Source organism: Budorcas taxicolor, chromosome 24 (assembly GCF_023091745.1).
Source record: "Budorcas taxicolor isolate Tak-1 chromosome 24, Takin1.1, whole genome shotgun sequence".
In the NCBI taxonomy this organism is placed as follows: Eukaryota; Metazoa; Chordata; class Mammalia; order Artiodactyla; family Bovidae; genus Budorcas; species Budorcas taxicolor.
Window position 1 is genome coordinate 26,198,287 of NC_068933.1, and position 144,179 is coordinate 26,342,465.

Sequence of the window (144,179 nt, forward strand, 5' to 3'; positions counted from 1 at the left end):
AAAGTTAAAAACAAGAAAAAGGAAGCATTCTAGTTTGGAGACTGTGCCTTTCCTACCTACCCTTCATCCCATCACCCCAAAAAAGTGCTTTCCAAGTTAAAAAGGCACGCCTGGAGTTGGCAGTGAGCACTCTGCCACAGTTACCCCAGATTTTAGGATGTTTGTCTTTGCCAGTCACATAGTCATACTTGTTTCTGGCTTTCTGCAAAGTGCCATTTCATATTTTGTCAACTTCGAAGCTTTGCTCTATCATCCATAATCATGCTCTATCATCATACATAAAGCTTGCCCATCATAACTAATATATTTTAATCCCTAAGCCACACAACTGTTTCATGAATCCATATATAAAAGAATAATTTCACCTTTAGCAATACTGGAGATTTTCATTTTCAGGACATTCTCTATTTTCTTATTAAAGTTAGGCCCATTAAGTGTGTGGTGTCACCCACAGAATCGAGGGACATCTTAATAAATCTTTGTTGCTCAGGGAAGGGACTAACATTCGTCTTAAAGGTTATCAGAACAGGATGAAGTTGTCACTGTGTGAGTGTGTATCCTATATATGTAGCCTGTGGCTCTGCAGGCTTTGCAATAGCCATATGAGAAAATTCCTGTCATAGTGGAAGCCTGCTTGGACTTAGGAGCAGACTAATAGATGAGTGAACTAATGGCTGACACGGATTTCTGAAAGGGGGCGGTATCTGAAACAATGCCATTCTTAAGCCTTATACTAGGATTTAAGTAAGTGCTTGTTATGTATTTCATATTACTACTATCGAAAGTTATAAGTAGTCTAGAATTCACAACAGAATAGTCACCACATGTTACTGTTCTACTTGTAAACTGAAAAGACAATAACTGTAGAATTTAAGATAATTTGAAAAGAGTTTTGTAAATCCTCATGTAATTACCATAATACCATAGCAACTGTTTTCATTGTTGCATGCTATCTTATTTCATTTTAAGGGGAGCCAAATTTTAATTAGTGCTGCCCCTTTTCATTTAGATTTCATTTAACAATCTGTGTTTGGGACAGAGATTTACTTTACAGTTTGGACTGTGTTCCAGGCCTTTGACCTGTTCATAGGTCAGTCCACTAGACTGTCAGTAATCTTAGGAGAAATTACACACCCACCTTTCACAGTAATTGTAATAATAGAACAGTAACTAGGTTTCGAACAGTGATTGTTCATTTCTCTTAAATATTTATCTAATCACAATGGTAAACATTAAGTCACTATATTTTAACCTTAGTTTCTTTGAAAGCATTTGGCCTAATTCTCCCCGTAGATCATTAAAGTTTGAACAAAACCTCACTGTAAAAGTTAGGTTTTATTGTTCTACAAATAAGCAAAATTGGCTTTTGTGATTGTTAGTTTGTGTTTTGTTTTATTATAAAACTTTTCCTTTAGTAGAAGTAGTAACAGAGCTCAACATCGCACCAATCTGGATGTGAATAAAACACTCTACCTGCTTGCATGGAAATATTTGCTAACGTGGCTTTCCTGAAGCGGGTGGGTGCTGCTATAAAACAACCATTTCCACCATTTCTGTAACTGTGCTGCCAAAAAACTCCCAGGACAGTTAGGATAATGTTCATAAAAGTTACAAAGAAGAAAAAGATAGCATTCTAGTCTGGGAAGTGTGCCTTTCTTACCCATAAGAAAGGGTTAAAGCACTTTCCATAGGACCATCAGAAAGGGTTTCCTGAGGGTGAATAATGAATATCAGAATTAATGACTAATTTGTCATCTTTTCTTTTCTTAAAATTGAAGTATAGTTGATTTACAATGTTGTGTTAGTTTCTGGTGGACAGCACAGTCATTCAGTTATACATATATACATATTCTTTTTTATTATGGTTTATTACAGGATATTGAATATAGTTCCCTGTGCTATACAAGTAGGACCTTGTTGTTCATCTATTTTGTATATAGTAGCTTGTATCTACTAATCCCAAACCCCTAATTTAGCCCTCCACTTTGGTAACCATTAAGTTTGTTTTTTATGTCTGTGAGTCTGTTTCAATTTTGTAAATAAGTTCATTTGCATCTGTTTTTAGATTCCCCACATAAATGATACCATATGGTATTTGTCTTTCTCTTTCTGACTTACTTTGCTTATTAGTATGGTCATCTCTAGGTCTTTCCCACTCTTTTATCTTTTAGAATGTTCTTTAAATTACTAGCATGTTGCAAGCTCTTTTTAGCTATTTAACACTTTCATCAGAGGAAAAATTGTGGGGGAACTCAATATGTAGAACAAAGCTTCTCCCAGGAAAAGGGGGTCTCCAAGACCCCCAGCAGCCAGGACTAACTCCAGGCTCATCTCTTGTTCTCATGAGGTAGACATGGTACCCAGCCTATGGTGATGGGGTGGCCTGGGTAACGTTTTGTTTCCTTCCAGTCCAGTGTTTGTCTTGCCTGCAGACTCTGAGGTGGCTCTGGATCATCTTGGCTTGGTAAGGCCTCTTTCAAAGCCCAGCTGCAGTCTTGATATTGTCTGGGCAGACAGAAACCTCGGGTCTCTGGCGCCCACTCTGGAAGACTCTGTCACTGGTTTCCTCAAGCAGTGGGAAGATATTTTTCAGGTTCAGAAGAATTATTTCTGTGTTTAAGGTGAATTTTCTCTGGACCTTAATGTTGGCATACAATTCTGAGAGCTAAATTTCTACAAAACCCCACATGAGTGCTTAGAACTAGGTACAGGTGTTTCACAGGAGTAGTGATTTTGGAATTACAAACAGCCGTAGTTGGAATTCTCATCTGAACACTTTTTTCCTCAGGTCGTGACTGTAGCTCTCCGCTGTCCAAGTGGGCGTGTCCTGAGGAGAAGGTTTTTTAAGTCTTGCAGTTCACAGGTGAGGAAAAATCATATTTGGAGAAATACTTGTGTTGAATTTGGCAATAGTTTATTCCCATGCAGGGAGGATGTGTTGTCTGTTGTCTGCACTGCCATCAGCTGAAGATAAATGAGATTTATGTATACTTTACGTGACAGAAATTTGGAGAATTAGGCATGCTGAGCCTTCTTGAATTGTGATTTCTGCATTCAGATTTTTTTCAGTTCTTCCTTGTTTTAATTTGTTTTTAAATTATATTTTCACAGCTCAGTGGTAAGATGCTTTCAAATCTTTAGGAAGCAGCTATTATTAGCTCTATTCTTATTAGCCCTAATGGATTATTAATATTATTAATAATGGAGTATTAATAATATTAATATAAGAAGCCCCACTGCTTATGTTTTCAGATCATTCTCTAAAGCTTGTTTCTTTTTGTTCTAATAGACTTTTTTTTCTTTTAAAAACAATATTGTGTTCACTAGCAATGATTTGGAAAATATAGAAAACTAGAGTGAAAAACAATTTTGATTTGCCATCTGACACCAAAGCCAATTACTAATATGTTGGTGTATTTCTGATTTTAAGTACATTTGAATTTATCATTATGCATGCATTAAAAATCTAAGTAATTATCTAAATAAATTTCTCCTTATTGCTGCATTTAACCTTCTATGTCTAGACTGCTATAAACTATAATAGGAAATACTAGTAGGTTAGACTACATAAAAATTTTAAATTCTATAAAGCTCATCAAGTTAAAAATTTGGCAGCAACAATTTAATAATTATTTATAAAGTAATGATTATGCTAGCTAGAGAAAAAAAACTTGCCTGGGAAATCCCATGGACAGAGGAGCTTGGTGGGGGTCCGTGGGGTTGCAAGAGTCGGACATGACTTAGCAACCAAACAACAACACTTTAATAAATATTTATAAAGTAGTAGAGCTAAAAAAATTTGCTAGCTAAAAAAATTTGAAAAATTAAACACCAAGTGATAAACATGAAAAGAATGTTTGGTCTCACTTAGAATCAGAGAAGTGCATATTAAAATGGATACCATTTGCTACCTATCAAATTGTCAAAGATAAAAAAGAAGAATACCCAGTTTGGGGCAGTGTGTGCAGAAAACAGAGATTCTTATTAAATTACATTCACATTGTTCATGTAAATGTAATTTAGACTGTTGTTCTTGTGGGATAACTTATCAGTATATATTTTAAAATATATCTTTTGGCCCAGTAATTTGATTTATGAGAATTTATTCTTTGGAAATAATGACAAATGATCAAAGGTAATAATATAAGTGCTTATGTAGGCATTGGTTAAACTAAGGCTCATTCATATATTGGAAAATTATGGCATTGTATGACATAATGCACATTTATTACATGGAATATCAACAGGGACATGGATGGTGGTAGAAGTCAAGGGTTACTTATAATTGATATAAGTATCACTTTGATATAAAGTATAATTATTGATATAAGTTGATATATGTATAATTGATACCAGCATCCCCTGAGAACATTCTGTCATTCAGCTTTCTTCCTAAAGCAACACACCACCCTTTAGCAGGAGTTTTAGTGGAAATTTGGACAATTATAGTGGGAATCTTTATGACAGGAAATGCAGTACATTCATAGGGATGGCCTCTTATCAAAAGGCAGAGTTTCTGGCCCATGGACATGTCTGTTTTGACTGTTCCTGGGTAATTTTGATGTGGACTATTGGCTTTCATTGTAATCTAAATGACTTTTTTCCCAAATGCTAACCTTTTGTTCTTAACCTTTTTAGTGAATAATCTCCCCGTTCCCTATGATTGGAGCTTTCCTAATTGTTTAATGCTTCTGCTGCCTGTAGGTGTCAGTAGTCCCTAGGCCTTCTTTGAAACAAAAAGTTATCAAGGGTCATTCACATCTCAAAATTCATGGCATGCTGTTTTGCTTTAAACACTGAAAAGTTCCTTTGAAAGATATGAAAGTTCTGTTTCATGACTCCTAGGGGCATGATTTAACAATGAGAGATCATAAGCTATCCTGAGGGACACAACCGTGAGCAGTTATTTATAACGAAGCTTTTTCTCTTCTAGGTCTTGTTTGACTGGATGATGAAGATTGGGTATAGCACATCCCTATACAGCCTTTCTACTTCCTTTCCCAGAAGGCCTCTGGAAGTGGAGGGAGGCTGGTCACTGCAGGACATTGGAATAACTGTGGATACTGTACTCAACGTGGAAGAGAAAGAGCAGAGCAGCTAGTTAAGAAATGCCAACTAGCTGTTTTACATGAAATCAGTTACACCATGACCTTAGAGGACAATAGAGGATTCACATTAAAATCATGCCATATGTTGATTGAGCTCAAGGCCATAAACATTTCAATGTTGATCTCCATGGAAATGTATGGACATAAAGTATTACAAAAGGATTGCTCTCTACATATAATAATTAGGGAGTGTGCCATATTACAATGTACCAAATGAGGATGAGATAGAAATGTATACAGTAAGGTGCTCATTAATTTGTATTTTCCCCAGCTGACGTCATTTATCAGTTTCTTTCATTGGCCTTGCCATAGTGAACATTTCACCATTCAAACTCTCTAAGGTCTTCTAAGTAGGAATGTTTAGTTTGCTGTATTTCCAGAAATTAAACTTTGAAAATGTTTCAAAGCTCTTTTTAGACTTCAGAGTTCTTTTTGATAGTAAACATTGTACTCATGTTTACTTAACTAATGTTTGAGATTTATTTTGCCTTGCATTGAACTGTAACATTTACAACATTCTAGGTGGATCAGTGTTTTAAAGATAAAACAATGAAAACAAAGTGAAGGTGAGTTTTAAAAAATATATCTGGGCACTTCATTTCCCTGCTTATACTTCTATAATGGTGTATTCACACTAATAACAAGTTCAAACTCCAAGGATGGTTTAAAGGCTGTCTATTCCAGCCACTCCCTTTCCCATGCTATCACTCTTTTTTTTTTAATAGATTTTTTTGTTTGTTTGGCCATGCCCCAAGCCATGTGGGAACTTAGTTCCCCAATCAGAGGTCAAACCCATGCTCCCTGTGAAAGGCTGTTGTTGTATTACGCAAAGACGCCAGGATTCTTGGCCCCTGGAGGAGAATTTAATCTGGGGCCAGAGACGAGGCTTGATCACTCAGAGCTTTTGTGTAATAAAGTTTTATTACAGGAGATAATGGGGATAGAGAAAGGAGAAAGGAGATAGAGAAAGCTTTTGACATAGGCAAATGGTCACTGAAATGGAGAAAGAAGTCATACTGTGGGTGGCCTCATGGAGAGGCCTGTGTGGCAAGCAAGTGAAGCCAACAGCAAGGGGAAGGAGCTTGTGCAGTTATGTGGGAAATGGAAAATGCAGCTAACAAGGTATCTAGCTAAATCTGTTTCTAACCAGAGTACTGAAAACATCAGCCTGTTTCTTCTTGCTGCTTATAGTAAACTGTGAGAAGAGAAGTTCAAGAAAGGACTTAAAAAGGAACCAGGGTTCACTGGTTTGGAAGATCCCAAATAAGGCCAGACAAAATGGCTTCAGAGCAAAGTTAAATCAAGGACATTCTCAGGAAGTGTGAAAGTGTTAGTTGCTCAGTTGTGTCTGACTCTTTGCGACCCCATGGACTGTAGCCCACCGAGCTCTTCTGTCCATGTGATTTCCCAGGCAAGAATACTGGATGGGTTCAGTTCAGTTCAGTTGCTCAGTCGTGTTGACTCTTTGCAACCCCATGAACTGCAGCACGCCAGGCCTCCTTGTCCATCACCAACACCCAAGTCCACCCAAACCCATGTCCATCGAGTTGGTGATGCCACCCAACCATCTCATCCTCTGTTGTCCCCTACTCCTCCTGCCCTCAATGTTTCCCAGCATCAGGGTCTTTTCAAATGAGTCAGCTCTTCGCATCAGGTGGCCAAAGTATTGGAATTTCAGCTTCAACATCAGTCCCTCCAATGAACACCCAGGACTGATCTCCTTTAGGATGGACTGGTTGGATCTCCTTGCAGTCCAAGGGACTCTCAAGAGTCTTCTCCAACACCACAGTTCAAAAGCATCAATTCTTCAGCTCTCAGCTTTCTTTGTAGTCCAACTCTCACATCCATACATGACCACTGGAAAAACCATAGCCTTGATTAGACAGACCTTTGTTGGCAAAGTAATGTCTCTGCTTTTTAATATGCTATCTAGGTTGGTCATAACTTTCCTTCCAAAGAGCAAGTGTCTTTTAATTTCATGGCTGCAATCACCACCTGCAGTGATTTTGGAGCCCCAAAAAATAAAGTCTGACACTGTGTCCACTGTTTCCCCATCTATTTCCCATGAAGTGATGGGACCAGATGCCATGATCTCGTTTTCTGAATGTTGAGCTTTAAGCCAACATTTTCCACTCTCCTCTTTCACTTTCATCAAGAGGCTCTTTAGTTCTTCTTCACTTTCTGCCATAAGGGTGGTGTCATCTGCATATCTGAGGTTATTGATATTTATCCCGGCAATCTTGATTCCAGCTTGTGCTTCCAGTCCAGCGTTTTATGATATACTTTGCATAGAAGTTAAACAAGCAGGGTTACAATATACAGCCTTGACGTACTCCTTTTCCTATTTGGAACCAGTCTGTTGTTCCATGTCCAGTTCGAACTGTTGCTTCCTGACCTGCATACAGGTTTCTCAAGAGGCAGGTCAGATGGTCTGGTATTCCCATCTCGTTCAGAATTGTCCACAGTTTCTTGTGATCCACACAGTCAAAGGCTTTGGCATAGTCAATAAAGCAGAAATAGATGTTTTTCTGGAACTCTCTTGCTTTTTCCATGATCCAGCAGATGTTGGCAATTTAATCTCTGGTTCCTCTGCCTTTTCTAAAACCAGCTTGAACATCTGGAATTTGATGGTTCACGTACTGCTGAAGCCTGGCTTGGAGAATTTTGAGCATTACTTTACTAGCATGTGAGATGAGTGCAATTGTGCGGTAGTTAGAGCATTCTTTGGCATTGCCTTTCTTTGGGATTGGAATGAAAACTGACCTTTTCCAGTCCTGTGGCCACTGCTGAGTTTTCCAAATTTGCTGGCATATTGAGTGCAGCACTTTCACAGTGTCATCTTTCAGGATTTGAAATAGCTCAACTGGAATTCCATCACCTCCACTAGCTGTTCGTAGTGATGCTTCCTAAGGCCTACTTGACTTCACATTCCAGGATGTCTGGCTCTAGGTGAGTGATCACACCATCGTGATTATCTGGGTCATGAAGATCTTTTTTGTATAGTTCTTCTGTGTATTCTTGCCACCTCTTCTTAATATCTTCTGCTTCTGTTAGGTCCCTACGATTTCTGTCCTTTATTGAGCCCCTCTTTGCATGAAATGTTCCCTTGGTATCTCTAATTTTCTTGAAGAGATCTCTAGTCTTTCCCATTCTGTTGTTTTCCTCTATTTCTTTGCATTGATCACTGAGGAAGGCTTTCTTATCTCTCCTTGCTATTCCTTGGAACTCTGCATTCAAATGGGTATATCTTTCCTTTTCTCCTTTGCCTTTCACTTCTCTTCTTTTCACAGCTATTTGTAAGGCCTCCTCAGACAGCCATTTTGCTTTTTTTGCATTTCTTTTTCTTGAGTTGGTTTTCATTCCCGTTTCCTGCACAGTGTCATGAACCTCCATCCATAGTTCATCAGGCACTCTGTCTATCAGATCTAGTCCCTTAAATCTATTTCTCACTTCCACTGTATAGTCATAAGGGATTTGATTTAGGTCATACCTGGATGGGTTGCCATTCCCTTATCCAGGGGATCTTCCAGACCCAAGGATTGAACCCAAGTCTCCTGCACTACAGGCAGATTCTTTACCGTCTCAGCCATCATGGAAGCTAACACTCTTAGGAAAGCACAAGACTACAACTGTAAAGTCATTTGTTAAGATCTGAAAAAAGATAAAAAATGATGCCTCAGAATAAGACTCAAAGAAGATTCAAAGTTTTAAAAATACATCAGCAGGAACCTGGTCAACTTGGACCAAAAGAGACAAGAGAAGTGAAAATACAGGGAGGCCTTTGGACCCTGAAGATTCTACTTGTGGGAAGCAAGCTGAGAAAATGGCTCCCCCATAAACCTTTCATGTAAAAGGATAACTCAGAAGATGAGGCCAAAGACTCCGAGGGCCCAGGTCAAAAGCCATTTGAAAGTCATTTCCTGGCAGGAAGACTGAATTCTAGTCAAGGAATTTCTAACACTTGCCCAGCTGGATTTCAGAACTACTCACAGACCAGTAACTTTTGTGTGCTATTCATTTTCTGTCTTTCTGAGCAGGAATCATCCTGTCTGATAAGCATGTGTACTGGGCACAGGGAGGGGGAATACCATTGCTGTTCACAGGCCTACAGAACTGGAGGAACTGTGCTTAAGTGCTGCATACATCCTCATAGCTCCATCTGCACCTGGACCTGATTTAGATAAGATTCTGGACTCTGAGCTGATGCTGGAATGGGTGGAGACTTTCATATTCCTTGGGAGGGGGCAGGCTGTGGGAGGCAGCCTCCCAGGTGGCCCTAGTGGTCCCTCTGTCCTGGTATTCACACTTCGGCACTGTTCTGGCCCACAATGTACCAGGGTTGATCACAGGCCCAGGAGAATAAACTAGAGTAATGCTGTGTCCCTTCTTACCTTAGATGACAAAGGACAGCTGCTTCTCTCCCTGGCTTTGTCTCATCAGTTACTCTGATGGAATCATACTGCTGTATGCAGTCTGGTGGAGATGACCATGGGTCAGACAACGGGAGCCTCTCACCAACAGCTCTGTAAGCGAGCTTGGGGAGAATCCTCCAGCTTCAGTTTTATCCAGAGACTGCAGGCCTGGCTGATAACTTGACTGAAGGTCTCTAATCAGAGACCCTGAGCCAGAACCACCCAGTTAAGGTGCTCTGGGATTCCAGACCCATGGAAATGGTGGGAGAGAGAATATACATTGTTTTAAGCTATACTGTTTTGGGGAAATTTGTTATGTGGCAATAACTAACTAGTACAAGCAATATTCAGGGCATTGTCCCCAGCAATATAAAGACCTTTGTCCTTAGGAATGACTTTTTACTTTTCCAGATTCTTTGGTTCCTCTAGCTGTTTAGATCTCTTAATCAGGATCCCTTTCAAAGACTCAGGAAGCTTCCATTATTCTTTGAAATAGATGCAAATGCAAAGAGAAATGCAAAAGAAAAAAAATCCAAATATTTCCATGTTTACCTGTTCTAATCACAGGTTCTATTTTCAGTTGTCCATCCACATCCATTTCCAAGGATACTGGCTGCAGAAAAGAATTATTACCATTTAAAAAAGATTTTTTTTTTTTTAAAGCTAAAATTCCAGACATTAACAAATAGATCCTAAAATTTGTGGGATAAATATTCCTCCAACCCTCTAATCCCTGATTTTTAATACAAAAACTTTAAGGCCATTTCTTTGCCTGGCAATACATTTGTATTTAACACAAAGAAAAAACACTATGAGTTGCATGGACAGCTAAAGCGCTAAAAATAGATGGTTAATTGTTTCCTTGGTGATAAAAGCTAATTCTTCTTAATTTAGGGAAACTGCAGATGTCTTAAATCTTCAGATTCTTGGTTAATAATACCATTCTCTTATGCTGTAGTCTTCTTGCAATGAGTTGGAAAAATTAGAAACATATGATTAAGGACATTTTTTTCTAGATGTGATGATGGTATCATGGTTAGGTGAGAAAAAAGGAAAGCCTTTAAAGATATATACTACAATATGATAGGAATTATGGTCAAAATCTGCTTCAAAATAATCGGAGGGGGACAGTAGGTAGGGATATAGATGAATAAATGTTAAATTTAAGTAAAAGATACACTGAGGCACCTTATACTCTTATTTCTGCTGCTGCTGCTGCTGCTAAGTCACTTCAGTTGTGTCCGACTCTGTGCGACCCCACAGACAGCAGCCCACCAGGCTCCCAGGTCCCTGGGATTCTCCAGGCAAGAATACTGGAGTGGGTTGCCATTTCCTTCTCCAATGCATGAAAGTGAAAAGTGAAAGTGAAGTCGCTCAGTTGTGCCTGACTCTTAGCAACCCCATGGACTGCAGCCTACCAGGCTCCTCCGTCCATGGGACTTTCCAGGCAAGAATACTGGAGTGAGGTGCCATTGCACTTTTATTTCTACTTTTGTTTAAATGATAGTGTTTAAAGATATCACCATCTTAAGACAGAAAAAGAAGCAGACTTGTAACTTGTCTAGGTGATTTCTAAGAGAAGTGTGACTTAAAATGCTTTAGATTTTTTAAAAAAGAATAGCCTGAGGGAAAACTAACTTGAATCCTATTTCAACTTAGCCTATGTATTATTTTTTTAAATAATATCCTTCAGTGAAGGAGTGATACTGAAAAATTTAGAAGATATTCATCTTTAGTGTACTAACGAAGAGTCTGCGTAGCAACTGAAAAAAAAGCACATGAGAGTTGTGGGTTATGTTTTTATTTGAGGGCAAAATGAGGACTAAAGTCCAGGAGATAGCATTTCAAGTTGCACTGAGAAATTGCTACCAAGAGGCAGGGGGGAAGGTCAGTGTCATATATGAATTCAGTGACGGGCTCAGTGCAGTCAAGCTCACATTTTGTCAGAGGCTTGCTGCTAGTCGTAGGGAGCAGGTGTCACCATTAATGATGTTAGCATTTTTCTAATTATGAGGAGACCCAAGAATTGGGCTCATAAAGTCTTCTTCTTTTTTTTTTTTTAACTTTACAATATTGTATTGGCTTTGCCATACATCAACATGAATCTGCCACGGGTATACGGTCTTCTAAAAATATCTATCTGAAGACCTGTTCTGCCAGTTTTTCCCAGAACACAGAGTAGGTCATACCTGTTTTCACCCTGAGCTCTTTTCAGTGGTGTTGAAGGTCAGCAGCTGCAGCAGCTCATGATTTAATCCTCGTCGAGGTAGATGGCATATGCCAATTTGTAGCTCACAAGAGTATTTTTAAAAAGTGTGCAGTCAATATGTGTACTATATAACCTATTTATCTCTAGAGCACAAGCCACATATCCTTACTTAGAGAATTTCCCCTTATTTTATTACTCCTCCTCTCTGTTCATGCTTCACTTTGTAACTTTCTCCCTGTTATGAGCTAACGGGGGAGATCAGTTGAGTCACTGGGTTTCATGATACCATAGCTGCCTATTATCAAAATACTATACTTGTCATTTCAGGTTGTTCTACTATTGACAGTGACACTAACACATATTTTGTTGTGGGCAGAAAATAAAAAACATAAAACCATCTTTTTTCTGTAGGAAACTTTAAAAGAAATGTGATATTCCCTTTTAAGGTAGGGGTGGGGTGGGGTGGGGAGCCAGGGATGGGAGAGGGAAGACTTGCCTTAATCAGATCATTGTTCTATTGGCTGAAATTTTGAGATCCTGAAAAGAGCAAGTTTTGAACCATACAGCAGTTTTGGACTTCCACTTAGGAAGTGAAAAAAATTCCCTTAGAAACCTACAAAAAATGTTTCTCCTACCCTAAAACACAGCTTGATGAAAGACACAATGGCAACGTTTTTGAGCCCTCAGAGGTTGCAAGGCAACCACAGAAACTGAACTCAAACATAATCCACTGGGAAGAGAGACAGGACAGACTGTTTTCCATTTCACATGGATGGGACAAAAGGTAGCTGCTCTAGAAGGTGATAAGAAAAACTCAGCAAAGATTTTAGCATCTGTGAAGGCTACCACATCACTTTGGAACAGGACTGGCTACTTCATCTGTGGGTCTTAGTGCCAAAGCAAAATACGATAACTTTTGCTCAAAAAAAAAGAATTCAGGATGGTGATGGCACAGCCTGAAAGCAGCTGCAAGGATCTTCAAAGTGTGGGCTGTTTGTGACGCACAGATCATGTGCCTTGAAGCCGGTCCTCAGAAATAAAGGGAGTTCTCACCTACCTGAGAGCTCTTCGCCCTCCGCCTTCACCAGGCATCTCTGAGGAGGAGAGCGTGCGGTGCTGATCTCCCTGCAAACGCGGAGGTGATTGGTGGCTGTGAAGGCGCTTGGTGGCTGTGGAGGATTGAGGAGGTGATTGGTTCCTGTGGAGGACTGAGGAGGTGATTGGTGGCTGTGAAGGTGATGATTGGTGGCTGTGAAGGTGATGATTGGTGGCTGTGAAGGTGATTGGTGGCTCTGGAGGACTGAGGAGGTGACTGGTGGCTGTGGAGGAACAAGCTCAAAGTCCCACTACGTCCTCGGACTCCCTCTCCTCTGCAGAGCCCAAGTCATGACGTGCTGGGGGTGGTACTTTCTGAAGAAGCGGCAGAAGTAAAATCCATCTGCCTCTCCTAGTTCAGTTCAGTTCAGTCGCTGAGTCGTGTCCGACTCTTTGCGACCCCATGAATCGCAGCACGCCAGGCCTCCCTGTCCATCACCAACTCCCGGAGTTCACTCAGATTCACGTTCATCGAGTCAGTGATCCAGCCATCTCATCCTCGGTCGTCCCCTTCTCCTCCTGCCTCCAATCGCTCCCAACATCAGAGTCTTTTCCAATGACTCAACTCTTCGCGTGAGGTGGCCAAAGTACTGGAGTTTCAGTTTTAGCATCATTCCTTCCAAAGAAATCCCAGGGCTGATCTTCAGAATGGACTGATTGGATCTCCTTGCAGTCCAAGGGACTCTGAAGAGTCTTCTCCAACACCACAGTTCAAAAGCATCAATTCTTTGGCGCTCAGCCTTCTTCACAGTCCAACTCTCACATCCATACATGACTACTGGAAAAACCATAGCCTTGACCAGCGGACCTTTGTTGGCAAAGTAATGTCTCTGCTTTTGAATATGCTATCAAGGTTGGTCATAACTTTTCTTCCAAGGAGTAAGCGTCTTTTAATTTCATGGCTGCAGTCACCATCTGCAGTGATTTTGGAGCCCAAAAAATAAAGTCTGACACTGTTTCCACTGTTTCCCCATCTATTTCCCATGAAGTGATGGGACCGGATGCCATGATCTTTGTTTTCTGAATGTTGAGCTTTAAGCCAACTTTTTCACTCTCCTCTTTCACTTTCATCAAGAGGCTCTTTAGTTCCTTTTCACTTTCTGCCATAAGGGTGGTGTCATCTGCATATCTGAGGTTATTGATATTTATCCCGACAATCTTGATTCCAGCTTGTGTTTCTTCCAGTCTAGTGTTTCTCATGATGTACCCTGCATATAAGTTAAATAATCAGGGTGACAATATACAGCCTTGACGTACTCCTTTTCCACGGGGCAAAGACTTGTTGCCTCAGGGGGAGGGTAGAAGCCAGAAGTCTCTGCTCCTGTTGGTGGGGCAAGTACAAATACCGGGTGATTGCTCTCCTGAGGGGTGTGTATGGAAAACAACCACTCCAGACCACCACAGTTACAAGGCAGCATTTGCAGGCCATGGGTAGGAGGAACAGGAACGCCAGGAAAACCTCACCCCTGAAGCCAGAGTACGAAGGGCCTGCCTGAGATTTGAGGTTGAATTGGGACAAAACAATCTCACCTGGTCCTACCACGAGCTTAGCACCAGAGTCACAAGCAACAGCTGTGGACAACCGGGGAAGGCGTCAGAGCCCAGAGGAAGACTCTCTGATGCATGTATGCGGGGACAGTGGCAAGCTGAGGGGGGCACAGGGACCCCAGGAAACCTGACACCCAGCACCTATCCTGAGCACAAGGGGACAGCAGCCTGCCCACTTTTAATGGAATTTGAGGCCTATGGGCCCTGAGACTATGAGTAATAGAAGTCTATACTTAGTGAAAATATCTTTCAAAAAATGAATCTTGAGGGAATTTTCTGGTGGTCCAGCAGTTAGGGCTCGGTGCTTTCACTGCTGAGGGCCCAGGTTTGATCCCGGGTTAGGGAACTAAGATCCCACAAGCCGCAAGGCATGGCCACACACAAAATAAATAAAAGAATCATGGGATAGTTTCTAAGACATACAAAAGCTGAAGGAATTGCTCACCAGTAGACTTGCACTACAAGTAAGTCTTTAGGGTAGAAGAATAACTATACCAAAGGAAAATATGAACCTAAATAAAGGTATGAGAAGTCTGGGAAATAGTCTACATTTAAACAAGCAAATACATATATAAAAGTCTTAAACATTATTATTTATAGTTCTTTTTTTTTGTTTTGTTATTTTTATTTATTTTTTTAATTTTATTTTTTTACTTTACAATACTGTATTGGTTTTGCCATACATTGACATAAATCCACCACAGGTGTACATGAGTTCCCAACCCTGAACCCCCCTCCCACCACCCTCCCCATATCATCTCTCTGGGTCATCCCAGTGCACCAGTTCCAAGCGTCCTGTATCCTGTATCGAACCTAGACTAGTGATTCATTCTTTAAATAATAATCTTGTCTAAACAAAGTAATATATGATTTTTAATATGTGCAAAAGCAACATGTATGACAATAGTGCAAAGTTTGGGTGGGGATAAACATAAGGTTCTAATTCTGTATGTGGCATGGTGTAATACTATTTGAAGACATTGTTTTAAGTTAAAAGCATACCACAAATCCTAAAACTACCAGTTAGAGTAACAAAATTATAAGCTCATAAGCCACTAAAATGATATATGGAATAAAAAATATTCCATTAATCCAGAAGAATTAAGAAAAAAAGAATGTATGAGACAAATAGAAAACAAATAGCAAGATGACAGACATAAACCTAACTGTACTGATAATAACAATTAAATGTAAATACTATCAATATTCCCAGTTAAAGACAGAGTGTTAAACTGGATTAAAAAAATTAGTGCCCAACTGTATGCTGCCTAAAAGAAATATGATGGGGCAAGAGCTGATGCAAAAACCTTGGAAGTGGTTCTCTGAGCCTCAGTTTTCTTATCTGTATAATGGGAATATTTAGAGTTATGAGGATTAACTGAGTTACTATGTATAAAGACCATAGAACAGGTCCTGGGACATAATAAATTTTCCATATGTGTTAACTATAATAACAATAACAGCAATTTTTTTTTTCAAAATGGAGAACTGTTGGAAGGCTTTCAGGAAAGGAGATATTATAAATCAGAAAGTAGCATTTTTTTAAAGGTCATTCTAGCTACAGATTGGAACAAGGAACTAACAGACTTGGGGGTTTAATAAGGAGACTTTTGCATGGGGTCCATTGAGAGCTGAGAGACAGTTAAACTAAGTAGGCAGAGGGGACTTGGAAAGATTTTGTGAATTAGGTGGTGGAAACTACCAACCTTGACGTTTGAGGTGGTGGGAGGATGTAGGAGGTGGCAAGGGGCCTCTCCAAACTGTGGCCCTGGCAGCAGGGGCTGGTGGTGATGTGCTTCACCGGGTCAGGGGAGCCTGGAGGAGGACGAGGTTGGGGAGGTGCTGGATGTGCTCAGAGTCAGGGACCGTGGGGCATCCTGGCTGAGGGGCTGCAGAAGCAGTCTGGAGTTCAGAAGACAGATTGTGGCTGGAGACAGAAGATTGAAACTGTTGGCAAACAAATGAAAATTGGACCACAATCAACCAGCCTGGAACAGGTGGGAAGAAGGAGATAGCTAGATGATTTTTAGTTTCTCCTGGTTCCCACATATGTAGGATTCCAAGTGTTGAGGTTGTTGAGGGACCAAAAGATACACAAAAAGACAATGTTAGATGGCAAGATTTATACACCAAATAGTATAGTATGATGCTGAGAGAAGCTAAGACTTGAAGGGGGTATGTGCCATCTCCATGGACTGGAAGACTCTAGGTGAAAGCAGCTATTCTCCCCCAGTGATAGATACTGCAGTCCTGGTCAAAATCCTAGCAGGTGTTTGTTTTTCTTCTGCGTGTATGACTATAAAAGTTGATTCTAAAAAAATTTTTTTTGATTGTTGTAAAATATGTGTAACAGAATTCCATTTTAGCCATTTTAAAGTGTACAATTCAGTGGTATTAAGTACATTCACCATGGTGTACCACTATCTATTTCCAGAATTTTTTCATCATTCCAAACACACCAGGCATTAAAAATTAACTCCCCATTCCCTTCTTCCCCAGTCCCTGGGGATCTCTATTCTACTTTCTGTATCTATGAATTTGCCAATTCCAGGTACCTCATATAAGTGGAATTAAAACAATATTTGATTTTTTGTGCCTGGTTTGTTGCACTTAGCATGTTTTTTAGGGTCATCTGTGTTGTAGTATGTATCAGAATCTGCCCTTTTTATGGTTGAATAGTATTCCACTGTATGTATACACCATATTTTATTAATTTTTTTGCCAACTGATGGACATTTGGGTTATTTCCACTTTTTGGCTATTGTGAATAACACTACTAAGAACTTCGGTACCTCGTGTATTGTTTGTAAAATTTAAATGAGTGATTCAATTTCTTTCATAGTAACAGTAGGTTGCATTGTTTTCTTTTCCATTATGGCTTATTACAGAATATTGAATATACAATAGGACCTGTTTATCCATTCTATATATAATAGTTTGCATCTGCTAGTCTCAAACTTCCAGTCCACCTCTCCCCCCGCAATGCCCCCCCCATCCCCATTTCCTTTGCCAGCCACAGGTCTGTGCTTTATGTCTGTGTAGACTCATTTATTCCTGCGTCAGTTTCATAAGATTAAAATATCCTAGTCATTTGCTCATTACTTGTTTTCAAATTTATCGTTGTTGTTCAATCGCTCAGTCGTGTCTGACTCTTTGTGACCCCATGAACTGCAGCACGCGTCTTCTCTGTCCATCACTATCTCCAGGCTTCCTCAAATTCATGTCCATTGATGCCATCCAACCAAGGTATTGGCAAGTATTATTCATACTACCATCTAAATGTTTTAATCATTTCTTTTTGCAAATTCATGGGTTTTTTGGTGCTCCCTGAATGCTTTCCTTCATTTTATCTTTTGAAGTACTTTCATTCTGTTGATATTTGGAGTCTTGATATTTGCTCTTAATTTAAAAAAATTTTTAAAAATATTTTCTCTAAATCCTCTTTTATGGAATAGTAAACACAGCTCAATTAATTTTTAGCTGTTCCTCTATTACAAGCACTTAATTATAAATTTCCTGTAGAGCCTGGTTTGGTTGCATTGCACAAGTTTTATTTCTGTGAACAGCTTCATTGAGGTATATTTTACATATGGAATTTTCCCATTTCAAGGGTAAAGATTTCTCGTAAATTGACCAAAAGGAGCAATTATGACCATGAGCCAGTTTTAGAACATTTCCTTCATTCTAACACGTACCTTTGTGACTATTTAGTTAATTCCCATTCCCACTGGCTAGGCAACCACTTATCTTCTTCTGTCGTCATAAGTTTGCCTTTTTTAGGCATCTCCTAGAAATGAAATACGTGTAGTGTCTCATGTCTGGCTTCTTTCATTAGCATATTTTGAAGTTCATCCGTGTTGTTATGTTTCAGTTAACTTTTTTTATTAGTGGTGGTTTACCACTCTATAACATTTTTGTCTATCTACTGAGCAGTTAACAGACATTTAGAATGTCTCCAGTTTGGGCCTATAATTCATGAACATTTGCATGCATGTATTTTCTCTTGGGAAGATATGAATGAGTGGAATTGTTGGGGCATAGTTAATTTACGTTTATGAACTTGTCAAGTTTTCCAAAGTGGCTGCACCTTTTTAAATTAACTGATAGTGATGTATGAGGGCTCCAATTTCTCCTCATTCTCACCAATATTTGTTATTTGTGAATAAATAAGGATATCAGTACACTTTTTCTGATGAGTGTGAAATCTCAATTGTGCATCAGTTTTCATTTCCCTAATGACTGATGTTGATCTTTTCACATGCTTATTAGCTATTTGTGTATCTTTAGTGAAATGTCTATTCACATCCTCTGCCCATGTTCTAACTGGATTGTGTTACAGAGTGGTAAGAGTTCTTTTAAAATCTGGATACAAGTCCCTTATTAGATATGTGATGCAATCTTCTAGTTTCTTTTAATTCTCTCCTTTGAAGCATGAAAGTTTTGAATTCTAATGAGGCCGTTTATCAACTTAAAAATTTTATGCACCATTCTTCTGTAATAATTTCCAAAATCTTGGCCTAACCCATTCTCAAAGGAGTTTTCTTTTTAAAGTTTGTTTGACTCATTGTTACTGAATTTTTGTGTATGATAGGTTAAGCACCTCAGTTCACCCTTTTGCACGTGGACATCACTTTCCCAACAACATTTGTTGAACAATTCTTCCCATAATGAATTGCCTCACTACTTTTATTGACTATAAATAGGATTTATTTCTGGATTCTCAATTCTGTTCATTGATCTTTATGTTTATCTTTACTCTTAAACTACACTGTCTTGAAAAATGTATTGTTAAATTCTGACATAGGGAAGAAAATGTACTCTTTGTTCTTGTTTCTCAAAGTTCTTTTGGCTGTTCTAGGTATCTCATCCAGACTTTCCTGGCAGTCCACGGTTAAGACTCCGTGCTTCCAATGTAGAGGGGGTGGGTTCAGTCCCTGGTTGGGGCACTATCGACCCCATGTGCAGCAAGGTGAGGTCACACAAAAAAAATTAGGTATTTACATAATTTTATATGTATTTTCATAACCAGTTTTTCTAAATTCTATTTTATGGAATTTTAAATTTCCTTTAATTCATCTTTGACCCTTATTTTTTAATTTCACTATTAACCTCTAAATTAACTGCATTAGTCAGAGAATTGGGTGTCACGTTATCAGTTCTTTGAAAGTTTCTGAGACTTGCCTTATGGCCTAATAATTGCCAATTTTTATAAATGTCCCATATAAATTTGACAAGACTGTGTATTCTCTGTTGGGATACAGAGATGTATATATGTTTATTCTATCAATTTTATTCAAATGTTTTCAAATCTTCCACAATTTGTGTTTTATTGTATAATAACAGAGAAGTGAGTTGAAATCTGCCACTGTAATGCAAACTTGTCAATCTTTATCTGCATTTCTAAGGCTTTTTGTTTCTAACATATTTGAGGCTATTTTGGTATGTGCATAAAAGTTTAAATTATGTGTTAACTCAACTTGTATTGATCTTATACTCTTAAAATTGTCTCCAACTGTTTTAAATAAATATATATAGCTACTCCAGATTTCCATTTTTAGCATCTTTTCTTGGTCTAGGTCTTTAATTTCAACCTATCCAAATCATTTGCTATTGTATGTGTCTTACAATCAGTTATACAGCTGGAATTTTCTAAAAAAATCAAACTTGACCCTTTGTCCTTCAACTAGAAAATACAGTTCATTTACATTGATTGTAATTTTGAGATGTTTATACCTATTTTTACCATGTCATTTTCTTACATAAAGGTGAAAAAATTCAAGTCCCCCCCCCCAACCTTTCTTCCTCCCTCACAGCACATAACGACTGTATTTTCCTTTGTACTACTTGGGATTTATACTATACACTTAACTAGTCCTACTAGTTGTACTAAAGCTTATCTGGAGATTAATCTCATTTCTAGATTAAAAGGTAAAAGAGTCTACTCAGCCATATGTTATCCTACAGTTTTAGCATATAATCTATAGTTTAAAATGTGAATAACAGGGGGAATTCCCTGGTGGTCCAGTGGTTAAGACTTTGCCTTCCAATGGAGGGGCTGCAGGTTCACGTGGGAGCTAAAATCCTACATAGCTTATGGCCAAAAAGCAAAACATAAAACAGAAACAATACTGTAACAAATTCAATAAAGACTTAAAAAAATCTGCATAATACAAATTACCTAATGAGATGATGTTTACAAATAATAATCTTTCATGGCCTAAAAGTTATCAGGTACTATCAAAATTTTTTCTTCTGAAAATAAGTTCTATACAAAGAACACCACATTTAAAGTACCTCAACACAACTATTTATTACAGGTAAGAGATCTTGAAATTTCAAGCAGGTAAAATGTTCACTTAAAGTGTACCACAGTAACTCAACATGTTTTTGTTTAAAACAGAAAGTTTATTTGCTCAGTACACCAAGTAGAATGCAAGCACTATCATGACAAATATACAGAAATATGCAGATCAACATAAAACAGTAATTTATTTTTAAAGAAGGGAAATCTCTTTAAATGTTATGACAACATACTCCCAAGAATCCTTTTTTCAGTTAATTATACATTTCAATAAAATAAATGGTAAAGAATTAAGTGGAAGTTAGCTTGTGAATTTTTCTTAAAAATAAAAATCCAACCCTATTAATCCATGCCAGTTAAACACTCTCAACTAAAATTTCCCAGTAAGTGCAAGAGATGGAGTTAGTTACCTTTTTTGCTTGAACAGTCCCAAGGAAAATGGTTACTACAAATACAGCAGGCAAACTGTTAAGACCGACCGATCTAGAACATAGTGTTGAACTAATTTCAGTCTCAAATTGTGCTGAACGCTCATCATTAGTACGGCACATTTTGGTCCATGATGTGGTTTAATGCCAAGACAGATCCCAATTTGTTACAGAAACACATAGATTACTGTTGCTTTTTTTGTTGTTTTGTTTATATATATATATATATTTATATATATATATATAAAGCCAGATATACTTCCACATACAAAGGCGGGTTTTCCCAAGAGAGATTTACAGGAAGTAGTCTGGGGTGCGCCGGGTCACATGAGGCTCTCCACGACGAGGTGCTGGGTCAAATTGAAGGCTATAAATGGCAAAAAAAAAAGAGAGAGAAAGCAACTGGTTACAGGTTTTGACTTTGCAGGCAAACAAATCAATTAAGAACAGACACTGAGGCAGAAAGAGCAGTGCTCGTCTCTCGCCTTCTCTGTTATGACCCTGGGTAAGTCACTGCAAGTGTTCTCTTCCATAAAACCACCTGAGCTACAGTGAAGATTTAAGCTAAGAAGCTGTCTGGCTCACATCTGACATAAGAGGTCTGTAATATTACATTCAGTTGAATGGAAGCAATGAGAGCAGACATGCTTGTTTTAGATTTTAAGGGAAAAGCATTCAGTCTTTCACTATTAAGAATGATGAAATTAGCTGTGGGGGTTTTGTAGACGACCTTTATCAGGATGAGAAAGTTCCCTTCTTTGACTAGGTGAGCACAGCTGACCCTTGAAAGAGGTGGGGGTTGGGGTCCCGACCCTCTGCAGTTGAAAATCCGAGTATAACTTACAGCCAAGCCCTCTGTATGTGGTTCCTACCTGTGGTTCCAAGGATCCTGTAATACTAGAGTACTAAAACAGGAAACCACATATAAGTGGGCTCATGCAGTTCAAATCTATGTCGTTCAGGGGTCAACTGCATCTTTATTGTGAAAGGGTGCTGGATTTTGACAAATGGGTTTTTCTGGCCTTACTGAGAAGATCATGTGGTTTCTGCCCTTTATTAATATGGTTTATTATAAGAACTTGGAGAAGGCACTGGCAAGCCACTCCTGGACGGAGGAGCTTGGTAGGCTGCAGTCCATGGGGTCGCTAGGAGTCGGACACGACTGAGCGACTTCCCTTTCACTTTCCACTTTCATGCATTGGAGAAAGAAATGGCAACCCACTCCAGTGTTCTTGCGTAGAGAATCCCAGGGACGGAGGAGCCTGATGGGCTGCACAATCGGACATGACTGAAGCGACTTAGCAGCAGCAGCAGCATTGTAAAAACTGATTTTCCTATTCTGAACCAACTTTGCATTCCTAGGATACATCCCACTCGGTCAGTGTATAATCCTTTTTATATACTGCTGGACTTGGTTACTATTTTGTTGCAAATTTTTGCATCTATATATGCATAAAGACTATAGTCGGTAGTTTTCTTAACATGTCTTTGATTTTGGTGTTAGGGAAATATCTTTAAAGAATGGGTGAGGAAGTAACCCTTCCTCTTCTGTTTTTTGGAGGTGTTTGTGCAGGCTTGGTGCTAATTCCTTTTTTTAATCATCTGGTCAATTCACAACTGAAGCCAACTGGGCTTGGGCTTTTCTTAGTAGGAAGTCCTAAAATTATTAATTCAATTTCTTCACTTGCTTCAAGTTTATTGAAGTTTTCTACTTCTGAGTCAGTCTTGGTAGTTTTTCTTTTTGTCTTTCTAGGAATTCATCCATTTTATCCTAGTTACCTAATTTGCCCCCCGAGTTATTCCTTGTATTCCCTTACAATTCTTTATTTCAGTAAGGCTTGTGCGGATTTTGCTAATGATGGGTCTTCACTCTTTTTTCTTGGCCAATCTACTTAAGGCTTTTCAATTCTATCAATAAGAAACAACGTTCGGTTTCACTGGTTTTCACTATTTTTCTATTTAATTTTATTTCCACCACTAACTTTATTTCCTTCCATATGCTTGCAATAACTTTAACTTGCTCTTCTTTTTCTAGGTCCATAAGATGTAAAGATAGGTTATGGAGGCTGGATTTGGAGATGAGAGTACCAGCACGAGTGAGTTTTGGTGAAACCCCTCTTCCGGGTTACAGACTGTCAACTTCTAATTCTACCTGATTTCTAATATAGGCATTTACTACCATAAATTTCTCTGAAAATACTGCTTCCACTGGGATATCCCATAAGTTTTGGTACACTGTGTTTTCATTTTCACTCATCTCATTTTCTGACTACCTGAAAGGTTATTTAGGAGTGTCTTAATTTCTACCTATTTATACATTTTCCTAGTTTTTGCTATTGATTTCTAATTTCATCCAACCATGTTTGGAGAATATATTTTGTATGATCCCATTCTTCTTAAATTTACTGAGGCTTGGCTTATAGCCAAACCCACGGTCAGTACTGGACAATGTTCCAGGTGTGTTTGAGAAGACTGTTCTGCTGTTGCCGGGTGGAGAGTTCTGTAGATGTGAGGTAAAATGTTTCTCAAGTCCTCTATTTTCTTGCTAGTCTTCTGTGTACTTCTGTTATTGCCAAGTGGCATAATGAAATCTCCAGCTATTGTTGTTGAATTGTCTGTTTCTTTCTCAGTTCTGTTCGTTTTTGCTCCATGTATTTCAAGGCTCCACTATTAAGTGCGTATCTTTGTGATATATTTCCCTAATAGTCAGACTCTTGATCACTGTGAAATACACTTCTTCATGTCTAGTAACAATTTTTGTTTTGAAATCTATTTGGTCTGATATTAGTATATCCAGTTCAGCACTTCTGTGGTTCCTATTTGCATAGCATATCTTTTCTCATCATGCTTCTTTTAAACTATTCATGTTTTTGAATATAAATTATACTTCCTATAGACATTATAAAGCTAGAGATTTAAAAACAAAAACACCAGCTTGATAATTTCTGCCCTTTGATAGCACTGTGTTGATGACTCATTCAGTACTACTGATATCAACTGTCATTTTCCTTTTTTAAATTATGCCTTTTGTTTCCTGGTTCCTGCTCTGTGTTCTTTGTAGTAAAATATTATTTTCTAACATACTATTTAAATTCCTTAATAACTGTACACTTATTTTTATTAGCAGTTACTCTAGAACCTAGACTATACAACTTGTAAAATTCTACTTCACATTTGTAAATTCTAGTGAATTAAGGTGTTCACTCCTAGATAGCATACAGCTCCTTTCCATTTCCACTTCCTTTTTTTTGCTACTGATCTTATAGAGTATATATGTTACAAACCCCTAAATTATATATAATACTATATAATTACTATTTTACATACTCTTACAACCTTAAGCCGAGAGAGGAGAGTATATATTTATAGATTTTGTTAAATATCTTTCTCATTTTTTCTTCATATACTTCCTTTAATTCAAATTTACCATCTGGTGGCCCTTACTTTAGTACAGCTTTGTTCCCCTCAACCTCTTCTGTGCTGTTACTGTCAAATCTACATTTCTGTACATTCCATTACTTATAAGTTCAACTATACTATAAATACATCCATGCTGTGTCATGCAACTGATTTTTAAACTCATTAAGAAGGTACAATTACTATTTTCTGTGTGTAGCAGACTTACTGTCTGGTGTCCCTTGCTTTCAGCCTTAAGTGCTGAAAGTATATCTTGTATGGCAGGTCTGCTAGCACGCAATTCTCTCCATTTCTGTTTATCTGAGTATGCCCTTTTTGCATTCACTTTGAAGTTGTGCTGGATATGACCTGGGTTGTTTTATTTTTAGCACTTTAAGAAAGTTTCATTGCCTCTCTGAGGTGATGTCAGCTGATTACTCCATTGAGGTACTCTTTTCTAAGTCATTTTTCTCTTTCTGTCACCAGGATTTCTTCTTTTAGACTCTCAGCATTTTGACCATGATGCGTCTGACTACTCCTGTGTCCATACAGCCTAGTAACTAAGTATAGCCTTCTTTTCTCCCAGAGTTGACTGTGATGATCTCAGGAAAGCTCTTCTCTTTTCCTGGTTTTATCTGTTAAAGTTCTCCTTGCTTTCCTCTCTTGCTTATTGCTACTAATATTGTGGGAGCTATAGAGCCTTCTTTATTGGTCTCCACCATATTACCCATTGTCTTCCACACAATACTTAGGCTTGCAATTCTTGACCCTCTGTTCTAAGTGAGGTCAGTCCCCTCAGGCAAAGGTGGGGAACTTTTTTCTGCATCTTTCTGAACAGAACTTTTATTTCACTGTTGAGAGATGCAGGCAGGTATGAAGGCCCACTTCTTAGTGGCATCTCCTATTCTAGAGCAGGTGCTGGCAGGAACCAGGGATACAGCATTCTCTGCTCCTAACGTGCACAACTGGAATAAAGCCTCCACCCTAGGACCAGGTAGGGGAAAGTTAAGTCTCAGCCAGACTGACTGAGCAGAACCAGACTGGGGAGGCTGAGATATGCTGGCATCTGCCTGTGTCGGGGGAGAAGCCCCATCTTCTTGGCCACACCTACGGAGTAGCTTCTGTACCAGGGATCTGGAAACAGGGGAGAGAACAAACACACTGTGACTCAAATTCCACAGACTCTGGTGTTATGCTGAGAGTCAGCAGATCTTCTAGAATCAGTGTGTCTACATTTGCTGTATACATTTAGGACAAATCTCAAAAACGTGAAATAACAGTTTAATGTCACATTCTCTAGTCCAATGGTGGTTTCTGCTGGGGAGAGGGTTTGCTATGTTTCTTAGCCCACTAATCCAAAACCAGAAATCTTCTACCTCTAATTTTCATAATCTACATTATAGTTCTCCTTCTAAAAGTGATTCCATACAATTAAAATTTAAAGGTACTTACAAGGAATATTTCAAAGTGTCATCTAATTCCATGATAGCAGCCTGGTTCCCACAACGATAACAATAATTGGGTGCACTGAAAATGGTAACCACGTTCCGATCATGACACCAATTGTATCCCTGCCATATAAAAAAAAAAAACCGACCCATCAAAATCAGTATTTCACCATAAAACTGTCATGCTGACAGAGGTAACCTTCGAAAATGTGAAGGCTGCAAGCGTTCTGTGTGCACCTGATGTGGTGCCCATCTTTTACACTAGACATCTGCACTGAGGCTCACCTGCAGACACAGGGTTCTGTTACTTAGGGCTCAGTACCTTTTTCTGCTTAATCGATGTTTGAGATCAGGGCTAGGATGTGTATTCAGAATCCTCCCAAAATGATGGAAGAGGTCTCAATTCCTCCTCATAAATTGTGTCAACTTTTGCTTTATGAATTTTGACTCTATTACGAGGTAAACTAAAATTTACAATTATTCCCTCCCGTAGAACCAGATCAGTTTTCATCAGTGAAGACTTCTTTTTATTTATATGTATCTAAAGCCTTGTTCATATTATTAGCTATACTTTGGATAATTATCTAATTGATATACTGATACACCATTTTCCATCCCTGTACTTCTGGTCTATGGTATCATTATGTTTTAGGTAAATTCCAAATAACAGATGAATTCTGATTATGTCTCCAATCTGAAGGTCTCAGCATTTTAGGGAAGTACAAATTTTCATCCATTCACATTCCTTACGATGACTGATAGAATTAGGTTTATCTTTACCACATGAATTCATGTTCTTTATTTACCATGCTGTTACCCTACCTGACTCTATTGGATTAGAGAAGTTTTTTCTAACATCCTGAAGCCACTCTCTACTGGTTTGGAAGGATTATATGCTATTTATATTCCTTTAGTGTTTAAAAAAATAGTTTAACATCATGGTAGAGAAATCTGGCAGGCACCACCTTAACTAAGTGATCCAAGTTAATGTCACCAGCAGTGGGCCGGATCTCATGACCTGCTATGATGTGCCGAGAAGGACACAAGCATCATATCATACTGTGATATGCCCGCCAAAAATGCTTGTCCTGAATCATAAGGAAACATCAGCCAAACCACAAACAAAGGCGATTTCTACAAAACAAAATGCTTGTAGTCTTTAAAAATGCCAAGATTATCCAAAACAAAGAAAATCTGAGGAATTATGTCCACGTCAAAGGGGACTGAATACAGCATGAGCCTATATTAGACTTACACGCACAAATACAGTTAAATTTTGCTATAAAAAATTTAGCTATAAAAGGACACTGGTGAGATAAAAAAAATTTGAATGAAGTATTTAGATAATAGTACTTTCTCAATGAAAATTTCCAGACTGTGATTAAGTATACCATGGTTATTTAGGAGAAAGTCCTTATTCTTACAAAATACACATGGAAATTTGGATGTAAAGGAGCATTTCACCTGCAACTAACATTGGAACAGTTCAAAAGTCAGAGGGAAGGGGAACAGGAAGGGAGAGACAGAATTATGAAGCAAACATTAAAGTATACTCAAGGAATCTGAGTGTAGGATACGAAGAATTTTTTTGTTACTATTTTTGCAACTTTTCTCTAAGTCTTAATGTGAGTTACAATTTTGCTCTGGTCAACAATATTTTCCTTACTTGCTAAAACTAGCCAAGTTTTTTCTCCTTTCCTTTAGGTAATGGGGAGGGATGTTTCTGACATTCTAAGTCATGGAGCCTTACTATCGAAACACTTATTGGAAGCAGAGATCATCATCCTATAGGAAAAGGACATACCTCCATTACAAGTTGGTGAGCGCGAGAAACCAGTGTGAGACCATTAGCATGGTTAAACGTTTCGGAAATATCTTGTCCAAATGTGTAGCCAGCACCACGTGGCGAAATACCCCACCCACCACGATCATCTGGGTCCGACCATAAGAGATCACACATTGGGCCCTGGCAAAGAAAATGGAGCACAAAGCATACCTCATCAGCACTCATAGGTGACTAACCTAGGGTTACCACAATGTGGTTATATCTTTCTTTTTCATTAAAACTAAGTTTAAGTTCACCTCATGTGGAACTTCTTGTAAACGATCCAGGGCTCGTATATGATCCAGTGTATCTATGGATGGAGAGAGGCCACCGTGGAGGCAGAATATCTGTTCGGGAATTTAAAAAGAAAATGAACTTGTTTTATTAAGTGCTAAATATCAATCTTAGTAGCTTTTCTTTTCAAAATAATCTTTCATAATATTCACAGTGGAAAATTTTATAAAATACAATGAAAAAAAAAAACCAGAAAACATTGTCGGAGAAAGCAGTTAATATTTAAATCTATTTCTTCTGTCTTTTTTCTTTATAATCCTAGGTATTTTATGTAGTGTGTTTCTGCTTTCTCTAGAATGCAATTTCTGTGCTTGTGACCACCCACCGTTACCTTTTCTGTTGGTTACTGCTGACAGATAAAAATTTTTCTTACAGCAAAGATCCTACTGATGCCTGTTAATGATTCTAATAAAACAGCCCGTCAGTTTTTTAAGAGTTTTCTGAGTACATAATCATGTTGCCTTCAAATATATTTTTGTTATTTTCTTCTCAAATGTTTGGGCTTCCCTTGTGGCTCAGCTGGTAAACAATCTGCCTGCAGTGCACGAGACCTGGGTTTGATCCCTGGTTTGGGAAGATCCCCTGGAGAAGGGAGAGGCTACCCACTCCAGTATTCTGGCCTGGAGAATTCCATGGACTGTATAGTCCATGGGGGTCACAAAGAGTTGGAAACGGCTGAGCGACTTTCACTTTCACTTCTCAACATTTATACCTTTTAATTTTTTTTACTGCTCAGTGCATTGGCTAGACTTACAAAAACAAAATTGAAAAATAAAAGATTTGGTGGGAGGGAGGGAAGACAGTACTCCCAGGTCCAGCCTCCAGGGATTCTTAGTCAGAGATAATAATAATAAAGTTTTAGAGGACACTTCCCTCCTGATTTTGAAGAGGTTTCTGATTTCTTGCTTGTAAGTATAGTTTTTTTTTTTTTCTCAATCCAATTAATGCTATTTCACTCCTTAACTGAGCTTCAAAGATACAGCATTCAGATGGTTTTGGTCCAATTTTATCTTTCTGTGCTTGCCATGTCTGACGTTATATTGGGGCTATACTAGCTTTACAGAGTTTTAAGCTGTCCATCTTTTCCTAAGCTCTAAAACATGGAAATCTTGTATTTCTTAAAGGTTTGGTAGAAACTGCCTATAAAACTATCTAGATCTGGTTACTCTTCAGTTTTTTCTTAGCCTGGTAGTTATTTACATTGGTCTAAATTCTTCAAAGCAGTTTAATAATATTCTGCCATAATAAATTTCACCTATCTTTTCAAGTTTATTGAAGTAAAGCTATATCTGTGATATCCAAGTACCTCCATACTTATCAGTAATGCTTCATTTTTCAATCCCAGTGTTTTATGCGACCTCCTCCTCTTTTTCTGGATCAGTTTTTACTATTATGTTTCCCAAATAGACTTTTCAAAACTTGCTTTTGGCTATATTCATCAACTCTATTTGTTGGTATCCATTTCTGCTTTTATTTTGAATTAACCCTTTAAATTTACTGTTTCACTCTTTGAATTAAATGTTTATTTTACATTTCTTTTCTATTTTTCTACAGATAAAATGTGATTTATAAATAAATGCATTTCCCTGCATTGCATCCCTTACGACATCTAAAAGTTTCAGTTTGCACCATATTTCCACTTGGCTATCTGGAAATAATTTTTATCTTATGAGTGTTAGTAGAAGACTGTGAAAGTTTCCAAGGAGGGCGATCTGTCCGATTACTTAGAATCAGACTGTCACTTAACACATGGTGGATAGATGGATCAATAGATGGAAAGGGAAGCAGAAAGGTGAAGAAGGATGAAAAAAAGGATTTGCTGTCTCACATAAAACTTACCCAATGCCCTGTTCTGAAACTTAAAGACACAGAAAAGGCCAGGGAGATGCAGAAAGAATGTCACATAAACCTAGACCCTAAATTACTAATAAACATCTTTTATCCACCCTCACATACATACCTGTCCATCTACTAAAGCTGTAAGTGGCAGATAATCAAAGAGATCTGTAAAATATTTCCAAACATTGGCATTTCCATACTTTCGCAGACATTCATCATAAAAGCCATATACTTGGGTAATTTGTCGGCTTTCGTGGTTTCCTCTCAGTATTGTAATGCGTTCTGGATAACGCACCTGGAGGGAAAGGAAAAGGAACCCACGGTATACCTGGTAGCTACTAGTGTTAGTTAAGCACATTAACCTCTGACCCTGTTCATTTAATGGCCAATACATTAAATGTTAATTCTTTTTCAGAATAAAAAACTGTCTTATTCATCACTAGGTCCCCTCTTGATTACTTTGAAATATTTTTTTATGGTCATCTTTCTTCATTACTATGTACTCGTACTCCCCTCGCTGGAATTCCTTACTTAACTGATAACTGTACCTGATTCTTTGTCTCTAACACTTTTTTCACACTCAAATTATCATTAGTCTTCCCAGTCTTTCCAGAACACTAAGACTGTTTAATGCTCAGTGGACACAGACCAGAGATCTGGACTTGAGATGAACTCTAGATACTCTTCCTCCTTTTAATTTCCCACAGGAAGAATGTATTTGCCAACAAAACACAAAAACAGGCCCTGAAAAATCTGGGCGAAATTTCAAATGTATTTATAGCTTCCTTTCGATGACAGAACATAGAGATGTACTTTATGGCATAATTTTTAGTTAGGAATGTGTCTGGTAAGAAGTATGAAAAAGCATCAGATTCTGTAAACCAAAAAGCTGCAGGTGTATATTTCATATATATTTACTAAGCAACCACTGTGTGTCCAACACTGAGCACAGAGTTCAAAGCCAGATGCCAGTTCCACAGAAATATAATACATGAATTCTGCGGGTTGGGGACTAATTTCACTTAAGGAAGGATGGGAAATAAATAAAACAAGGCAATAAACCACTATGTGACATAAATAAGGGATGTGAGAGCCAGTTTCACGATAATCTAGAGAAAAAAGAGGAAAGCTAACATGGAGCAGTAGGACTTGAGCCGCGTTGTGGCAGAGGGGTAAGAAATAAGAGAGACCAATCTTTTGAAGAAATCAGATAAGGAAGTATTTGGAGCCAGACAGCACATTTGAACTCTCTGATTTGAGGCAAAAAGTTTATGCTACCAACTCTGACCAGCAAATTCAGGCTAGACAGTACAGGATCAGTCAAGGAGCGTAAGCTTGATTCTAAAGGTAACACAAAATCACTGAAGAGTTGGGAACACTGAAGTAAGATGAAAGTTAAATGAGAGATTTAATCTGGCAGCATATGCAAGGTAGATTTGGAGAGGTCAGGTCTTGGAGAGAGAAATGTAGGTTACCACATTACTGTACTAATTAAAGTGACATGATGAAGATATGCACTAAATGACAGTAAAAATAGAAAAGACACAGAAATAACAGATTTCTCAAGGCAAGAATTTTAAAAATAGAGTATCAATTAACTATATATGTGGGATAAGTTGATTAAAAATGATTTTAAGACTTTAGCTATGGATTACTACCTACAGCAATAATTTACCAGAAGTAGGCAAGAGAAGTTTAATGCATAATTTTCGTATCTTTCTCCCAAAAGATGTAAAATCAACTATTATTTTAAGGGGCTATAAAATGAATGGACCATAAACTAGAACATTACGATATGCAATGCCCACTCTGTCTTTTGCTGATTTAAAGCTTGGGAAAAAAAAAAATGAATTTCATTAGTCATACCTTTAATGCCACAAGAAGAGTTACCGTCTCCACAGAATAATAACCTCTGTCTACATAGTCACCCATGAACAGATAGTTTGTATCTGGTGACTTCCCACCGATTCTGAAGAGCTCCATAAGATCATGGAATTGACCATGCACATCTCCACAGACGGTGACAGGACAACGGACCTCTTGTACATTTGATTCTTTTGTTAAAATTTCCTTAGCCTGTTAAAGAAATGAAATCAACAATTAAAAAAGAAGATTCTCTCACAAATCTGAAGGCATCACTTCTTCTCTATTTAAGAAAATGTGGAGGAAAAAAATCAACTGAAATGTGCACTATAAAATCGTAAAACTAAAACCACAAGAAGAGACGACTGTACACATCATAGGATGGCTCGATAAAAAAGAATTACAAGTGTTTTTGAGGATGTGGAGAAGCTGGGAACGTTCACAGTGTTGGTGGGAATCTAAAACGGTACACCTGCTGTGGCAAACAGTCCAGCAGGTCCTCCCAGTGCTACACACAGAACTACCGTGTCACCCAGCAATTCCATCCCTAGACAGAGACTCGAGAGGTGAAAACTGCAGCTGACACATGCTCATGGCAGCATTACACACGATGGACAAAAAGCGGAAACCACCTCAAAGCCCACTAACTAATGAATAAATAATGGTATTATTTGTTCAATGGAGTATTATCCAATAATAAAAGCAATGAAAGACTGATTACACGCTATTAACTTTGAAAACATACTAAGTGAAAGACAGTCACAAATGGTCATATTGGATGACTCCATTGATGTGAATTGTTCGGAACAGACAAGCCTACAAAGATAGAACATCAGGGCTGCCTAGGTAGGGCTGAGGGGTAATAACTAAGGGGCAAGAGATTTCTTTTAGGGGTAATGAAAATATTCTAATAGGGCAGTGATGGACGCACATATTTACGAATGTACTAAAAGCCAGTGAACTGAACACTCACAATCACTGACTTGCATAGAAATTTCACCTCAAAGCTGGTTTTTTTAAATGAACAATATTATTTATACGTTACAAATATCAATATTAAAGAAAAAGTCACAATTATTCTAATTCTTTCACAAACACCTTACAGCAACTCATAGGACAATTTTCAACTTTATTTCAACTATTCTATATTTAATGACTCAAGTTACTGTTTGGAGGCCCTAAAGTACAGAATTTATATATAAACAGTGACAAATGAAATATATTGACTAAGTTCAAGTTCATGACACCTCACTTGTCTAACAACTTTTCCTAATAAGAGCCCAGAATCAGAAAGTAAATGAAAAAAATCCTCTGAAGTAATGAGCAGATATGGTAAAAGTAGATGTACCAACTGAGACACGAGCTCCCTGCTGCCCAGTCAGTCACTGGGATGGGGCAAGGAGGAGGGCAGAGCTGCTGCAAGGTGTAATTCCAATTAGCACTGAAGGGAATTTTAGAGATTATCAAGTATCTCCTAGGAGGTTTGACAAATGGCTCAGAAATGTCCAAGTTTACAAATGAAATGGCATTTTTATCAAGTTTAGTCCATAAAAATAGCTTCCCAATTTTGTTCAGGAAAAACAAATCAAACTGAGGAACATAAATTGGAGTTCAGTTGGACCTGATGTCTATTTTGGTTTTTTTTTTGGCTGTGCCGGCTCTTTGTGGTGTACAGGCTGAGTTACCCCAGGGCATGTGGGATCTTAGTTCCTCAACCAGGGATCAAACCCACGTCCCCTGCGTTGGAAAGTGGTCAACCACTGGACCGTGAAGGAAGTCCCTGGACCTGATGTCTTGTATTTATTATTATTGGGAAAAACCCTCAACATTCAGCTGATGGTTCCAAATCTAAACAGGAAATCTCCTTCACATACAAACACTATCTTCAGTACCTTATTTTAAACATGGAAATAAAAAGTACCAAAATGTAATTATCCAATTCAACTGTTCTTTTAAGGCCATATGGTTATCTTAACCCAGCACAGGTTTTAAACAACTATGAAGATGAGTTAAGAGACATGATTCACAGTGTGTGTTTGCTTTACATTAACAGCAATACTTCCTGAGCTTTTATCTACATAGCACTGAAGTACTTCATCAGGCCAGACAAATTTTTATCTTTATGGTACAGATCCCTCATGTTTCTAAATGATTTATAACTCACACCCTTTATTGTAAAGTGCTCTTATTTTGCAATCACTCTGGGGTCCCTTCAAGCAAAGGGTGGGCTGGCTTGGCAGAAGTTACAGTTCACCTGTAGACAGCTGGAATTCTCAATGTACAAACCCCTGTGTGTCAGGGGTCCCCAAAAGTGCCCCAGGTTTGCTAGCGATTCACAAAAGACGATCCAGAGAACTCAGCACACAGGTGTACTCACGGCTATGACTTACGACAGTAAAAACAGACACAGCACAATCAGCAAAAGGAAAAGGCGCAGAGGCACGGCCCCGAGCAAATCAAGGGCAGGCTTCAGGAGTCCTCTCCCGGTGGAGCTGCACAGACACACCTGACGCCCGTGTGCAACCTGCCCATTACAGGGAAGCTCTTCAGCCTCGGAGCCCAGACGGGGAGCTGGTCCCTCTATGATGTACCAAAGTACTAGACGTCCAAAGAAAACCACATGTCCAGCGTAAATCACACTGTTTGCATGAACAGTTTAGGCACAGTGAGCAATTCTCAACAGGGAATGGTGCGAAGCCTCCCCAAATCCAAGTTTCCAGACACCAACAAGAACCTTGACACCCAGCTTTTAAACAGACAGTGGTCTTGGGGCTGCTATGCCAGCTCTTTTCTGTACACTGTTTAACTCTGCACGTAATTCTCATGAGTGTTTCTTTAATGTGACTTAGAACTCAAAGTTTGATTCTCTGACTCTGATAGGGGCTTCCCTGGTGGATTAGTGGTAAAGAATCCTTCTGCCAATGCAGGAGACACAGGAGGCTCAGATTCTATCCCTGTGTGGGGAAGATCCACTGGAGGAGGAAATGACAACCTGCTTCAGTATCCTTGGCTGGGAAATCCCATGAACAGAGGAGCCTAGCAAGCTACAATCCATGAGGGCGCAAAGATTTGGACATGACTGAACATGCATGAAGACTGATAGTTCGGTTCAGTTCAGTCACTCAGTCGTGTCCAACTCTTTGCAACCCCGTGGCCCGCAGCACGCCAGGCTTCCCTGTCCATCACCAACTCCCAGAGCTTACTCAAACGCATATCCATTGAGTCAGTGATGCCATCCAACCATCTCATCCTCTGTTGTCCCCTTCTCCTGCCTTCAGTCTTTCCCAGCATCAGGGTCTTTTCAAATGAGTCAGCTCTTCGCATCAGGTGGCCAAAGTATTGGAGTTTCAGCTTCAGCATCAGTCCTTCCAATGAACACCCAGGACTGATCACCTTTAGGATGGACTGGTTGGATCTCCTTGCAGTCCAAGGGACTCCCAAGAGCCTTCTCCAACACCACAGTTCAAAAGCATCCATTCTTTAGAACTCAGCTTTCTTTATAGTCCAACTCTCACATCCATACATGACTACTGGAAAAACCACAGCTTTGACTAGCTGGACCTTTGTTGGCAAAGTCACGTCTCTGCTTGTAGGCTATCTAGGTTGGTCATAACTTTTCTTCCAAGGAGTAAGCGTCTTTTAATTTCATGGCTGCAGTCAACATCTGCAGTGACTTTGGAGCCCCACCCCAATAAACTTTGACACTGTTTCTACTGTTCCCCCATCTATTTGCCATAAAGTGATGGGACCAGATGCCATGATCTTAGTTTTCTGAATGTTGAGCTTTAAGCCAACTTTTTCACTCTGCTCTTTCATCAAGAGGCTCTTTAGTTCTTCTTCACTTTCTGCCATAAGGGTGGTGTCATCTGCATATCTAAGGTTATTGATATTTCTCCCAGCAATCTTGATTCCAGCTTGTGCTTCATCCAGTCCAGCATTTCTCATGATGTACTCTGCATATAAGTTAAATAAACAGGGGGACAATATATAGCCTTGCTGCTGCTGCTGCTAAGTCGCTTCAGTCATGTCTGACTCTGTGCGACCCCATAGATGGCAGCCCACCAGGCTCCCCCATCCCTGGGATTCTCTAGGCAAGAATACCGGAGTAGGTTGCCATTTCCTTCTCCAATGCACGAAAGTGAAAAGTCAAAGTGAAGTCGCCCAGTCATGTCCGACTCTTTGTGACCCCATGGACTGCAGCCTACCAGGCTCCTCCGTCCATGGGATTTTCCAGGCAAGAGTACTGGAGTGGGGTGCCATTGCCTTCTCCAATTGATGTACTCCTTTCCTGATTTGGAACCAGTCTGTTGTTCCATTTCTTCCCTGTTCCTTCTTGACTTGCATACAGATTTCTCAGGAGGGCAGGTAAGGTGGTTTGGTATTCCCATCTCTTGAAGAAGTTTCCATAGTTTGTTGTGAGCCACATAGTCAAAGGCTTCAGCACGGTCAATAAAGCAGAAATGGATGTTTTTCTGGAACTCTCTTGCTTTTTCAATGATCCAACAGATGTTGGCCATTTGATCTCTGGTTCCTCTGCCTTTTCTAAATTCTGCTTCACCATCTGGAAGTTCACAGTTCAGGTACTGTTGAAGCCTGGCTTGGAGAATTTTGAGCATTAGTTTGCTAGCGTGTGAAAGTGAAAGTGAAGTCACTCAGTCGTGTCCAACTCTTTGCAAGCCCATGGACTGTAGCCTACCAGGCTGCCCTGTCCATGGGATTTTCTAGGCAATAGTACTGGAGTGGATTGCCATTTCCTTCTCCAGGGGATCTTCCCGACCCAGGGATTGAACCCAGGTCTCCCACATTGTAGACAGACGCTTAACCGTCTGAGCCACCAGGGAAGTCCTTTGCTAGCATGTGAGATGACTGCAACTGTGTGGTAGTTGGAGCATTCTTTGGCACTGCCTTTCTTTGGGACTGTAATGAATACTGACCTTTTCCAGTCCTGTAGCCACTGCTGAGTTTTCCAAATATGCTGACACTCTGGAGTGCAGCACTTTCACAGCATCATCTTTTAGGATTTGAAATAGCTCAACTGGAATCCCATCACCTCCACTAGCTTTGTTCATAGTGATGCTTCGTAAGGCCCACCTGACTTCCACTCCAGGATGTCTGGCTCTAGGTGAGTGATCACACCATTGTGATTATCTGGGTCGTGAAGATCTTTTTTGTACAGTTCTTCTGTGTATTCTTGCCACCTCTTCTTAATATCTTCTGCTTCTGTTAGGTCCATACCATTTCTGTCCTTTATCGAGCCCCTCTTTGCATGAAATGTTCCCTTGGTATCTCTAATTTTCTTGAAGAGATCTCTAGTCTTTCCCATTCTATTGTTTTCTTCTATTTCTTTGCACTGATCGCTGAGGAAGGCTTTCTTATCTCTCCTTGCTATTCCTTGGAACTCTGCATTCAAATGGGTATATCTTTCCTTTTCTCCTTTGCCTTTCACTTCTCTTCTTTTCATAGCTATTTGTAAGGCCTCCTCAGACAACCATTTTGCCTTTTTGCATTTCTTTTTCTTGGGGATGGTCTTGATCATTTCATCAGATATGACCTATATCAAATCCCTTATGATTATACAGTGGCAGTGACAAATAGATTCAAGGGATTAGATACGATAGAGTGCCTGAAGAACTATGGACTAAGATTTGTGACACTGTACAGGTGACAGAGATCAAGAACATCCCCAAGACTCTGATAAGACCTAGTTAAAACTGTGAAGTTCAGGACCGTGGTGATGGAAAATGCCACTTGGCCCAGATGCATCCAGGCAGACAGCTGTTATTACTGCATGCACTGCTATATTCCTACCCATTCAAACTTGTTTTCTCACCCACTTAAAACATTCTTTCTTTTGCTGTCAAGTAAAATCTATGAACAGAACTGAAAAAATAAAAGTTTGGAAATGACATTCACATATAATTCTTTATTTTTACTCTACCCATGTTTTAAGAATATGGAAAATGGAAATGTCAAGTCTACCCAGCCCCTCAACAGGTGACACGCTATTGACATCTCTATTTCTGTGCGGGTGCCCATCACTGGAGCCAAAATACCACAAAGCTACTGAATTTGGTTTTGGGATAGCCAGCATACAAATTCCTTTCCCCTCTATTTACACATAAATCATCTGCTATTAAAAAGTGATTACCTCTTACTCCTAGGCAAATTCATCTAAAGAAAGCCACAGAACAGAGTGATCTCTGAAAAAGATGAGATTAAATAAACTTCTAAATCCTATGAAAGTCACTCAGTCATGCCCGACTCTTTGCGACCCCAGGAACTATACAGTCCACGGAATTCTCCAGGCCAAAATACTGGAGTGGGTAGCCTTTCCCTTCTCCCCGGGATCTTCCCAACTCAGGGACTGAACCCAGGTTTCCTGCATTGCAGGTGGATTCTTTACCAGCTGAGCCACAAGGGAAGCCCTCTAAATCCTACAGGGCAAGGTTAATGTAAGCATGGTGGCCTGGCCTCCTGCAGTTACAAGGTTTCTTCTGTAAATGAGAATTGACTTTTTTTTTTTAAGGGAACAAACTTTTTCTTTCAGTTTGATGCCACTCAAGTGTCTATATACCAAGTAATATCAAGCTTGGAAACACAAGTAAGAAAAAAATCATATACTCTGTTAAAATTAAGGAAGAATGAGGCATGCATATGTACACAGAACAAGACACTGTGTGGTTAAAAAGGTTTTAGGATAACTGTGATCCCATTTTAATAAAAACAGCACACCACAAACATCCTTCCTAGCCCACAAAACACAGGCTTTTTGCACAGAGAGAACAAAAGCCTGGAAAACAACCTCAGGTTTGTCCCTGAGGTAGGGCGGTAATGGGAGGGGAAGGTGTGTTTAACATTGGAGCCAGCTGGTTTCCTTCCCTACATTTTTGAGATGCTTAAATTAAAAAAAAAATGTATTATTATTTCAATGGGCTTCCCTGATGGCTCAGATGTTAAAGAATCCACCTGTAATGCAGGAGACCTGGGACTGATGCCTGGGTTGGGAAGATCCCTTGGAGGACAGTATGCAGCCCACCTCAGTATTCTTGCCTGGAGAACCCCCATGGACAGAAGAGCTTGGCGGGCTACAGTCCATGGAGTCACGAAGAGTTGGACACGACTGGGCGATTAAGCACTTTTTAATCAGAAAAAGTAACTTGTTGAACTTTGAAACAAATTCTAATGGCAATAACCTAATTATGAAAACAACCGCATGCTATATTCATATAAGGGTATGTTATTCAGCCACAAAACATAATGTATCACGTGATGACGCTGATAAAAAGTGTCTACAACAGGCAAATTCATAGAGACAGAAGTCCATCAGTGGCCGCCAGGGGATGGAGAAGGAAGAATGAGGAGTGACTGCTAGTGAGCACAAGGTTTATTTTCTGGAGTGATGAAAATGTCCTGGAATTATATGGTAGAGATAATCACAAAACTATGAATATACTAAAACCACTGAGTTGTACACTTTATAGGGCAAACGTTTACAGTATACGAATTGTATCTCAATTTAAACATACAAGGAAAGCCCAAACCTAAATGTGAAACACTGCTGTAGCTCTGAACTAGCCTTCTTGGAGAGATGACAGGGATCTTTTCTTTTCTTTTTTTTGGCAGCACACAGCATGCGGGATCCTGGCTCCCTGAGCAGGGACTCAGCTGGTATTCCCTGCGGTGAAAGCGTGGCGTCCCAACCACTGGACTGCCAGGAAAGGACAACAGTGAATTTAATGCCATTTTTGTTAGAAAAACTAAGTCCAAGAAATACACATAGTTTATATAGTCTAAAATGCAGTGACTGTTTTGGTATTAATTTTAGCTTCAATTTATAGCATTTTGATTTCCTTTAATCAAAGAAGACTCCATCCACCAAGTCCTTCTTAGCATTTGTCCTACAAAAAAAAATGAAGAAAAAAATCTCTGCAAGATTTTCAAAGCAGAATAAATGACATATGTTGCAAATAAAACTACTCCATGTGAAAGCAGTTTATAATTACCTTCATTTTATCTGTGAATATGATTTTACACATCCTATGGACATCTGAGAAATGATGAACTGATTTTTAAAAAGGCTGCTTTCTAGTCAGAAGCAGTAGTTCATGCTAGTCTAGTCTGGTTTAGTTTCTTTACCTGTCTGACACGAAGGATGGCTTAGATAAGCATGAAAATGATTTGTTCAGTCGGTAATACTGGGTTTTAACCTCGTATTTCAGCGTAGTCATGCTATTTTTTGTTATAGTAAGAAAGAAACACGCTACTCTATCTCAATCACTGAATTAAAAGAATGACTTATTTGTATCCGGCTGTGTCAGGTCCTGGGTGTGGCGCGGGAGCTCAGCAGCTGCAGCTCGTGGGCTGTTTCGCTGCGGCCTGTGCGATCTTAGCTCCCTGACCAGGGACCGAACGGCGCCCCTGAACTGGAAGGCAGGTGCTTCCTCAACAGACCACCAGGGACGTCCTCTACATCACTGCCTTTTCAACTCTATCAATGGGCCACCAGAGCTGGCACCAATACTTGCTCAAGGGAAGTTAAAATGAAAGTAACAAGGCTTTTTGGCTGTTAACACCAATTTTAAGTACAAACTATTAAAGAAAACTACTCGAGAGCTTTTCTTGATTCAGAAAAATCATTTTTACCAGGACCTAATTTTCATTAAGATGGTTTTAGGCATTCACGAATTTACAAATGCTATTTCACATCAGTGAAGTAATACCCTACAGAGAATTCTGCTTCTTTCAAGGCTGAGGCCAGGACCCAGGAACATATCCATTAGACCAATACATAATTTACATATGTATCTATACAAACCTCAAATTGTTTCTAAGTAGCCACTGCATAATCAGTATAAAGCTCTGCTCGCACACACATGGGCTAAAATTTCCCTCCCTGCTTAGAATATCATCACCCAGGTTCTACAGCATAAAATAAAGTTTATCAGGTCGAAGAGCCTAAAAATGTCTCCTCCTGAGACTCTACCAAACGTTAAATATAGTTCTAGTCACAGAATGTCCTCAGCTGTGCCAGGCTGGCTCTCCAGGCACCCTATCTTTATACATCACGGTGCACACTGTGCACAAACGCAGAAGCAACAACTCTACACACTAAGGGGGCAAAACGTGCCACTGGCCCCAAAGTTCCACTGCTCGTTTTTTTTTTAATTAAAAAATTTTAAATTGAATTTTTGGCTGTGCTGGGTCTTTGCTGCTTCACATGGGCTTCCCCTTGTTGTAGAGCAGAGGCCCTAGAGCATGCAGGCGTCAGTGGTTGCAGCACGTGGGTTCGGAAGTCGTGGTGAACGGGCTTAGTCGCTCCGTGGCGTGTGGGACCCGGATCAGGGACCGACGCTGTGTCCCCTGCACTGCAAGGAGGAGTCTTAACCACTGGACCACCAGGGAAGCCCCTGGACTGCTAATTTAAGTTCATGTTAAGAGCTGGTCATCTTGGAAGGCATGTCTCAACTATTTTATGCAAACAGTTTTTCTCTAGACAGAAACTAAACTTGAAGGCCAGACATACCATATCACTCATACTCATATATATTTTTTAATCAACAGTTATTCTCCAATCGGCATTTGGATGGATTTTATTTTGCCACTACCTCGAAACAGGACTATTTCCCGGTACCACTCTGGTCTTTAATTTCAGCTGATTTCTTTGTGATTCAGGCAATCTGGGTTAGAACAGAAATTTAATTTTGAGGGAGAAATCACCATCCTATGATGTAACTTTCTATAGAATAATATTTCTAATAGACTCTCAAAAAATCATGTTATTAAAAAAACTAAAATCTAGTCACAAAAAATTAAACAAAAAGGTGATTTTTATAGTTTTAAAACATTAGGCTTAACTTTTCATTTTCTCTTATATTCTTTCTTTATGCCTGCCATTCTTGACCTGGAAGGGGAGAACATATATTAAGTAGACCGAGTGAGGAACTACTACTAATCCCAGCAGTTTGTGCTTCAGGTAACAGGGACCACAAGAAATAACGAAACTATTTTTCAGAGTTCTAGAGCCACTAGATGGAAAACCCCTCTTGAAGTACATTCTCCACAGAGAAGTCACATCGACAAATCCATTTATTTTGCAGCTTCTTCCAAAAGAAAACAGGATGACACTTAAAAGAAGACAGAACAGCTGGGTTTTTTTTGTTTGTTTTTCATTTGTTTTGTTTTTTTGTTTTCTTCATTTAGTATCTACTGCAAATTTCTTGTTAGGACTTCACTCCAGTGGAGTCTTAATACAACTGCCTCAGGAGGTCAGCAAACCAGGAGGTCAGTGATCACCCCAGCCTTAGCGATAAGGAGTAGGAGGGGCAGGGCTGGGCAGCCATCAAGCTGTGGAGCCAGGGTCTGAATGCAGGCTGGCCATTATAAACAAATGCTGCACTCAGCAGGAAAAAGGAGGGCAGAGGTAGGGAAGTAAAATGGAGCTGTAAGGTTAGATGACAGAAAATCAACACCACAAAGGTTTGCCACAGCTGCTGGAAAGGGGCTCCACACTAAGCACCGCTGAGAAGGGCAGGGGCCGCGGGGGGCACGCCACTCTGCTCCAGCCCTCCACATCCCTGGCAAAAGCAGAGGATAAAGATAAATGACAAAGCACTGCCACTTAAAAATTCGTGTTTGGTGGAAAAGTACAAATATTCAGAGAAAAAAGTGGGTAAGATATAAGCTTAAATATACCTCAAAGATCCTAGGGACTGGCAGTTCAATTTATTTAAGAGCTGAAGTCAAAATAATCTCTCTGGACAAATTCAGAAAGCTTGCTCAGGTGATGAAGGATGAAGTGTGATCGAGGAGGGGTGCAACATTCTCCCGAAAGACGTCTTAAAATTATCAGACAGTCAGAGGGAAAAACTGATTCAACTACCAACTTTGCCCACCACTTAAAGTCTATGTCTACTAGTCACAGAGAAGTTAACTGACTCAGCTAATTTCAGAACTGGGTATTTCACCCGACAGTCAAGCCTGAGAGAGACAGCGATTTAAAACATCAGTCTTAAAACGTGAAATTACAGGTTATCACACAAGAAAATTGAATGTAGCCAGAACCTGAAGCAGTCCATAAGCAGTTTGTCTCAGAAACACAAATATACCACTTTTTGGTAGTTCTGTTTACAGAAATACATCCTCCTGTATCAATAAATAGTTATTTAGTAGACTCACAGACATAGAAAACAAACTAAGGGTTACCAAAAGGGGATGGGGAGGGGATAAATTAGCAGTTTGCGATTAACATATACACACTACTTTATGTAAAAGAAACAAGAACCTTCTGTATAGCACAGAGAACTATACCCAATGTCATGTAATAACCTATAATGAAAAAGAACCTGAAAAAGAATATTGTATATTTATAGCTGAACAAGTTTGTTGAACACTTAAATGCAACATTATACTTAAAAAAAAAAAATTGTTAGTACATAAAGACCCAAAACGTTACACTTAATTTAAAAAATAAAACACTATTTTAAACTTAGTATTAACTCTTCCATTCCTAAGACATTTAATTTTAAGGGTACTCTATAAATAATATTAATAAAATCTTTCCTTCAATGCCTTTCTGAGGCATCCTGCTTTCCAAACAAAATCAAGAAAGTCTTAGGGATTATGGCTTAAAAATACATAACAATTCAAAAGCATTAAAGAATAAATAATTTTGTTACTCCTCCACGAGACCTTTTTACATAAAAATAGTCTAGGCTATAAAAGATGAATGAGAAAAAATGTAAAGTCCAAAATAATTCCAGTGGTTAAGAAAAAAATGGATACAGAATTCAGAAGATTGTCTACGATCACACAATCAAGAGCGACTGCAAACAGTAAACCACCTGCATATTTTATTACTTTTTGGAAATGAAAAAAAACCTTACATGTAACAGCAACAGAAATAACCTTCTGAAAAGTGCTACCCTCCAGGAGAAACACATACCCCACTTATCATTTCAGGTAAGCACTGTTGCCAAACTTAAGACCTGCCGTCTTGTTTCTGAAAAATCAAACATTTTTGCTTCCAAAGAGCCTCTCAACGTGAAGACCAGCCACCATCTGTCTCAACTAGAGTCAACTTCTATTTTAAAAAATCACAGTCTGCCATCACACCCACCTCTCTACAAACAAATGCCTGACGCGTTACCAAGTATTAGCGATGTTTGAAGGGCCTAGTCACCTGAGAAAAAGCCTCTGTTTATTATTACCACGCGCGTTGATAATTCACAACACCCAGGCTCATTTCGGTGCACTTTCCATTACGAGGCTGCAGGAGATTAATCTGCTTGGCGGCTGAAGCTTCGGGATTGCCAGTCCGCCCGGGTTAATGCTGGGGTTGTCAGCAATCCTCACTAGAGCGCCGGTCACCCCACAATCACACTTGGGTGATGAATTCCAGCTGCCACGGAGCCCCCACCCACCCATCCCAGACGCCTTAGGTCTGGATCCGGGGCGGTGCGGGGGTTGGGGGGGGGGGGGTGGTCCGGGCCTAACCAAGGGCTGTGTCCCGAGAGGGGTCCTGGAAAGGCCCGGCCCCGCCCAGGGGCTGATGCCGAGCATGAGACGCAGCTCCGCCTGGACCCGGTGCCGGGATGAAGGCGGGCGGGCGGCCCGGGAGGGGAGAGAGGAGGGGTCCCCGCACCCAGCCGAGGCTCCCCGGCCGCACCTCGGCCTCTTCTCGCTCACCTTTTCACACAGCGTCCGGACTTGGTTCTCGTTAAGCTGTTTACACTCATTCAGCTGCTCGACCCACTGGTCCAGGTCCTTAGTGAACGCCTTGTCGTCCATGGCGGCCCCCGCCCCTCCGCCGCCGCCTCCTCCCGCCCCCCGCGCGCCCCCGCCCCGGGCGCCGCTCCCCTAGCCCCCCGCCGCCGCCGCCGCCAGCTCCCGGCGGGGGAGGGAGGAGCCGGGCACTGCGGACCCCGCGCCCCGCCCAAGCCCCTCGGGCGGCTCCGAGCGCGCGGCCTCCGGGAGACCCCCGCCCGCCCCGGCCCGCCGGCCCGCGCGCCCCGAGAGTCGGTGAAGGCCGCGGGGACGTGCGGGGCTTCCGCGCAGCTGCCGCCGGAGGATGGGCACCCGCCGCCTGCCGCCCGCCGGCCGCTCTCGCCTCCCTGGCTCCTTCTCTCTCGCTCTTTCTCTCCCCTCCCTCCGGCTTTCCGTCATCGCCCGGGCATTTCCGCCGGGAAAAAAGGCGAGCGGGCGGCGCCGCCGGGCCCGGGACTCGAGAAGGCCTGCAGCGCCCCCGTGTGGCGCGGCGGAGAAACAGGCCGACGGGCGCGCCGCTGTCTCGCTTTTCCCTTTTGTATCGTACTTCTCCACTCGGGTCCAGACCAGTCTCTCCTCGCTTTTCCCTTTACGTCCTTTTCTCTGAGAATTTTTTTTGCTTCTTCTTCTTTTTTAGCGCTATGGAGAGAGAATTGGGAAGCTTGTGCTTCTCCTTGACCACATAGTCTCCCCAGAGTCTAGCACTGTCCCATAGCCGGCGTTCATTACCTATTAAACAGATACATACGTAAATTCTTCCATATCTTAGCTTTGTCACTAACCAAGCTGTAGGACACCGACATCTCGAATCCTCCCTTTAGGCATCAGAAAAACGAATCGATTACTCTGTGATTATCAATCAGCTGTCCCTTCCAGCTCCAGCATTCTTCACCACATTTATGCAGTGTTTACTGAGCTCTATTGATTTGTTCACTCAGCAAATGTTCATCCAGCAACTGCTAACTGCCAGATACCCTGGAGAGCAGGTGGTCACCAAACATACTTCCTCTACTAGACAAGTGGCGGAAGGCAGCATCCTTTATCAGAAGGCAAGGGCCCCCTCTTGGCATTCCTTGGACAATGACCAGATTGCCCCCAGCCTCTGAGTCCTCATTTGTTGCAAAGGTGCGGTAAGGCCTGCCTTTTCAAGTTGTGAAGATTAAATTCTACAAGAGCTTATCCAATAGTACAGAATGGAACTCATGTTCCTTGCCTTACTATCCCTACTAGGCAACAGCTACCGAAAGCTTTTCTCCCCGGGGCAAAACGTTGAAGTTGCCTGGAGAAGGGGAAAGAAATTACACCGATTTGTTTTTTGGACGGTGGCAGAGGACAAATGTGTGAAAGACTGAGGTCTTTTCGGGAAGCTATAAATACTCCTAGCGTCAGAAGTCAGTCATATGGTGGGAAATATGGCTGGAAAGCTCCTGTTCTCAAGTGCCTTGTAAATAGCAGCAAAGCAGTTGAGGACAGAACGTGAAAAGATGGCAAAACAGTACTGAACAAACAGGATACCTGCCGTGATTCAGGAGATTTGCGGTCTCCGAGGAGGTTCGTCTATAAAGGTTGAAAGGTTGAGTTTCAGCTAAACCTGGCAAGCTCAGAATGAAATGAGAGTAAGAATAGTGTTTTTGGAGTTCCTAGAGAAGATGGATTGAGAACCAAAATATACCTTGAGGAGAAATGGGAAGGACAGATTGTGTTTAGGGAGGGAGGTCCTTGACATACAAGCAAATGTGTTTGAGATTAATGTGAGAGAATGCTCTTAAAGCTGAGAGTACGGAGCTGAGTTTGTGAGGATGATGCTTCAGAAACGAGTGAAAGAGAAAACTCATAATTTGTTGAAGCTATGTTTGGGGATTTTGTTACTGACATCTAAACACAAGCCTGAATGATACATTCAGATACTACTGATTTTTAGCATTGACTAAATAAATAGGTGAAAAATTATGATTTTTTAAAATATTTTTTGAACATCTATACTGTGTATGTGAATTGAGTGTTTGCTAGTACTCTTTCCTGGAAAATCCCATGGATGGAGGAGCCTTGTAGGCCGCAGTCCATGCTAAGGGTGGGACACGACTGAGTGACTTCCCTTTCACTTTTCACTTTCATGCATTGGAGAAGGAAATGGCAACCCACTCCAGTGTTCTTGCCTGGAGAATCCCAGGGACAGGGGAGCCTGGTGGGCTGCTGTCTATGGGGTTGCACAGAGTCGGACACGACTGAAGTGACTTAGCAGTAGCAGCAGCTTTTTCACATCCTTATGATTGATTTCTAGGCTGTTTGACATACTTGTTTCAATATTTCACACAGAGTGTTCCTTGGATTTTATGTTTGTTTATAAGAGTCTTGCCATTCATAATAAGAGTATTTCTTATGCCAGACAGTATTCTAACTTCTTAGATTGTTATCTCATTTAGTTGTGTCACTGCAATCTTATGAAGTAGGTGCTATCATTATAGTTTCAATTAATTAAATGAGGGTACTGAGGCAGAGAAAATAAGTGAGGGGCCTGGGCCCAAACATTCGGAGCTGGGAAATGAAACTGGGTAGCCAGACCCATGGTCTGTTATGCTCTGCCACCAGTCCTGTCAATAACTTTTAAGGAGATTTAAAATGCCTCCTCTGCCTCAAAATTACATGGGTATCTTATTATGTATTTTATATACATATATAAATGACATACAGGGTTTACTCTAAATTTTCTACTAAAATTTCCTTACAATAATTTTTTTGGGGCAACTTTTGAATTGTGGTAAAATATATTTACTATTTTAACCCTTTTAAAGCATATAATTCAATAGCATTAGGAACACTCACAGTGTTGAGCAACGCTTATGACAATCATTTCAGTACTTTTTCATCATCCCAAACAGAATCTCTGTACCGATTAAACAATAATCCACTATTGCCCCTAACACACACATACTTTTCTATATTACTTATCATAAATATCAGAAGAGCCCTTAGTCTGAGAAGCATTTCTTGGCATTTATTCTGATACTTAAAAAAATTAATTTATTTAATTGGAGGCTAATTACTTTACAATAGTGTAGTGGTTTTTGCCCTACATTGACATGAATCAGCCATGGATGTACATGAGTCCCCCATCCTGAACCCCCCTCCCGCCTCCCTCCCCATCCCATCCCTCAGGGTCATCCCAGTGCACTGGCCCTGAGTGCCCTGTCTTATGCATCAAGTCTGGACTGGTGATCTATTTTACATATGATAATATAAATGTTTCAATGCTATTCTCTCAACTCATCCCACGCTTGCCTTCTCCCACAGAGTCCAAAAGACTGTTCTTTACATCTGTGTTTCTTTTGCTGTCTTGCATATAGGGTCATCATTCCATCTTTCTAAATTCCATATATATGCATTAGTATACTGTATTGGTGTTTTTCTTTCTGGCTTACTTCACTCTGTATAATAGGCTCCAGTTTCATCCACCTCATTAGAACTGATTCAAGTGTATTCCTTTTAATGGCTGAGTAATTCCATTGTGTATATGTACTACAGCTTTCTTTTTTAATATAAATTTATTTGGAGGTTACTTTACAATATTTATTGGTTTTGCCATACATCCACATGAATCCACCACAGGTATACAGGTGTTCCCCATCCTGAACACCCCTCCCTCCTCCCTGCCCGTACCATCCCTCTGGGTCATCTCAGTGCACCAGCCCCAAGCATCCAGTACCCTGCATCAAACCTGGACTGGCTATTCATTTCATATATGATATTATACATGTTTCAATGCCATTCTCCCAAATCATCCCACCCTCGCCCTCTCCCACAGAGTCCAAAAGACTGTTCTATACATCTGTGTCTCTTTTGCTGTCTCGCATACAGGGTTATCGTTACCATCTTTCTAAATTCCATATATATGCGTTAGTATACTGTGTTGGTGTTTTTCTTTCTGGCTTACTTCACTCTGTATAATTGGCTCCAGTTTCATCCACCTCATTAGAACTGATTCAAATGCTTTCTTTTTAATGGCTGAGTAATACTCCATTGTGTATATGTAGCACAGCTTTCCTATCCATTCATCTGCTGATGGACATCTAGGTTGCTTCCATGTCCTGGCTATTATAAACAGTGCTGCGATGAACACTGGGGTACACGTGTCTCTTTCAATTCCGGTTTCCTTGGTGTGTATGCCCAGCAGTGGGATTGCTGGACTGTATGGCAGTTCTGTTCCCAGTTTTTTAAGGAATCTCCACACTGTTCTCCACAGTGGCTGGACTAGTTTGCATTCCCACCAACAGTGTAAGAGGGTTCCCTTTTCTCCATACCCTCTCCAGCATTTATTGTTTGTAGATTTTTGGATAGCAGCCATTCTGACCAGTGTGAGATGGTGCCTCATTGTGGTTTTGATTTGCATTTCTCTGATAATGAGTGATGTTGAGGCTCTTTTCATGTATTTGTTAGCCATCCATATGTCTTCTTTGGAGAAATGTCTGTTCAGTTCTTTGGCCCATTTTTTGATTGGGTCACTTATTTTTCTGGAATTGAGCTGCATGAGCTACTTGTATATTTTTGAGAGTAATTCTTTGTCAGTTGTTTCATTTGCTATTATTTTCTCCCATTCTGAAGGCTGTCTTTTCACCTTCCTTATGGTTTCCTTCATTGTGCAAAAGCTTTTAATTAGGTCCCATTTGTTTATTTTTGCTTTTATTTCCATAACTCTGGGAGGTGGGTAATAGAGGATCCTGCTGTGATTTATATCAGAGACTGTTTTGCCTATGTCCTCCTCAAGGAGTTTTATAGATTCTGGTCTCACATTTAGATCTTTAATCCGTTTTGAGTTTATTTTTGTATATGGTGTTAGAAAGTGTTCTAGTTTCATTTTTTCACAAGTGGTTGACCAGTTTTCCCAGCACCACTTGTTACAAAGATTGTCTTTTCTCCGTTGTATATTCTTGCCTCCTTTGCCAAAGATAAGGTGTCCATAGGTGTGTGGTCTTTGTGCCAGTAACATACTGTCTTAATGACTGTAGCTTTGTAGTATAGTCTGAAGTCAGGCAGGTTGATTCCTCAAATTCCATTCTTCTCAAGATTGCTTTGGCTATTCGAGGTTTTTTTGTATTTTCATACAAATTGTGAAATTATTTGTTCTAGTTCTCTGAAAAATACCATTGGTAGCTTGATAGGGATTGCATTGAATCTATAGATTGCTTTGGGTAGTATACTCATTTTCACTATATTGATTCTTCTGATCCATGAACACAGTATATTTCTCCATCTATTTGTGTCATCTTTCTTTCATCAGTGTTTTATAGTTTTCTATATATAGGTCTTTTGTTTCTTTAGGTAGATTTATTCCTAAGTATTTTATTCTTTTCATTGCAATGGTGAATGGAATTGTTTCCTTAATTTTTCTTTGTGTCTTCTCATTGTTAGTGTATAGGAATGCAAAGGATTTCTGAAATCCCTTGCATTCTTATTCTGATACTTTAAAAAGTTTTCCCCCCTTTGGCCACTTGACAGGTGGGATCTTAGTTCCCCAACTAGGGGTCCACAGAGTCAACCACTAGACCACCAGGGAAGTCCTGTTTGGATACACTTGAATTATCTGGATTATTGATTGAATTCTAATTTTCATCTTCCCATATAAGATTCCATTTTCTCGCAGCTTAACATCTCTGAAATTGAGTCCCACCCTACAACCAATGACATCTTAGATTCAATCAAATCTCCTTAGAATGAGGGTTTATGGCCCAAGGGCTGTGCTCAACTTACTTTAGTTTGGTCTCTCCCCACTCTTCATTTCACTGTGGTTATAGGAGTCATTTAATGGCTAATTTATTTCTGCTTGCCTATAGTTTTACTCCCATTCTTATTGATTTAATTTTCTTTTCGGTTTATAGAACATTACAGGAACTTCTCAAAGTAAAGTTTATACTAAAAGGTGAATTCAGAAAACGTTTTTCTTATACCCCTTTCACTCTTTTCTCCTTTACTCTTTGTAGTAATCAACTTCACTATTTTCCATTTTTACTGTTCTTTTATGCAAAAATATGCACATATATTTTTTCTTATGCAATGGGTAATACATTTTATGTATTCATGTCAAAAATATTATATATTTCACAGAAAACACTCCTTAATGGTTCCTATGGATTGTTCATTTGTTCATTTTCTGTTTACAAATTCATGGTCTTCCATTGGTGTGTATAACAGTTTCCTCAATCAATGTGTTGTTTGGAGATTTTTATAATTTCCAAGATTTTCCAATTACAAGTAATACATTTATATTTTTACATTAGTGGAGAGTTTCCATCAGGGTAAATCCCTGGAAGTAGGGGTCCTGGGTCAGAGATTAAAGGCATATGTAGTTTCATTAAATATTGAAAACTGTCTTTAGTTGTACCTGTTTATACATGCCCACAGGCAGTATGAAGAGGGCCTGTTTCCCTACAGCTTCTCCAACAGAGAACATGGTCCAGCTTCGAATCAGAACCAATACGACAGGTAAGAAATAGTACCTCAGTGTATTTTTAATTCGCATTTCTGCTTTTTTCATTTTTTCCTAAAACTAGATTACTATGACTGCATTATTCATTTGCTAATAATTCCCTAGGTCTGGAGCAGGGATGTATCACCCCTTAATTTCAAGCACTCTCCTTCCAGTATCTGAAATCAGGGTTTGGTTAACAGCCAAGGAATACATTTGTTGGAATTCCAGATGGGTATCAAAATATAAATTGACTTGTATGTATTGCTATTAAAAGGTCTCTATATTATATTAAATGGTGAAAAAGAGACTGCCCAAATAGCACGGTCTCATTCCTGTAAAACCACACACATACAAATATGCCACAGAGAAAATAACTAGAAGGATATTCCTCTAAATTGGAATAGGTGCTATTTCTTGGGAAGAGATGTAGAGGTTTTGTCAGATTTTTATTCTCTATTGTATTGGAATTCTCTACTGTATTGGTGAAATTTTTACAGTACTGGAGTGGGTTACCATTGCCTTCTCCGAGACTGTATTGGAATTCTCTACTGTACTGGTGAAATTTTTACAATGACTACAAAGTCATTTTATAACTATACAATAATTTAAATTTTAAATTTTGAAAAAAAATTTAAAATCTCAGTAAGATCCAGAAAAGAACGCAGTTATGACTAAGGATAATGGCTGATGGGTAGGTGAAGAAGAGAGTACTACAAACACACAGGTGTTCTCACCTGACCTCTCAAGGAAATGAAGATGCCAAAATCCAGTGAGTAATTAGGAAACATTCTGCTACATTTATAAGTGCTAAAATGGACTGGCAAGGTAGGAAGCAAATGTCAAAACTAAATGGTTATTATTCACTTAAAAATAATAAAATTGTTGTTCAAAACTTAGGCTTGAGATACACTTTGAAAATTAAGATCTGAAGGCTAAGGGTTACTGGAAACTGGAAACCAGAAAGACCTCAAGAGTGATCAAACAGAAACATGGATACAAATAACCAAAAAGTGATGACCAAAGGGGAGGACAGTAACATGTGATTCTGTTTGCAACTGTGAGTACCATACAGCAAGATACTGTGGCTAAGAATTAAAAGCAGGAAATACATTAAGTACAGGCAGAAGTGAAATATTTCACTTGATGTATCGCTTGAGATTCTGACAGCTGTTTCTGGGGAGATACATAAAACAAAAACATGGAGAACATTTGAGAGGAGTATCCAGCAATAATCTATGAGTCAACAGATACTGAGATTAAATCACCTGAAACTGCTCCATGTTTTTCCACATGAGCCCACTGATCATAACACTGAAATGCTAGAATGACAAAAGTTCCTCTGAGCCTATTTGTATATATTGTCATTTTTTTCTATGGCTTTACTCAATCTGTCACAGGTCAATAAGGTGAAAAATCTCCCATAATAATCCCATTTGTCCATTTCTGGATTTCCAAAATTATGCAATTTTTTTTCCAGTTTTGAACTACACTTTAGTATTTTGTACTACACTTTAGTATTTTGTGTAATATATTTACATATTATGTATTCATAGTAATATTAACTTTATAAATTATTGCTCTGAAATTTTTCCTTAATGTAACTTTATTAGTATTATCATCTGGTGAATCTCTGTCCAATATTCAGGTATGAGGTTCATCTCTCCATTTATGTTCTTTATAAGCAGCAATGCTATAATAAAGAATATATCTGGCCTTTGTCCCTGGTTCCTGGAACCCGCTTCAGTATTCTTACCTGGAAAATTCTATGGACAGAGGAGCCTGGCAGGCAGTCTGTGGGGTCACAAAAGTCAGACCAGACTTAGCAACTAAATCACCAGCTGGCACAGAGCAGCCAAAATCCTTCATATTTGGAGTGAGGGTATCTGTTATACTGATGAGGTGACTCAGGATGGGGGCTGGTCACCAGGAAGATCAACCCCATGTCAGGCCAGCCATCTTTGGGCCAGACTGACCTTCAGTTCAGTTCAGTCGCTCAGTCGTGTCCGACTCTTTGCAACCCCATGAGTCACAGCCCGCCAGGCCTCCCTGTCCATCACCAACTCCCAGAGTTCACTCAGACTCATCCATTGAGTCAGTGATGCCATCCAGCCATCTCATCCTCTGTCGTCCCCTTCTCTTCCTGCCCTCAATCCCTCCCAGCATCAGAGTCTTTTCCAATGAGTCAACTCTTCGCATGAGGTGGCCAAAGTACTGGAGTTTCAGCTTTAGCATCATTCCTTCCAAAGAAACCCCAGGGCTGACCTCCTTCAGAACGGACTGGTTGGATCTCTTTGCAGTCCAAGGGACTCTCAAGAGTCTTCTCCAACACCACAGTTCAAAAGCATCACTTCTTCAGCACTCAGCTTTCTTCACAGTCAACTCTCACATCCATACATGACCACTGGAAAAGCCATAGCCTTGACTAGACGGACCTTTGTTGGCAAAGTAATGTCTCTGCTTTTCAATATGCTATCTAGGTTGGTCATAACTTTTCTTCCAAGGAGTAAGCATCTTTTAATTTCATGGTTGCAATCACCATCTGCAGTGACTTTGGAGCCCCCCCAAAATAAAGTCTGACACTGTTTCCACTGTTTCCCCATCTATTTCCCATGAAGTGATGGGACCAGATGCCATGATCTTCGTTTTCTGAATGTTGAGCTTTAAGCCAACTTTTTCACTCTCCTCTTTCACTTTCATCAAGAGGCTTTTTAGTTCCTCTTCACTTTCTGCCATAAGGGTGGTGTCATCTGCATATCTGAGGTGATTGATATTTCTCCCGGCAATCTTCATTCCAGCTTGTGCTTCTTCCAGCCCAGTGTTTCTCATGATGTACTCTGCATATAAGTAAAATAAGCAGGGTGACAATATACAGCCTTAACGTACTCCTTTTCCTATTTGGAACCAGTCTGTTGTTCCACGTCCAGTTCTAACTGTTGCCTTCTGACCTGCATACAGGTTTCTCAACAGGCAGGTCAGGTGGTCTGGTATTCCCATCTCGTTCAGAATTTTCCACAGTTTATTGTGATCCACACAGTCAAAGGCTTTGGCATAGTCAATAAAGCAGAAATAGATGTTTTTCTGGAACTCTCTCGCTTTTTCCATGATCCAGCGGATGTTGGCAATTTGATCTCTTGTTCCTCCGCCTTTTCTAAAACCAGCTTGAACATCTGGAAGTTCACGGTTCACATATTGCTGAAGCCTGGCTCGGAAAATTTTGAGCATTACTTTACTAGCGTGTGAGATGAGTGCAATTGTGCGGTAGTTAGAGCATTCTTTGGCATTGCCTTTCTTTGGGATTGGAATGAAACCGGACCTTTTCCAGTCCTATGGCAACTGCTGAGTTTTCCAAATTTGTTGGCATACTGAGTGCAGCACTTTCACAGCATCATCTTTCAGGATTTGAAACAGCTCAACTGGAATTCCATCACCTCCACTAGCTTTGTTCATAGTGATGCTTCCTAAGGCCCACTTGACTTCACATTCCAGGATGTCTGGCTCTAGGTGTGTGATCACACCATCATGATTATCTTGGTTGTGAAGATCTTTTTTGTACAGTTCTTCTGTGTATTCTTGCCACCTCTTCTTAATATCTTCTGCTTCTGTTAGGTCCCTACGATTTCTGTCCTTTATCGAGCCCCTCTTTGCATGAAATGTTCCCTTGGTATCTCTAATTTTCTTGAAGAGATCTCTAGTCTTTCCCATTCTGTTGTTTTCCTCTATTTCTTTGCACTGATCACTGAAGAAGGCTTTCTTATCTCTTCTTGCTATTCTCTGGAACTCTGCATTCAGATGCTTATATCTTTCCTTTTCTCCTTTGCTTTTCACTTCTCTTCTTTTCACAGCTATTTGTAATGCCTCCTCAGACAGCCATTTTGCTTTTTTGCATTTCTTTTCCATGCGGATGGTCTTGATCCCTGTCTCCTGTACAATGTCACGAACCTCTGTTCATAATTCATCAGGCACTCTATCTATCAGATCTAGGCCCTTAAATCTATTTCTCACTTCCACTGTATAATCATAAGGGATTTGATTTAGGTTATACCTGAATGCTCTAGGGGTTTTCCCTACTTTCTTCAGTTTAAGTCTGAATTTGGCAATAAGCAGTTCATGATCTGAGCCACAGTCAGCTCCTGGTCTTGTTTTTGTTGACTGTATAGAGCTTCTCCACCTTTGGCTGCAAAAAATATATCAATCCGATTTTGTTGTTGACCATTTGGTGATGTCCATGTGCAGAGTCTTCTCTTGTGTTGTTGGAAGAGGGTGTTTGCCATGACCAGTGCATTTTCTTGGCAAAACTCTGTATTAGTCTTTGCCCTGCTTCATTCCATATTCCAAGGCCAAATTTGCCTGTTACCCCAGGTGTTTCTTGACTTCCTACTTTTGCATTCCAGTCCCCTATAATAAAAAGGATATCTTTTTTGGGTGTTAGTTCTAAAAGGTCCTGTAGGTCTTTTTAGGACCATTCAACATCAGCTTCTTCAGTGTTACTGCTTGGGGCATAGACTTGGATTACTGTGATATTAAATGGTTTGCCTTGGAAACAAACAGCGATCATTCTGTCATTTTTGAGACTGCATCCAAGTACTGCATTTTGGACTCTTTTGTTGACCATGATGGCTACTCCATTTCTTCTGAGGGATTCCTGCCCGCAGTAGTAGACATAATGGTCATCTGAGTTAAATTCACCCATTCCAGTCCATTTTAGTGTCCTGATTCCTAGAATGTCAGTGTTCACCCTTGCCATCTCTTGTTTGACCACTTCCAATTTGCCGTGATTCATGGACCTGACATTCCAGGTTCCTATGCAATACTGCTCTTTACAGCATCGGGCCTTGCTTCTATCACCAGTCACATCCACAACTGGTTATTGTTTTTGCTTTGGCTCCATCCCTTCATTCTTTCTGGAGTTATTTCTCCACTGATCTCCAGTAGCATACTGGGCACTTACTGACCTGGAGCGGTGGCTGCGCAGGCACAGGAGGGCCTAGAGGAGCTATTCCACATTCAAGGTCAGGAAGGGCGGTGGTAAGGAGATACCCCTCGTCCAATGTAAGGAGCAGCAGCTGTGCTTTGCTGGAGCAGCTGTGAAGAGATACCCCACGTCCAAGGTAAGAGAAACCCAAGTAAGATGGTAGGTGTTGCAAGAGGGCAGCAGAGGGCAGACACACTGAAATCATACTCACAGAAAACTAGTCAATCTAATCAGACTAGGACCACAGCCTTGTCTAACTCAATGAATCTAAGCCATGCCCATGGGGCCACCTAAGACGGGAGGGTCATGGTGGAGAGGTCAGACAGAATGTGGTCCACTGGAGAAGGGAATGGCAAACCACTTCAGTATTCTTGCCTTGAGAACCCCACGAACAGTATGAAAAGCCTGACCTTAGGGGAGGGCATAGGGCTGGGGACTGAACTCATCTGTGTGAGCAAGGATGTAATTACACGTTCATGTAATTAAATTCCAATAAAACCTCCGGTCACTCCATCTCTGTGGAGCTTCCAAGCTGGTGAACACATTGATGTGCTGGGAGGGTGTGATCCAAAAGAAACACTCATGATGAAGTATCATTCATTAACAGATTATTTTTACTTTGTCATCTGATGGATATGAGTAGAGGTTGTAAGAAAAATTTTTTCATTATTGCTGGTTCCTGGGGTCAAGAACCCAGAAAGCCAGGCAATAAAATTAGTCTTTAGTCTGTCCTAATATTTTGCCCTGAAAAATTCCACCAAGTGGAAGACCACAAAAGTAACCTAGCTGACTCAGCAGGTTCTGTGTTCATTTTCAATAGATGACATATCTGAAACATTTTTATGACTGACCTGTATGAAAGGTTAAGAGGGTGGGTGTATCTTTAAGAAACTGTCACAGAAATGAACGGTCTTGTCACAGAAGTGAGGGAGGGATGGAAAGTAGAGAGTCTGCCTTTCACCAAAGCTTACTGGAGGATAAGCTTCAGGATAACATTTGAAAAGACAAAGTGGGAACACAGCCAATTTTGAGGAAATTGTTTTCATTAATATTCAGATGTAGTTGTAAACACCTTGGTTGGGAATCAGTGGATTAGGAGTTATTAGCTACTTGACTTAGCATAACTCTCAATATGAAAAATAATTCACTTCTCAGTACAACTAAAATGATCTTTGTCAAGGGACTAGATTTGTATGCACATAGAGCAATCGTTTCTTAAGTGTGAAAAATCTCAAGTTACTGTATTGTTGCACACTATGTATTCACAATTTTCAAGGGATTATATGTATCAGGTTAACAAGCTGATGACTGGAATTAGAAAGCAAGTAACACTGAGATAGGTCTTATATTCTTTTCAAACCAACAATACTGAAGACTATTAACTGATGTTCACAAAGATGACTCGAGGGGCAAAATATCTTGAAGGGCCTTCTGCATGAATGCATTTATAAAAGAAGGCAGTAACACTTGCCTTTATGGGGCTGATATAAAGATTAGTTGATGCATGCACACAAGCAAAACAGAATACTTGAAGCACAAATCAGATGTTCAATAACTGCTGACTGAACACAACCTTCAAATAACCAAACATGCTCAACTGACTATACCAGTCAAAACATAGATTCTCACATTTAAGAAAAAGAAATGAATCTGTCATAGATCTAAATTATTCTTACCTAACCAAGGAAAATTGACTTAAATATAGACTTATAAATCCTAAGATAAATGCAGTTTCCTGTGACAAGTAAGAATGCAGTGTGTTTTAAGGGTTCCACAGGGTATTTTAAAGGAGACTTCTTATAAATACCAGAGGGATTCTTTAATGAATCTGCAGTCACTCCTCTTAGAACTGTGTCCATCAGATGTAATTTAAGGAATGCTTGTCTTGTAAAAATAATTTAATTTTCTTCCTCCACATTGCTTTTTTTCAAACTACATTGATAATTTGGGAGTTAATCACACTACTCAAGCAATATCAATATGGTAAGAACTGAAATCAAACTATGCCTATAAAAAAATTTAATAGCTTTAAAATACCACATATACTTGAATGCAAGTCAGTTTTTCTCCTAAAATTATTCCCATTGAGAAGAATATGGAGGCTTACTTTAGTTTGAAGTCTTCAATCATTACTTTAAGGAAGGTCTTTGGGAAGGAAATTAACTTGAAATGACTTCAACCAAAAGCAATTTTAGATACATACCCAGGTTTAGAAAGCATATATCTTAAAGAATTTAGAAGTGAGGATGATATGCTTTGGAAAGCTCTGTAACAGGGCTCCAAAAGGATCTGATGATGTCAAATGTGCATAAAAAATGAAAGTGAAGTTGTTCAGTCGTGTCCGACTCTTTGCGACCCCATGGACTGTAGCCCACCAGGCTCCTCCATCCATGGGGTTTTCCAGGCAAGAATACTGGAGTGGGTTGCCATTTCCTTCTCCAGGAGATCTTCCCGACCCAGAGACTGAACCCGGGTCTCCCGGATTGGAGGCAGACGCTTTACTGTCTGAGCCACCAGGGAAGTCCCAAATATGCATAAGAGGACTTGAATCCATCTGTTTATGAGTTAATGTATTTTAATATAACATACAATTGACATTTAAACATACATATCTCTAAAAGTATATATATTCAAGTTTACCAAAAAACTTTTTTGAGGAATTCTCTCATCAGAGAAATGAAAGTATAGCCTTACATTTGGCTGGATTCAGAATTCAAGTTTTAGAAGCACTTTTATACTAGGTATATTAACAGAAGGCACAGTGACAGAATTAAAATATATGAAGTTAATTTGATTACCTCATCGAAGAGGCCCCCCTGAATAGCTCAGCTTATGGGTCATGCAGTCAGGCTCTACTGCATTACTTTATTTCGTATGTGTCAATTCTCACAATGTGAAATAAATTACTTATATATTTGATACTTGGCTGTCTTGACTGGAGCGAGAATGGCATGAGGGCAGGGACTTGGGCTGGTCCTGTGAACTCTGGGCAGGAAGGAAGTTTGTCAGAGTCAGGAAAGGGAAGGAAGAGGTGAAGGCAGAAGCAGCTGGAATAGAAGAATGCCCAACAGCTTATTTAACCTACTTTGGTCAGCAATCTGTGGGCTCTTTTTCTTGCAATGAGTGTATGCACAAACCAAAGATCATCCATATATTTCCGTATTAGTCAAGAAACACAAAAGGGAAAAAAAACCCATGAAACTAGAAGGACTAGAAGGAATTCAGTTTATTCATATAATTCTTCAAGTTCCAAGACAATAATATTTACAGACAAGCAGTTTTTTATTAATAATGTTTGCTCAAATTTTAATTTGTTCTATTTTTATTTTTAGAGCCAAAACACAAACTTGAAGGGAAGAAATGCTCCATTTTCTCATGTTCTGTTTCTAAGTGCAGGTTTTAAAACGTAACTCAATATTTAAAAGGTTTTATTACCCTTTTGGCAAGAAATTAAAACTCATGAAATAAAAACATCACAAAGCCAATATTCAACAAAATCTGTAAGTTGTTTAAAGAAAGCATCTTTAATCAGAATATTGAATTTTTGATTAACCTAATAGAAAAAGTTTTAATAATAAATCTGTAACATCTTTCCCTAACCAAACACTAAACAAATGGCAAAAGCAAAGTCATTCTTTGAAAAACAGCTGATATTACTGCTTTAATACCTTTTCAGGAGTTCTGATTTTTACAGAATTTTTCCAAATATATAAATTATATGGGCAAAATATTTATGTTATTTTTTGTACTACTTTAATTCTAGAGTATTTTTCTAATTCCTGTTTCAGTTGCAGTTCTTTGCTTGACTTTCCCCTTTTAAAATCTATTTGTTAAAGAAGAACCCTGATATACTCTGAATTCCATCTTATTTGGTTAATGTGACTAATGAGACTTACCCTGGAAGATCTTCGTGTTTTTCTAAATTGAAAAATTAGCTACTCTACAATAAATTTGGCTGAATCACACTCTCTTTGGATACCTATACTAGATAACATAAAAAGTTAGCTAACATAAAAAGGTTGCAAAAAAAAAAGTTGAAAAAACACTTTAGCTTTGCTAGTTATTTAGATTTAGCCAATGCAAATCTCTTTACCACATTTTAGGGCCCACTAGACTTGGGAAGGGGCTTCCCTGGTGGCTCAGAGAGTAAAGAATCTGCCTACAATGTGGGAGACCTGGGTTTGATCCCTGGGTGGGGAAGAGCCCCCGGAGAATTGAATGGCTACCCACTGCAAGTATTCTTGCCTGGTGAATTCCGCAGACAGTAGCCTGGTGGGCTACTGTCCATGGGGTAGCAAAGAGTTGGACGCAACTGGGCGACTAACACTTTGACTTTCAGACTTGGGAAAGTCTATCCAGTCGTGAGGGATCTTTCTGACTGGGATCTTACAGAGACAGGGAATGGCTGTTGGTGGGCAGAGCATTTGCTGAACACACTAAGCCCTGTTGTTTAAGGATGATTATTTCTCAAGTAATTTTTACTTTCATGGAATGTTGAAAAGGAAAAAAAAATCTATGATCACACCATTAAAAAACTTGTGTTGCATTATTTAACTACTGAAATATAACTCAAACTAATGGCACAAGCTAAAGACATTATTCCCATTTTTCGCTATAAAATCACTAGAAGAGCCATTTCAATTGTAAAAAACAAATAAAAAAGAATCTGGTAGAAAGGGCTCTTTCTGGAAAAAGGTGTTAATGTGCTTTAAATTTCAATATCATGATCTAAAATTGCTTCAAACATAACAATTTTTAAAGTCTCTACTCAAGGACAAACACTGAAAATATGCAAACCTTGTTTTCTGTTAAAATATATTTTGCCAGTTAAAATTAGAAAATATTGAAATTAAAGGTATTTGTCATATTAGACACAGACTGATAAATTATATGAAGTTTCAAAAATTATAAAATTATTGGTCTAATGACTGATCTAAGTAAAAAAAAAATGCTTAAGTTGGATGGCACAATACTACCATAAATTTGTATCCAAAAATATCAAAGACAAAAATCTTGTTTTCAAGAATTACTACTATTGCTTACCCTTAATCATATTAAATGCTACATTTACTCTCCTTATTCCATTAGAATAATCCCAAAGAGATACTTTATATAATTATAACAGCTCTAATAACAACATCTCAAAAAATAAATTTCACAATATAATTATTTGTTCTAAAGGCTAGGTGAGTACTGAAAATAGCCTAGTACGGAGTTCACAAAATTAAATGCATAGAAATTCTTTTGGCATTTAAATGTCAGAGGTTGATTTCTTATTTCATTATATGATATACTATTGCATTTAAACGTTTTATCAAGGTTGTAATGTTTATAATTTCTTACCAATTGACATATATTTTTAAATGTTAAAAATAAAAAAATACATAAGTAAAAAAATACTTGGATAAACTTGTTAAACCCCCTTTATTTCAGCAGACAGAAGGCAATTCTCATTGTCCTGGCTCAAAGGGTTCTTCATGGCATGGACCTGGAAGAAAAAAAAAGCATGAGGATTTGAGATGAAGTTAACGATGCAGACAGACAGTATGTTTAATAGCAAAGTGGAAAGAATCCAGTTAAGTTATAGCCAAAGAAACCAGAGTTCGGACTGCACATCTGCCCTTCACTAGCCATGGGATCCTGACAAAATTACAATATTTAATTCTCCTCATCTGTAAAAGGGCAATGACATCCTTGTATCTCTCTCATGTATCTTGTGAGAATTAAGTGGAATAAAGGATGTAACTTGTCTCACATGGAGGTAAAGGATGTAACTTGTCTTGCACACAGGGCTCTCTCAGATCTCCCTTTAGTTCCACTATGGTGCTACGTACAAACAGCAAGAACAGCCAGGAAGTGGGTCACAGGGCTTCTCACATCTTCAGAAGGATATGGTTTGTTTTTAGTGTGATGCGATCTCTATGGATTATTTTCACTCACAAAAACTAAAAGATGTGCTTAATGTGTTCTAATTTTTGAGTTACTCTTTGATACGATAGTAAGTGCTTCCTTGGTGGCACAGAGGTAAAGAATCTGCCTGCCAATGAAGGAAAAGCAAGAGACACAGGTTCAATCTCTGGGTCAGGAAGATCCCCTGGAGAAGAGCATGACAACCCACTTCAGGATTCTTGCCTGGGAAATCCCATCAACAGAGGAGCCTGGTGGGCTACAGTCCATGGGGTCACAGAGAGTTGGACACAACTGAGTGCACACAGAGGCACATATTTATAAGTAGGTAGTTGTTTCTTTTCCTTTTATCTTCACAATAATATAAGTGACGGAGAAGGCAATGGCACCCCGCTCCAGTGTTCTTGCCTGGAGAATCCCAGGGATGGGGGAGCCTGGTGGGCTGCCATCTATGGGGTCGCACAGAGTCGGACACGACTAACAGCAGCAATGTAAGTGAAGTGAAAGTCGCTCAGTGGTATCTGACTCTGCGACCCCATGGACTATATATAGTCCATGCAATTCTAGGCTAGAATACTGGAGTGGGTAGCCTTTCCCTTCTCCAGGAGATCTTCCCAACCCAGGGATCAAACCCAGGTTTCCTCCATTGCAGGCAGATTCTTTACCAGCTGAGCCACTAGGGAAGCCCAAGAGTATTGGAGTGGGGAGCCTATCCCTTCTCCAGCAGATCTTCCTGACCCAAGAATCAAACTGGGGTCTCCTGCATTGCAGGAAGATTCTTTACCAACTGAGCTATAATATAACCAAAGGAAACATGTAACCAAATATAATAACAATATAACCAAATATAACCAAAAGGAAATCAACCCTGAACATTCATCTGCAGGACTGTTGTTGATGCTCCAATACTTTGGCCACCCAATGGGAAGAGCCAACTCATTGGAAAAGACCCCAATGCTGGGAAAGATTGAGTGCAGGAGAAGAAGGGGATGACAGAGGATGAGATACTTAGATAGCATCACCAATGCAACGGACATGCATTTGAGCAAACTCCAGAGGTAGTGGAGGATAGAGGAATCTGGAAGGCTACAGTCCATGGAGTCACAAAGAGGTGGACACAACTTTTAGCAAATGAACAAGTCAAAGTGATAACAATTAAAAATTTTGAGAATCAAAGCAGGATTTGATTCCAGAGATAGCTTTTTTAGCATCACAATAATTATTAAGAACACAAGAAAGTTCAAACTATGAAAACCTTTATGGAGCAATTACATCAAAAATGTCCTACTCTGAAATTTCAAATGTCTTCTTTAACTCATAGGTTTGCCATGTCTACTACACTGTGTTTATCATTAAAGCAGCAACAGCAATGTATCAAATTGAGCAAAAAGGAAAAGGCACAGTCATATACCCCCCTCCCCCCACTTCTTTCTCTCCTCTATAGTTTTTTTTTCAGGCTATGATTTAGCTGAAAACTTTACAATCTTGTTTAAACTTACTTGGTGGAGCGGGATGGGAATGAAAGGATACATAGATAATCACACCACCACATAACACTTTTTTGTGTGTGAGAAATGCACACAAAAAGGACTGTGGAAATACAAGAGGAATGTCATGTGAGAGAACAGTAAGGAGTTCACTGTGGTTTGGATACAAAGGTGGAAGTGATGGGAAATGAGGCTGTGTATGTAGGGCTGTGAAGGGCCCTGCATTCCAAGCTAACCTATTTGAGTTTTGTCCTATAGGTTAACGGGCACTGGTGGCAACTCCAATATACAGGTGCTGCTGTGATGGGGTTCCCTAATTAGAAACAGAACTACCCTAACCTGCCCTATTCAGACAAATGAATGATAATCAATTCAATAAATTTTTCTCCTTTAGTTTGTAAGAGATCCCAGGATTGAGAAAGAACTTTTTTAAAAAACACAATTCAGCAATTTATTTATTTAAGTTTTTAGCCACACACCATGGCATGTGGGACCTTAGTTTCCTGACCGGAGATCAAAGCCACGTCCCCTGCATTGGAAGGCAGAGTCTTAATCGTTAAGACCACCAGAGAAGTCTCTCAACATGTTTACTGAACTCTCTCTATTTTAACAAATACAAACCCTTGATAGTGTTAATATATTTTCTTCCTTCTTTTATATTGCAGTTAATACCAAGCAGAAGCAAAAAGTCAAATCAAAGGTTCAAAACTAGTTTTTGGCTTAATTTGCAAGTGGTATTTTTCACCTTCTATATCTGAAGACACACACAACTTACAGAACTATGATTTTGCTTGAGAAACAACTTTTCAATTTTAAAGAAAATCCCTTTTATTTCCCTGTTTAAGACATTAAGAGATGATTAACTTTACATACAGTATATTTTACCTCTGATGGTAGAATACCTGCATGTTAATGGGTAATTGTAGTTTTTGCAGAACTACTACTAATTGTTTTCAAATTTTGCTTTAACTATGGTAAATATGCCTTTCATTTTAATTAAAACTATATTCTACAAGCAGAACTGTTTCAGAAAAAAACTTCAAATTCCAGTGGCAATCTACCAAGTTGTTCTACCAACACACTTCAACTAACTTCCATTCCCTTAGGCCATGATATTATATTAGAACACTATATATCTGATTAAACTTCCCTTTTCTACCTTCTTCTTACTCTATTTTTTCCTCCATTTGTCAAAAAATGTATGTTCACAATAGGAAACCTAGGAAATAAAGAACACTCTCCACAAACCCAAAATTTTATCACTCAGTGAGACAAGTTAAATTATTAGTGTACTTTATTTCAGTATTTCTAACCATTTATTTACATAAGTAAATTTATATGATACAGTTTTGCAAACTGTCACCAGAAACTTTTATAAACCCTTCAATGGTTGCATCATATTTCATTAACTATAACTTACGTAACTATTATTCCTTGAAGTTGGGTTTCATTGAAGGACAGATTAGTGATATTACTTATTTTTTCCTCTCAGTCTTTGATAACTAGGTGTCCACTGACAACATAATTCAACTGTCTGATATTTAAACAACTCTTCAGGCCTTCACAGAAAAATGTTATCTCACCACTTGCTGTAAATTCCACTTACAAAAATGTACAAAGATAAAAGTGAAAACTCTAGAAAGCAAGCATTAAGACTTGTGAAACTCACCGTAAGTCCAAGGAACTTCTAGAAGCGCATCCAAATCAGGAGAGGAAGGGTATGGAGTGAATGGTTGATGGGGAGTATACTGTGAAAACACTGGCTGCTGAAAGTTGTCAACAGGCGTTTGAGGTGGAAAATAGTCACTCACTGGCACTAAGTCATTTGCTTGTGGTTCCCCAGCAAAGTATTCAAAATATTGAGAGGACAAAAGATGAGAAGGGGTATTCTGAATATTACTTGTAACTGCAGTCAACATCCCAGAAGGAGGTGGCTGTTCTTCACAGAATGCTGCTCCCTGGTATGTCTGGGAGATGGAACTGTCACTGCTGCTGCTGTAACGATAAACACACCAAGAACAGTAAGGATATGAAGTTTCAAGTGAGTACCCAGAAAGAGAGTCATACTCGGGGGTACATGCAGACTGTGGAATTTCACTCAAGTATGTGGCAGCATTCTGAGCTAAGACTTGCGAATTCTGTTGTTCAGACAAAGAGTATTCTACTGTTTGATTCACATTAAGGGTGATGTTCTCAGAGGCTTCTACAGGTATAGTACTGAAATTCAATGTATCCTTCATGTATTTTTCTTTTGACTCAGTTTTTGCAGGTCGTGCTTTATTTATTTGCACAACAGGAATTTTGTTCTGGATATGCATGGGTTCTGGAGAACTGGTGCATGTATAATTAATGGATGAATTTAATATTTCATTATCTTGAGGTTCAAAGTCAGTCATTTCTAAAGTGGCATGGCTATCACTCACAAAACAGAAACTAGGTTCTGATGCATTCAGCAAAAGAGAAGCATCAGTTCCGGTTTTATGCCTGAGGGGCAGGATTTCTCTGCAGTATCTGGGGGATTTTTAAGAAATTTCTGTGGCAGCATCTCCTGGTCTTTTGAAAATGTGTCATCTATACTTTTTTGGTCAAAAATTGCCAAAGGAGAACAAGTTTTCTTCTCACTTTTTGCTTGAGCAGCACTAAAATTTCTATTTCTTTTCTTTGTGCTACTTAATTTCCCTTGTTGTCTGGTGAAATCTTCTGAAGTAGCAAATGAAATATTAGTTAAATCTATTTCATCTTCTGAATCTTTCAGGTTCATTAAAGGTACTGATCTTCGAGTTTCAACTTGTTTTGGAGAGACATGGCTTCTTTCCAGACTGTCAGATGAATCTGGTCCTATTTCATTTTCACTTTCAGAATGAGATCTCATAGTCCTGTTATGTGTAATACATATATACAAACAACTGTAAATACAGTGTCATAAAATTTCAATATGAAGACATATTTGAAAATTTTACTTGGGAGAATAATTTTTTTTTTGAAATGCAGATGTAGTTTACTGAATCTCTGTGAACACAGTAGCCTCTGCCTTGAGTCCCTCAGCCAGAGGGAGGAGGTGCTTCCCTGTCTCTCTTTCTACTTGGTTTCTTGAACCACTCTGAGCTTTTATTTGTGGCTCTTAGACATCACTATGTTCCAGGACCACATGGACTACTTACTATTAGTAAAATGTACTCCCAGAGAATTGGATGCTTAGGTCTAGGATGAGATCCTGAAACCTTCATCTGTAAGTGGAGCCCATGTGATTCTAATGTTGGAAATATAGGCTGTGCTTGACAAGCCTGGTCCTGGAGAAGGTCTGTGTATGCATGTTAAGTCACTTCAGTCATGTCTGACTCTTTGTGACCTTCTGGACTGTGTAGCCTTCCAGGCTCCTCTGTCTATGGGATTCTCCAGGCAAGAATACTGGAGTGGGTTGCCATGCCCTCCTCCAGGGCATCTTCCTGGCCCAGGGAGCGAACCCAAGTCTCTTACATGTCCTGCACTGGCAGGCAGGTTCTTTACCATTAGTGCCACCTGGGAAGCATGTGCAGTGTGTTACATTCTCCTCTTAGACCCAGAGACACATGTATAAATTGTATTTCATATTTTATATTTTTTAATAGATTTAATTGGAGGTTGATTACTTTACAATATTGTATTGGTTTTGCCATACATCAACATGAATCCGCCACAGGTATACATGTGTTCCCCATCCTGAACCCCCCTCCCTCCTCCCTGCCCATGTCATCCCTCTGGGTCATCCCAGTGCACCAGCCCCAAGCATCCAGAATCCTCCATCAAACCTGGACTGGTGATTCGTTTCATTTATGATATTAAAGACTGTTCTATACATCTGTGTCTCTTTTGCTGTCTCGCATACAGGGTTATCGTTACCATCTTTCTAAATTCCATATATATGCGTTGCTGCTGCTGCTGCTAAGTCACTTCAGTTGTGTCCGACTCTGTGCGACCCCGTAGACGGCAGCCCACCAGGCTTCCCCATCTCTGGGATTCTCCAGGCAAGAACACTGGAGTAGGTTGCCATTTCCTTCTCCAATACATGAAAGTGAGAAGTGAAAGTGAAGTCACTCAGTTGTGTCCGACTCTTAGCGACCTCATGGACTGCAGCCTACCAGGCTTCTCCATCCATGGGATTTTCCAGGCAAGAGTACTGGAGTGGGGTGCCATTGCTGAGTTAGTATACTGGATTGGTGTTTTTCTTTCTGGCTTACTTCACTCTGTATAATCGGCTCCAATTTCATCTACCTCATTAGAACTGATTCAAATGTATTCTTTTTAATGGCTGAGTAATACTCCATTGTGTATATGTACCACAGCTTTCTTATCCATTCATCTGTTGATGGACATCTAGGTTGCTTCCATGTCCCGGCGATTATAAACAGTGCTGCGATGAACACTGGCGTACAAGTGTCTCTTTCAATTCTGGTTTCCTTGGTGTGTATGCCCAGCAGTGGGATTAAGATTTCACATTTTTCTCTTTGTATTGGCACTATACAAGAAACTTTTCCCCAGTTTTACTCCCTTGATTTAAATTGAGCTACTTTTCATGTTGAAGGTGATACATTCCACATTTCAAATATTTTTCCAATACATCCAAAAATATAGAGTGCTGTCAATATTGTAATAAATTATTTCATGCTTCAGACATTTCCTGATTTTAATTTTTTTGCAGTAGTTTCTAGTTCATATACCTCCAGCCTAGTGATACAGAGCTGGTGAAACCACCAGCTGTGACTCCCTGCTCAAAGATTATCTTCTGTTTTCACAAATGACTGAGGTATTTTGTCTGTTTAAGGTCAAGAACAGGAGAAGCAGACTTCCAAAATTTCTTGCCAACTGAACATCCTTGGCATTCCTATCTAAATGAGACAGGCTCAATGAAGTCTGAAGGAAGCATTCATTATGGATGTCCAGAACAAGAGTTCAAATAGGTCCCCAAGGTAATCGTAATTTTTGGTGTCTCAACCAATTCTTTGAATTACAAGTGGAAAAGAACATGTTGAAAGATACAGGTGACCACTCTTGCACAGTCAAGACAAATTCATCTTTGGCTTGGAATTTGTATACCCCACTCATAAAACTAAAACCCCCTTATTTTACTTAGTCCAGCCTCCTTAAGAGGCACTCGAATGACAACCTGCATTGTCATCAATATAATATTTGACAGTTTCCACAAAGTGCAGTTTTGATTTCATCACATTTCCAATGATGTTTCAGTGATGTCTCAGCCTTTCAGGTTGACAGCTGCCTGTATGATCTGTCCTTTTCGTAGTGTAGTCAAAGTCAGTCAGTCGTGTCCGACTCTGCGACACCATGGATTATACAGTCCATGGAATTCTCCAGGCCAGAATACTGGAGTGGGTAGCCTTTCCCTTCTCCAGGGGATCTTCCCAACCCAGGGATCGAACCCAGGTCTCCCTCATTGCAGGTGGATTCTTTACCAGCTGAGCCACAAGAGCAGTAAAGGGGATGCTGTGGCTGCACAGGCTGGGACATGAACCCAGGCCTTCCACGTGGCAGGCAAGATTTCTACCACTGAACCACCCATGCACCTAAGGCACACTCTTAGAGAATGTTCTTCTATGACAATGACACCCTATATTAACTTTATATTAGAATTCATTCCCCTGCCAGGTAAGACAGAGTTTGATTCTTTGAATAGCAAGTACCTACCTATACTTAGTAACAAAACTGAGATGGTTACAGAACTGGTTTCTGTTATCCTTCTGATAGCCTATTCATCTTTATAAAATTAATTATTTGGCTGTACCAGTTCTTAGTTGTGGCATGCGGGATCTAGTTCCCTGACCAGGAATCAAACCCAGGCCCTCTGGATTAGGAGCACAGGGTCTTTAGCCACTGGACCACCAGGGAAGGGCCTCTGAGAGCCTATTCCTCTTTATGCCACTCCATGATTATTCAGAGTCATCTGTGCCAGGTAGAAGACAACCAAACAAGACAGATGACATGCTTATCTTTTTTCATTCCTATTATTCATTTTCCTTCACAGGATGGAAAAAAAATGGTAAAAATGCAGCTTGAAAATCTTACAGAGTGGAATGAAACAAGAAATGGTCAACAAGTCCAGTGGTGCTACTTCATGTCAAAATGAGAAAAATATAAATAATGCAGTTTGTTTTTACTAAAAATAATGAATTAAAAAAGTATTTAAAGATCTAGCATTTTGAAGTCATGGTCTTTCTGTACTGTGGTGTTAATACAATCCTTTCATGGAATAGTAGTATACTTATAATATGTAGTATAGTAGTACTTATAATATGTGTATACTTATAATATGTGTATATTTGACTTAAGTTCTCAGTAATATAACTTGGCAATTTGTATCTTTTAAACCAGTCTTGAAATTTGACAGGTCTGTGAAATTCACAAGTTTAAAAACCTCTATTTGATCACTTGCCCCATTCTGATGTTCTTGTTACTAAGCCAGTCAGGAAGCCCCATCAATTCATTAAATAATGTCTGTCAAATATGACTTTTACTTTCTTATTTTGTAAAGTATCACTCTTTTCTAAGCCCTAGCTGACTTACTACTCTTAACTGAACTTAGTCACTCCTTACCCTTTAAATCACTGTAAAAACATCTTTCATGGGACATCTCTTTCGATGCATAATGAAATTCAAACTAAGAGACTGACACAACCCCCACCTCCTTAGCACACTCTTGTCCCTGAAGTTACATGTAGACCCGTTCAAGTCTTGCTCCATAATACATGCTCAATTTTATTCAGTTTTTCATCAAAAAGGGCTGATGGCAACTCCTACCTTGCATGCTCGAATGGTGACTTTTCTCTTTTGATTTCTGTGACATGTTTCATGCCAACCTATGTTTAAAAAATACAAAGACCTACATTGTTGATGGTTTAAAGTATAATATATTCATTACTTTATTTACCAGACATCTGCAATTGCTTGTTCTGTCATCCTCTAAAATGCACCATTTGAAACTATCTTAATTAATGATCCTCTCCTTTAAAAATTAGTTACTCTGTTGAATGTCTCATATTTGAAAAATGTTTGGAAACATTTTGTAAAAAAGCAATTAGCAACATTCTCTTTACCCACATCTTACAACAAGTAGGAAGCCTGCTCTGTGTTTTATATCCTTTTCAGTAAGCCAGTCACCTAGTCCCAGGGTACGTAATGCCTGTCAAGTGTGGATTTTTCTTTCTTATTCTGTAAAACAGTACTTTTTTTCCTAAGACCCGGGACTTACTACTTACAACTGTATTTAGAATCTCTCCCCTTTAAATCATTGAAAAAACATGGAAAAAGCACTTTGTGAAGAATAAAAACAGTTAATGTTTGTACAATCATTAGAACATTGCCAACTATTTAATAAATGCTGTATAAAATCTTTTAAAATGCACTTATGTACGACAACTTCTAACTCCGTCATAATTAAATATTTTAAAATATTGCTACTGTTTTTCTGTGTGGGTGATAACAGTCAAGAACACAGACTTCACTGTCAATTTTTATTTATAACATTAAGTTATAAATAAAATACTTGGTCACTCGCTCAATACTTGCTCACTCATAATATAGACTTTCTCTTAAGCAATTATTAAAATTCACAACCTTCCAAGAAGCATTTTCTAATAAAATAATTAATTTGTAAGTTTAAAGGTAGACATTTGTTAAGGTATCTCTCATATACACAGTCACATATCATTTTACAGATAATATGAATGGTTTAATCCAATAGTTTAATTAGTAAATTCATTTTGCAAGGCAACATTTAAAGCATTCTTAAGTTTTACAATTCTGTAAACTACATACTTGTTTGCTTCAACAAGTTTGCTCTCTTAGACTTACAAAACTCACTTTAAAACATTCATTACCTTTTGCTTTTTACAACTGGGAACAGCAGTATCTTTCTCTTGTTCCTGAGAGTCTCCACATTTGTCTACAGTGAGAGGTCGTTTTTTAGAGGAATTTGAAACATTTTTAATTATGTACTCTGAAACTAAAGACACCTTCCCACAGGTACTGGACTTTCTGATACTCTTCCTACGATTTATATGACTGCTCACATTTTTCTTTCTCTTCGGTTGGAAAGTCTTTCTGTTGTGTAGCATTTGGCACAGGATAAAGGAAATGGTTAACTGAGCATTTTTAACACATATTATCTTCATATGTTCAATCGTTTTCATGACTTTCATAGTATGGACCATTTTCCCTACATCCTTCCGAGGGGTGGCTGTTATACTTCCAAGCAGTGTGGAAAACTGACTGTAGTTGTATTCTAATTCTGTCAGAGTGGTTCCGTAATTTACGGATGCTATACATGGCACAAAGTTTATGTATGTGGAAATGGAATACTCCGATTTCTTAACAAGGTTTTTTATTTCTGAAAGTTCTTCAAGTTCTCTTGACAGCAAACGAACAGCATAGGAGCTGTTAACAGCTTCATTATATTTGTAGATAATATCCAGATCTTTCTTAAGTTCAGAAATAGAAGTCTCTATCACCTTCCAAAGACAATCTGTTGGATTACCTTTTAGAAATGAGAAAGAAGTCATTTTTTCTTGGCAGTGAACCAGTTCAGGAAGAAGTGACATATCAAACCAAAGCATACTTCGAAACCTCTGCTTGTCTAGTTTCTTTGCCACTGAGTTTTTAAGAAAGTGAATTGTTTCTGAGAGCATGACGATTTCAATATAGGTTTCAATGGCCGCAGGTTTTAAAATTACTGCCTTATGGCTGTAGTTTTTCATCATGTACAAACTATTTTCTTCGGTGATAAAAATATCATCTATGTTGTCTTCTTGCAGCAACTGAAAACATTTTTTAAAAATTTCTAAGTCATCGGTACATCTCAAAGTGAGTTCCTGTAATTTTTTCACATCTGCAAATTCAGCTTGATCCAATATTTCACTAACACAACAGATATCTGGATGTGAAAGCAAAGTACCATTAAGCCTAGAGTTTTCTATGCTAATTGTTGCTTTGTTTACTACAGCATTTGACTTTATCGAAGCAATCACTGAATTCTCAAGTCCAACAGTGGAAATTTGTTCAATGCTTAAATCTTTCGACAATGTATCATATATCTTCTGCAACTTAGAAACTGCACATTGATTCATTCTAAGTAGTATTTCTTTGTTCCTTTCTGAGTAATTTTTGCAGAAAGACTGTTTCTTTTCTTTCCAAACAAGACTTTTTGAAGCATCAAAAAAGATATGTTCCAGACCATAAAGAGCTATTTTAATATTTACTGCCTCATTGCTCTTGATAAAATTAACTTTTGAGGAGATCATTTCTATGATAATCCACAGATGGTCTTGTTTTCCTGGACAGGAATCAATTTGGGGACAGTCCCCATACATACTGATCAGGCTTAATGTACTTTTCCTCAAGGTTTCTAGGTCTCCTAAACTATCTCCAAAGTTAACTCCACAGGTAAATGGCACAGAAAGAGAAAAGTCAAAGCAATCTGAACACTGCTTCATTACTGCTTCACATTCATCAATTTGTCGCTTGTATTTTAAGTATGTGTAGTATGAATTGTTTCCCCTTTTGGTTTCTTCAAACAGTTCAATTAATTGACCATGATAGCTTTGCAGCTCAGAGAAGGCATTATATTTTAATCTGCCTTGAAAAGCCGGATAGAAATTGGATTGTTGCTGAAATCCACGTGGTCTGCCAAGCAGCTCACTGTACAGTGTCTCATCATACCAGAGCAAGCTCCGGAATGTTGGTTCACCTCCCAGGAGCCTTTTTTTGTTTTCAATGAATTGAATAGTTTCCATCATCATTTGGAGTTCTACCAAGGAGTCAACAGCACATGGTTTTAATCTGTGTCTGCAGTTACTCCACAGGTTTTCTTCTACCAACAGGTCTCTTGAAATCAAGATTTGTTTAAATGAACATTTTTGTTTTCTTTCAAAAGCTTCAACAAACAAAGGAAGAATATTTTGACAAACTTCACTTTCTTCCTGCAGAATCTGTACAGATGACGTTTCATCTGCCCTCCTTAAAATGTGAGTGAGCTTAACTGTAGGAGCCAAATTATTACTTGAACAATGTTTTTCTTTGAATTCATTCATGTATGATGTAGACTTCTTTGGAGGAGGAGGAGAGACTTTGGAGGGTTCAGACTGGCCACGCAGATGAGGCATATGATTCCTTCCTGTAATGCCTGGTTTGGAGTCACAGGCTACTTCGGAATGCAATGAGGAGTCACACTGAGAGTCTTGGCTAACTCCTCCCTCCTGCTTCTTTCTTTTGTTAAGCTGATTAGAAGCAATATTTCTCAAAGAGACTGCCTCCGTAGCCTTTTTAATCTGTACATGAGAATCAATCAAGTTATTTTGCATCGTTTTCTCACTTAAGCAGGAGGAGCCTTCTAATATATTATTCTTTTGATCTTTGTACTCAGTCTTAACACTTGATCCTTCAGTCACGTTCATGTGAACTGAATCCTTTCCTTTTTCTGCCTGTTTATCTTTCCACATTTTTCTGTCCTGAATGTCTTTCTCTCCAATACCTTCTTGGGAAGAAGAGCCCTTTATGTTATCTTTTATGAGCAGAAAACTATCATCGGGAAATACTTTCTTCATCGCACTGTCTTTACTTTCTTCAGTTTCTGATGCGACAGTCACCTCAGAATTCTCAGCATCTGTTTCATTCCCATCGATATGAACGCATTTACTTGAAGAGCAATATTCTGTCTTTTGAAGTTTGTTTCTACCACATCCTTGCAGACAGTGTGGTGCAATGGTAGACACTGCTGGAAAATCTACAGCAGTAATGCTCTGTGTAGGCATGGAAGACTTCGAAGATTCTCCCTCACTGTCTGTCGCTGGAGCGGGTGATAACGATTGAGGAATACTGTTAGACTTTTTGCTTGTTATCAGAGTTTGACTTAATGGATCCATAAGGAAGTTTCCTGTAATAATGCCTGGTTTGGAGCTCTCCTTAGGAGTTGCCCATTTTTCTATAGGAAAATTTACCTCCAGGTTTCCTTTATAACCAGATAAAATAAGGTTATTTGGTTTGTAGATATCAATGTCAAAAAAACGCTTCACCTTTGATTCCAAGACGGAAATAACTGTGTCAGTTTCCACTTTTGTGTGGGCTGTACAAGTTGCATCATTATTTTGGTCTACACTGAAACTTCTGTTGTTTTCTTTTATGCAACTTAAAGACATCAAATTCCTTTCACTTATTATTTCTTTAGCCTCAGAATTGTTTACTTTTGTTGTATACTTACTATTATCAAGTGCTGAATGGTTCTCAAGTTTTTCACATTTACTAATGTTAGATGAAAACTCTATAGTTCGATTTTCTTTTTTAGTTAGTTTCTCATCTGGGCAGTCTGGGGAAAAGAGACATCCAGTTTTTCTAGAAAAAGGCTGAAGTTTTGATGACTTGGAATTTCTCACACTGCTATTAGTGTAAGCCGACTGACTTGTACTTTGAGACACGGAGCACAGGGCTAACTGTGATTCCGGACACACTTGATCACAATATTCTCTCATGTGAATTGTGGTGTGACTACTGGAGACACCGGACACATTTTCAGAAAGGCACTCTGTGAGTCTCTCTCTATTTGTTCTATAAAACTTGTGCTTTGATACATGAGTATCAGCTTCAAATCCCAAAGTTCTATTCTCTCCAGGTATATTGTATTTTCTTTTTGACAGAAAATGTTTAGTGGAATGATACCTTCTTTCAGACACAGAACTATAACCTTGAAGGTCACAACTTTCCCAGAAACTATTGCATATTACTGCATATGCTCTTGGTAAAGGGCCCCCTCTTTTTTCTCCCACTTTAGTTATCAGCTGCAAAGACGTGTGAACTCTTCTGTGAGCTTCTTTTAAGTGAAGAATGGCTCTGTCAAGTTTTCTGGAAAGACATTTGCTTTTGCATAAAGATGCTTCTCTATTTAGAATATCCAGGACACTCCCAATGTGTTTTTCTGACTGTGAAAAGGTTTTAATTCGTTCTTGGGATAACAAAAAAAAACATTCCAATGAGTCTTGACTTGTTAGCTTTCTCCTCTTCTCACAAATTTCATGATGTCTTAAATTTTTATCTGGTATCTTCTGGTCCCTGAAAGGTGTATGGGGCTTTCTTTTGCTAATTCTTGATCCTGTCTCCTTTTCACTTCTAGTATCATTACCACTGGTTTTTGACTTTGTCAGGGAACATCTGTTTTCCTTATTTACTGTTGTGCCATCAGAAGGTTCAGTTAGCAAAGGTCTGTTTTGTTTTTCAGACATGTGATTCTCATGCATATTATGACTCAAGTCAAAAGAAAGTGAGGTTTCAGATTTACTTGCTAGTCCAGATTCTTGCCTTATATTACCAAATTCATTTTCAGAGGGATGATCTGAATTTTCAGCAGAACACTGAGAATGAATTTCAAATTCTAGAACTTCTTCCTCCTCCTCCTCCTCCTCCTCCTCCTCATTTATTTCTGATTTTGTGGCTTCAGTTACATATTTGCAGAAATCATCTTTCGATGCAAGGGACTCAACAGTAGGACTGAATCCTTTCACAAATGTATTAGTAATCGTAACTTGCAGATCAGGAAGTAAAATTGGTTCGTCGAGCTCTGCTTCATTATCTTGTGTAGAGGAAAAATCACAACTCTGTTCCTCAGAGCAATGCTGGTCCCAATTCTCACCTCTTGTGGTGCTTTTCAAAACTTCCATCTCCCTATTACTGCTTCCCAACAGACCTTCCCAATCGATGCGAGACTTCAGAGCCTCATAGGAGTCCTCGAATTCTTCATAAAGTACATTTCCATGGCTATGAGTATCCTGTGGAATACTCACAGGAAAAGCATCATCACTCTCTTCTGATCCTACTTCAGTTTCATTATCCAATTCGAAACTTTGAAGAACTGAGTTGTCACTTACTGTTTGACAAAATGAGTTGTGGAATCGATTTTCATCTGTATTTATTTCAGAAGCAGAAACCTTAAGTTTGCTTAACAAACCAAAATCTGTACTCTCAGAACAAGTTTCGTTAAACTGGGCTCTTTGGTGATCTTCAGGATTTGTGCTTACCACAGGCACTGCAGCATCGGCTATCTCAGCTGCAGCATGTGAGGCTACATGTACCGAAGAACTTGCACTCTGAAGAAATGCTGTGGAAATCAAATGCTCTCCAGTCCTTTCAGTATTTTGAATATCTTTTTCTTTTATGGCGGTAATGGGATCTTCATTTTCTAATGATGTAGACTCAGTGCATACATGTTTTTTTCCACTAGTTGAGTTAAGAGCAGTAGAAAATTCTTCAGAACTCAAAATTTCAATGCTATCATCATCTTTACTCACCCTCCTTTCACCTATGTTGGTAAAAAATTTTGTTTTGTGTGTCTGAAAACTCTGCTTCTCATCTCCATATATATTCCCTGTGTTGTTTTCTATAGATGAAGCAATGTTCTCCATTTCAGCCTCATTCTGGCTTTCTTTATCATTATCTCTTTGTTCTCTGAAATCAGTATTCAGGTGCACATCATTGTTCAATTGTGTAATACAGAACTGAGTATGATGCTGACCTTTACTGTTAATTAGAGGAGTTTCTCTGCAGTCTCTTTGAATGTTTTCTAGGGACACTGGATCATATTCATTTCTCCTTTGAACACATATATGTTCACTAGCTATGCTGCAATTTGCATCATGAGCTGTTTTAATATCATGACATGAAGTACCAGCTGGCAGTTGTGTGGTCTGGGGAATGTCTTCTGCATCCTGGAAAGCATCAGCCATAATGCTAACACAGTTTTGATCTGGTTTTTCCAATTTTAGCTCCATTAGTTTTTCAGAAATGGCAAAATTTGTATGAATGTTATCTTTACACTCCAAAGAGTTCTTAGGAGGCTTCTGTGGAAGTTTCTCCACTCTTGGAGTAAGATTGTTTTGTATTTCCAATGCTAGGTGACCTAGCTCATATTTCTCCTCTGTGGTAAATGGCAAAGATTTTGTTTTTTCTAACCCTTGAGTAATTAATATTTGATCACAATTTTCCTGCAAATAATCAAGACTCTCATTCTCTTTGTTGTCTTGGTTCAAAGAAATGTAATTGTCTATTGGACTGATTTTTCTTTTATTAGTAAAAGAATGATCACTTCCTTTCCACAAACTTTGCTTTTCTTCATGTTTGGCATTGTCTTCTGGCTCGGTGAAGTTTCTCATCTTTCCAGTATTTTGAATGTACTCATGTATGCTTTCTTCACTTTGGAGTGGGTAAAGTGTAGACATTTGGTGACCAGTCTCATATACAGTTTTAAAATTAGAAAACTGTGATTCTGGAGAGATGGGACCACTGTACTTGTCTGTACAAATATCCACTGATTCACAAGAGTCATGTGACTCACTGCTTTCATCAGTTAAAAATGGGATGGTGTCTTTCTGCTGGGATCTCTGAGCTTTTCCTTCCTTGTGTTTTTGGATTTCCGCTTCTGAAACTACATTTGACAAAAACATTGGGAAGGAAAAATCATCCTGGTTCTCACATTGCCCTGCCATGGTAATTTTACTGAGAGCTGTACAATCATAGGTCTTAGATCCCAGGTTGTGAGCCTGGGTTTGTGAATCATCCAAAGAAATTCTGAAGCAAGAGGCATCCAAACCATTAGTAATAGTCTGATCACCAGGCATGCCTTCAGATGTGGAGGCAGGATTAGCTGGCATAGATGACAAGTTTATTTCTGAATTAACAAAATCTAAACTCTTCTCAAATGGCAAAATCTCACTTAAACCTGTAACAGTATTATCTTTTCCCATGCTTTCTTCTCTCTTCATCAGTCTTGGGTCTTTGATGAGTTTTGAAGTGATAACTGTGCTTGAGTCAGTATTGTTATGAAGGGGAAAAGCAGCAGCAAGACTACTTAAAATAGCTTTAAGATATGTCAAATTTAGGAGGTCACTATTGTTAACACTTTCTCTGGTATTACTGGGAATAAATGAATAGCCTGAATCACATGCAAGTAATTGAGACGTGTCTCTGCATTCTGCTGAATTGTACTCCATATGTCCACTGTATGTTTCAAGTACAGAAGTGTTTCCATTTTGGATATTTCCATAGCAATTAGAAATATCTGAGTTGGAAGGATTTATCTCTGAATTTGATGCAGTGCATGAACAGTTTTCCTGAACAAATGGATCTATAGGTTTCCTGAAATGCTCAAAGATGACAGTAGCATCTTTTCCTTTTCCAATTCTTTTGGCCACTGTACAGTTATTCAGAGAGCATGTCCTTTCTGTGGAAATAATAAGAAAGTAAGGAAAAGTAGGAAGAAAAAGTATTCCTACAGGCAACTCTATTAATGCAAGTAAACCATGTCATGAGTGGCACTGACTAAAAAGTCTATCAAATAATCTAATGATTAAAGTATGTTCTCAGCAGAAAAAGCAAGAAGAGAAGAGGATGAGTAACTGACCAATAAAATATAATTGATGTAGCATGAAATTCTGTCTTATAGGCCCCTTACTAACATGTCTTTGCCATAAAAATTTGAATTCTGACAAACACTAAGAAATAGAAAAATTAAACAGGAATAAAAACATACTTTTATCACAGACTAGGTCTTTCTTCTCTTAGTTTACTACAAGCAGGTATTCTATAATAGAGTCCACATATGGTTAGGTCAGATTATCTCCCTGTATCTACTGTTACCTTGCTTCATTTCCCTCTACCACAGGAGAACAAAAACAGAAAGGAATGGGGAATTAGGTGAAGAAATGGAGGTGGGTGGAAGATCAGAAAGTTTACACAAAATCTTTCCCAGAAGCCAAAGCAAGCCACTACCCCTGCTCCACTATGAAATAAATATTCTGGCAAATAATATATGTAAATAAAAACCTGGAAAATAGAAGCAAATTTTCTTTCAATTTTTTAGAGATTATACCTAAAACTTCATAAAGAATTTCACAGAATAACAAAGGAACTTATAAAAATGCATAATGAGCAAGTAAAATGTTCACAAAGCATTCAGAGCTCAATGAAAGTGAAAGTCACTCAGTTATGTCCCATTGTTTGCGACCCCATGGACTACAGTCCATGGAATTCTCCAGGCCAGAATATTTGAGTGGGTAGCCTTTCCCTTCTCTGGGGGATATTCCCAACCCATGTATCAAACCCAGGTCTCCTGCATTGTGGAGGATTCTTTATCAGCTGAGCCACAAGGGAAGCCCAAGGATACTGGAGTGGGTGTATCCTATTTCTTCTTCAGCAGATCTTCCTGACCCAGGAATTGAACCAGGGTCTCCAACATTGCAGGCAGATTCTTTACCAACTAAGCTATTGGGTACATAGGTAAGCAGTACCATGAAAATACCATTATTAAAATAGACTAACAATGAGAAACTGCTCATGAATAATATATGAAATCGTAATCATATCACTGAGAATATATCGTTTAGTTTTCACAAAATGTTAAAAAAATAGCTCGGTTGAAGATTCCCAAATTATATAACCATTGTGATTATACTTTCAATTATAGTAAGCTATAGTGGAAATGTTCAAAAATAGGGATGAGACTAACAGTATATTATTACATATATTGGAATACATAAAAATATATAGTATCTTCAAAAGATTAATAAAAAGACAATACAATAGACAGCTGGGCAAACTATATGACTAAGAAAATCATGGGTTAAATAAAAATTGTCAACAAATACAAAAAGATGTCGAACCCCACTAAACGCACAAGAAGATTCACATTAAAAAACCTTTTAAGATTCTGAGGGATAATTAATTTGCCTTTTCAAGATAAAAGCACTCAACTTACTAGGAATAGAAAGGAACTTCCTCTACATGGTAAAGGACATTTAAAAAAACCCCACAGCTAACATGATACTTACTGGGGAAAAATAAACACTTTTCCCCTAAGTTTAGGAACAAGACAAAGATGACCACTCTTAACACTTCTATTTAACATTCTACTGGAGGTTCCAGCCAATGCAATTAGACAAGAAAAAGAAATAAAAGACATCTAGATAGGAAAGGAAGAAGTAAAACTACCTCTATTTGCATATGGACCCTACCTTGCGTATAGAAAATCCCAAGGAAATTACTATTGAGAAAATAACTCTATTTACAAGAGGATCAAAAAGAGTACAATACTTAGGAATACATTTAACAAAAGAAGTATAAAACTTATACTCTGAAAACCTCACCTTGTATCCACAAAATGGCTATAATCAAAGTCAGATAACAACAAGTGTTAACAAGAAAGTGGAGAAATTCTAACCCACATACATTGTTAAGGTAAATGTCAATGGTGCAGCCACTTTGGAAAATAGTCTGGCAGTTCCTTGAATGGTTGATACAGACTTACCCTATGATCACATGACTCTTAGCTATATACCTAAGAGCAAAGGAAACACATCTACACCTAACCTTGTACAAGAAAGTTCTTAGCACAAATATTCATAATTGCTAAAAGGTGGAAACAACCCAATGGCCATCAACTGATGAATGAATAAACACAATGTAATGTACCTATGTAACAGAATATTATTCCACAAAAAGGAATGAGGTACTGATACATGCTGCAACATGCCTGAGCCCTGAAAACTCTGTTAAGCAAAAGTCACCAGTCACAAAAGGCTACTATTTATGACTTCACTCATATGAAATGGCCAGAATAGGCTTATAGAGACAGAAAGCAGATTGGTGACTGTTTAGGGGTAGTGTGGGACTTGGGGAAAAAGACAAATAATAGCTTTTAATGGGTAAATATTCTCTTTTGAGCTGATAATGATAACATATCCCACTCATTATGCTGGCAGAAACTTTTTAAATTTAATTTTTATCTTATATTGGAGTATAGCTGATTTACAATACTGTGTTACTTTCAGATATAAAGAAAACTGATTCAGTTATACATGTAAATACATCCATTCTTCTTCATATTCTTTTCCCGTATAGGTTACTGAGAAGAGTTTCCAGGGCTATACAGTAGGTCATTGCTGATTACCTATTTTATATATATTAATGTATACTTGTTAATCCAAAACTCCTAACTTATCCCTCCGCCTTACCTTTCCCTTTGGTAACCATATGTTTGTTTTTAAATCTGTGAGTCTGGCAGAAATATATATATTTTTAAGTATATCATGCTGGCAATGATAGAGAGTAATTAAGGTAACCTGATGGACTGATATTGAAACTGAAATTCCAATATTTTGACCACCTGATGCGAAGAGCTGACTCATTTGAAAAGATCCTGATGCTGGGAAAGATTGAGGGCAGGAGGAGAAGGGGACAACAGAGGATAAGATGATTGGATGGTATCACCGACTCAATGGACATGGGTTTGGGTGGACTCTGGGAGCTGGTGATGGATAGGGAGGCCTGGTGTGCTGCAGTTCATGGGGTCACAAATAGTCGGACATGACTGAGCAACTGAACTGAACTGAACTGATGCCACCACTTCTGAAAACCATTACATTATTTCTAGATTAAGTGGTACACTCTTGATGTAGATATATACTCTGTAGAAAAGGGCACATATGCACTGAGACACTTTTATGAATGTTTAAAACAGCAACACTTGGAATATGAAGAAAACCACAAAATGTCCAAATATACTCAGAGGTATAATGTATAGTCATAAAATTGAATATTATGTGTGTGAGTGTGTGTGTATATATATATATATGAGTGAAATATGGTTATATATATCAACATGGAAGAATCACACAAACATAACACTGAGAAAAAGAAGTAACAAAAGTAGTTACAGCATTAATTCTAGATACATAAAATCAAAAACAGGGAAAGCACACCTATTTTGTTTAGAGATTCATGATGTATTAGAAAATAATATTCAGCAGTAAGACCACCACAGATGCTACTAAAGTAGAAAAATATATGTTCTTACCAGTTCTCTTAGGAAATCCTGTTGAGAGGGATCTCAAAGATGTCATAAAGTGTCCATTATCTACTTTTTGACCAATAAATTTTACTGTTACTATTGCATATGGAAGACACTGCCTAGGTTTATCTACTGGCTTTGAAAGAATATTATATTCATACAAGTATACCTAAAAGATAAAGAACATTTTCATGATGATTAATTTTTACAGACTTGAATAAGTTTCTATTTTAAAACTCTATTTAACTCCATGTTGCTATTTATTAACCATCTTTTGTACATCTCCCCTCTCCCTGTCTTCAACTCTAGTTTTCTTGAAGATGAATTTTTTTCTCCACAACATATTTTTTCCTTGATAGGCTTTGAATGTCAGCAGAAACAGATACAATCTATATTTAAATAAAAAAGCATTTCTCCATTAAAACTGCAATGCCTTGCATATGCTAGGAACCACTATATTGTATTTCATCTGGGAGGAAAAGCCAACTAGAAAAATAACAATAGCTTAATACATCTTACATGTGGGAGCATATATATATCCTCTAAAATATCCTCATTTAATCATATATATTTGATTATACATAATGATATTTATAATTTAATCTTCTATAAAAGGTTAAAAGTCTATAAAAGGTTAAAAGGTTAGAAAATTACTGTTTAATAATTACTCTACTATCTAATGACTAAAACATAAGCCTTTTCTCCTTTTACAAAGTACAAAGGATCAGTAAGGTTATTTCAAAGTATCTTTCTTTTGCAAGTTAGGCATTAATATGAAACATTTAAATAAAAGTACCTACTTGGATCAAAATTAAATGCAAATCTAGAAGCTTCTTTATTAATGTTTTCAGATCACAAATATTAAATCAGCTTTTACTATTTACTTATTTAGGTCATATTATATGGAAAAAGGGTGCCAACAGACTTGGCAAAGTTGCCACAAACCTTTAATTCATAAAAAAAATGCAGTATCTGAGAAGCAGATATTCTTTGTGTTACCTTGTCATCTTATTGGCTTATTTGGTATTCAGGTCGTATTACATGACCTAAACAAATATGAATGAAGTAAGAGATTTCCACTTAATATTTTGGACAGTTGTTTTAAGAGCTGTACCATACAATGTGAGGCCAGTGACTTTCAAATAGTCAAGTGAATCAAAAAGTTAACATACTGCTGAACTGTAGGCTTGTAGTTCAATGGTATCCTTCAGAGAAGGTGTATTTCTTGACATATGGCAGTCAAAATTAGGAGAAGGATCCAAAGAAACTTTGCTTTTATCTAGTGAAGGCTGAATTTTCTTCACTTTTCCAAAAAGAACCTGGGGAGGAAAAGGTAAAAAGAAAGTCAATAAAGATATAACAGAACATTTTAAACTCTCATACCAGGAAAGTAAAACTAGCTTCTATTTTAAGGAAAGAAATTAGAATGGGGAGATAATTTATGTCCCAGATGAATGGGATGACTTATTAGAATTGTGTCAATTCCTCCCTATATCAAACTCTAAGACTATAGCAACAAAATTTAGAAATGAGTTTTAGTTTAAAAACTTCCCTGGAAGATGAAACAAGAATAACCTACAAAATTTTTGAAAAAAATATTTGAATCAGAAACAATGATGGAACAGGAAAAGTGACACGTACTTCCAGACATTAAGTACTTTTTAAAAGAATACTACCACAAAAATGGCAGAGATGGAAAAAAATGTACAAAGTAAAAAGTCCAGATAAGTCCAAGCAGCTATAAAAATACAGCATAATATTAAAGGCATCATTTGAAACAGATGAAGCAAAACCAGATTATTCACTAAATGGTGTGGACATGAAAAACATTTGTCTCTTAATCTATAAACCAAAATAAATACCAAATAAATTAAATATTTAAGTAATGTAAACACTGTAGAAAGAAATACAAATATTTATCTACTCTCAAAGAGAATTCTTTTCTAACCATATTGCCAAAACCCACAAACCGAAACCATGCTTCTTTGTAAAATAGTCCAACACTTCTGTACATCACAAAAAAATGATCAAATTGTACCGCAGAAAACAACACAACAGTTGTAAGGCAATTTTCCTCCGATTAAAAAGTAAATTTAAAAAAATGAGTATAAAAATGTTAAAATCTATGAACCATTAAGTGATAAAAGGTGGGTAAAAGTGCAGTTAATACAAAAACACGTATATATATACTATTAGGCTCTTAGCTTTAACAGAGTTGCCATAGCTACCTGAAATGGCAACATTAGAGAAAACTGTATATAGGAACTGTCTGTACTATCTTTATAACTTTTCTGTAAATTTAAATTTATTCCAAAATTAAAAGTTTATTAAAACATTTTATTTTAAAAAAGAAAGCACTAAGTGATAAAACATTATACAATGAAAACCCTAGCCCTCAAGATTCACTTTTTGATAATGCTGATGAATCAATTAGAAAAACAGAAAAAACAAAAATCTAGCAAAAGTTATTAATAGGCAATTCACTCATTATCAGTGAATACGTGTGGAATGTTAAGCTCAGCAATAACTATGAAAAAGAAAAAGCTGAACTAACAAGGAGAAACTATCACATATTAGACTGGCAAATATTTTTAAAAAAATATAATACACAGAGATAGTAAAGATAAGAGATAATAAACATTTCCCATGCTTTGCATAGGAATGGCAGTTAGTATAACCTTTCTCAGGACAACTGGGCATTACATATCAAAAGCTGTTAAAGTGTACACATACCTGTGACTCCTAACTGGACACATAAGAATTAATCAATTAATTCTTAACAAATAATCACAGGTGTATATAAAATGTACCTACATGAATAATCCAAGTACTACTTGAAAATACAAAACAAAAAAAAGCAAAAGTAATTTATATCCCAACTTTGAAAAATTTGGTAAAAAATTTATGGTAGTGCTATACAGTGGAATATTATATAGTCATCCAAAATGATATTACAAAAAATATTAAATGGCATGGAAAATGTTGATTTTATAATCAATAAAAAAGTTATACAGTATAAAAGTAGTAATGTATTTTAATGACCATTGTACAATGTATATCCATGAATATGAGCAGAAGACGAAGTATAGATATACAAAAAATTAACTATCATTATCAATGGCCTTTTTGGAGCTTCTGAGTATGTTCCAAATTTCCTAAAATCAGTATTCTAATATAAATTATACTTTATGACTTTGATAATACCCAAGATCTAAAAATAACTAAATAATACCAAATGAACCATTGGTTTTATGTGGATGTATACACATCCTAAATTACATAACTGAGGGTCTTGTCTACCTACTGTGATTTTAGTAGTCTTGGCAAAGCTGCAATTAACCAAAAAGTATATCTTCGCCTACTTGTGTCTGTTGATGCTTACAATTCGACTGTAAGACTGATTTTTTTTTTTCTCAATTTTGAATAACTTCAGACTTTCAAAAAAGTTGCAAAAAATTCAGAGGTCTATATACTTCTAACCCAGTTTTTCCTAATGCTAACATCTTATATAAGATAGTAAAATTATCAAAACAAAGTAATTAATATTGTCTAACACTGTTAATTAAAATAAATAGCAGGAGTTTAATAACTTTAGCTAAACCAGAATTATTCATACCAATGTTCTGGAAAAAGACACTGAAAACACTCTGATATTAATTATAGTCTGAACAAAAGAGAGAGAGAAAGAGAATAAAGTCAATTAGAATAAGAAATATACATTAGGAAACCAAGATGATAAAGCCTGCCTTTGCTTACTTGAAGATTTTATGCTGCATACCCACTAGAGTCAAAAATAGGGGAAAATTTCAAATGGTGATGATGATGATAACTATATTTATTTTATACAATGTGAGTTTAAAACAATAATTCATATTGAAAGTAAAATAATGTTTAGGTCAATTAAAGCAAACTGAATATAACAGTTCTTTTGTGCTACCAACCTTAAACATGATAATACTTTCTACAGTAATGCTTCTACTATGAGCATAATTCAAGGCAACATCAATGTGTCTAAATATATAAATTCCAAGAAGAGGGTTTCCTAGTATCCTCAATGAAGATGCTTTGGTACTTATTCCATTGTGATATATCTCTGCCACATCCTTCTGACGAAGTGCTAAAAAGCAGAAATGTTCTTCAAGTTCTCTGCCATGCCTTCCAGTCTCACGCATCTCTGACCTAAAGCAAAACAGTGAATAGTTAGATGAGACCATCAACAGAATTTTCAAGAAGGCAAATACTTCAAGCTTGCTAAAGATAGAAAACAAAAATTATAATCTAAACTCCTGAAATCTCACCTACATTCCACAAGAACTACTGAAACACTGGTGTATTAGGTAAGGAGTTCTACATGGCTTGCTCAGCAGTAGTAACAGTAGCAACTGCGACATCCGGTGATACAAGCGTCGTTCAGTCACTAGGACAGAGCTGTAATTCCAAAAGATTATCAGCAATGGAGAAGCTATAGAATCTAGAAAGTAATGTGTATACCAATCAAAGGAAAACTCCTCTTGAACACCACATGCTACTAATATTTATTATTTCCTGGGACACCACTCACAAATATTAATATTTATATGCAAGAATAATTCACCTTTAACAGTAGACAGCCATGGCAACAAAACACACAGCAAAATTACAAGCAAGACTCACTGATGAGATCATGATCACTTCTCTTTTCCCAGAGATGTCAGCCTTAACTTTCAACTCCACTGTTGTTATTTCCTGCTCATGTTTTCACCCTGATGTCAGGCTCTATAAACCATTAAGATCTCTATGTTTGATTGTTAAGGTATATTCTTAACAGTCAGAAGAAACTTCTTTCTGTTTTCCTAATTTCTCTTCTGGTTTTTCTTATGATCTAAGTTCAGTTCAGTCAATCAGTTGTGACTCTTTGTGATTCCATGGACTGCACCACTCCAGGCTTCCCTGGCCATCACCAACTCTCAGAGCTTGCTCAAACTCATGTCCAATGAGTCAGTGATTCCATCCAACCATCTCATCCTCTGTCATCCCCTTCTCCTCCCGCCCTCAATCTTTCCCAGCATCAGGGTCTTTTCCAAACGGTTTTTTGCATCAGGTGGCCAAAGCACTGGAGCTTCAGAATCAGTGCTTCCAATTAACATTCAGGACTGATTTCCTTTAGGATTGACTGATTTGATCTCCTTGCTGTCCAAGGGACTCTCAAGAGTCTTCTCCAACACCAAAGGTCAAAAGCATTAATTCTTCGGCCCTCAGCTTTCTTTATGGTTCAACTGTCACATCCATACATGACTACTGGAAAAACCATAGCTTTGACTAGATGGACCTTTGTTGGCAAGGTAATGTCTCTGCTTTTTAATATGCTGTCTAGATTGGTCATAGCTTTTCACCAAGGAGCAAGCGTCTTTTAATTTCATGGCAGCAGTCACCATCTGCAGTGATTTTGGAACCCCCCAGAATAAAATCTCTGTTTCCATTGTTTCCCCATCTATTTCCAAAGAAGTGATGGGACTGGATGCCATGATCTTAGTTTTCTGAATGTTGGGTTTCAAGCCAGCTTTTTCACTCTCCTCTTTCACTTTTATCAAGAGTTCTTTAGAACTTCTTTGCTTTCTGCCATATAGGTGGTGTCATCTGTGTTACTGATATTTCTCCCGGCAATCTTGAATCCTGCTTGTGCTTCATCCAGTCTGGCATTTCTCGTGATGTACTCTGTATATAAGTTAAATAAGCAGGATGACAATATACAGCCTTGACATACTCCTTTCCCAATTTGGAACCAGTCTGTTGTTTCATGTCCAGTTCTAACTATTGCTTCTTGACCTGCACACAGATTTCTCAGGACACAGGCAAGGTAGACTGGTATTCCCATCTCTCTAAGTATTTTCCAGTTTGTTGTGATCCACCTGGAATGTTAGGTCCATGAATCAAGGTAAATTGGAAGTGGTCAAACAGGAGATGGCAAGAGTGAGCATTGACACTTTAGGAGTCAGTGAACTAAAATGGACTGGAATGGGCGAACTTAATTCAAATGAACATTATATCTACTACTGTGGGCAAGAATCCCTTAGAAGAAATGGAGTAGCACTCAGTCAACAAGAGTGAAATGCAGTTCTTGGGTGTAATCTCAAAAACAACAGAATGATCTTTGTTCGTTTCCAAGCCAAATCATTCAATATCACAGTAATCCAAATGTATGCCCTGACCAGTAATGCTGAAGAAGCTGAGGTTGAATGGTTCTGTGAAGACGTACAAGATCTTCTAGAACTAACACCCAAAAAAGATATCCTTTTCATCATAAGGGAATGGAACGCAAAAGTAGGAAGTCAAGAGATATCTAGAGTAACAGGCAAATTTGGCCTTGGAGTACAAAATGAAGAAGGGGAAAGGCTAACAGAGCTTTGCCAAGAGAACACACTGGTCATAGCAAACACCGTTTTCCAACAACACAAGAGAAGACTGCACACATGGACATCACCAGATGGTCAACACCAAAATCAGATTGATTATATTCTTTACAGCCAAAGATGGAAAAGCTCTATACAGGTAGCAAAAGCAAGACCAAGAACTGACTGTGGCTCAGATCATGAGCTCCGTAATGCAAAATTCAGACTTAAACTGAAGAAAGTAGGGAAAACCACTAGACCATTCAGGTATGACCTAAATCAAATCCCTTACAATTATTCAGTGGAAGTGACAAATAGATTCAAGGGATTAGATCTGATAAAGTGCCGGAAGAACTATGGACAGAGATTCATGACATTATACAGGAGGCAGTGATCAAGAACATCCCCAAGAAAAAGAAATGCAAAAATGCAAAATGGTTGTCTGAGAAGGCCTTACAAATAGCTGAGAAAAGAAGGGAGAGGCAAAGGAGAAAAGGAAAGATATCCATTTGAATGCAGAGTTCAAAAGAATAGCAAGGAGAGATAAGAAAGCCTTCCTCAGTGAACAATGCAAAGAAATAAAGGAAAACAATAGAATGGGAAAGACTAGAGATCTCTTCAAGAAAGTTAGAGAGACCAAGGGAACATTTCATGCAAAGATGGGCACAATAAAGGACAGAAATGGTATGGACCTAACAGAAGCTGAAAATATTAAGAGGTGGCAAGAATACACAGAAGAACTATACAGAAAAGATCTTCATGACCCAGATAATAATGATGGTGTGATCACTCACCTAGAGCCAGACATCCTGGAGTGCGAAGTCAAGTTGGCCTTAGCAAGCAATACTATGAACAAAGCTAGTGGAGGTGATGGAATTCCAGCTGAGGTATTCAAATCCTAAATGATAATGCTGTGAAAGTGCTGCACTCAATATGCCAGTAAATTTGGAAAACTCAGCTATGGCCACAGGACTGGAAAAGGTCAGTTTTCATTCCAATCCCAAAGAAAGGCAATGCTAAAGAATATTCAAACTACCTCACAATTGCATTCATCTCACATACTAGCAAAGTAATACTGAAAATTCTCCAAACGAAGCTTCAACAGTATGTGAACAAAGAACTTCCAGATGTTCAAGCTGGATTTAGAAAAGGCAGAGGAACCAGAGATCAAACTGCCAACATCTGTTGGATCATCAAAAAAGAAAGAGAGTTCCAGAAAAACATCTACTTCTGCGTTACTGATTATGCCAAAGCATTTGACTGTGTGGACCACAACAATCTGTGGGAAATTATTAAAGAGATGGGAATACGAGACCACCTTACCTGCCTCCTGAGAAATCTGTATGCAGTCAAGAAGCAACAGTTAAAAGTGGACATGCAAAAATGGACTGGTTCCAAATGGGAAAGGAGTACGTCAAGGCTGTATACTGTCCCCCTGCTTATTTAACTAACATGCAGAGTACATCATGAGAAACACTGGGCTGGATGAAGCACAAGCTGGGATCAAGATTGCCAGGAGAAATATCAATCACCTCAGATATGCAGGTGACACCACCCATATGGCAGAAAGCAAAGAGGAATTAAAGAGCCTCTTAATGAAAGTGAGGAGGAGAGTGAAAAATCCGGCTTAAAACTCAACATTCAGCAAACGAAGATCATGGCATCCGGTCCCATCACTTTACTGCAAATAGATGGGGAAACAGTGGAAACAGTGACAGACTTTATTTTCTTAGGCTCCAAAATCACTGCAGATGGTGACTGCAGCCATGAAATTAAAGGACGCTTGCTCCTTGGAAGAAAAGTTGTGACCAACCTCGACATCATATTAAAAAGCAGAGACATTACTTTGCCGACAAAGGTCCATCTAGTCAAAGCTATGGCTTTTCCAGTAGTCATGTATGGATGTGAGAGTTGGACCATAAAGAAAGCTGAGTGCCGAAGAATTGATGCTTTTGAACTGTAGTCTTGGAGAAGACTCTTGAGAGTCCCTTGGACAGCAAGGAGATCAAATCAGTCAATCCTAAAGGAAATTAGTCCTGAATATTTATTGGTAGGACTGATGCTGAAGATCAAGCTCCAATACTTTGGTCACCTATGCAAAGAACTGACTCATTGGAAAAGACCCTGATGCTGGGAAAGATTGAAGGTAGGAGAAGGGGATGACGGAGGATGAGATAGTTGGATAGCATCACCGACTCAATGAACATGAGTTTGAGCAAAGCTCTGGGAGTTGGTGATGGACAGGGAAGCCTGGCATGCTGCAGCCCATGGGTTGCAAAGAGTCGGACACAACTGAGCAACTGAACTGAAATGAATATACTGGCAAAGCCAGGGCATATACTGATGCTAGGAATGAGAAGAAAGGCAGGGACTACCCAGCAGCCACACAGCAAGAGACTGTATTTCCCAGTGACCTGCTCTACAAATGACCCTGACAACTTTCACCACCAAAGAAACCAAAAGCCAGCACAGATTTGCCTGGACCCCTGCAAACTTCACCAGGTTCTGTCCACAAGTATTCTCAGTTGCTGATGCCTGTCTCCCGAGTCCCTCCCCACCCTCTCCTCTCTTGGATCCCTGACCAGCAGCCAGTCTGTGCCTCTTCTACTGCAGAAGTGCAACACACAACCCTGAACTGACACCCACAACCACATAGGTGCCTGGGACTAGTCCCTCCAAGTGTGTACTTACAACTGTCACCAACCTAAATTGCTATGTGAGCACCATGGTGAGACCCTGCTGAAAGCCAGGGCCCCCCAGGAGCATGTGGGTCCAGATCCAGCCCTGTCTTGAGTCACTGGCCCGCACCTCTAAGCTCACCTGCAGCTAGCCCCTCCAGCTATGCACCTGGATACCTCTGGTGCACCTGGATTTCCCCATCACTGGCCTCCTCAGCTATGTGTCTGTGGCAAGATCCAGTAGTCACAGTGCTGCACACCAACAGCCAGGACCCCCATAGACGTCAGCACCCCTGCCACTGGCACTTGCCTTGATACCAGCTGTGGCCACCAGGGCTACACGTGTGTTTATAACCAGCTCTGTCACCACACAGGTACCTGTGCCTGGCCTGTGTGGCCGAGAGTGTGCACACCAGGCAGCTTGGCTGCTGCTTGCTCTGGTGCTCTCCCTCGTTTACGACAAGGTGTCACTGAGAACCCCAACAGTCCTCGGAGCCTCTGCAGACGCCTGGTAGTGCTTTCCAAAGATCACACAGTTGTCCATGTTGTGGATCCCAATGGCTTAATCCAATGAGTTACACCACAATCCCTGAGACATGTAGCCACACACGCCCCTTCACAGGGAATTCTGCACCATTAACCCAGTGTCACAGCAATCTTCAGCATGTCCCCACTCACAGGGGACTAGGTCTTTTCTTAGCAAAGTCAGTCCATAACGTCTTTTCTTTAGTGTGCAGACACCTAAGCAAGGATACAGGATTGTGGAGAGTCAGGGAAACAAGACTCCACTGAAGGAATACAGTAAACCTCCAGGAACTGATCCTCCCAAAATGGACAGAGAGGATTTACCCCTTTTCCCAGGGTGTCACTGGCCCAAACTGATTTAGTTTTACTTCATCTTGGAACCAATCATTGATATAGTAAATGAAATTAAGCATGGGTGGTTCAGTCTGCTCATCTGAGGTGGAATGTAAACTGAGATGCCGAGTACAAATTCAACCTCAGTGTCAAGATAGGTATTGACGATCTTTAAAGTGATACCCTTTCACGAAAATTTGAAATGTTTAAAGGAGAGTTATCTTAAAACAAAAAGGGGTCAAACTGATACAAATAGGGCAATATACTTAAGAACTGAATTCAGTTCTCTATTATCCACCGAGACCAGTTAAACACCTCTCAAGACTCTTAGGAAGAGGAGAAAACATTCATTTTTCTCTGAGGGTGATAAAATGAAGAACTGACTCATTTGAAAAGACCCTGATGCTGGGAAAGATTAAAGGCGGGAGGAGAAGGGGACAACAGAGGATGAAATGGTTGGATGGCATCACCAACTCAATGGACATGAGTTTGAGTAAGCTCTGGGAGTTGGTGATGGAAGGGAAGCCTGGCATGTTGCAATCCATGGGGTCACAGTCAGACACAACTGAGCAACTGAACTGAACTGAACTGAATTAAATACATTTTCTGACACAGTAGGCACTGAAATGCTCAATGAGTGACTGAATACACATATATTTAGATGATTAACATGTTTCTGCTGATTTCACACTTGAGAAGCAGTAGATGCAATGTGGATGAGAAATGGAGACTGGTGCATTTTTGGAACTACTTGCTTTTGATAAGATAGAGATTATAAACTCCTCTAAGGGGAACAACAAAAAGAAAAGCTAGAGGCAGTCAATGTTATTAACACTTACTCTTTTTATCTGTCTATCCTATTCTTCTCTTCCACTAACCATTCTGGTATTTCCTTCAAAAAAAAAAAAACCTATGCCTTAAGGCTACTTAAGGGTATCTTCTAGCATCACTCATTTAAAATGATGACATTAAAATGTAGCTTAATTTAACAATTAATTGCCCACTGTGTTGCCAGACTCAGTTCCATACAATGGACACAAAAACAAGTAAGATAAAACTCATAATGTAGTAAGGAAATCAGACAAAACCAATGTAAAATGAGTATCAAATACTACGGGATATAAATGAGTTCATCTAATTGGGCAAATACATAAATCCTACACCTATTAGTCATTTAGAATGTTCTGTTAGGTCTTGCATAGTTGGGGAGTTGTTTTAACTTTTTTGTAATGTTAACAGGGAGAAATAAATGGTTGAAATGAAGTATTAGGGGGGATTGTGAAAAAGGACACAAATTAAAATGCCTAATATAACTCAAATCAAGAACAATGCAAGAATTAATTTTTGATCAAACCATTATTTCAATCTGGTGGGGGCAGCATATAGTCAGCCCATTCTACTTCTGCTCAAAAGTGTGGTTTTTAGGAAAGACTATGCCATGAACTAATTCTGTCATTTCTATCCATTCTCCCAAACTGATACCAAGTTGGGTAGCATGTTTGAGTCAAGAAGAACTGATTCTAAAACAAAATAAAGAGATCAAACACATTCTGAAACAAGTTCTCAATGTGAATCCATCAAGCTACAGTTAGGTGCTAACTTAAAATGCAAAATGGTGAAGGAAGCAAGTTCAGGAAATGAAAATGCTGAACCGTGTTCACACAAGATCTGTACCTATAAATACAAAATGTTTACAATGAGAACTTCCCATGTGCTGTTATTTTTTCTTATCAAAATTACCTAATGGAATGTGTCTTTCCTCAAAACAGAAGGGGCACTTTTTTTTTCCTTTTGGTCCTGCTATGCGGCATGTGGGATCTAGTTCCCCGACCCGGGATCGAATCAGTGCCCTCTGCACTGGGAGCATGGAGTCTTAACCAGTGGACCGCCAGGGAAGTCGGAGAATGGGTACTTTCTAAAAGTTAAGTGTCAGAAATTGTGGCTCTAGTGGGATAGTTGGAAACAGCCAGATACAACTGTGCCAGATTAAAACATCAACTCAGTCTCTGAAGGACTGAATCAAGAAAAAAAGGTACATTCTAAATACTTTAATGCTGTTTTATATTATGCAAGAGGCACAAGGCATCTACAAAATAGCTATTTAATTAATGTGCTGTTATGCTTCTGAAAAATTTACAAAGATTAAAAAATTAGAAGGGTGTATCTGAAACCTGGCTACAATAATGTATAAAACTTACTAATCAAATCTCACATGTACCTCTTTACTGTTACAAAAAGCTATGAGATGGCAACAAAATAATGAATAAAACACTTCTGTACTTATTTTCTTGGTAACACTTATAAAATCTCAAATGGCAGAAATAAAAAATTTGTATAAACACCTCACAGAAAAAGCAAACAAAATCTCAAACATCTTTAGGTCACAGTAACTTACCTCTTAGAAGTAAAATTTTTTTCTAGACCCTCATTGTGAATCAGTTTTGTATCCCCAAACTGCCATGAAGACTGTAGGTCAGTGCTTACATCAAGCCGGCACTCGTTGAGAGTATCATGTATGAAACTATACTCTCTAGTATTGGTGTAACAAGGTGACAAGTAAACTAAAAATAAAGAAAAGGGTAAGCGGTTATTTGTGTTTAAAATGACATCATTGTAGGATAGTTAGGGTCTTTGGGAAGGTCATGTACACACTGCTATATTTAAAATGGATAACCAACAAAGACCTATTGGACAGTACGTGAAACTCTGCTGAATGTTATGTGCTAGCCTGGATGGGAGAGGGGTTGGGGGATGAATGGATGCATGTATATGTATGGCTAAGACCCTACATTGTTCACCTGAAACTACAACATTGCTAATCAGCTATACCGTAATACAAAATGTTTTTGGTGTTATAAAAAATAAAATAACATCATTGTACATCTGCACAATGACAACTATAGATATGTATAAGACACAAAATAACCAAGTACTTGGAAGTTTCATTAACATCTGGAGGCATTTATATTTAAGACTTTATAACAGTAATACAGACTTCCTATACCCGGTATAAATGAAAATAGGAACCTTGTCTTACTCCACTTACCTACTGGGAGTTCTTAAAAGCTGACACAGATATACTAGATGGTATATAGGTGACTCATTTTCAACTTAAGATGTACAGGCTCTACAACATACATTATTACACAAACCACATTTGTTGTATTTCCCCCAAATAAGGCAACCTATATACTAGTAAACTATTTGGTTATTTTGACTTGCAATAATATCAGAACATCTTTGTTAACTCTTGACTGATATGGTGGCATGAGTCTTTTGGAGGACAGTGAGCAATGTTTTAAGCATTGTTATATTAAGTAGATGCATTAAAGAATCAAAACCCTTAAGGAAAAGGACCCAGAGGAAATTGGGGAATACAGCTGATTCTTGTTATTTGTGGAAGTTACAGTATATTAAAGTTGCTGCCAACCTTGAACCAGTGAATACTGAACTATTAATATTAGTCTTAGTAGAAATACAGGGTTAGGTTCCTGTAGGCCTCTGGTGACATTTTTGATAACTGGAATGCCATGTGCAGTAAGCTTGCCTGCCAACATCTCTGTAAAATGAGCCAGGCTCATTGGAAACTTGCCACATAACCTTTTCCTGTAAAACATTTAGCAGGTGTCTTTGAAATTCTTCCCCAGTCTCCTGTTCTGCAGAACTTGCCTGCATCCATTATCACCTTCTGAAACGTGGGAGCCAGCAAGCTCTAGCCAAGAAGGGCTTAACATTCTCCTGACCCTTGGGGCCATGATCAAATGTCTCTTTGGCTTTTCACCTTCCAACAACGCTGCCTACAAGCTTTTTACTGGTGGTCATCTCATGAATCTACAAATGTAGATTCCATTCTCTCCACAGGAAAGGTACTCAAATGTCCCTTCAACACTTTCTGGAGAGGCTTGATGTACAAGTTGGTGAATTTTGTTTTCCTTTTTCTGAATGTGCCATATTTTTAGCCAATAGTCCTGTAACTTTATGTTACAGTGTAGCTTATGTAACATGCATTTTCTCTGTAAGGCACATCATAGACCTCTTGAGCTTAGGAACACTAGACAGCATTTCTAGTGTCAAAATGGGAGGCCATTTTAAATGGTGACATCACCAATAAAAATGCAAACAACACAGCACTAAACAGGTGATGAAATGGACACTTAATTATAAGATGACAGCTGGAATAAGATGCGGAGCACTGTCTTATCTGGATACAAAAGTGCATCAAGTGACTCAAATTTTTCACCATTCTGCATATGCCTGCAAATGACTGACAGTGCTGCTGCTGAGTACTGGTGCTGAGGTTACAAACACATTTTAGCAAGTAGGAGAATTTGAAAATATGGCAAATACGGAATCTGTGAATAATGAGGATCAGTGATATATATAACTTAAGGCAATTTCTGTATACATGAATCTAACATAAACAATGGTCCTCTGTATTAACAGGATAAGACAGTGGCAAAACTAACACAAAATACTACAAACCTCTGTTTTTCTAAAACAACTTATTCTTCAGCTCCTTTCCATTTAATTTTCACTTTAATATTTGTAACAATTCGTTACAAAATTTGGTCATTTCATAAGATATATGACTTTGGGCATGTGTGCTTGTTTAACTTATGTTTAAGTGAATATAGATCATATGACATTTTTATAGAGGCTCTCTATATATACCCTTAGCCCAAACTCCCCAGTGTAAACACTTCATGTAACTATAATGAAATATGAAAACCAGAAAAATGATATTGGTATAATACACAGATCTCATTAATATTTTACTAGTTTTATGTGCAGTTACATGTGTGGGGGTAGTTCTATGCAATTTTATCACATGTGTAGATTCATGTAACAACCACTATAATCAAGATACACAATGATTCCATCACCACAAAGATCATTCTTATTCTACCCCTTTACATATAGTAATACTGATAACCTTATTCCTCCTCTCTGCCTCTAAATCCTAGAACTACCAATCTGTTCTCCATCTCTATGCTTTCATCATTTCAAGAATGTTTTGTAAATGGAACTTTAATAAAGTTCTGTTATATTTACAATTAATATTTATAACCTATGGAGACTAGCTTTTTAAATTCAGCATATTGCTTTTGAGATTCAATTAAGCTGCTGATACAGTAAATCTTTTTTTTAACTTGCTAAGTATCCTACAGTATTGATGCATCATACTTTAACCATTTACTCAATGGAAATCAGGGTGATTAACAATTTTTGGCTACTACAAATAAAGCTGCTATAAACATTTCCATATAGGTTTTAGTGTGGACGTAAGCGTCCATTTCTCTGGGATAAATGCCTCGAAGTACAACAGCAGGGTCATATGGTAGTTGTATGTTTAGTTTTTCAAGAAACCATTAAACTTTTTCAAAAAGTGGCTGAACTATCTTACACTTCCACTGGTTGCATGACTGATCTGGCTTCTTCTATTCTTCCTAGCTTTTGGCATTGCTATTCTTATTTCAGCTGTTTTAGCAAGAATAAAGGGAGCCCCTATTGTGGTTTTCATTAGCATTTTGTTAATGGCTAAGATATTGAATATTGTTTTTGTGCTTATTTGCTAATCTATACATTCTCTTTAGTGAAATGACTATTCATGTCTTTTTCCTGTTTTCTGGTTGATTCCACTTTATGATTCATCTAGCCCAGCATTTTGCATTATATACTCTGCATATAAGTTAAATAAATAGGGTGAAAATATACAGCATTTATCTCCTCCTTTCCCAATTCTGAACTAGTCTGTTGTTCCATGTCCAGTTCTAACTGTTGCTTCTTGACCTGCCTACAGGCTTCTCAGGAGGTGGGCAAGGTAGTCTAGTATTCTCAACTGTTCAGAATTTTGCAGTTTGTTGTGATCCACACAGTCAAAGGCTTTAGTGTAGTCAATGCAGGAGATGTTTTTCTGGAACTCTCTTGCTTTTTCAGTGTGATCCAAAGGATGTTGGCAATTTGATCTCTGGCTCTTCTGCCGTTTCTAAATCCAGTTTGTATATCTGGAAGTACTTGGTGATGTACTATTGAAGCCTAGCTTGAAGGATTTTGAGCATTACCTTGCTAACATGTGAAATGAGCTCAATTGTGCAGCAGTTTGAGCATTCTTTGGCATTGTCCTTCTTTGGGACTGGAATGAAAACTAACCTTTTCCAGTCCTGTGGCCACAGGTTTTCCAAATTTGCTGGTGTACTGAGTACAGCATGTTCACAGCATCATCTTTTAGGATCTGAAATAGCTCAGCTGTGATTTCATCACCTTCACTAGGTTCATCCTAAGGCCTACTTGGTTTCACACTCCAGGACGTCTGGCTCTAGGTGAGTGATTATCTGGGTCACTAAGACCTGTTTTGTACAGTTCTTCTGTGCATTCTTCCCACCTCTTCTTGATATCTTCTGCTTCTGTTATGCCCATACCACTTCTGTCCTTTATTGTGCCCATCTTTGCAAGAAATGTTCCCTTGGTATCTCTTGGTATTTTCTTGAAGTGATCTCTAGTCTTTTCCATTCAATTGTTTTCCTCTATTTCGTTGCATTGTTCACTCGAGAAGGCTTTCTTATCTCTCCTTGCTATTCTTTGGAACTCTGCATTCAAATAGGTATATCTTTCCTTTTCTCCTTTGTCTTTTGCTTCTCTTCTTTTCTCAGCTATCTGTAAAGCCTCCTCAAGGAACCGTTTTCCCTTCTTGCATTTATTTTTCTTGGGGATGGTTTTGGTCACCGCCTCCTGTACAATGCTATGAACCTCCATCCATAGTTCTTCAGGCACTCTATCAGACCTAACTAATCCCTTAAATCTATTTCTCACTTTCACTGTATAATCATAAGGGATTTGATTGAGGTCATACCTGGAATGGCCTAGTGGTTTTCTCTACTTTAAGTCTGAATTTTCCAATAAGGAGCTCATGATCTGAAGTCACAATTAGCTCCAGGTCTTTTTTTTTTTTTTGCTAACTCTATAGAGCCTCTTCATCTTCAGCTGCAAAGAATATAATCAATCTGATTTCAGTATTGATCATCTGGTGATGTCCATGTGTAGAGTCATCTGTTGGGTTGTTGGAAGAGGGTGTTTGCTACGACCTGTTTATTTTTTTGGCAAAACTCCATTAGCCTTTGCCCTGCTTCATTTTGTACTCCAAGGCCATATTTGTCTGTTACTCCAGGTGTGGCTTTCTACTTTAGCATTTTAATGATTTTAATGAAATTTTAAATTTTAGCATTTTAATGAAAAGAAAATCTTGTGTGTGTGTGTGTGTGTGTGTGTGTGTGTGTGTATTAGTTCTAGAAGGTCTTATAGGTCTTCATAGAACTGTCTGACTTGAGCTTCTTCAGCATTAACAGTTTGGGGCACTGTGGTGTTGAATGTGGATTACTGTGATGTTGAATGGTTTGCCTTTGAAACAGAGATCACTGTGTCGTTTTTGAGACTGCACTCAAGGACTGCATTTTGGACTCTTCTGTTGACTCTGAGGGCTACTCCATTTCTTCTCAGGGATTCTTGCCCACAATAGTAGATATAATAGTCATCTGAATTAAATTTGCTCATTCCCATCCGTGTTAGTTCACTGGTTCCTAAAATGTTGACATTTACTCTTGACATCTCCTGTTTGACCACATCCAATTTACCTTGATTCATGAATCTAACACTCCATGTTCCTATGCAATACTGTTCTTTATAGCACTGAACTTTACTCTCAACACCACTGTGATAGTTGCCTGACTCCTTGCAACCCCATGGACTGCAGCCCGCCAGGCTCCTCTGTCCATGGTATTTTCCAGGCAAGGATACTGGAGTGGTTTGCCATTTCCTTCTCCAGGGGATCTTCCTTCTCCAGGGATTGAACCCAGGTCTCCTGCACTGCAGGCAGATTTTTTACCAACTGAGCTACCAGGGAAGCCCATCCACAACTAGGCATCGTTGGCTTTGACTGAGCCTGTTCATTCTTTCTGGAGCCTATCTCTCCACTCTTTACCAGTAACATACTGGATACCTACTGACCTGGGGGTGGGGGGGGGGCGCATGTTCCAGTGTCGTTTATCTTTTTGCCTTTTCATACTTTTCATGGGATTCTCAGGGCAAGACTACTGAAGTGGTTTGCCATTCCCATCTCTAGTGGACCACGTTTTGTCAGGACTCTCCACCATGACCCATCCATTCTGGGTGGTGCTACACAGCACAGCTCATAATTTCATTGAGTTACACAACACTGTGGTCCATGTGATCATTTTGGTTGGTTTTCTGGGACTGTGGTTTTCCTTCTGGAGGTTAGCTATATGTATTTTTTACATTTTTCTTTTCAATCAAGCTGAGTTCTGTATTCCTAGAGTGCTGAGTCTTTATCATGAATGTTGCTTTCTGTCAAGTTTTTTCTGCATAAATTTATATGATCATGTGATTGTTATTCCTTGTCTTCTGAATATAGACTGACTTTCAGATACCAAACCAGTCTTGTATCCCTTGAACAAAACTCCCTTGGTTATAATATATAATTCATTTTATACATTGCTGAATACTACTTCTTTATATTTTGTATAGAATTTGTGTGTTAAGGTTCATGATGGGTATTGGTCTGTAGTTTTCTTTTTTTGTATTACATTTGTTTAGCTTTGGTACCAGGATACTGCTGCTGCTAAGTCGCCTCAGTTGTGTCCGACTCTGTGTGACCCCAGAGACGGCAGCCCACCAGGCTCCCCCGTCCCTGGGACTCTCCAGGCAAGAACACTGGAGTGGGTTGCCATTTCCTTCTCCAATGCATGAAAGTGAAAAGTGAAAGTGAAGTCAGTCAGTCGTATCCGACTCTTAGCGACCCCATGGACTGCAGCCTACCAGGCTCCTCCATCCATGGGATTTTCCAGGCAAGAGGACTGGAGTGGGGTGCCATTGCCTTCTCCAGGATAACACTATACTAATAGTTATTCTTTCCTCTTCTATTTTATAGAAAAAATTGTAAAGGATTTGTATTAGCTCCTTTCTTTAATGTTGACTAGAATTCTCCAGCGAAACCATCTGGGCCTGGGGATTTCTTTTCCAACAGACTTTTTTCAACTATGAATTCAATTTCTATAATACAGACATATCTTGGAGACGTTGTGTGTTCAGCTCCAGACCACCACAATAAACTCTATTAAGTATGTAACAGCATTATGTTTAAAAAACAATTTATATAATCTTGATTTTAAATACTTTATTGCTAAAAAAAATGCTAACAATCATTTGGGCCTTCAGTGAGTCATAATCTTTTTGCAACAGTAACATCAAAGATCACTAACAAGTGTAACAGCAGAGAAGTTTGAAATACTGTGAAAATTACAAAAATTTGATACAGAGACACAAAGTGAGTGATTACTGTTGGAAAATAGGCATCAACAGACTTGCCTGATACAGTGTTGCCACAAACCTTCAATTTGTAAAAAACACAGTATCTGTGAAGAGCAACAAAATGAAGAACGCCTGCAGTTATAAGGCTATGAAGTGATCTATTTAGTACTGTGCGAGCTTTGGTAATTTGCACTTTCTAACAAACTGGCCCTTTCATCTAAGTTGTAAAGTCTATGTACTTAGATCTATTCACAATACTCTCTTCTTACGCTTCCAATTCTGTGGCTCAGCAGTGATATACTATGCCATTTCTGAGAGGTGTAGTTTGTGTCTTTTTTTGTCAGTCTCACTACAGGTTTATCAACTTCCTTTTTTATCTTTGCAACCAGCTTCTTAATTCATTTTTTTCCTTTGCGCTAGTTATGGGCTTATCCTGTTACTCTCTTTCTAGTTCCTTAAAAAGGAAACTTAGACTACTTGTTTGAAACCTATTTTCTAATGGAAGTATTTAGTGTTATAAAATTGTCAGTCATGATTCAGTTGTTCCCCTCAAATTTTGATGTTTGATCTCCTTTTTTATTCAATCCAATATATTTCTGAGATCTCATGAATATTTAGAAATGTACTGTTTACTTTCTACGTGTTCAAAGACTTATCTAATGCTTTCTATCATTAATTTCTAGATTATTTGACTGCTGCTGCTGCTAAGTCACTTCAGTCATGTCCAACTCTGTGCGAGCCCATAGACGACAGCCCACCAGGCTCCCCTGTCCCTGGGATTCTCCAGGCAAGAACACTGGAGTGGGTTGCCCTTTCCTTCTCCAATGCATCTGTTCTTTTAAATAAGTTGAAATGTGTTTCATGCCCCAACACATCATCTATCTTGATGAGCATCAAATTAGTTCTTGAAAAGAATGTCTGTTCTACTGTTGTTGTGTAGAGTATAATGTCATAATAATGTGCAAATGTCCGTCAGATCTTGTTAGTTGACAGAGTTAAGTTCTATATCTTCACTGATTTTTTTGTCTCTGCAGTTCTACTGGTTGTTGAGAGAGGTGTACTGAAATCACCAACTGCCATTCCAGACTTGCCCATTTTCCCTTTAGTTCTATCAGTGCTGCTTCACGGCTTCTGAAGCTTTGTTATTTAGGGATACATATTTAGGACTCCTGCATCTTACTAGTGGATTTATGCAATATCCCCTTCTGTTCCTGGAATTTTCATTCCCCTGAAGTCTACTGGTATAAATTGCCACTCTGCTTTATTCTGATTGTTTGCATGGCTTATCTTTCTCTATACACTTACTTTAAACCAACTTATATCCCTATATTTAAAGTGCATTTGCCAACAGTCTATAGTTGGGTCATGGGTTTTTTTTCAATCCATTGTGTAAACGTCTTAACTGGTATGAGATAAATTATACTTAATATAACTGATACAATAGGGCTTAAGCCTGCCATTTTACTGTTTATTTTCCCCTCAGTTGTTCAATTCTCTATTTCACTTTTTCTGCCTTCCTGTGGGTTACATGAACATTTTTAAAATTCCATTTTGATTTATCCATAATGTCTTTATAAACAACTTTTAATTCTGAGATAACTATGTGTACATGTGCTCGTGTCCAACTCTTTGTGACCCCATGAACTGCAGACCACCAGGCTTCTCTGTCCTTGTTCCAACTGTCAAACAAAATTAGAAAACTCAAGAGGAGGACTGTCAATTGTATTTCCCTGTATTTCTCCTCTCCTTTGTCCCTCCTTAATTCCTAATGTTCCCAGCTTCTTTTGTCATTTTCTGCTTGGAGACTTTGTTTAGCCATTCTACACCAAGATTTACTAGTGAAAAATTTTGAGTTTTACTTCATCTGAGAATGTCTATTTCAGTTCTCCTCCGGAGGATATTTTTCTGGGTATAGTTCTTTTCTTTCTGCACTTAAAAAATGTTGTGCCACTTCCTCTGGGCTCCATAGTTTCTAATGAAACATCTGCCATTCAGTTTTTCCCCAATAAAAACATTTAGCTGCTGTCAAGATTTTTCCTGTTCTTAATTTTCAGAAGTTTGATTATGATGTGCCTTGTGATGGACTTCTCTGGCTTTATCCTCTTTAGGATAAAATGGGAAAAGGGAAAATGGGACCTTTTGATTGTATGTTGTTGTTTAGTTGTTAAGATATGTCCAACTCTTTGTGATCCCATGGACTGTAACCTGCTGGGTTCCTCTGTCCACAGGATTTTCCAGGCAAGAAAACTGGAGTGGGTTGCCATTTCCTTCTCCAGGGGATCTTCCCAATCCAGGGATCAAACCCGCATTTCTTGCATCTCCTGCATTGACAGGCAGATTCTTTACCACTGCACCAGCTGGGACTGTATAGGTTTATGCCTTTTGCCAAGTTTGGGGAACTTTCAGACAGTATTTATTCAAATGCTCTTTCAGCTCTATGCTCTGAAGCTCTGAGAACAAAGAAATTAGGTCTTTTATTATTGTTCCACAGGTTCCTGAGGCTCTGTTATTTGATGTCTTCTCTGTTGTTTAGGCTGGGTAATTTGTTACTGTATCGTCCAATTCACTACTCCTTTCCAAAATCATCTCAATTCTTCTCTGGAACCCATCCAATTAGTTTTTATTTCAATTATTGCATTTTTCAGTTCCAAAACTTCTACTTAGTTCTTTATTACATTTTTCATTTCTTTCTTGCAATTTTCCATTTGTTTCAAAAGTGTTTGTAATTGGTTGTTTAAGCATCATTAGAATGACTTTAATTTTTTAACTGGTAGAAATGATGATTGGTTTAAAAGCCTTGTCAGATAATTTCAACATCTGTTTTATTGTGTTGCTGGCATTTGTTGATTCTTCTTTTCTCATTCAAGTTGAGACTTTCCTGATGGGTGGTAAGATGATTTTTTAAATATTTTGGTCATTTGGGATACTGTTGGAGAAGGAAATGGCAACCCACTCCAGGATTCTTGCCTGGAGAATCCCATGGACGGAGGAGCCTTGTAGGCTACAGTCCACAGGGTCGCAAAGAGTCGGACACGACTGAGCGAAGAGACTCTAGATCATAGTCAATCTTCTGTGGTAATAAGCCTCTACTAAGACTAAGTCACAGGGGTAACTGTGCCTGTAGGAGAAGGCTGGGGGTGGGGAGACTAACTCTTTACCACCAGGAAGTACTGGCTCTCCACAGGGTCTCCACTGACACCCTGGTGGTGACGGGGTGAGGGTTGGGGGTGGGTCGGAGTGGGGGTGGCGGGGGGTGGGTGGGGTTGGGGCGGGGCAGGCGGCTGTCTTGTTATCAGGAGAAGTCGATGCTCCTGACTCAGCCTCCACTGACGCTGTGGGAGGGGGACCGCTACCGTTACCGGTGTGTGTGACAGAATCTCGGCTCCCCTCCCGGTCTTCACTGACTCTGCTCCCACCGAGTGTCTCATCCCCACCGGCAACTCATCACCACAGGGCAGGAGCAGAAATCCACAGACACTGCGGGGACAGCAGAGAGGGGGCCATATGACGGTCCATGCAGGGAAAGGCACTGGCACGGGCGGAGGTGGAGGCGGACGTTTCGGCCCTCCGTTCACACTTTGCTGAGAAAAGCAAGAGACACGCTGCTGTTTCTTCTTCCAGGTGTTTTGCAGGAATAGAGTGTTCACTGTCAAATAGGTTGGCATTCTAAGTTACCCTACTCCCAGTCCGTGGCAAAACAGAACAGACTTTTCTTAGGGCTTTTTGTGTCTGTAAGAGATGGCATTTCTCAGTTGTGGTCATCCAGTTTGAGACTCACACAGGCTCATCTTCCTCTTTCCACCCTTCAAAGTCTTGTTTCTGTGTGATGTCCAGTGTTTTTAACTGTGTACTTTGCAGGAGTGATAGGAGACATGTGTCTATATTACTTTGTGTGGGAAAAAAGTACATGTGTGTTTAAGGAATTAAAGGCCTAACTGAAGCTAATTTTATGAAGAGTCAAAATTGAAGATGAGCATAAACTAAGATCAGAGAATGCAGTAATAGTTATGAAATAATCCCATATTCCATAGAATTATTACCTTTCCCAGCTGTCCTCCTGATCTTGGGAATGGTGAATTTTTTCAAAGGATTAGTTACAAATAAAGGTTGACTGGTTGAGTTCATTTTCCATAGACTCTTGTATTTAGCAATCTCTTTCATTTCCATTTTATTGGTGGCCTAAAATCAACCCAAAGTTATTAAACAAAAGGTCAATAAATAACAAAAGGCAATGGCAGTAAAACTGTTTAAAAGTTCTTATATGGAATTGAATAAAGATATATTTTTAGTCAAACAACAGATTTCAATCTCATTTTGCAGGTCACTCAAAATAAAAATGAATTAACTTTCGATTTTATATACTATTTAAAATATTTTCTAGTTTGTTTTTTTTTTACTCATTTATTTATTTATTTTAATCTGGCTGGACTGGGTCTTAGTTGTGGCATACAGGATCTAGCTCCTTGTCCAGGGATCGAACCCAGGCCCCCTGCTTTGGGAGGACAGAGTCTTAGCCTTTGGACCACCAGGGAAGTCCCTATTTTGTAGTTTCTAACAGACATTTTCCTGGAAGTTTAAACCTTCTGTGTTTCTAAAAAGCTTAATAACTCCTGCTGCTGCTAAGTCACTTCAGTCGTGTCCGACTCTGCGTGATCCCACAGATGGCAGCCCCCGAGGCTGCCCCGTCCCTGGGATTCTCCAGGCAAGAGTACTGGAGTGGGTTGCCATTGCCTTCTCCGAATATCTCCTAAACAACAATATTTATTAACATTTGGTAAGATTCTTGCCAAGTACCTATTTTTTAAAACACTTTTCCTATGGGCTTCTGCGAATTTAACATATTCTCTAAATTAGAATCGTTGGCTTTTGGAAAAACCTTTATGAAGGTTGTAAATCTGCATTGGTATCCCTACAAGTTATGGGCTAAAACAGTCAACCGCTATTGTTCCACAGTATCACTACCAATGGATTAAGACGTTATATATTGCCATACCACTATTCCTTTTCCTCCTTTCAACCTTTTCCCCAAACATACACACATACATTAAAATTAACCTTCCAAGTAGAACTCAAACACGATATCAAAGGAAACCTATGGTGCCCACACACAGAGAAATATATGCAAAGATATATTTTTCATGCCATTTCATAATATGGATCTGGGCCTCCTGAAACCCAGAGTCACAAATATGACATCACATTCCAAATTAAGAGCTGCCAAAATTCTACAGAAGGGTCACAAAGGAAAAGATTCTATAGAAGGTTCACAAGCAGTTACCCTCCCAACCCATACTCCTTCATTCTTTGTGAAAGGTGATCTCTCAATCTCACAAACATGGTTCAAAATAGGGAATGGAATGAGATCTCTAGAAAGAGAAGAAAACCAGTCTTTCTCTCATCCAGTCACATGGAGACACACCGGTGGTGGTGCCTACTAACAAGAATCCCCCTAAGATATACCAGCTCCAGAAATATTTGTCAAGACTTCCATGTTCACATGCAAGTTTCATGAGGCAAAAAAGAATAATTTATAGAATAACTCACATTACAAAAAACTCTTCACTGTGATCTATACCTACTCCACACAAAGGTATACAACCACGTTGAATATACTTTACTTGAAGAACTTCATCCTGTGACAATATTTTCTTTAACTACAGTTAAACTGTATTTTCGGATAAGGTGGGTAATATTTCAGCTATATGGTTCCTTATAAAATGTTTTCCTAGTAGAATTACAGTAAAGACTTCTGAGATTTACTCATTTTGTTCCTCAGTGCTTGGGATAATACTTAGCCACAAAGTGGCTAAAAAATGTATGTTAAAAACTGTCTGATGAAAGATGAATATTCAGGGAACAACAGTATTCAACTTTCTTCATTAAGTTGTATCCAGCAAGTTTTCAAGGGTAACCTTTCAAGTAAGAATAATACATCTTTAAATTCAACCCAAACAAATCAGCCACATTAAAGTGATAACAAATTTATAATTTCTTCATGCTCATATATCACAGTCCTATTTCCATTTATATTATTTAGTTTCACATACAGAGGCAAAGATACATCACACTATACTGTGAAATATACACAACAGTCCTATAATCATTATCTGTATATTTATATATATTGTTTATTTTTCTATATGTAAAAATAAAATCAAGAAGTATGCAGCCTCATATTATGGCTGTCCTATAAGGTCCTGGATTATCTGGGTGAGAGTAAAGAAAAAAAAATCAACACTAAAAACTTTAAGAAGAGTTAATGCACAGGACATTGAACTTGGTAAGTCCTTAACAGATACTAAAACGAATGAATGAATGAACTGAAGATCAAACAAAGAAACCAAAACCAAAAAGCTTCCCCTACAACTAAAATGTCCGTTTATACAGATCATAAGGGTGTGTATATTATGAACAACTTTAAGCCAAAACACTTAAAGATTATACAAAACAATAAATTCTAGAAAAAATTATTTTACTAAAGTTGCAAGAAGAAATTAACATAATGCATCATCCTATCACATTAAAATGAAGTTGAATCAGTTATTACAAATTGATTCTAAAGATAAAAATAATATTAATATATCATAAGCAAGCCAAGTATATCCAAGGATGTAAGAGAGATTTAATATGTATGTTTTATTTACTAATATAAACCTACTGAAGGAGGAAAAAAATCAAGTGATTATCTCAATAAATGAAATCAGCAATCAAATTCAAAATTCACTTATGATTTTAAAAAGTCTTAAGAAAGCATTCATTAACTTGATAAGTTATTTGCCAAAAATTTACAGTAAATTGGTAAATATCCAATGCACTCCTCTTAAATTTGGAATAAAACAAGGATACCACTATCTCTGCCTCCTTTGAACAATGTCCTGGAGGTGCTCATAACGGCAGAAGACAAGACATAAACAGTATAAAAAACTAAAAAGCTGAAAGGGAAAGGAAAAGGGCTTGAGAACTTCCGGGAGAGAAAGAGAATGATTTTTGGCTTGTAAGAGAAAGATTAGACTCAAATAATTTGGAGAAGGCAATGACAACCCACTCCAGTACTCTTGCCTGGAAAACCCCACGGATGGAGGAGCCTGGTAGGCTGCAGTCCATGGGGTCGCTAAGAGTTGGACATGACTGGGCGATGTCACTTTCACTTTTCACTTTCATGCATTGGAGAAGGAAATGGCAACTCACTCCAGTATTCTTGCCTGGAGAATCCCAGGGACGGGGGAGCCTGGTGGGCTGCTGTCTATGGGGTCGCACAGAGTCGGACACGACTGAAGCGACTTAGCAGCAGCAGCAGCAACACAGATTAAGAATGAATTTTACTTAAAACAGGTAAAAAATCACAGCGGTTCAATTTTTGGTTCTACCATTAATTAGATATGCTGTGTGCAGCAAAAGGTCTAACTTCTCTGAGCCTAATAGTATCCATACCTCACATGGTTGCAGAAGCTGGTACAAAACAACTGCATAGTATGAACTGTTAACTGATAGCCTGAAGCCTATAATATGGAACCAACTTACAGAGTTCATCAAGAAGCAGTACTGCGAAGAAGGTTCAAAGTCAAGTGATAATGGTTCTAATTCTCAATCTGCAATTAACCAACTTTATTTCCTCTAACAATTTTCTAGAAAACTTACTTTACTGAATACTTCGTAGTGCATGACTGTGCTGGGATTATGAATCCTAACACACTTTTCAGAGGCAACTTAGTGGCAAAGGAATAAATCCCTTCTATGTCAAATAGACAGTCTAAAGACAGGCCTTGTAAAGTTTTCTTAAAAGAACATTTGTGCTGAGTTTCCTAAGACTATCATTAAAAATTAAGGACTTGAGACCACTGGTTATGAATTATAGATTACTACAGAGACCACCTGGAGAAGGCAATGGCACCCCACTCCAGTACTCTTGCCTGGAAAATCCCATGGATGGAGGAGCCTGGTAGCTGCAGTCCATGGGGTCGCTAAGAGTCGGGCACGACTGAGCGACTTCACTTTCACGCATTGGAGAAGGAAATGGCAACCCACTCCAGTGTTCTTGCCTGGAGGATCCCAGGAATGGGGGAGCCTGGTGGGCTGCCGTCTATGGGGTCGAACAGAGTCAGACACGACTGAAGCAACTCAGCAGCAGCAGCAGTACACAGACCTCCAAAGTCTTCTACCTGATTACTATCCAAAAATCCTTAATAACATAACTTCGTATTTCAATTGAATGACTTAGAGAGCCTTAGAGTTATTTATTTACTTGGCAGTGCTGGGTCTTAGTTGCAGCATGTGGGATCTAGTTCCCTGACCAGGGATCGAACCCAGGCCCACTGCATTGGGATCTCAGAGTCTTAGCAACAGGACCACCAGGGAAGTCCCTAGAGTTTCTTAATAAGACTCAAGTGCCATCAGTTAGGTTTCCTAGTATAAAGCAATTAAAGATGACTGTAATACATGAAGCATCCAGTTGGAAAGTTTTTTTCAGTTCTCTTTCAAACTTTCACATTAGCTTGCTAACTTACTTTTAACATCTCTAAAAGTTTACTAATCTCTTTTTAACAAAAAGAAACAATGTCTCAGTTTCAGGATCTTCTGGCAAATGACACTGTTTCATCTAATTTTTACAATTATGTTTTTGTTTTTTATAAGTAATACTGATTTTCTACTTACTTTCCACCCCAAGTATACTTAAGTAAACAGTAGGTCTATTATAAAACATTAAAGACATTATTGTAATGGTGATATGCAGGTACAGCAAAGATCATCCCTTTCTCAGTAATCTCAGGAAAGAGTATCTGATGAATAAATAAATGATGAATAAATAGTCTTGGAACTTGAGTCACAAACACATACATTCTAAATTCTTCAGCAGAGTTCTAAATAGTTCAAAGTAAGAATTCTGATAAAAGGTTCAATCAGATCTATACATGATAAACTACATACACATTTAATGAGATTAAGTCAAGAATCCCCCAGCTAGGACAATATGATGTCAAGATGAAATATGTTTTAGTCCAATTTTTCATTTTATAGATCAGGGGTTGGCAAACTAGAGCCTGTACATTCAATCCAGCCCACTACTAGTTTTTGTAGAGCTCACAGCTAAACAGTTAAAAAAAAAATCAAGGATAGTTATTTCATGTCACTTGAAAAATTATATGAAATTCAAATTTCAGGATCTGTAGGAAGTTTTACTGGAATATAGCCACTCTTACTGTCTATGGCTGCTTTCTCGCTAGAACAGCTGCTGCTGCTGCTAAGTCGCTTCAGTCGTGTCCGACTCTGTGCGATCCCATAGACGGCAGCCCACCAGGCTCCCCCATCCCTGGGATTCTCCAGGCAAGGACACTGGAGTGGGTTGCCATTTCCTTCTCCAACGCATGAAAGTGAAAAGTGAAAGTGAAGACGCTCAGTCGTATCCGACTCTTAGCGACCCCATGGACCGCAGCCTACAAGGCTCCTCCATCCATGGGATTTTCCAGGCAAGAGTACTGGAGTGGGGTGCCATTGCCTTCTCTGACTAGAACAGCAGGGTTGAGTAAATATGAGACCCTTGGCACACAAAGACTAAGATATTTACCATCTAGCCCTTTACAGAAAAACTTTGCCAACCCCTGTTATAAATGAAACAACTAAGTATCAAAGAATCAGGATGATAATAACTAGACTTTATAACTTCCATTTTAGGGTTTTTTCTCCTACATTCCCATTGTTTTCAATTATTTCTCCACTGTATCCTGAATTTCATTCCCACCCAGTTTGCTTCTCTGTATCTACCCCCATGTTTAACCAGGTTCACACCTGATCAAGTAAAAAGCCAAACAGACAAAACCCGCCAGGGTCAGATTTGCCCCTCTCTCGATCACCATGGGGTCGCAAAGAGCGCGACTGATCTGAACTGAGATCACTTCCTACTTTCTCCACAATCTTCTTCTATTTGTACCTCCATTACTCTACCTAAACAGCAGTCTTCAGTCACCAGTGGTTTCTACATCAATCTCTCATTCACATAGAACGTTTCTGATTCACAGCTTACTTGGCCCCTCTACCTTTGAAACTGGTGACCAGTCTCTTCTTGAAATAAAAGCCTGATTTGAAATAATGCCCTGCCTTTTGTGACTTCATAATCCTGATTTTACAGCTACTGCTCAGGCATGTTTTCTTAGTCTCTTAGCAACTCACCTGTCTTTACCTGGCCTGTATTTTCTTTTAAGTTTTACTTGTATAAGATACATTTAAAAATATTATCTTAAATTTTTTTTAGTATTTTACCAAACTAATCTTTGTAAATAATAAAAATAATAGTGGTTTCAATTAGCATTTCTTTCATTATTAGTGAGATTGAGTCATCCTGTTTATTCTGTGAATCACTTGTTCCAATCTTTTTCTCGTTTTTCAGCTAAAATGGTCTTTTAGTTAATGATTTGTACGGACTCTATACACACAGAAATTAACTTCTGTCTGTCATCAGTATTGCAGCATTTTTGTCTTTTAGTTTTGTTGACAGCATTTTCCTCCCATAGAAAAACTTTAATTTTTGTGTAGTCTAGGGATGAGATGGTTGCACGGTATCACCGACTTGATGGACATGAGTCTGAGCAAGTTCTGGGAGTTGGCGATGGACAGGGAAGCCTGGTCGCAAAGAATCAGATACGACTGAGCGACTGAACTGAACTGAACTTCTCAGTCTGTTAGTATACTGGATTTTTATATTATCAACAGAAGCATATGAGTTCCAGTTGCTCAATACCCTAACTGACATTCATATTGGCAAACTTGAATTCTTGTCAATATGATGCACATATCTCATTGTGGTTAGTTTGCGCTACTCTGGTTTTTGATGAGATCAGTCATCTCCTGGGAATATTTATTGGTCATTTGGTGAAAACCTTTGTGAAATGCCTGTTTAAGTTTTTTCTCACTTTTCTGTAAAGCTGTTTATTCTATTCAATGTATTTGTAAGAAAAGAGAGACTAACTCTTGACCAAGTATACTTGTTGCAAATAATTTCTCCCATGTTTTTAAAACTTGCTGTTATACTTCTTTAAACAAAAAGATCTAATTTTAATGCAGTCAAAATTATAGATTTTCCTTTAGATTGGTGCTTTTTCACTTTTGATCATCTTTAAGAAAGAAGTGCTGAAGATGGTAGAGTAAAAAGACCCTGGGCTCACCTCCTCTCACAAGCACACCAAAATAACAACTATCTGCAGAATAACCACTAATAAAAAAAGACTGGGACCTACCAGAAAAGATCTACAGCTGAAGACTTAAAACATGGAACCACATCAAGACCACTAACATCATACTCAACAGTGAAAAGCTGAAAGCACTCCCTCTAAGATCAGGAACAAAACAAGAATGTCCACTCTTCCCATTTTTATTCAACACAGTTTTGGAAGTCCTAGCCACAGCAATTGTGTTTTAAAGAATTTATTCCAAGGCACTTTATGATTTTTAAATCACTACATGGTATACTATGGATTTTTCAAATTTACATTTTATTCACTGCTAATGTTTTAAACGGTGTTGACAATAATAACAGCACTTAGTAGTGTTTTAGATAGATTGATCCATTTAATCCTCATTATATCCCTATGAAATATGCTTTTTCTTTAATTAGAAAAAGAAGTCCAGGGAAGTTAAATTACATTCCCCAAGACACAAAGCTACAAAGTGTTGAATCTTGAATTCAAAGTCAGGCAGTCTGGCATCAGACTGAATGCACTCAACAACTAGGCAAACTGACGTTCAGTGAAACTGATGCCTGCATATTAACTATCCAGAAGCCTTGTTAGGCACCTGTTCTAATATTTTGACATATGTTTGCATTTTTCCATAATAAAAACAGAACTATAAGAGTGCTTGTTAAATGTGCATGAGTTATCCAAGAGAAACAGCTGCCTGTGGAGAACAGAACACTAGAAAATTTAGGAATGGGGAGGAGGGAGATTTATCAGTTTCTACCTTTATTATCTTTTAAATCTTATCTTTATAAATATATATCCTCTAAAAAACTGGAAGACTTCCTTCACTCTTAGTGAAGACTCCCTTCATTCCCTCCCTACAGATACAAAAAAAATATATCTAAGAATAAATTTTAAAATGGCCTGGGCTGATATGAAGACTTGTTAAAAGACTTGAGGGTTATAAAATTTTTGCTTAAAAGGAGAATATCCTCACACTTAATTTTTGAGAAGGAATACTTATTATATTGAATAGGCAAAAATCATCTCATATTAAGCCTTTAAAGTTGATTCAGTCTTAAAGTGGATTCAACTTTGAAGGTGACAAAAATAATACTAATGGCTATATGGAAGAAAAAACAGAATGATCAAGGAAATTTCAAGAAATGATTGGAGGAGGAAAAATGGCACTGCTGCTGCTGCTGCTGCTAAGTTGCTTCAGTCGTGTCCGACTCTGTGCGACCCCACAGACAGCAGCCCACCAGGCTCCGCCATCCCTGGGATTCTCCAGGCAAGAACACTGGAGTGGGTTGCCATTTCCTTCTCCAATGCATGAAAGTGAAAAGTGAAAGTGAAGTCACTCAGTCGTGTCCGACTCTTCACGACCCCATGGACTGCAGTCCACCAGGCTCCTCCGTCCATGCGATTTTCCAGGCAAGAGTACTGGAGTGGGGTGCCATTGCCTTCTCCAAAAAAAATGGCACTACTGAATATTAAAATTTAGTTAATAGTTACAGTAATTATAATTAGCTTGGTACACAACTACTCAATTAAATCCAGGTTCTATTAATAAGAAAGGGGATGATGAATAATAGGCAACTTGAAACTGTGCCACTGACTCAAAAATAAACAATGGACACTGTGGTCCGGAAAAAGTCCAAAAAATCCTATGACTTTGAAGATGTTAATGTTGCTATTTCTAATCAGTAGGGAATCTATGGTATTAATTATGTTAGCGGTTTCTAACTAAAATCTCTGAGAATCACTGCCCTAGAGAAGCTCTTGCATGTATCTACCTAGAGGCAAGTAGAGGAATGTTCAAAGCAGCACTGTCACTGAACAACTAAAATGTTTTACCACCAACCAGCAGATAAACATGTTGCAGTATATATACCAGGAAATAACAACACATGGGTGAAAAGGAATGAACCACAGTCATACGAAACAAAACGTCAAATCAAGTTACAAAGATTAAAGCATGATTCCAATTATCAATGGATAATTTCCATAATTGATTAAGTCAAGAAATACTACTAAACCCACACTATCTCTGAGTGTGGAGAAGAGCCAGGAGAGTACCTCTGAGAGTTGAAGCTGGCGGCCCCTAGGAAGTAAAACTAGCAACAGAAGAGACTGGGGCAAGGGACGACTGCTTTTCGGTATATACCTTCAGTCCTGTGACTTTGTAAATAATCATTAATTTGATTACAAGCAAAAGTTAAGAAGTGTCTATAGCTCACATTTTGATGAAAATACAGATGAATATATATACAAAACAGAAACAAGACTCACAGATAGAGAAAGCAAACTTGCGGTTACCAAAGGGGAGAGGGAAAGGGGGAGGGAAAGGAGAAGGGGAAATTAGGGGTATGGGATTCACAAACTACGACATAGAAGAGGGAACGGCAAAGCACTCCAATATTCTTGCCTTGAGAACCCCATCAACAGTACGGGGTATCAAGGCAAAAAGACAGGACACTGAAAAATGAACTCCCTAATATGCTACTGGAGGTACGTGCCCTATATGCTATTGGAGATCAGTGGAGAAACAACTCCAGAAAGAATGAAGAGATGGAGCCAAAGTGAAAACAACACGCAGATGTGGATGTGACTAGTGATGGAATTAAGTCCAACGCTGTAAAGAGGAATACTGCATAGGAACCTGGAATGTTAGGTCCAGGAATTAAGGCAAATTGGAAGTGGTCAAACAGGAGATGGCAAAAGTGAACACTGACATTTTAGGAATCAGTGAACTAAAATGGACTGGAATGAGTGAATTTAACTTAGATGTCCACTGTATCTACTACTGTGGGCAAGAATCCCTTAGAAGAAATGGAGTACCCATCATAGTCAACAAATGAGTACAAAATGCAACAAATGACTCCAAAATGCAGAACTTGGATGCAATCTTAAAAACGACAGAATGATCTCTGTTCATTTCCAAGGCAAACCATTCAATATCACAGCAATCCAAGTCTATGCCATGACCAGTAATGCTGAAGAAGCTGGAGTTGGACAGTTCTATGAAGACCTACAAGACCTTCCAGAACTAACACACAAAAAAGATGTCCTTATCATCATAAGGGACTGGAATGCAAAAGTAGAGAGTCAAGAAATACCCAGAGTAACAGGCAAATTTGGCCTTGGAGTACAGAATGAAGCAGGGCAAAGGCTAACAGAGCTTTGCCAAGAGAATGCACTGGTCATACTTCTGCTTTACTGACTATGCCAAACCACATAGACCACATGGAGTACAACAAACTGTGGGGAATTCTTAAAGAGATGGGAATACCAGACCAACTGACTCGCCTCTTGAGAAATCTGTATGCAGGTCAGGAAGCCACAGTTAGAACTGGACATGGAACAACAGACTGGTTCCAAATAGGAAAAGGAGACATCAAGGCTGTATATTGTCACCCTGCTTATTTTACTTATATGCAGAGTACATCACGAGAAACACTGGGGTGGAAGAAGCACAAGCTGGAATCAAGATTGCCAGGAGAAATATCAATCACCTCAGATATGCACATGACACCACCCTTATGGCAGACAGTGAAGAACTAAAGAGCCTCTGGATGAAAGAGAAAGAGCAGAGTGAAAAAGTTGGCTTAAAGCTCAACATTCAGAAAACTAAGGTCATGGCATCCGGTCCCATCACTTCATGGGAAACAGATGGAAAACAGTGGAAACAGTGACAGACTGTTTTCTTGGGCTCCACAATCACTGCAGATGGTGACTGCAGCCTTGAAAATTAAAGACGTTTGCTCCTTGGAAGAAAAGCTATGACCAACCTAGGTAGCATATTCAAAAGCAGAGACACTACTTAGATGACAAAGGTCCATCTACTCAAAGCTATGGTTTTCCCAGTAGTCATGTATGGATGTGAGAGTTGGACTATAAAGAAAGCTGAGTGCTGAAGAATTGATGCTTTTGAACTGTGGTGTTGGAGAAGACTCTTGAGAGTCCCTTGGACTGCAAGGAGATTCAACCAGTCCATCCTAAAGGAAATCAGTCCTGAATATTCATTGGAAGGACTCATGCTGAAGATGAAACGCCAATCCTTTGGCCACCTGATATAAAGAACTGACCCATTTGAAAAGACCCTGATGCTGGGAAAGACTGAAGCCAAGAGGAGAAGGGGATGACAGAGGATGAGATGGTTGGATGGCATCACCAACTCAATGGACATGAGTTTGTGTAAACTCTGGGAGTTGGCAATGGACAGGGAGGCCAGGCATGCTGCAGTCCATGGGGTTGCAAAGAGTTGAACACAACTGAGCAACTGAACTGAACTGACATATATAGATAAGCAACAAGGATATAATGTATAGGACAGGAAATGATACCCATTAACTTGTAATAACATATTATGGAATATAATCTGCAAAAATACTCAACCACTATGCTATAGACCTATGTACTATTGCTGTATACAATACTATAAATTACACTTCAATTGAAAAATAAGATATAAGGTTATGCCATTAAATATGGTGACAACTTTGATAAGAATCAGAGTATCTAGGAAGAACAGTATAACATCTTTCAGAAAGAAAAAGAGTATTCACTTTGATGGAAAAACATGAATTTTGGTATCATATGTCAAGGAGTTCTCACAGATCCAGGTAACATCCTGAGATTATGGGGGAAAGTTTGTTTTCGTTGTGGTGGTGATTGTTACTGTCATATAAATGTTTATGTTCTTTTGTTATTTGGCTATATGTATCATTTAGTTTTTGGAAGACACTTGACATTTTTTATAAGCAATGTTTGTCTTTTGGAATTGTCTAGTTCACTTAATGCTAAATATAAAGTAGTAATATTTTGTATACGAAAGAAAATTAAGGCTAAAAGAACAACAACTATAAGCTAGGATGTAAAAGAAAAGTGTTCACCGGTAAGTGCATTTATTTAAGTAACAAAATCTTGAAGAAACAGGGATTAGACAAAGAAGCCTGAACAAAGTTTAAATAAATCTTTTCTCACTACAATTTACCTGGAAAGGAACTCTTCTTGCCATATTCCTACCTGCCCACTATAAGAACTACACACAGTAACAGCTTTTCAATGTAAATGTGTGACTTTAAACTCAAGGTCTGGGTTGTCACGCAATTCTTCACTAAAAAGAATGCATGAGGAGACAGTCTGGGACGCTTTAAGCAGGACTGGCTTGTTTCTATGAGATGGAAATACCATGGGTCACAATGTAAATTCAGCAAGGAAAAAAAAAAACTGGCAGGTAATGTAACAAAAGTTAAACACTAATTATACCTTAGGTTACTGGAAATTTCCTTTTCACGGTCTACTTTTATATTTTATTTTCTAACATATTAAGTTCAGAGGGATAGAGCTAAGAACGTTCTATAGCCCTACATTACATAGAAGGATAAACATACTGATTTAACTTCAGACTTAAGTTACAAATGCATGTTTTAATTTCTAGGCTGTCAGGATAGAGGAATCATTGGTTTGGGGAAAAGTCTCACTCACTGCTTTGTAAACAGTGTGACATCTACTTTTTCAAGGACTGCTGCCATTGTGCTGTGTTAATTCCCCTCTCTCCCAGTCTCCTGAGTAGTGTGTTCTCTTACAGAGTTCCTAACTTTTAACTCACTCTCCATTAAGTCTCATTTAAAATTAGAGAAAGCAAACATAATAGAGAAAACAAACAAAAGACAAAAATTGTTTCTTTGTAAAAGCCAAAAAAAAAAAATCTTAAAAATACTGCTAAGGCTTAAGACACGAATTTACTACAATTCTTCTATGTATCCCTGTAAAAAAAATTTTTTCCAGTTAGAAAAAAATGATTGGAAAATTCATGCAGAAGAACAAGTGCCTGAGAATAGCCAATATCCTTAACTGTTATTAAAATTTATTATGTTACTGTAAACAAAAAATAAAGTATTGGCTCAGGACATACATAAACAGCAGAATCAGAAGAGAATCCAGAAATAAATCTAAGTATCTATGAAAATTTAGGACTTCTCAGGTGGTGCTAGTGGTAAAGAACCCACCTGCCAATACAAGGAGACGTAAGAGACACAGGTTAAATCCCTGGACTGGGAAGATTTGCTGGAGAAGGAAATGGCAACCCAATCCAGTATTTTTGCCACGGACAGGAAGCCTGGCGCGGAACAGTCCATAGGGTCGCAAAGAGTCAGATATGACCTAAGTGATTTAGCACATATGAAAATTTAATACATAAAGGTATCTTGTCAAATTGTTAAGAAAGAGATTATTTATTAAATAGTGCCAACACAAATGGTTATTTTTTAAAAAACAAGACTAGATCCCTGAGAACATAATATAAAAAATTCAAGTTGTTATGGTAGAATTAATTATGACACTCGAGCACTACTCGGCATTTCAGGGGAAAGGAAATCTACAATGTTAGAAAAATTATTAATGAAATGAGTGACCATGAACAAATCCAGCTTCAATAATGATTTAAAAATATGCCAAAAGATTAAAAATACAATGGTGAAAGGGACAGAGATGACGGTGGAGCTAAGGGGACTAGGGCACAGATGAAATGGGAGGTATGGGAAAAAAGACTGTGGTTAAAAAGGTTAAGAGAGTGTGTGCAATTCCAGAACAGTGTCCGCTTCTGGTAATGAGTTCCCAAGTGGGAATGAAACATTACACTGAAGAGGCCAAACGCAAAAGGATCCACGCCCATGGAAAGGAAGAGGAAGACGACAGAAAACCAGAAGGATACATTCCTTGTGATGTCACAATGAACAAATAGAACACTAAGAGGGAAAATAAGAATACTGGAGGATTTTTACAAGATTTCCAATACATCAGGTTGCACTGATCATTAGAGAGCAAAGGAATATGGTCTATATGATGGGAAGGAAAAGTCTCAGATGAAAGAAATATATAATGTTAACATACAGATATGTTAAATATATAAGGTTAACACCTAATTTTATGCAAACAGATTTTCAATAAATGTCTCTTGAATTGGGGAGAGGGGATTGGAGAGAAAGTCAAACAATACATTGGTTTCATGGGCTGGGAAGCTTGAAACCAAATTTTGTTGAAGGGCAGAGAATGCCTCTAAGTTGCTATCATTAAAAGCCATCTGTTAAATAATCTCTTCTTTCACCTAAAGAAGGTTATGGACCTTTATCTGTCCATTAATATGGGCAGGATTGTACATGCTAAGTCGCTTCAGTCATGCCCAACTCTTTGCAACCCTATGGACTGTAGCCCCCAGGCTCTTCTATCCACAGGTCTCCAGGCAAGAAGACTGGAGTGGATTGCCATGCCCTCTTCCAGGGGATCTTCCCAACCCAGGGATAGAACCCACATCTCTTGCATCTCCTGCATTTGCAGACAGGTTCTTTACCACTCACGCCACCTGGGCATGAGCATCTGGCCGAAAATCAGATCATTTCTTCTTAATTAATTCAAAATTCAACATCCATGAAACCATGATTACATGTCACATGTTTCAGTAGATATTTCTAGAGGTTGTTCAAAAGGCTTAATGTCCTTGGCCAGAGGAGCCCACCAGTGAGAAGAATGTCACCACAAGCGGGGTCAAGCCCAGGAGCAAAGAAGGGGTGTGAAGGCTGGGAGTGTGCCTGAAAGCAGGGCGCACCTGGTCAGAGCCCAGCCCCAGGTCCTCCTGGCAACAGAGGCGGCAGTGAAAAGACTTGGGCTCCTTGCCTAGAGTCTGTTTGTCACGACGATCTCACAGTGGCTAGGCAGAAACTTGCTCTAGAAACCACTGACTGGGTAGTTTTGGGGGAGATCATGTCCTGAAAGCAGGAGGCCACGATTAACTCCCTGAAGTCCGGGGGCGGGACTCTCACCTCCAGGCAGACTCCTGTGCCTGAGAAGCCACCTGCCACTGACTAGGCTTACTGTAAGGCCAACGTGGCCAAGGCTGGCTTGGCAGACGACTTTGAGAAGCTTAAAGCCCTGAAGGTTCTGAACCAGAAAATAAATATACTGCCCAGGTGGACACTCAAGAAAAAGAAGATGTGAAAAACTGTGCTGAGTTTTTGTCTCTCTCAGAGACCAGGATCGAAGGACATGAGAAAGAGCTGGAGAAGATGAAGAACACTAATTCCATCTGATCAGACAACCACTGAGCATGTGAATGAAGTCTTCCCAGAAACCAAACTAGACAAGAAATATCCCTACTGGCCTCTAAAGCCTATTGCAAATTTATAAGCTTGGGTCTAAGAGAAAGCTCTGGCCCCTGGCCCTTGAATTATAAACTCTGGACATTAAAAATAACTATTTTCTGGCCAAAAAAAAGGTTTAATGTCAACACCGTGTGAACACATGTATTTAAAGAAAGCTCGATTTCACTGTAGCAACTCAGAAAGTTCTATTCTTAATTCTCTCTTGAGCTCTTCTTCAACCTGAGGTGTAGCAATGGCGACTTAGAGCTTGGGAGCAGAGCAGGGCATCTGGGGAGTCTGAATGCAGCATGTGCATCATATAGTTCTGTTTAGGTAAACTGCCCCTCAGTCTTATCCACAGAAGGTGTGCTAAGTCGCTCAGACGTATCCAACTCTTTGTGACCCTGTGCACCATTGCCCACCAGGCGCCTCTGTCCATGGGATTCCCCAGGGAAGAATACTGGAGTGGGTTGCCGCGCCCTCCTCCAGGGGATCTTCCCAACCCAGGGCTTAAACCTGTGTCTCTAAATTCTCCTGCATTGGCAAGCAGGTTCTATACCACTAGCACCACACCTGGGAAGGTGGAAGTTATGGAATCAAAAATGTTTTCTATAACATCTCCATCCTCTTCATATAAAGTTAACCCCAAATTGGAAATAAAACAGCAAAGGAAATTCAAAAATAGTTTTATTTTGCTTTTAAGTTTCTTAAAAATGGCCATTAGGACTATCTTCTCATTTCTTTCCACTCATCATATTTACTTTGTCACTGCCAAATCTCAATCTTTCAGAAAGGCACCACGTGGAGATCATCAAATCCTTTTGGAGAACAGGGGCCATCTGTTGAGTCCTACTTCCCCAGAGGGCATTATTCTAAATCAAGACAAGCTTAAAACAACCACATAGTAATTCTAGAAGCTATCTGGACTCGAGAAAATAAGGATGATTTAAAAAAAAAAAACCAAAAACTCCCAAGAGAATAGCTCTGCTTGTTTGACCAGCTCTACTTGTTTGACTAGGTTTAAAAGATTTAGACAAACAGAATTGTGTACTTCTGAAATCAGTACCTGTACCAGCCACTTCTCCAGGAAGCATGCTGTTATCAAAATTAAGTATCAGACATTAGAACACACTATATCTTTAAACTCCTAGAAATGTACAGTAAAACATTACCATCTTGAACTATTTAGAGAATAAAATCTTATTTCCTTGGAGTGACCTTAATAAACATACTATAGAATGTTAACAGGTAAAAATCTGAGAGAAGCTCTCAGATTTGTTTTGAAGACTTAAGCAGGGTTGAAAAAGCAATTTTTCCCCAATGCAAAAAAAAGTCCAGAACTGATCACTGTGACCAGTTAAAATATGAGGAAAAAATCTAAATGCCAGCCCCAGTTACAGAAAGCTGAGGGTAACCTGGCCTAGACAGCTCACACTCATGATTTAATCCAACTGCTCACTTTCCTTCTAAATCTTATGAAACTGGTTTGTAAAAGAATTTTTTTCATCAGTATTTATGATATACAAGAGATTGAGGGCTTCCCTGATGGCTCAGTGGTAAACAATTCGCCTGCCAATGCAGGAAATGCAGGAGACGCGGGTTTGATCTCTGGGTTGGGAAGATCCCCTGGAGAAGGGAATGGCTAACCAGTCCAGTATTCCTGCCTGGAAAATCCCATGAACAGAGGAGCCTGGCGGGCTACAGTTCATGGGGTGCAAAGAGTCAGACACAGCTGAGCAACTGAGCATGAAACGAGATCAGCAGACAAGGATTTCTTGTCCCAATCCTGCCACTCACTATACATATCTGTTCCTACGCTTTACTGTCTTCATCTGCGCTTCAGGAAGGGTTAAGGCTGTATTATAAACTGTGCCTTTCTCTCTACCACTTAATTTCATCTTCTCTTTAGTTCCATATATATGCAAGAAATTGTATACTGTAAGCAAGCCAAAGCCGTAAAAGTTTGATAGCTTTGTAAGTTAAACATTCCTGATCCCTCCTCTAACTTTCAGGTGACTTAGAAAATCTATTTGCCTCGAGCACTTCTGTCTATGACTATGGCACTTTTTTAGTTTTTAAATGTCAACAGTTGGTTCAATTTCCATCGTGTGAGACGTTTTGTTTTTAAATATCACTTAAAACCCATCTGATTAAATATGTGGGTGATGAAATGTGGCAATACCATTTTTGATTAAAAATACGTAAAAATAGAAAAAATCTGGACACAAAACAACTAAATTTCTTATTCTGCTTATGTTCTGATTCAAAAGACAGTTCCAAATCTTGAATACCACAAATCTTCTAAGTGATATTTGCATATTGACCTGACTTTCCAACTTATTAAAAAATGTAATATCTTTGCTAAATTAAAGTCACTTTTGCATGGGCCAGTCTTCTCCACTGGACTATAATTTACCCATTTTTCTATCTCCAGCACCAACCATAGTTCCTTACAAAATAAGTACCCAATAAATATTCACTGCAAAAGATAAATGCATATATACTTTAACATATTCCAACTTCAGGTATCTTTTTTTATTGCCAATTATGTATATGAATTGTAAAGTAGAAGAGCTTACCCAAGTGGGTTCAAAAAAGTAGATACAGTATTATAAGTAACAGCAGTAGTGAAGCTGTTATTTGAAATACTTATCACTCTTCAATGGAATTTACCATCATATGGTTATGACTGAGACTCAGTTCATACATGAAAAATGACAAAGGAGTAACTACAAAAAAAGAAAGGCAGAAATATGTAGAGAATTACAGTCATTAACTCCTTCCAGACTCACCTCTTCATTGTCCTCTTCATTCACTGTTTTCCTGCTGGTTTCTGCTGGCCTTTCCCTCCTGTTTGGGGAGAAGAGGGGTTGATGTTCTACATGTCTCAGTGTCTTCTGTCTTACACCCTTGCAGTCTCTTCTCCTCCCTCATTCGTCTTTCCCCACTAAGTCTCTCTCTCCCCTCCAGTACATTCTCACCTGCTTTTCAGAATCAGCTCACCACCAGCCACCTAGGAGGGAAAACGACACTGCGACAACAGATGAGCTGGCCCTTGGATTTTTACAAACAGCACAAAACACTAAATAACATAGATAGTTTTATGTCACAGTTGTGGTTAACAGTCACTGTGAACAGCTGTGACACACGCTGTGCTCTGTGTAGGTATTTTATATACAGTATCTCATGCAATTTCCACTGGCTATAGTATTATTCCCATTTTCCTGCTGAAAAAACAGAGACTTGGAAAGTTAAAATACTTGCCTAAGGTTACCCAACTGTGAAGTTGGTTTTCAAGTCCAGGCTTGATGTCTGGATTCTAAACTACTACATTATCTCAACCAGTTCTTAAATTTCTTTCTAGAGCCATTTAAACCCTAATTTCAAGATAATACTATTTATGCCCTTACTATGAAATACCAACTTATGCTTAGATTTCAGGATACTACTACTGATTAAATGGTAGTAGCTACACGTCACTAATCCATACATTAGTATGGGTCCATGCTACATGTTCTGTAATGGGTTGCCATTCTCTTCTCCAGGGGATGTTCCTGATCCAGAGATTGAACCTGGGTCTCCTGTACTGCAGGCAGATTCTTCACCAACTGAGCCACCAGGGAAGCCCTCTCTAAGATACGATATCTTTTCATAGTGAAAACATCCAGCAAACTTTTTGACTAACTTTAAAATCTACATTTTTCTTTCAGCAAATTAAACATTCAAGAATATAAAAATGTATTTAAAACAGACACCATAGATCCCTTTTTGAAAAAATCATGACCACACACTTTAATATTTTTTTGGCTGCAACATGCGGTTTGTGGGATCTTAGTTTCCCAACCAGGGATCAAACCTAGGTCCATAGCTGTGGAAATGCAAGTCCTAACCACTGGACCACCAGGGAATTCCCCATTACTACACATTTTAAAACTCAGTGTATAAACAGAAAATTTTACCCTTTACTGAATTTATTGCCTATGTTTCACCCAACTGCTTTAATTAAGTGTCATTGCCCAAGAGACCAAAATAAATCAAAGGTGAAAGCGAAAGTCGCTCAGTTGTGTTCGACTCTGTGACCCCATGGACTGTACAGTCCGTGGAATTCTCCAGGCCAGAACACTGGAGTCTGCCCTGAAGGACCTAGCCGTTCCCTTCTCCAGGGGATCTTCCCAACCCAGGGATCAAACCCAGGTCTCCTGCATTTCAGGCAGATTCTTTACAAACTGAACCACAAGGGAAGCCCAAATAAAAGGAGAGAATACAAATAATCAAGGGTACGCGTAATCAGGAAAGTTAAAGTGTGAGTCGCTCAGTCATGTCCAACTCTTTGTGACCCCATAGACTATATAGCTCGCCAGGCTCCTCTGTCCATGGAATTCTCCAGGCAAGAATAGTGGAGTGGGTTGCCATTCCCTGCTCCAGGGGATCTTCCTAACCCAGGGATCAAACCCAGGTCTCCCACACTGCAGGCAGATTCTTACCATTTCAGCTATCCAGGAAGCCCTTGAGTAGGCACGAAGCATCAAGGCAATAAGGATGAGAGTCTAGTGCATAAAATGAAACGCTAAATAATCTAGGTAATAGAAATTCCGAGCAATCTGATAGTGATGGTTCATCCTAGAGGGTGAGCTGGCAGTCACATAAGAATATAAAAAATGGTATGAGATATTTAGTAACACTTATATGGATGTGTACATTTGGAAGTTAATGATTAGTAGCAAATGTTTACCTACTATAATTACAGTAAGTTAAAATATAATTGTTAAGTCAGTACAACAGTAAGAAGCTGAAGCAAACTTGGAAACTAATATGACTGGCATGTCTAAAAAATACATAAACATTTCCAATTTTCTTTTAATCTGATCATGAATGTTGCTCAAGGAAGGATGTTAACATTATGATTTCTGCACAGAGTTGTCCCAGGCTTTCTGGAAGAGTAAAAGAATGGCAAATAAACCCCTGGAACAAGAAAATACTGGTATGGAGACAGTGAAATTACAGAGCAACATCAGCCACAGGTTTTTACAAAGATGGTACGGATCTGGTAAGCCTTTCCACAAATTCATGGAAGATAGTCTATTAAGAGAAAAACTATTAACAGAAGTGTCTTCAAGACTTTTTTTCTCTACGAGAAGCTATCTAGGATAGAAACTCCGACTCGAATCTGCAGAGGATGCATGCATTTGATTCGAATGGGTATGGCTAAAACATCTAACTAAAGTCTCTATTAAACTTAATTCTTGAGATTCCCTGGAGGTCCAAGGTTAGGACTCAGCTCTCACTGCTGAGGGCCTGGGTTCAACTCCTGGTTGGGGAACTGAGATCCTACATACAAGCAAAGAAACAAACAAGTAAACAAAAAAAAACCAATAACAATAAACTTAAGAATTCTGTATTCATTGAGCCTTTTGAGATTTTTTTCTTTACAACAATTTAGCAAGAAAAAATGTCTTACAAAAGAGTTGGGGGAAAAAGGCTCAGTTTCACCTCATTTTAATCTATTTCAGATGCTAAGAAATACTAGACAATTGTGTTCAGCTGTGGGAAAAACCCAAATGAAAGAAATGTCAACTTTCCCATTCTTTGGGAAGTTGTATTAGAGAACAGAAAACAGAGGAACAAATATCAACTCCAGAAGATAAACAAACAACACATGTTTGGGTATAAAATTACACTGGAAAATTAATAAGTGTGTTATGAATTTGTCAAATTAACACGTTAAGTGGAGCACAGGGAGCTGGGTGGTAAGCCAAGGTTCAACAGCAAATCACAAGAGGAAATGAAATAAAGAAGTTCGTTCTTCCCAAGTCCTAGAGGAAGTACTTGACAAGCCTTAAGGAACCACAAGGGGAGGTCAAGGCAGAGAGCAGACAGAGAGACAAAACCTGAGGCACATGCCTTCCTTAGTGTCTGTGAAACGCGGAGAGCTGACTCACTTGAAAAGACCCTGGTGCTGGGAAAGATTGAGGACAGGAGGAGAAGGGGACGACAGAGGATGAGATGATTGGATGGCATCACCGACTCAATGGACATGGGTTTGGGTAGACTCCGGGAGTTGTGATGGACAGGGAGGCCTGGCGTGCTGCGGTTCACGGGGTCGCAAAGAGTCGGACACGACTGAGCGACTGAACTGAAGCGCTTCCTGGGTTAAGCCTATACTGATAAACTCAAACCAAATGACCAGGGTTTTGGTAAGCCACATGGGCACAGGAGGGCAAGGCAGTGGGAGGGAGAGGGCACAGCTGACTAGCAGTCCTGTCAGAAACCTGCATGTTCCTGTGACTCTGAGTGTCACCATGCAGGGTATGCACTTGCTTGAGGGGACAAGTGTCAGTTTAAGGTCACTGCTGGCTGCTGGGCCAAACCAAATGGATGCCAACAAGAAATACCATGGAGTAGCTTAGCTAAACTCTCAACCAAGCTTGAGATGAAAAGTAGAGAAATGATCAGTGTGGCAAGATTTGGGTAAAGAATCTATTTCAGTCAATTAAGTGCAGTCATCTAAATAGGTGAGTTTTAAAGTAGTTTTTAAAGAAGTCTGAAAAAAAGAAAGTCTTGTGTTGAGAAAAAAGATCTTAACAACACCTTTGGGAGGAAAATACTCTTCAGTAAGTTTGCTAGCCAAGTACGTGTACTTTCCAATTACAGATCACTGGCTATGCAAACACCAGGAACTAATATTCACATGCATGAAATGACCTATATTTCTAGTCTTGGAGAACCAAAGGCAGCAGTTCTCAAATTACAGTCCCGAGACCAGCAGGGTCAGTATCACCTGGAAATGTACAGGCAATGAAAATCTTCTGGCTGGATCCTAGACTTATTAATCAGAAACTCTTGGAGCTGGGCCCAGCAATCCGTGACTCGACAAGTTCTCCAGGTGATTCTGATGTAAGCTAAATTTGAGACCTACTGATAGATAATGCTGAGGAAAGCATCCAATCAGCTACATAAGAACCATTCTTTTCTTTCTTCTTTTTAGTGTTAGCAATCTCTTAACTGATATCACTATTAGGTGAAAGAAATGCTCTTAACTGGGAACCTCACTTTCAGACTTAATGCTCCTGCAAAGGATGAATCCAAAAGAAATTTTATAAGAATGTGGTTTTGTTTCGGGGAAGGGAAGGGAGGCAATTACTCATTTAACAAGTATTTAACAAGCAGCTACTTTGTTCCAGGCACTCACCAAGAAGGAAAGATAAGGAAGTAGAGAAGAACTCTGAAATCCACCAACAATCAGTGTATTACTAATAACAGGCTGTCTATTCTTGGAGTACACCTAGACAGTAACACCCACATGAGTAATAAGGTATATAGATTGAAAGCAATGGACTAGCAAAGCAAAAAAACCCTGGTTTATCCCAGATGATCTAGGAGCAGTGGTTCTCAAACTTTTAATATATATCAGAATCACCTAGAGGGTGTATTAAAACAGATTCCTAGGTCCCATCTCTGGAGTTTCCAACCTCAGTATTCTGAGGCTCCCAATTTTTTACTTCTAGTAAATACCCATGTGATGCTGATGGTCCAGGAAGCACATTTTGAGAATCCCCAATCTAGACGATCAAGCACAAAAAAACGTGGGCATTCCACGTAGGAAAAGTCTAGGGATTGCCAGTACATTCCTCAAGACTTATTTCAATTGTATTTATTGCTCAGATTTAGTCTGTTGCCCTCAGGGCAAAGATAATAGGCAAGAAAGAGATTACCTTTTAAGCAATTTTATCATGATAAACTGTGATCAGCTGTCTATGGTGGATCAATAAATCTCCAATATGAGGGATTTCCTAAACTAGAAGCAAAAACGGGTCCTCAAATACTTCCATAATTGTGATGCAGAAATCCAAATCTTGTTTTAATATTCTGTATTATACGGATGGACTTCTCTAAAAAATCTGAGACAAGCTCTCCCTTCGGGTCCAAGGAAAATCCTATATCTACCTAATTATATGCAGCCAAATGAGAGTAAAGTTAGAAGTAATTTACATGCTTTAAACACTATCCCAAGAGCCTGGGCTATGGGGAAAGAGCACTTCCAGTTCAGCTGCTTTTCAACAGGAGAATAATTAAAGTTAAGTAGTCCCCAAGGCTTAGGAGTCCCCTGGTTCCTTTCCCTTTAGAGTCTAGAAGCTTTGAGAAAAATAGATCAAGTTCCACAAAGAGGTCAAAGTCATTCTGGCTACAAAGATGAGAAAACAGATCTACTTTCACTAACTCAATCCTCCAGTCCTTAGTCCTTCCTTCAGTCTTCTCAAATGCCAAATTCTGACTGGCTAGACCCAAACAGAATCATTCAACTATGGAGTAAATTAGCAAATGATAACTTGAAACCTACTGCATAACAAAGAAAATAACCTGGATTACCTAACTGGATTATTTACCCTTATCCTCCATATCAACCTTGTTTTATAATACTTATAGATAAATACAACTTGTGAGTAACTGTTACTATTAGTGAGCCAAAGTATTAAAGAATGCCTTCCTCTAAGATACTGAAACACACTGTATTGTAAATACAGTGGAAAGTCAATGACAACAGCTAGAAAGTTGCCACCTTGCCTGCTTAAAGTTACTTCTTGTCCTCTCTATGAAGAAACAAGAAGAGAGATGATTGCTTAGCCGAAGTCCTGGAAAGTAGATGTTTTCCTGAAAACTGTAAAATATGTAAGTTGTGTTACCAGACTGTGAAAGATCAAACATGGATCAATATATCCCCGATCTTGAGTGCATTCTCTGCTCAGCAGATGGAAATTATTTGTAAGAGAAGTCAGGGAATTGTTGAAAAGCACAGGGATTAAAATTAGTAGGTAATCTATTACGGCTGTGAGACTTTTTAAAAGACGTTAGGGAAATACAAAGTAATAATCAGATGACTAATGATAATGACATACAATTTTCAAAAGCCTAAAAAAAAAAAAACCATGGAAGAGAAATAACAATAAAAAGCATCCTATAATCCTGGTAGAAAGATGATCAGTTACTTTCTCTAATAACAAAATAATCTCTAAAATTGGTCAGATCTAAAATCCAGACAATTTTTTTAAAAATATTTATTTATTTGGCTGCATCGGATCTCAGTTGTGGCATGTGGGCTTAGTTGCCCTGGTGACATGTGGGATCTTAGTTCCCTGACCAGGGATTGAACCTGAGTATCCTGCACTGGAAGACAGATTCTTAACCACTGGACCACCTGGGAAGTTCCCCACACAATTCATTTTTATTTATGTAGGAAAGATAACTAGATGTGAGGCATCCCTTGGTAAGTATCTAACTAGAACTGAACCAATGCTGAATCAACTTTTCCTCCTGCACTGGCCTGTTTTCTAGTTAAAAACCAAGAGATTCTTCAGACTGCCCTCTTAGATCAATGAACTGTGCACTGAATCATTCTTGCTATTCAAGATGTTCCTCTTGTTTAAGAATATTAAGCTATCTTTCTTTACTGGTCCAAAGAATTCAACAGTAGTTTAATTTTCTACACTTCTTGGTATGGAAAATATAGCCACCAATCATATTCACCTAATATGGTCCACTGAATGTCAAAGTAAGAAATGTACAGCTGAGGCCAGAAACATAAGGTAAAGAAATTTTTTTTAATAGTTAATACTAAACTATGTGTATTTGTAATGGAGTCATGTCCAGAAAACACTAATACACAATTATAACTTCTAAATAAATTTAATTATCCATTGTTCTCATGAAAGAGGCAAATGATTCACTTAAAAATTAATCTTTTTCCCATGTTTAAATTTGAGAAGGTAACAACCAGCAATTATCCAATATTCTTTCACATTAGCAACAAACTAAAAAAATGCGCATCCTTACTAACATCAGAATAGATTTTAATATATAAAGAACAAACAAGTAGTTTACCAGTGAGGAGAGGGAAGACAGACATAGACTCAGACAGACTAGAAACTTAAAAGGCTTCAAAGAAACCTGCAGGCAAACCTCGAATATTCTCGAGTTCCCAGAAAAAAAGGAACTAGAATGCAAGTCATAGCACCTTAGGCATAGAAGTGAACTTGGATCAGCTTTCTTGACTTCTGTGATGTTATTCTTTTGCTAGACTTTCAGTCCCACTTTTGGATAGTCCATAAATACCACAGTGACCAAAACAGAATAATGTGCTATTAGCTTTTCTTCAGACTCAGCAAAGTTGTAGCAAATAATTCTTTTAAAAAATCAGCATAAATAGTTTATACAGATTGTTTTAAAGAGATTATTATTTAACTCATGCCCTAGATCAGAGATAAATACATTTTTAGCAGCAATTTGGTAAAGCCAGATCACCTGGTTCAAAATCCTGTTCTGCCTCTTCCTAACTGCGGAACTTTGGACCACTTAACCTGAAGCTCTCTGTGCCTGAGCTTCTTCATATATAAAAACAGGAAAATTATATCTATTCAGCGGCTGCCCTGGTGACTCAGTGGTAAATAATCTGCTTGCCAATGTAGGAGACACAGGTTTCATCCCTGATCAGGGAAGATCCCACAGGCCATAGAGCGACTAAGCCCGAGTGCTACAATTACTCCAGAGCCCGGGAGCCCGAACCGCTGAGCCCTCAGACCTAGAGTCAGTGCCACAAGAGAGGCCACTGCAGTGAGAAGCCCACACCCCGCAACTAGAGAGGAGCCCCCACCAGCCCCAGCTGGAGGGAAGAAAGCCCACACAGCAGCACAGACCCGGCAAAGACAAAAAGACATAAACAAAAATTATTTTAAAATACCCAGTAAGTTAATTCAGTTAATCAACACTCTCCTATGGTACTGGTTAACTGAATTAATATATGCAACCCAGAAAAATGATTGCAAGTGCTCTGTAAGTGTTGGCTATTACTGGTGTATATTTAAATCACATAAAGAAGTGTAATTTTCTAATCCTTACAGTTGAATATTAAACATCTAACATTCCTCCATCCTTTTTCTTCTAGTTACATTATTTATTGACCTGTGAAGCCCTATGCTCTTTTCAGCCTTAAGAAAGAACAAGGATTTTTAGGGGCTAAATGCCTCAGATGGATAGGCGCAAAGTATTTGAAGAAACTAAAATACTTAGTTTAATTGACTGGATGGGGCTTGAAAGATGCCTGCAAACACAAAATCTGGGTACTGCAGAGACAGAGAGATGGATTGTGGAATGTTTAAAATGTGTTCATTGAAGCTACTTCCTATTCCGTGGCTAAATATGATACCATACAAACATCCCACAGAACCTAAGGGATGTATAAACTTTAAACAAGATTGTCATTTCAAGGTCAAAAGGCCTTACAGACGTCCCTGACCACCATTACAATCTGTAATTCTACTAACAAAGAATCTGACTTTACAAAAGCTTTGTCCCTTTTGGACTTGTTCAATTATTAATGGCACAAAGGAGTGGTAATGTTTTCATCTATATGAGGAAGTATTTGTTCGTATCTTCCTTTACGAATGATCATTCATTTTTTGCTCATAGTTTCTGTTAAGGTCAAGCATTAAAATGCTTATGTGAGCTTTAAAGATCTCTCTAAACCAGGCTTTACTTGTAAGTCAGAGTACAGAACACTGCCTTATCAAGAGGTCACACGAAGGTGCAATAAATGTGGATTAATGGGAAAAACAAAGGATTGGCGGTCAAAAACCTAGGCTTGAGGTTCCTGCTCTGCTACTAACTAGCTATTTCAGCTTATAAAACCGAAAACATGTTCTGAAAATAACCTCTCTCAAGTTCACTGCTAAATTTATTTTGGGAGGAGGGAGTCTCACACTTTTTAGAAAGTCTGTTAAGCTATATATCTTCTCTACAAAAAAATGAACACAATTCACTCCTTTTTTTTTTTGCAAAGAATTAGGAACTTCTGTAATCACTAAAGTCTGTGTATCCCAAGTTTAAAACTTTTAAATGAGACAATTACAATGGTACCCGCGGATTTAATATAAAAAAATGACACGCATTTTCATTACCCCCACACTTCGCAGTTTTGCTGTTCAACCTGTAAATATACCAGCGCTAATAAGGTTATGCTTAGAAAACTGTAAAGGAAACGCCACTTCATCCTCATCAGCAAAAGGAAAGTGTTTCCCCCACTTGAGGAGTATGTGCTCACCTAGGACGTTTGCTATTTCTATCCGGACAAGCTAGACCCTCAAATCAGTGATTTTCTCTACTGCATTGAAAGTGTGTTAGTCACTCAGCCAAGTCTGACTCTTTGTGACCACATGGACTTGCCCACATAGGCGGCCAGGCTCCTCTGTCCATGGGATTCTCCAGGCAAGAATACTGGAGTGGGTTGCCATTCCCTTCTCCAGGGGATCTTCCCAACCCAGGGATAGAACCCAGGCCTCCTGCATAGCAGGCAGATTCTTTACCGTCTGAGCCACCACGCATTATTGTCCTCAAAATTCTCAAGTTGAATTACAGTAAACCTCTTGAAGACACTTAAAAAAAAAATTTGCGTGTATCTAGGGTCTAGTAAGCACTACCAAAGCTATCCAAAAAGGAAACTTAGGTTGTGATAAGGACTGAACCGTTGATATGTTCACAGCCGCACTGCCGGAAGCCGTAGCAAGAGCTTTGCCAGAGTCTCAGCTGTTGTAATTAAAGACAGACCCTCAGGAGCAGCTATCATTAGTGTTGAAGTGCTGTAATTACAAAGGCTTTGCATTATGTGGATTACACATTTCAAGCATACAGAGTTGCTACCAGACCTCAGGGACGATCTTTAATCAAATTTTCTCTATGCATGTGTTTAAATTTTTCTAAACTTCGCTTAACTTGTTGTGCAACTTTATCCAACCATGTAAAACAGAGAGATCTCTATAGAAGTTCTGACACTCTAACTCTACTACTTGACTAATTTTAAAAACCAAAGCATTACAAAGTAAAAACCAACCACCCAAGAACATCACTTAAATAGACACATCAGATCAACAAATAAAATACTGCTGCTCTGGAAATAATTGTTGGACCAAAAAAAATCACTGTTTAAAATAATAAGTATAAGCAACAAAATATGAATGGAATAAAACAAAGATTTAGAGGAAAAGCAATTTCAACTGTGCAACACAGTCACGGTTTGTGATCCAATAGAAAAAGTGCAGGCATTTCAAACCCTCTAAATCATCCTTCAATGAAGTACAGATATTTCTAAATAAATGAGAAAGGAAACAGGAACACAGAAAAGCAAACCAAAGTAGTATGCTTACCAAAAAACAGTAATTGTCAGTTTTCTAAAATTAAGTACTGTGAAAATGGTGACTATTTTCCCAAACTTAAGATTCTGCAACCCAAGTATAGTATGATTATTGTTGTTTAGCCACTAAGTCCTGGCCGACTCTTGCAACCCCATGGACTGTAGCCCGCCAGGCTTCCACATCCATCTTTCTTGGGATGGAGTGGGTTGCCATTTTCTTCTCCCAGGTATCTTCCTGACCAAGGGATAGAACCCCCATCTCTTGAGTTGGCAGGTGTATTCTTTACCGCTGTGAAGCCCACATTATGATAGCCTTCACTATCAGTTCAGTTCAGTCACTCAGTGGTGTCCGACTCTTCGGGGCCCCATGAATTGCAGCACGCCAGGCCTCCCCGTCCATCACCAACTCCCGGAGTTTACCCAAACTCATGTCCATGCCTTCAGCATAATAAAACATAATTTTACAACTTAAAAGTGCCCATGTACACTAGTTGTACTAGAGAAAAAGTGTACCAGAAAAAAAGTGATTCTCATATAACTTGTCATTGAGTAAAAATGCAACAATATTTTTTATTAACAAAAGTACTATATTTTACTGGTTCTATAAAGTAATTTTTACATATTCTTGACATACATTGAGCTATAATTGACATATCACTTTCAGGTGTACAACATTCCATATGTATATACTGCAAAGTGGTAAAAACATTAACATATTAAATGATAAAAGTAAAAAACGGCTAAAAATTATACTAAAATTGATATTATCACTAGCCACTAGGTAGAAATTCCAGAAAATGTAAACAAAAGTTATGCTATTTTTTTCTCATTGTTCAACAACTCTATAGATAATTCCTATTTTTTCCCCCCAGTCATATGAATTCTTCCATATGTTTTTTAAAAGGAAAATGTGCATGGGTATTCAAGATACTTGAGCATTCTCTCCAAATTTTGACATCTTTATGTTTCAGTAAGGATTGGCTATTTAAGGATCTGGGCAATAAAGCAGACTTGTTTTTGTTTTAATTGAAAGCTTTTAAGAAACTGAGCAATGATCGAGTATTGAAAATGTTTCTAAATTCTGACTTCACTCCTCCAGTCCCCTTGGGCCTCAAATGTTAAAACGGTACCCTCCTTTCCAATCAACAATATCTTTTGAATGAAGCCTAAAACCTTTTAAGAATATCTCATAAACGAAATTAACTGTTTTCTAAACGTGAACTCAAAAACATTTAAAGCCTGTACTACTTCTATTCCCTCTACGCATACGCGACACACTGTCGAAAAGAGAATTCAAAAATTTAGTTATAATTTTGTGCCACTCTGACTTCATACTTCTTTGAAACAGTCCCATATTCATCTGTCGCTCCCAAAAGCGAATGCACTCACAGTTGGGATGCTTCACACTGCACTTGGAATCCACAATTTTGAAAACTTGAGGGAACTTGCAGTTACCAACAACCTCAGCAGGTTTTCTGTAACATCATTAATCACTACTAAGTCGTTTCTTTCCACACAGCCATGACGGCGGCCAAGTACATCAAATAAATACTGAGAAACTAATTGGAATATTGAGCATTCCAAACAAATGGAGAAAATTCAACCCTAAGCAGGGAAGGATGGAAACTGCCTTGAAAGATCTAAGTGGGCGCGAGTTTAGGAAATGGCTCAAACTAAACTACCTGGCGGTGGGGAGACGTTTTTGCACCCACACCACCGTGGGATCTTAGGCGTTTCACGAAGTTCAGAGAACTGAATCAAGGAGTCAAGAACTACCGACCACACAGCAGCCTCGCAAACACTCCACCCAGCCCTTACAACGGCCGCATCGCTCGGGACACGCGGCGGCCGCATCGCCGTGCGCGTTAGGTCCGCCCGCCCGGCGGGGCTGCTCACCCCTCGCCGGTGCCCGAACGCCCTTCGCGCCCCGCTCCCGAGCCGCCCTCGCCTACCCGAGCGCCCCCAAGTCCACCCGCTCCTGCAGCGAGACAGCGGAGGGCCAGCGCCGGCGGGCATCGTCCCGAGAGCGCGGGCTCTGCCCCGAGGCGACGCGGCGCGCGGACGGCCGAAGCGGCCCGGGCGGTTCAGCGTCTCGGGGCGCCTCGAGAGCAGCTGTCACTCGGGCGGCGTTCAGCGTCTCGCGCTTGGTGTGAACCTGAGGGGGCGGCGTGTGCCCGGAGAAGCCACGCCCACCAGAGCGGCCTCGGCCCCGCCCCCAGGATGCCGCCACCCCCCACCAACAATCCCCACCCGCCCATCCCCCACTTCAGCCTCTGCGGCCCGCGACGAACGCGAGTGGCTTCCTTCCGAAGGCCCGCAGGGTTCCAGGCGCTCTTCACCAATTTCGGGCGACAGAGAACCGCGGATTTCCGGGCGCGGGCGAGGCTGCGTCCGAGCTATGGGGCTTCCCCCTCCCGCTGCCTCGGCGTCACCCAAGAGAAGCTAAAAGTTCACTTTAGGCATCGGGGCGTTCACTCCCCTTGCAGGCCCCACCTTTGGGTCCAAATGCTGAACTTCGTGATAATTTAACATTCTCTCTTGAATTCAACCTGGCACCTTGCTGGCTTCTAAATCGCCTCTCCACAAACGCCCCACAAACCTTGAGCATCCTTTGCCCGGCCAGTTCTTCAGAATCCAAATCTTCAAGGCTATACAGTCGATACAGAACTTCCACCAACCTGCAGCCGAAGAAGCTTCAGGAAGGAAGCGGGCGCTCCTCAGACACGTGTACCTACGCACGCGGAGGATTCTGTGCCCCGAAGATGTCACATCTGAGCCTGCGCAGACAGGAGCCAGCCTTCGGGGGCGGAACCTGAGGATGGGGGCGGGGGGGGGTATTGGGGGTGGTGGGAGGGGGCGATTGGACCCTGAGCATGGGTTCAGTGTCCCAACGTGAAAAGGGTGTTCACCACATACGCTATTTGCACGTGTGAAAGTGAAGTGAAAGTCGCTTAGTCTGTTGAACTCTTTGAGACCCCTATGGAATGTAGCCGCCCCCGCCCCAGGCTCCTCTGGCCACGGGATTCTCCAGGCAAGAAGACTGGAGTGGGTTGCCATGCCCTTCTCCAGGGGATCTTCCCAACCTAGGGATCGAACCCAGGTCTCTCGCATTGCGGGCGGGTTCTTTACAGTCTGAGCCACCAGGGAAGCACACAGTAGACCTTAAATAAAGATCATTGTCTATGCCTGCTACTGGCATCCTTTCCACTCTGTTGGGGGCCTGGGTTCTCTTCCACAGAACTGAGTATAGTGGGCACTGTGAAAATAAGTTTCGAACGTAGACTGGCGATTCATTTATTCTATGTTCGATACAGGATACAGGATGCCTGGGGCTGGTGCAAGGGGATGATCCGGAGAGATGATATGGGGTGGCAGGTGGGAGGGGGGTTCAGGATTGGGAACTCATGTACACCCGTGGTTGATTCATGTCAATGTATGGCAAAACCAATACAGTATTGTACAGCAAAATAAAGTAAAAATAAAAACAATAATATTAAAAAAAAAGAAAATAAGTTTTCAGGCATCCGCAGAAGGGGCCGTTCTGGTACATTTTTGATGACTGTAATTCAAAAAGTTTTTGAAAAACAGTGTTTGTTAGACAGCCAAAGACCAACTGCCTTAGCTGATGCTTGTGCTTGGAGGTAGTAAACACTTCACAACAAGTTTGAGGGATGAAAATGACAAGATTTTAAAGACTTCTTGCATTAACTAATTATATATAGTGAAGTTGCTCAGTGGTGTCCGACTCATTGCCATCCCATAGACTCTAGCCTACCAGGCTCCTCTGTCCATGGGATTTTTCAGGCAATAGTACTGGAGTGGGTTGCCATTTCCTTCTCCAAGGGATCTTCCCAACCCAGGGCTCGAACCCGGGTCTCCTGCATTGTAGACAGATGCTTTACCTTCTGAGCCACCATGGCCTATTATGGCCAGATTCAAGGATTATCTAGATCATAGAATCTAGCTACTCCAGTCCAGTCACTTAAACTTAACTTCCCATTCACGGGCCTGCACAGTCCCTCTCTATTCATTTTGGAACAGGGAATCCAAATGATGCTGAGAGAGTTAACTTCTGCAGGTTGATAAGGAATCCAAGCCTAAGTCCCCTTTGAGGAGGAGGTGAACATTCTTTCTTTTTCACATTCTTTTGCCTTAGATAAGTAGGCCTTGTAGGCAGCAGTATCTCTAGTTCAAGGACATGTCTTTTTTGAGCTTTGGATGAACATTACGGGAGAAGGCCTGGGGAAAACTTCCACAGCCTTGAGCTCTTGATTAAGCTGTTCCTTCTGGCTATTCTCATGCTGATGTCATCCCAGGATGTATGTTACTGGGAAAAGGTCTGGGCAAAATTCTCACAACCTTGAGGTATTTTTTATCTATTCTCAGCAGCTAGTTGAGAAGTATATAAGGCCCTGCTTCAACTAGTGAGGCGGGTACTCTCCTGCCCCCCTCTGATGTCTATGTCAGAAGCTTTTTCTGTCACTTTCACTTTAAATAAAATCGACAGTAAATTCTGAGTGACTGAGACTGTCGGTCCCAGAGTTAAATCTTTGGAGACCGTGAATCTGGGAGCACCGTTCACCATTCACCATAAGCTATCATCTTGGGGGCTCATCCAGGATCTTCAAGACAAGGTAAGGACACTTGGAGTACGTCAAGGCTGTGTATTATCACTGTGTATTGTCTGCTTATTTAACTTATATGCAGAGTACATCATGTGGAATGCCAGGCTGGGTGAAGCACAAGCTAGAATCAAGATTGCTGAGAGAAATATCAATAACCTCAGATATGCAGATGACACCACCCTTATGGCAGAAAGTGAAGAAGAACTAAAGAGTCTCTTGATGAAAGTGAAAGAGGAGAGTGAAAAAGTTGGCTTAAAACTCAACATTCAGAAAACTAAGATCATGGCATCCCATCCAATCACTTCATAGCAAATAGATGGGGAAACAATGGAAACAGTGAGAGACTTTATTTTGGAGGGCTCCAAAATCACTGCAGATGGTGATTGCAGCCATGAAATTAAAAGACACTTGCTCCTTGGAAGAAAAGCTATGACCAACCTAGACAGCATATTAAAAAGCAGAGATATTACTTTGCCAACAAAGGTCCGACTAGTCAAAACTATGGTCTTTCCAGTAGTCATGTATGGATGGGAGAGTTGGACTATAAAGAAAGCTGAGTGCAGAAGAATTGATGCTTTTGAACTGTGGTGTTGGGGAAGGCTCTTGAGAGTCTCTTGGACTGCAAGGAGATCCAAACAGTCCATCCTAAAGGAAATCAGTCCTGAATATTCATTGGAAGGACTGATGCTGAAGCTGAAACTCCAATCCTTTGGCCACCTGATGTGAAGAACTGACTCATCGGAAAAGACCCTGACGCTGGGAAAGATTGAAGGTAGGAGGAGAAGGGGATGACAGAGGATGAGATGGTTGGATGGCATCACTGACTTGATGGACATAAGTTTGAGTAAGCTTTAGGAGTTGGTGATGGACAGGGAGGCCTGGTGTGCTGCAGTCCATGGGGTCGCAAAAAGTCGGACACAGCTGAGCGACTGAACTGAACTGAAGGACACTTCGAGCTCTAGTTCTTTTGTTCTCCTAGTAAACACATTTTCTATTCTACTTTACTGACTCTCTGGTGTGCCTGCATGAGTGATTGATTGAAAGCCAGATATGCACAAAACAAGTGCGAAACTAGAGTTAATCCCAGCTTTGTGGTTCCGAGACGCCTCCTAACAATTGAAGGTATGCCCAAAAGGGGAGGCTGTAGTGGGTTTATACCGACCTGCCAGTGCCAAGAGGGACCCAATGTCCCCACGAGGGGAGCAACCAGAAATGGGTGAAGCATGTGGACCAAACTTTCCTTTCTCTGTCAACTTCTCCTGGTCTCTTTGACCAGAAACTGCCTGGGGAATTGAAACTACTAATCTGTTGAATCATAGACATTCAAGGGACTTGCCATCCATGCTGTTACTTTGTACGATTACTTAGACCTCAAATTTAGATTGATAGCTACCAAGCACCTAGTCTTGCTAGAAGCCAAAAGTTACACCTGGGTTGTCTTTTCACACGGCAGACAGGCACATGTTTGGGAGCTCGGTGGAGCTCTGGCTCCAGGAACGTCTCTCAGGCTAGAGGTTGCTCTCTTAGCTGCCTGCCTCAGGGGCCAACGACTCGAAAGTGAGTCCGTGTCACGGCTGTGCCTCTGGTCTATATGGACGAATTCCTAGGTCGGGAATCCTAGGATCTGGTCAGATTGCAAGGGCAATGGGCTCCTTCCTTTGGTAACACCGGACCTTAGCAGACGGGAGGAGGCTCTCCTGTGGCTTTGGTCTCAACTCCTTAGATATTCTTTCTGTGGAATCTGTGGAAATGAACTGGAAGGATTGGCCCTAATAGCTCGAGGACAAAAATCACTTTTTCCTTGTTTCCCAGCCCTTCATCATCTCTTTTGCTGTCACATATCACCCTGGGTGGCACCAGAGGAGGAGCAGAAATCAGGCAAAGGTTTTAATGGTGAGGATGCTATTTTCCACACACTTTTGCTGGGGTGTTTTTGTTTGTGTTATATCTGTTGATACATGGACTACATTTTCTTTCGTTTTCCTCTAATGTTTTGGCAGCTACAGATACTTTTGTTAACTAAACAATAATAGGATTTGTTCTTTCTAATCATAAAAAATGAAAACTCTGCCATTTCTTCCACTTGACTACTAATTCAATTTCTATTTCTCCCTGCTTACTTTTTCGGAGAAGGCAATGGCACCCCACTCCAGTACTCTTGCCTGGATAATCCCATGGACGGCGAAGCCTGGTAGGCTGCAGTCCATGGGGTTGCTAAGAGTCAGGCACGACTGAGCGACTTCACTTTCACTTTTCACTTTCATGCATTGGAGAAGGAATTGGCAACCCACTCCAGTATTCTTGCCTGGAGAATCCCAGGAACAGAGGAGCCTAGGGGGTTGCCGTCTGTGGGGTCGGACAGAGTCGGACGTGACTGAAGCGACTTAGCAGCAGCAGCAGCAGCTTACGTTTTACCACAGTCTATTGACCTGATGACTCAGAGGTAAACAATTTGGCTGTCAGTACAGGAGACGCAGATTCAATCCCTTGGACGGGAAGATTCCCTGGAGAAGAAATGGCAACCCACTCCAATATTCTTGCCTGGCAAATCCCATGGACAGAAGGGCCTGGCAGGCTATAGTCCATGAGGTCACAAAAAATCAGACATGACTTAGTGACTGAACAACAGCAATTGATTTATAATCCCATGTTTAAATTTTTAGCATTATAAAAATTATTTAATACTTGGGGAAAGTTCATCACACAACTAATACATAGAAAAAAAAACATTGAGTGCAACTCAAAAGTGAGTTCAATTATCTAAGTTTACAAATGGGACCAAATGTTTCACAAATGTCCTTTAAAGTAGTTTTTATAATTTACTACATTTATAAATCGAATAATAAGATCTGTAAGGCAACTCATTGTGAGCTTAAGAGTTAAGTTTATGATTATAGTCTACATTGATTATTTAATTATACAGTTTCAACTACATTCCTAAGACTAATCAGGTAGGTGTATTAAAGTGCCAAAATTCTCTTAAACATTTTTATAGTTAATTCTTGTTTTCTGTAATCATCACATGCCTTTATTTATTTACTTTAAACTTTTTTATTTTGTATTGGGGTATAGCCAATTAACAATGTAGTGATAGGTGAATAACAAAGGGACTCAGCCGTATATATCCATGTAACCTTTCTCCCCCAAACACCCCTCTCATCCAGTCTGCCACATAACATTGAGCAGAGTTCCACATTCTATACAGCAGGCCCTTGTTAGTTATTCATTTTAAATATAGCAGTGTGTACATGTCCATCCCAAACTCCCTAACTATCCTGTCCCCCGATCCTTCTCTGTGGCAACTATAAGCTCATTCTCTAATTCTAAATCTCTTGGTTTTGAAAGATGTTTACCTGCAAAGAAAATAATGATATCAACATGAACAATCTGGGTTATTTTTCCGTATAACTTCAGGTGTCAGTTTGTCCGCTTTCTGCTGTTTCTTTTTATAAAAAGAAATTTATATACAATCGTATACAATTCATTAATCTATTTATTTTTGGTTCTGCTGAGTCTTCATTGCTGTGCAGGCTTTCTCTAGTGGCGGTGTGTAGGCCTCTCCTTGTGGTGGCTTCTCTAGTTGTGGAACATGGACTCCAGAGCATTAGGGTTTCGGTAGGCATGGCTCCTGAGCTCCAGAGAACAGGCTTAATAGTTGCGGCACACGGGCTTAGTTGCTCCCTGGCATGTGGGATCCTCCCAAATCGGGGATCGAACTGATGTCTCCTGCATTGGCAGGTGGATTCTTTACCCCCAAGCCACCAGGGAAGCCCCTTTCTGCTGTTTCTTAACGAACAGAAAGTCTCCTGGCCCAGACACCAACAGAATTCTTTTCCACAACCCAGATTATGAGGTGAGTTTTGAAAGCAACAAATATCCTGATGAATCTTTTTCTACTTAAATTTCACTGGACATAGGTGAGGATTTCATTTTTCTTCCAGCCTGACTTGTCTTCCTTTGAGTCAACAGACTTCTTATTTCCTGAGTTGGTTGCTGATTGACATCTGCTCTATCTGGGAACTCCTCAAACATTGTCAGCTCATTCTGTCTCTCTTGTTACTGGGATGAAATTTTCCTTTATTCTATACCTTTCATCCTAAATGTGGAAATATTGTTTCATTCTAAAATTCTATTCTAACTTTAAATAGGTGCTTTAAAAATAATTTCTAAGATTAACTCTGATTTCTTTTCTAGATGTCACTAGCCACCAGGTATCACCAGGTATCTTTTTTTCATCAAAAGGCTGTAGGGTTAACAATAAGATTTTACCAAGGTAATGGTGAACTTCAAGTATAATCTACCTCCCAGGCATGAAAGGTTTCATGTTGAAGAGTTGGCAAGTACTTTAGTGTTTCTGGAAACCGAGGTCTCAGATGTTAAGTAATTTGCCCAAAGTCATACAGCTATTACTTTATTAAATATTTATAAGTAAATCATATTCTTTTCTTCCTAGTAAGAAATCCCTTACTCCCCACATACTGTACTTCATGTGAAACTAGATTGAAGAGAAATGGGTTATTGAAAGACTCAGTGTCTGAAAGACAGTGTCAATTTCCAGATATATTTCATGGATAGTTAATTTATCTAACTGGGTTTTCACCCCAAACATCCTTGTGTCAGGACATATCAATCTGGGGGACTTCCCTGGTGGTGTAGTGGTTGACTCCGCGCTTCCAGTGCAGGGACGTGGGTTTGATATCTGTTTGGGGAACTAAGATCCTGCATGCGCCACAGCACTGCCAAAAAACAAAAGAAACATTGGTCTGTTCTCTTCTCTCCCTCTCTCTCCAACATAGAGACAAGATAAAACTAACTTTTGACACTTTCAGTCAGATCAAGTTGATTTTCTGTTGAATATTTTCTAGTCCTTAAGGGCTTCAGTAAATTATTTTGGAGGGACACTACATTTTGTATGTGTTACCAGAAATTGTGCCCTTTACATATTCTTATCTTTTTCTGACAACAATCCTGAAAAAGTGACATTAATTTCATTCTACAGTTGGAGAATCTGAGGCTCAGATCAGCTAATTTCCTAAGCACATACGGCTAATAAGGGATAGAGCAAGCATTCAAATCTAAGAGCTTTGGCTCTAAAACCCACTTTCCATTATACTACACCGAACAGAAATTTGAAAAGAATAAGTTAATTTTTTTAACCAAATTTCAAAAGTAGAGTAGTTTATTTGTCAAAGTTTTTAGCACCTAACAATGTTATAACCTTCATAAGTTCAGGTCTTTGATATTCTGTAAGGTGATTACTGTAGTTTCAGGGCAGTGCTGCTGCTAAGTCGCTTCAGTCGTGTCCAACTCTGTGTGACCCCTTAGACGGCAGCCCACTAGGCTCCTCTGTCCCTGGGATTCTCCAGGCAAGAATACTGGAGTGGGTTGCCAATTCCTTCTCCAATGCATGAAAGTGAAAAGTGAAAGTGAAGTCGCTCAGTCGTGCCTGACTCTTAGCGACCCCATGGACTGCAGCCCACCAGGCTCCTCCATCCATGGGATTTTCCAGGCAAGAGTACTGGAGTGGGGTGCCATTGCCTTCTCCGTCAGGGCAGTGCTAGGCGCTTGAAAAAGCTGCTCAACAAATGCTGTTGACTTAAATCCAAAGAAATATT

At 39.1% G+C, this 144,179-nt stretch overlaps 3 protein-coding genes and 1 pseudogene across 4 annotated transcripts in view; 2 read left to right on the forward strand and 2 right to left on the reverse strand.

Annotated features, from left to right (window-relative positions):
* The window catches only part of UBXN8 (UBX domain protein 8), an 18,132-nt gene extending 12,620 nt beyond the window's left edge, over window positions 1-5,512 (forward strand). For both annotated transcript variants that reach the window (XM_052661450.1, XM_052661451.1), the window contains exons 7-8: window positions 2,789-2,863; window positions 4,934-5,512. In XM_052661450.1, the coding sequence (XP_052517410.1) occupies window positions 2,789-2,863; window positions 4,934-5,101 (243 nt within the window). In that variant the 3' untranslated portion in view covers window positions 5,102-5,512. The remainder of the gene's footprint in view (window positions 1-2,788; window positions 2,864-4,933) is intronic.
* Window positions 5,513-20,747: 15,235 nt separating this feature from the next.
* Window positions 20,748-44,578, reverse strand: PPP2CB (protein phosphatase 2 catalytic subunit beta). The gene is made up of 7 exons (XM_052661288.1): window positions 44,451-44,578; window positions 31,770-31,979; window positions 30,025-30,198; window positions 28,028-28,117; window positions 27,750-27,911; window positions 25,950-26,068; window positions 20,748-21,468 (listed from the first exon to the last, which is right to left on the reverse strand). Exons 1-7 carry the CDS (start codon window positions 44,550-44,552, stop codon window positions 21,396-21,398), a joined length of 930 nt encoding a protein of 309 aa, XP_052517248.1. The 5' UTR covers window positions 44,553-44,578; the 3' UTR covers window positions 20,748-21,395.
* Window positions 44,579-61,413: 16,835 nt separating this feature from the next.
* Window positions 61,414-105,620, reverse strand: TEX15 (testis expressed 15, meiosis and synapsis associated). The gene is made up of 9 exons (XM_052661541.1): window positions 105,494-105,620; window positions 94,528-94,693; window positions 86,170-86,407; window positions 83,401-83,547; window positions 82,235-82,397; window positions 71,226-78,604; window positions 70,147-70,205; window positions 65,027-65,352; window positions 61,414-61,451 (listed from the first exon to the last, which is right to left on the reverse strand). Exons 1-9 carry the CDS (start codon window positions 105,618-105,620, stop codon window positions 61,414-61,416), a joined length of 8,643 nt encoding a protein of 2,880 aa, XP_052517501.1.
* An 11,583-nt stretch (window positions 105,621-117,203) lies between these two features.
* On the forward strand, window positions 117,204-120,808 carry LOC128068260 (ATP synthase subunit d, mitochondrial-like; annotated as a pseudogene).
* Window positions 120,809-144,179: the final 23,371 nt, after the last annotated feature.

Coding starts and splice junctions, on each gene's coding strand:
- PPP2CB (XM_052661288.1), bottom strand. CDS start 44,552: ATGGACGACAAGGCGTTCACTAAGGACCTGGACCAGTGGGTCGAGCAG. Junction 31,980..44,450: donor TCCGGACGCTGTGTGAAAAG/GTGAGCGAGAAG, acceptor TTTCTTTAACAG/GCTAAGGAAATTTTAACAAA. Junction 21,469..25,949: donor GACACTTTGAAATATTCCTT/GTAAGTACCTTT, acceptor TGCCATTTATAG/CCTTCAATTTGACCCAGCAC.
- TEX15 (XM_052661541.1), bottom strand. CDS start 105,620: ATGGAAATGAAAGAGATTGCTAAATACAAGAGTCTATGGAAAATGAAC. Junction 83,548..86,169: donor AAAGTATTATCATGTTTAAG/GTTGGTAGCACA, acceptor TTTCCTCCCCAG/GTTCTTTTTGGAAAAGTGAA. Junction 70,206..71,225: donor CCAGTTGTAAAAAGCAAAAG/GTAATGAATGTT, acceptor TTTTAAACATAG/GTTGGCATGAAACATGTCAC.